We start from the raw sequence: 144,179 nt of genomic DNA, 5'->3' as shown, positions 1-144,179 counted from the left end.
AAGCCAAAAGCTGCTCCTTGCTAAACCAGAACAGTATCTCATCTTACTCAGATCAATGGAAAGTTCTAAAATTATTGAAGCCACAGTTCATTTTCAAACACACCCTTGAAATATTTTTTTTAACTCAAATATAGTTATGAAATTAAAATACAATTCAGTGATTCTCTTACTACTCCCTTATAAAGACTAATGAAAGTACCTCCATAAAGAATTTAAGGTCAATAGCAAATTCTTTTGATCTATAGTTGATTCATGGGGCATTAAGAAAGACTTGAAGGTCTTCAAATGGTGTCAATAAATGACAAAATTTCCTACAAATTGAGTTTTTTTTCATACAGAGGTTTGCTTTCCAATTATGAACAGTGCTTTTTGTCTGGTTCATGTCATGGGGACACCACGGAAGGGACACTTAACTGCTTTTTCTTGCTCAGTAGCAATCACCAGCCATTAGAGACTTCTTCATTCTGTATTTTCTTGACTTTGATATTAATCAGCAATGATGGCGAAGCCATGGATGATCTTTGCTGAGAGCTGTGATGTGTTGATCATTTTAAAACCAGCCACAGAAACTAAAAAATATTGTGTGCTCATCATGGACAATTACTGGAAGCCAGCCCAAGGAAGAAATGAAGCACAATGTATCTTCTTAAATTAATTTAGAAGGAGATATTTTCCTGGAAATGAATCAATATGTACAGAATTAACAAACTATACAGATGGTCCATCAAGGGGTTTAATTCTGTTTCTGTGGTGCTTGCAATCCACTTTGATTTAATGTTGATGTATAGTTCTTACACTTAAATATTATCCTGAAACATATTTTTAAAAAGTCACCAAATTAACAGGACTGATTTGTGTGGATATAAGTGGACATGTGAAAAATTTTTTTCACTATCCTTGCTCATCCACAAAAAAAAAAAAAAGGCGTTAAACTTGAAAAATAACTTTGGAAAATACTGTTATATGACTGACAATTTGGGGCTTTCATGATACTGGCTGGGAATTTTCCAAGACCATATTTTCAGAGTATTTCTTTGATTAATGCTTTATTGTGTCACAGGAGGCACAAAGGTTCCTTTTTACCACCTTTAGATGAAATACAGTCAGCTTTGCTTTGGAAAGCTGTGTCTTCTCTTCCCATCTCACCTGTTGTGTTTCTTTAAAGCCTAAGCCCCGATGAGTTTCAGCAGTGTACCAGTTGTACTATTTACCCCTAAGGCACTAAACTGTGGCTCTACACAGCTTTATTTGTGAACCTCCTAGTGTTGTGAAACCAGAGTCTGGAAGTCTGAGAAAATGAAGCAGCTCAGCATAAACCCAGGAGGCCTCAAGAATGATGATTTGAACCAATGTTCACATGACTTCCATACTTTCTCGTGAAGCAGAACAGAAAACTTCTTCTACTTTCATGTTTTCTACACAGAATATTGTGATTTATTCAGAACTAGTGTAATTTTTATGAGTGACTTTCCTATCCATTTTTTTAAACAACTATTAAACATTCCAAAATATGAACTCTGGGTGGTTGTTTTCAGGTTTAGGCTTTGATTTTTCAAAATTATCCAGCAAAACCCAAATGTTGATTTTCGACATTATACTTATAGCTGTTGGATCCAGCATGACCTCATGGTTTTGATGTCTTTCAGAATCATTGCACTCAGATCGTGTCTGGTATTCCTGTGCAGGACAATAATGGAAATGGATGCTTGTCTGTAGCTTGTTTTTATCTTGGTTTACTATGAATGAGATGAAGGAAAATTCAGAATTTTGCATTGTTGTGATGACCAAATGTTACTTTGAGCGTTACTCCTTGAAACTGTAGCAAGGTTAAAGATAGCAGTCTCTGGAGAAATTTGTCATATAAAGAAGGAGCATTGGTGTCAGTTGTATGGGCTTACATAAAGAGAAATACACTGTATCCATAAAGCTGGTTTATCAGAGAATATGGAGGCAGGTTTAGACCTTTATAATATTCATCATGCTCATTGTTCAGTCTCACTGTATTTCAAAGATATATGCCAGGATAAAGACTGTGACCAATGGCCATTACCCCTGGGACAATGCAACTTTAAATCCTATTGGTTATTCTAGGAATGCTTTCTGTACGAAGTAATGTAGGTATATGAAAGGAAACTAAAGATCTTCACAATTTTTACCATTTTCTACTCCTACTTGCCAGACCAAGTGTTTTAGTTGCACTAACATAACACATGTTTATATGGGTATAATGAAAATAAATAGAACCCTAACAAAACGCAAGATTGCATTTTGTGTATAAGATGAAGGGTAAGCGTAAACCACATATGGCAGATATTAGTCATGGTTGTTTAATGACCACCTGAAGGTAATTAAGATAGGTAAGGATGAGAAAGGTATAAGAACTAAGTGCAGAAGACTTAGGTAATTTATCCAGCTATATTGACTTTATCCAGAAACTTTCTGCCCTTCACCTATGGCTGCACATCAGGGTATTGCAATGGGTAAGGCAAATCATATTTCATAGAAGTCTAATAATGAATGTAATGAATGTACTTTCTCTGTGATACACTACTGAGTAGGCCTGCAAATAATGAAACGACATGCAGAGATACTATAATGAAACTGAATTGAAGTAGTGCAGCCAGTTGCTTGCAACACAGCCAGTGACTATCCAGGCGACTTTATACATTGTGTACCACATTGTGTATGTTGACACAACACATCTTTGAATATGGCACAGGTTCTTCTTACGTGCCCTACTATTTAAGGATTGTAAGTTATCAGAGACTCTTTGCCTGCAAAGTACAAAAACTATATTCATTTTTCTGTTTTCCTCTTTGATCACATTTCAGCCCAAGAGGGACAGAGAACTGGAGACAGTCCAGTGCAATGAGGAAAGCTGCGGGATCAGGGGCTATTTAGTTTGGAGAATAGGAGATTGAGGGAGGATCTCATTAATATTTACAGATACCTAAAAGGTGGGTGTCAGGAGGTTGGGACATCTCTATTTTCTATTGTATCTAGCAAGAGGATAAGGGGTAATGGGATGAAGCTGGAACACAAAAAGTTCCATTTAAACATAAGAAAAAACTCTCACTGTGAGGGTGCCAGAGCCCTGGCACAGGCTGCCCCAGAGTGTTATGGAATTTCCTTCCTGGGAGGTGTTCAAAACCGCCTGGATGCGTTCCTATGCAACCTGATCTAGACGGGCCTGCTTCTGCAGGGGGGTTGGACTAGATGATCTCTAAAGGTTCCTTCTAACCCCTACCATTCTATGATTCTATGATAAGCATTTTAAGAAAATTCATCCTTTCAAGGTCATTAAATAGGCAGTTTTGGAGAGCACACACAGTAATTATGCAATGAGTAACTAAGACCTATATTCAAAGCAAATACTTCAAAGTAAATTACAGAAACGATAATCAATGTACTCGTGGCTTAAAGCTGAGCAACTAAGAAAACCATGAACTATGTCACTGCTTTTCAAGTACATACTTCCAGGTCAACCTTCAATATCCAGAGTACTACATTAGATAGGTCATACTTTCTTCTTTATTAACTACAGTTCTGTTACTGAGGCCAATGAGTCCCAATATCATTAGCTAAGTCACTTACCTGATCAATAAATCCCACATGTTTGCAAGAACAGGAAACACGATCCTTAGGTGGTAGTCTAGTACCTGTGAAGTTATCTAAGGAAGTCCCTAGGGATCTATAGGGCAGATCTTTTTATAGGTGTTTAGATACCCCAAAATATGATAAAAATAAAGTAAGTCTATAGGGAATCCTGCAGTCTTTGAAAATGAAACTAATAGTGAGATTACTCTGTTGAAATCAACAGATTTCATAGATCAATAGATCTACATACAAACTAGTTTTCTGAGCTTTCCTTATAGTCAGCCCAGAAAGACAATTCTAGATCTCCTTTCCTCTTACCCTAAGGTGGGTTTTTTTTGCAATAACTTAGATGAATGTTCTAGAACTGTCCAATTTCTTCCATTGACTCTTAGATGTTCCTAGGTAAGACATAAATGTTTACACTGTTAGCCATCAAGGGGACTTGCATCTCACCACTGATGTCTGCTTGCATCTCTCAATGTAAAATAAAATCTACAGATCTTCCTGCTGTGTTTACAGATTCTGAAATTTTGACTCGTCCTGTACCCAGTAAAAAAATGTTCCTAGCTTCCAGCTTCCCCAGTTGAATGACTATCTGAATGAGTACAGTGATATTCAAGGTTTAAAAATTATTACAGCAACATTTAAACCCATTCTTGACATCTTATACTGAAAAAATCACTGTAATTCATATGAAAAAGACATACTATGTAATTTGAAAAAAAATATTTCCCACATGGAAGCCACAAATTGGAGAAGAAGCCTATAAAATAAAAGTGCATCATGCTTTGTCTATTTTTGAAATATGGCCAGACTAAACCATTAAAAGGCGATCTTGTTTCACAAATTCTGCAGAATTCAACCACAAAGCCATGATACCTAGAAACTTTTGCCAAAAATACCTGTATCAAGGCTAGTTATGCTCAATAAAAACTGTAAATTAAATGAGTGTTCTTCAAGTTCAGAACACTTCCTGATGTTAGGGAAAACACATGTGAGTTTGCTTAGATATGGGGAAGTCTTTTGGAGCCAATGTATTCATTTAAAAGAAGCATTTAAATTTAAGATAGAAAAAAGAGAGAGAAAGTTCAGATAGTTCTTTATCTAAATTAGTAGATTTTTTGTGGATAAATCTTGCATATATATGTACATGTACAAGGTCTGAGGAGAAGCTATATAAGCTCAAACTTGACAAAGGAGTCAGATAATCTTCATGTGTGTATAATAGAAATATATTGTATGTTTTCAAAAGACTAATGTTTGCTATTTCTCCATAAAAACACATGCAATTTAGAGTGCAATAAAACTATTTTATAGGTATAACACTGTGGTGGGTTGACCCTGGACAGCAGCCACGCACCCACACAACTGCTTGCCCAGCGGGAGGAAGAAGACAACAGGAAGAGCAAAAGCAAGAAAACTCATGGGTCCAGAAAAAGACAGTTTAGTAAATGAAGACAAAAATACAAGTGATGCAAAGGTAATCAGTCATCATCTCCCACAAGCAAAACTGATGCTGAGCCTATCTTTGTGACACAGACACGCTGAGAAACATAGAAAACCCAAACAACATTTTCTTCTGCTATACCAGCTTTATCACAGAGCGTGATATTACATGGTACAGAATATTTCTTTGGCTAATTTAGGTCAGCTGTCCTGACTGTGTCCCTTTCCAAGTTCCTTCCTGACCTCAGTCTATTCACTGTGATGTTACACAGAGTGAGAAAAAGAGAAAGCCTTCACAGCGTGTAAGGCCTCTTTAGCAGTAGACAAAACACTAATGTGTTATCAACACTGTTTTAGTCACAAATCCAAAATACAGCACTATATTGTCCACTAAAAAGAAAGTTAACTCCATCCCCTCCAGATTCTGGACAAACATTGAAACAGTTAAATGGCAGAATGCATATTCAAATACTTTATAACAACTGTATCAGGTTGCATTGCTTTTCTCAGAAATCATTACTGTGTCATACAACAATCTTCATTCAAAAGGACTCTGTTTTTCTTCAGTGCATTGCAGTTTCACTACAGTTTCAATCCAAGAAAAATTTTATTCAAAACACTGCTTTGCAAAGCATATATCTCTATGAGTCTAGCTCAAGGATTTCTATCAATTACCAAAACAATAATGAATAAAAGAATGTGTTACGTTAAGTATTGCATCTGTCTTTCCTTGGTCTGCTTCAGAAACATGTAAGAAAGTAACATTGCCTTCATTTGGAGGAGAAATAGATCTCATTCTTCATCTCCTTGTAAAATTCCTGTTGCTGGCAGTCAGATAGCTGACCTTCATATCTAGGCAAGGTATTAAAATAGAATCATAGAATGGTAGGGGTTGAAAAGGTCCTTTAGAGATCATCAAGTCCAACATCCCTGCTAACGCAGGTCCACCTAGATCAGGTCACACACGAACATGTCCAGATGGGTCTTGAAGTCCTCCAAGGAAGTAATGATAAAATCACTTTGTTAAACAAAACTGATTTTATTGGGCTTTCACACAAACCCGACACTCACATACTGTCTTTTTCTATACTGACTTAGCTATTAGCTATTAGAAACTGGAGACTTTGTGGGTGACTAAATTTTCAGTTTGGCAAAGAAATAATTAATAAGACTTGCTCTACATTTTAAATCACTGTGCTTAATTCTATGACTAGACCTTTTAAACTTCTCATAGGAGTATTCTTACTGAATCCATAAAGCTTTCATAGGCAAGAAGACCAGGTGCATAGTGTTTACATGCCCAGTATAAAGATCTATTAGCAATACTCAAAAATCTTCAAAGACTTAGAGGCAAAACCACTAGTTTCTACAAGCATCATTGAAATAAAGATTACTATTCTATTTTATGTATGAAACTGCAGGGAGATCAAGCTGGTTTATTCGAGCTAAATTTAACAGTACCATCCTCAACCAGGCTATAATGTAAAAAGGCTGGTATAGTGTTCCTGTGTAGAAAAACCTGAAGAAATGTAACAGTCAATCTGAGGAAGTTCTCACATGCCTTTCTCAATAACAGTGCTGAAAAGGCTCGTGCATAATTTCTGCATGGTGCTGGGAACAAAATTGGTGCAATAATTGTAAAGTATTTACTTCTTTTTGTCTTTATCTTGGAATGAAAAATAGATATTATATAAATGTTTATGAAACAAAAATCTAAAGAAAAAAGACTAGGAACTAATCTTTTAAAACTTTCAAATTAAACTCTATTTCTGTTGTTATCCATCCACACTTTTTAGGAGAGTTGGGTTTATGATGGTTCCTCACTGAATGGTCACTTTGACTTGAAAATCAGAATATTTTCTAAGGAAAACTGTGGTCAAATCTCCAGAAAAATGTCCAGATTCAGAATAACAATTATCCAGTCAAGAAGAAAAATCCTTTATTTTAACATAAATCCAATTTTGTCCATCAGAGATTTGCAATGGACTTTTCATTAATGACATGATGAAGGCCATTGATCAATGGCGTAAAGGCATTTCACCTGCATCTGCTTACAATAAGCTATTTTCTGTGGGCATAGATTATACAAATTCTTCAGAGTTTTGTAAAATTCATACAGTTGTAATCATATCTTATTATATCTGAAGATTCCATAAACAAAGCTGTTCTCTTGCAAGCTCAGTTTCTGAGATTCATCAACTTAGACATAGTTTGCACAAGACAGCCAGAACCTTCACCTAAACAAATGCAGCATACCTTAAAAATACAGGTGTTTTTGAAAAAATAATCTCTGTAAGCAGATGATGCACAGTCAAGAAATAAAGTAAACCAGATATCTGTTCAAGGAAGATTCATTAGAAAAAGTGATGGAAACAACCGGCTTGCCTGTTTCTTGAACATTACAAGCCATACAGTTCTGCAACTAGTTGCTAATTCTATAAACAGAGTCTATTTTAAGTTGTCTGTGTCAAATGCTCGTTTTCTTTAATCCATAGAAAATATCATAGCTGAGGAGTGGCATTTATTTTGCAGTTACCATTTTGAGAAAAGAATACATAATTTCAGAAAGTAACAAGAGTTAATCTAGAGAAAACATGACCTTGAATGTATATTTTGGCGCCTTTATCTTGTCCTTGCCTCTTATTCACATTCTTCCAAAGGAAAAAAAAATAAAGCTGACTTTTTTGCTGCTCCTTAAAAAAATCAAGAGAGGTAAAGTAATATTGGTAATCAATTTTTCCTGAAGTATACTCATACATTTGGTAGCTCTCATGTAGTCCTAAACAACTGGAAAACTATCAGAAACACTTGGAACTGTCGTTATCTTCCTTTTCTACATGGAGGGAAATGTTTCAAATGACTTCCAGTAGGAAGAATTGCTTGCACGTTTTCCTGCAAACTTCCATCACTCTGTATGAGGTGATACTCTGGTCTAATTCATCATCTGGTCATAACTTCACTGTCTCTTGGCACTATATTCTAAACTTTAAATGACTGCGATATTTCTTTTGATTCCCTAGTGAAGGCAATTATATGTAAATCATTCCCCTAAGGAATCCATAGATGCTGTAGTGTTTTAAAATCTGGTTCTTGTCCCATTAATCCAATGCAATAACTTTCCCACTGATAAACTTTGTTAATAATTTCAGTTCTTTTATAGTAATTGGAAACTTATGCAATTTAGTGGCTTAATATTGCATATGTAAATATAGGCTAATTGAAATTGCCAACTAATAAATGTTCCTAATATAATATTCATAAATCCAGGATATTTAATAAAAATATTTGGTTGTGTATGAGACATCTGAATTAAATTTCACTTTGAATTTAATAAAAAATAAAGGTGTTTTCATTTTATTGCATTAGGCTTAAAATGTCATACTAGACATTGGAACAGTGAATGAATTTGCACTACTAGATTAAGACAACTCTAAGTATCAGAATTTGCGTAATCATATTGCTCTTCTTTAATCTTACTAACAATTTATACTGTAAAAAACCCTATCTCTGGATAAGAAACTGCATAGTTAGTAGTTCAAGGCAGCACACAATCATGTTTTTCCTGTCACGATTCCTAAAAATGTCTCTATTTCAGCATGTATCTATTGTGTTGAAAGTTACACTCTGTTTTCTCAGGATATATTACTGCTTGCAGCTTCTAACAGGCACCAGGTATGACACAGATTAGTAAATTTCCTAGTTGACATAATAATTATTTAATAATAAGAACACAACTTCATGAAAATGTAAACCCACTGCACTCTTTCTTTATACTATATGGTTTGTAAGAAACACAGTTGAACAGCAACAATCAGGCACCTTTACCACTAAGCTAAAAAAGCCACTAAATGCTCTAAACACTACAAATGCACTAACACTTCAGGCAGTCTTTTCACCATTGCCTGCGGGCTGTGCTGTGGGCAACTGCCTGTGTCGTTCTCCCACACTCAGAGCCCCAGGCAATAGAATTTAAGCAGAATTTCCTCAAAAAAAAAAAAAAAAAAAAAATCAGACTTCTGAAATAGTGAATTTGAAAGGAGCAGAGGAGAAATAAAAAGTGTAGCAATATTTGTATCAATAGGTTGCTGAATCTAAAGCAGAAAGACAGCTGTGATCCAGCTTTACATACTGCTCCCTATTTCTCACATCACAGTAGCCTGGTAAAGTATGACAGATTTTGTACAGTATCAATGTAATTATGAAAAAACGTGAAAAGATCAGCTACTGATCTTCAGAGCACGCAGACATCTGTGAATCAAGAGGCCTTGGTTTTCTAAAAAACTGTCAGTGTACTGTGAATAGGTCACAGTATTCAGTGGGTAAGTAATTTAGGGGAACCAGCCAAAGGTGTTTGCACTGGAAAGTACAACATAGTTGTCTATGAATTTGTAAAGGCACCAGACTTCTTCTGGCGATACACCCACCAGTTTTTCCCATTCATAGCTATCAGCAATATAGAGAAGATTTCTCTGTTCTTTGAGATACTTTTCATGGCTGAATTCTCAAAATTAGCAGCGTTGCTGGCTCTCAGGCCACAAGGAAAATTAGCCTTACATCAGTACAGACATCAGGCTTGTGTCCATGTACACAAACCTTTTTCTCATCCAACTTCACAAATAGCTCGACTTCTTAATGCACATGGCTTTGAGATATCAACAATCTGCCAAAAGCTGAAGACTTAGCCAGGGAAACTTTGGTTAGCAAATTGGTCAGCATGTGTTTCCAATATGTATGCTATTGGCTTAATTAGGTCTAATTAACAAGTGTTTATGTCTCTTGTAGGGGACAATGGCTATCTAGTGAAGGCTTATTTATTGGCAACATATGGCACTCTGGTGAATGAATGATTGCTAGAACAATGGTAGTGAAGCATTTAAAACAACTTGCTCAGTTCAGACTTTTGGGAAACTAAAAATGTTTTTCAGATATCTGAATAGTCTTGGAAATGCCTCTTATCTCATTTCTTTCTAATTGGACCTGATGCTTTTTTCAGCACTTTATGACTTAACTAGAAACTGTCATAGTAATAAATGAATTAAGCAAAAGCTTAATTCAGCCTAATTAAGCTAAAAGCTAAAGTGAGGTGTCAGAAAGCATAACTAATAGTATTATTTTTAAAAGTTACTAAAATTCCTTCTCTATGTCCTAACACAGTTTTGTATGCCCCAGACTTTACAATAATAACCAAAGAAGTAAGATCTCCATTTTGAATCACCCTGAAACATAACATTACTTTTAAGTAACTTGTATAGTAGGTCACAATTAGAAATGCATACCACTCAATGACTTTTATACAACCACAGATACTAACTCTAGTAAAAAAGATTTGCCTCTAATATGCATTTAAGAAAAAAAAAAAAAAAAAGGCAAGTTACAAATAATAGACGCTCATCTAAGCAAATACAGATTTTTTAATATAATGCTCTTTAATGGGATTGGCCAGTAAAAGCACCAAATTCAGAACAATAGTTTGCCATTAAAGGTAATCTGATCCAGGGTTGATGCTTGAATGCATTTCTGTCTGGATTTTATCAAGAAGCTCATTGGCAGTTTATTTGCCTCAGAATAAAAATCTTTATTATTTCATAGAATTATCTTGAATCTGCCTGGAAAGAGTGAGGGTGTTAGCCTTCATCAGAGCTCTTTTTTTATTGGTATTACATCTCAGAGTTCTTGCTCTAAGGCCTGGACTTGCAAACCAGCAATGGAAAACACCAGTTGTAGCATAAAGTTGCATGCAAACTGAAATTACAGGCTTCTGAGGAGGTTGTTTTATAAATGCAAATTTACAATAGCAATTCTTCATTCTGGCTTAGTCTTCTCTCTATCAGCCAAATTCCCGTTATTACAGAGAGGACTCTAAGCCTCATCTCTTCTCCAAAGGCAGCTCCCACAACACCTTGGGTCAGTATGTGGTCTGTCTCTGTGGCTCTCAGCCACAAGCAGATATTTGCATGCAGTCTGTAGGGTCAGGACCTCTGCCCACCCATGCACTATGTAACTAAATTTACTTGCCCTTCTTTTCACAAACTTCTGCAAGCTTCATCTTGGCCCCAGCTTAGGTAAACTTTTAACAATGAAAAAAAAAGCTTGTAGCTCATTTCATGCTGGTTGCGTGCTTGAAACTCTGTCACCAAGGCTATTCTTACCTCTGATTTGAATGTGATTTAATGTGATGGTGATAAACAAAACTGTATCTTCAGATTATATTTGACTATTGATTCAGTCTCCAATACTTGTTTTTTTTTTCTTTTTCTTCCCTTGAACAATTCTTTCAGGGCTGCTCTTTAACTTTGCTTCATAAATACAGAATGTTGAAGTTTACCTTCCCTAGAATTAAAGTCCTCAAGACTTTTTTTTAACAGAAAAATCTTTGTCCTTCATTGAGTCAATGTCATTTTACACATAAAAAGTATGCAAGTGCCATAAACATTTCTCAGAATTTATGAAAGCAGACACTTTCAAACATAGTTTTCGGTTGCAAGAGGAAGAAGGATGATTTTGACAGGTTACTAGTCAGATTCAGTTACCAGCTGTACTTTTACAGTTGCTTATAATTGTTTCCTCTCAGATCAATGATCGTGTTACTAGAAGTTTTCTAGTTAGCTACATCGGGCAGCTCTCACACATTACAAAAAAATCAGTCTTTATCTGCGGAGTTTAACAAAGATCCTGGAGTAAAAAATAACACATATGCTGAAGTAATTCAGACAGTCAGTAAGTATGTCTTGGAAGCAATTAATTATTGAAAATTTTTCAGGGGATGATGGCAGGGGAAGGTTTTACTTTCTTAAATGGTAAGCTCTTTCCTTTCTTTTTACAGAATATTTTACATAGAAGTCCTACAGTAGATAAACCCAGTACTAGGGACCACTTTAAAGTGAATCCTTTTTTTTCTGTCTGCTTTTTACATTGTCTACTTTACAGTTAAGTCCACTAAAACTAGAGCCACTATTTAAAAATAGTAGTTTCACTCAACACAAGGAAGGATAATGAAACTGACTTAGTATATTTAATTACAGTTTACCACATTGGTATGCCCTTGCCAAGAGCTAAACATTATCAAATACTGCAATATACTTACTTGTGACAAATAAAGAATATCAAATTTTCAGGATCTGCACGTTTCAGGGATGTGGCAACAGGACACATACACTACCAGTTCAAGTGTGGATGAAGAGAGTCATGTGATCAGAAGTCTTAAGTGATTACTTCTGTGAAAGTATTTTACCAGTATACTATTTATAAAAGTACGTCACAAAACCTCTAAGTCATTGAAATTTGGCCAAGACTGGCTAAAACAAGATGGCATTTCAGTTCCTCTTTCAGAGAAAAGACTATAAAATACCCAGGGTGAGTAAAAGCTCGCAAAGTTAATTTTTATAATGCTGGCAATATGCTTTTGAGAGGAAAAGGAAGGAACTATTTTCCACTAAATGAAATGCTATTATTCATATGCAGCATGTAGAACAGAGTTCATTTTAAAGCTATCACAGTTCTTCAGTGCTAATGTTTCAGATGAAGTTTACACCTTCTGGGCAAATGCAGCTGTAATACAGTCCCTTACAAGACAGTGATGTTATTTCTTACATCCCATTTGATTTCAGTATGTATGTCTTTGTTTTAAAAAGTACACTTGCTGCTTGATTGATACTATAGTCATTAAAATAATTAAAGAATTACATTAAGAAAGATGAAGAGTATTTTTTGAAGAAGAGTGTTTTTTCATTACCTTTAGTACTGGGACTCCACAGTTGTCATTATTACTTGTTTACTGGAAGACCTGTAACACCACTTTGTACCCAGAAAATTTAGACATTAAACAAGTTTCCTCATCAGCGTTTCATCTAGAGGCTTATAACAAAATGCATTTTCAAAATAATAGTTTACTAGAAATGTGGTAGACAGGAACAGTTTAGTAGTTCTGTTATAACAGTTCATTCATTTGGTCAGATACTATGCAAGCTATAAAACTCTTCTGAAATATATTGTCATCTATGGAAGCATAAGAGATGTCTTCTGAGAAATGCTGTTTTAGTTATGAATTAACATTTCATCAGAAAATGCAGAAATACCATCAGAGGTTGAACTATAGCTATGATGGGGCTTTTTTAATCCTCTCCAAGAGAGGCAAGGTAAAATCATATACACTTAAAATTATAATTAAAAGTAACATTACAGTAACATTAAAGTGGAAATTCTGGTTGTCCAAAACGAAGCTCTAGGTCAGATTTCTCATTGTAAGCATGATACTGTCAGTGTCCCCCATCCCTTCTGAAGTTTTTGGCTGATTGTGTTACTTATAATTGCCTAATATACACACAGTCTCTCACTTGGTGCCCCCATTCACCCCTACCCCCGTTAGGATGGCAGAGGTCTCAGCGAAATGGGAGTAAAAACATAAGCAAGGTTGTTGTGGATTGAGACAAGGGCAGGGAGGGCTCGCTGCCAATTACAGTTCCGGGCAAAAGAGACTCCAGTATTTGACTTAGAGAGGAAAGTAGGAAAGTTTATTCTACAAGAAACAGAACAGAATAAAAGCAAAAAGGGAGTAGGATGATGATAAAATTACAACCAGCACTTTAAGATCTCCCTCCCCCATCCCTCCTTTCTTCCCGGGCCCAGCTCACTGCTCCCGATATCTCTACTTCCTCTCCGCTCAACACTCAGGAGGGCAGAGAATGGAGGACGTGGTCAGTCTCTCACAGGTGAGCTTTGCTGCTTCTCTCTTCTAAGAGGAGAACAACTCCTGGCATTCTTCCCCTGCTCCAGTACTGGGTCACTCGCGGGACACAGTCCTTAACGAACTTCTCTGGTGTGGGTTGTTCCCATCAGCTGCAGCTTCTGCCGATACAGGGTCCCTCACATGGGACAGAGTCCTCAGTGAACATCTCTGGTGTGGATTCTTCACCATGGTTGCAGTTTCTGCAGATACAAGGTCTCTCCCTTGAGACAGGGCCTCTTCTGGACATAAGTTTAATGAGCTTCTTTGAGCTTCTTTCCTCCTCACAGTTACAGCTCCTGTGAATATTCAGTCTCTTCCGTGGGACACTGCCTTCTCCAGCCATACTTACTGCCCCTGGCTCAGGATTCTTAGCAAAATGAGTCTTTGCCCCTGATACAGGCTTTCTAGCAACATGAGTCTCTGCCTGTGGTCCAGGGCCTGTAGCAAAATGAGTCTCTACCTTTGATGCTGCATCTTTAACAAAATGCAAACAAATCAAAGCTTCACCAGTCCTCTCCGTAGAGTGCTCTGCTCCAGCACACCTCCTCCTCTCTTCCTTCACTGACCTTGGAATCTGCATGGTTGTTTCTCTCACTCTTCTTACTCTTTGCACCACCAGCAGCTAGAGAAGAAGAAGGGACAAAAGAAGGAAGAAATAGGAAGAACCCTTCTTCTTAAAAAGTGATTGTGGAGGCGTCTAATTGGCTCAGCCCCAGAAGTGGGTCTGGCTCAGAGCTGGGGAGAGTATTGAAGAACTTCTTACAGGAGCTATCTTTACAGCCCCTTCCCCCTTACTAGAACAGGCTGTGATGTCAAACCATGACAAATGGACTGAAATAGAAATTAAGACATCCTCTCTCCCAAAATTTCCCTATACCGCAGTTCGGGCACCTCTGTTTTCAATACAAGGATCTCAAGGGACCTCATCTTTCACATGCATTGCATCAGTAGACTGAATGCAGAACACAAAACTGTGCATTCACCATGGAATACTAGGAACAAGTCCCTAAAGAAAGTCCCAAGCCCTGCATGGACCATGGCCTCAGCTCAGGGCCTGATTATACCCCTACTCAAGTCTACAAAGATCCAAGCTGCACTACAAGTAAGGCTTCAGTTTTACTTGAAATGGGAGAAAGTGTAACTAAACATATTGTAACCATTTTTAAACCCAAAAGGCTCTTTAAATCATTCTCCTTATAACACTCTTTAAAATCCCCTATAATTGTGGCCCTCATTTTTACACCAAGTACAACATCGTACAGAAGTGAGATTAGCCTTGTCATAGTGAAAAATAACCATCTGGCCATCCTGGTGTGGTTTAACAGGGTACTACTTCAAAAAGAAGGAGTGTCTTTTAGTTATAAACAATTAATCTCATATGTAACACTGTTGCTGTCTTTGAAAAGAAATTTAATTGTTAGCACATTCCCTGGGAGGATCAATGACATTTTTCTACAAGAAAGTGGGTGGTGACAAAATTGGAGGGGTGTATGCAACAAAATTTAAATGTTATCCCTCTGTTCAAAAGTCTCTTTGCCTTCAGAAAATTATTTTTAAAATCTAGTATCTGCTAGAAATTCAATTCCAGGTGTCAGCTTTCTGCCTCATAGCAGTATTTTCATTTGCCACCCCTGTTCTGAATATGTCATGTAGCAAGGCAAACACTAAGGCTGACGTGACCCTGATAGGCTGACATACAAACAGAAATGAAAATTATGATGTTGTCTCCTGCTCATTGCCTGAATGCCCTTATAATGATACTATTCAGAATGAGTGTTTACTATTGAAAGTGGGCATTTGCTTTGTATGTTTTGGCATAAGACTACCATCACATTTTCACTAATGTAAAGTGACTTTCAAAAGTTGTTTCAAACCCTGAAGAAAAGAATTAAAATTAGGAAACTACTTCTTTTCTGTAATCTGACTCAAATAAAAACTAAACAAAAGAAAAAATCTCCCTTACTTAGTCTTAAACTAGTTCTTGTAGACCAAACAAATCAAGAGCATACCTATGCAGATAAAAAGAAGTAATAGAAAGAATAATTTAGGACATTATTCATCAGATAGGATTCTAGTCATCAGATGTTTGACTGTATAGGCCTTGAACTTCTGACACACCACTTGCTACATTAAAAGCTGATGTCAAAAAGTGATAACCTTGAGATGGGTAGAGCTTTAGTCTTCATACAGTAGCTGATAAACTTTGTTAAGTCAGTAAAAGGCAAAGTGAGAACTGATAGAAGAAAAATTCAGAAGCTCATTTCATCTCCTTCTATTTTTTTTTTTTCTATGTAGAAATAATTCCACTCATCCATACAGTTTAAAGATAATCTACTAATTAGAGGATGGTTACACAGTTGTACATTTTGCCTTCAGATTTCATAATACTGGTTCATGTCAACATTAGTTGTGTTGTCATTTCAATTAAAGAGCTTACACAGCTTTTATTCATTACATGCATTTCTGAATTTTCAATGACAGCAGGATACAGAACTTTGGCATGCATTCGTTTTATACATTTCATGAAAGAGACTTAAGGAGAGCCCACCTTTTCTTTTTCTCTTCCTGCATTGTGTCTTTATTGATGACTCAAAGATAGATCAGACTTTATTTATTTGTTACAAGAGAAAACATCTTCCAGGAAGGATGAATATAAAACCTAATTTCTTACTGTGAGTCTCTGAGGCAAGAAATGTCTTGGTTTTCCTTTGTGTTGTATCACAAAGGGACCCCAAGTCTCACCTGAGGTCACTACAATAAGGAGACATGAATGATTTTCTGTGACAGGAACATAGAAACACAATAATGTGATCATAGTTTTTGCAGAAAAAAAATGCCCATCATACATATAATAACACATTAAACAATTTTTCTTTCTAGAAGATAGCAAGAAAAGCTAACAATTCAAGAGCATAGTAATACCTTAAAAAAATTTCACACCTCTGTGGATTTAAATATTAATAATTCCAGTACAAATTAATAGAGGCAATTGAAAGTCTTTGGAAAAAAAAAGGGTTCCATGTAATGAAAATGACAACTTTGATGCTTTAGTAATTATCTTGAAACAGAAGCCAAAAAAGAGTTGCAATATGTAAAAGAAGAGTACTTAAAAGAATATAATTAGGGGAAAATATTTATGCTAAATACAAGGCTCATAAGGAGTTTTCTTAAATTTATATTCTTCTAGTCTGAAAGAATTTTGTTTTCTTTAAGTAACTTGAACTTTAAGGATCAATCAAAACTCCATTGTCATATATCATAACAAAGTCCCTTACTATAAAAGTAATACTAAGAAATGCAAGATGCATGTTGAGCTTATTTGTTTAACTATTAACATTAGAATTTTCGTGGCAGATAGTTTAATCTTATGATTCATGCAAGGATATTTTTATGATATGACATACATGGAATCAGAGGACTGGGCTCAGTGATCCACACAGTCTCTCTGTCATATTCACCTACCAATCTTTGCCATTCCCCTAAACATCAGGAGAAGCCTCCTCCCCTCCCTTCCCTTCCCTTCCCTTCCCTTCCCTTCCCTTCCCTTCCCTTCCCTTCCCTTCCCTTCCCTTCCCTTCCCTTCCCTTCCCTTCCCTTCCCTTCCCTTCCCTTCCCTTCCCTTCCCTTCCCTTCCCTTCCCTTCCCTTCCCTTCCCTTCCCTTCCCTTCCCTTCCCTTCCCTTCCCTTCCCTTCCCTTCCCTTCCCTTCCCTTCCCTTCCCTTCCCTTCCCTTCCCTTCCCTTCCCTTCCCTTCCCTTCCCTTCCCTTCCCTTCCCTTCCCTTCCCTTCCCTTCCCTTCCCTTCCCTCCCCTCCCCTCCCCTCCCCTCCCCTCCCCTCCCCTCCCCTCCCCTCCCCTCCCCTCCCCTCCCCTCCCCTCCCCTCCCCTCCCCTCCCCTCCCCTCCCCTCCCCTCTCCTTTGTTTCTGTGGTAGAGAGCACAGGCAGAGAATGAATGTGCCCTTATTCTTTGTTACAGCAGTCTGGTTGCTAGCCTGCCAGACAGTCAGACTTGAGTGAAATGTCATTAGCCACCTGCTTTTACACACTCCAGAATATTTTCAGAAGTAAAAGGTAACATAAGCACAAAGAACATCATCTGAGAGGCGTTATTCACTAACAGAAGGTTAGTTAATAAGTAAGGATGTTAATTCACTTTCTATGAAAGTGGGGTTTTCAAAAACAGTGTTTACTCATAGAAGTGGATTACTGGAAATAAGAGACAGGTAATTGTTTCTTTAAGTGGTAAACATGATTTAATACTTTATTTCCAAAGGAGTTTCACATGCCCTCTAAAAGTCAAATGGCATGTGAGGTGAAATCCAAGATTGAAAAGACAGAAAAGTTGCTTGTTGATTTTAAGCTTAGCAGAGAAGACAAAGAGACAATGGAGCCATCAGACATGCACGACACAGGAACATTAGTCACGTAAACAAGGAAAACTGAGATGATTAATAAGATAAATTATACCCTAGTTTTCACCACCTGAAAACCTGAAAGAAAATATTCTGTTTAAACAGCATGTTCCACATTTCACAAACAAACGGTAAAAGGTGATAGTCTAGCTAATAAAACAGATTCTTACAGCTAAGTTACTGGTTAAAAAGGAATGCAGTTCAAGCTCATGGTTTTGCACTGTTATACACCTGCTTGTTTGCCTACCGGAGGTCATTTGTCTGCTAAGTGGAAAAAGATCATTTCCCTTGCACTAACCAGGAATTTTGGACAAAATTTTCATGCACTAAGCCTCTGAGAAACCTATTTTGCTCTTTAAATTCAACATGACATGATTTCTTAATTCCTGAAACCAGCTGAATCAGTCTAGAGTACAATCAAGAATTTGTACTTGCTTTCTTGTCAGTCAAACTATTACTGATATATACAATATGGAATGTGTACAATTAAAGTTTAGTCTTTTGCATCTAAATAGCTTATTTGTCAATATTTGAAAACTACTTTGCATGTATGGTATCTGCTTTAACCTATTGAAGGCCCGGATTCCTCATAACAATATTTTGCCATTAACTGTGGCAAACATAGGATTAATCTATACAAGAAAATGGATAGGTTCTCTTTCCATAGAGATACAGACAAAAGGAGATTTTGAGAAAAAAATCGTGGAAATGTTTTGCAGAGATTTTGTTAATCATTGACTGAGAGTAATCAGTATTGAACACAATGTAAATTTTGTACTCACGTTTCTTTATCTGTATTTTGCGGAATATTTTGGCATGATTCATGCAACACAGCTTGTTTCAAGTGAAAGTTGAACCTTAAGCTCCATAGATGAAGGACTCTTAGCCACAAAATAGAAATTCTACTTTCACCTAGCTTAAACTTCTGCATATTGGTTTGCCCCATCCAGTAGTAATTCTCAACCACTTCCCTGGGCAAACTGTTCCAGTGTTTGACAATCCTTCTGGTGAAGCTGTTCTTCCTAATATCCAATCTGAAGCTCCTCTGGAACAACCTAAGGCTCTTTGCCTGGGGTTGTTGTAGCCCCAGTGCAGGTCCCAGCACTCAGCCTTGTTGAACCTCAGCCTGTCTATCCAGTCTTTCCAGAACGCTCTGCAAAGCCTGCCTACCTACCTTCAAACAGATCAACACTACTGCCCAACTTAGTGTTGTCTGCAGATTTATTTTGGGTACACTCAGTCTCCTCGTCCAGTAGTTCTAACCTCACTGATCAGCCACAAGAAACAAAGGCTATTTGTCTGCTGGAGCATTACTCTGTGGCTTTATGTTGTTACTAAATGTTTCTCAGAAATAAAAGCAGCTTTTCCATTACTTTTTGGTTTGATGTTTTGATGATGAAACCTTCCTCTTCCATTCCTACTGTTTGAGACCTTCCCACATAGTCTGTCCTAGGGATTTGTCTGCCCTCTCTGCACAAAAACTTCACGTCTTAACAGAGTGTTTCCGTTTAACAGGTAAGGCCTATGGAAGTGGAAGTCATGTGCCTCACCCTGTCTAGTCAGCAATCAAATACCTATGCATTTTAGGAATGTATGTTATTTTGCACAGCTCCCTTTCTTGAGAGTCACTACTTTGAAACTCATACATGCGTCTGCCTCTTAGGCAGGTGAGACAGGAAAGTGTGTTTACTCAAGAGTCCTGTAGACTTTGATTGGCAGACTAGCTCCTTCATAGAATCCCTCAGATGTTGATCTAGATTCTTAGTGGGTGAATAGTTTTGTAGCATGTTTATGGGTTTGTGGAATCCTATACTTCTAAGAAGAACTAATCTTCACAGGCAAAGTCAACTGTTACAGAAAGAGACATAATGCTACAGTAAAGTCTCTTCTCCAGTGACCAGAGTCTAGAGAGCCTTTCAGTACAACAGAAGACACATCAAGGTGACATATTGGAATAAATCAATATTTTCCACTTGTCAAAGTTACAAAACTTGCTTTTAAATTTGTGAAGAGTCTCAAGGGCATTCTCTGAGTCAGACTGAATACAGCATACTGCAAAACAAACATGGTGTGATATCTCAGAAATACCTCACTTTACTCTTTCTTTTGTTGCTTCCCTCTGTCATAATAGGAAAAAATCCTAATTTTTTTTTTTTCAAGTTTAAAGCACACGCATCTTCTTGTCAACTAGAAACTTTGAACAGTGGGTGAAAAAAACATCCTTTAAGGAGATACAGAAGATACAAAAGTAACCCATATTTAAAAAAAAAAAAAAATTCAGAAGACCTAGCCCATGAGAGGCTACAGACTTTTCAACAGTTAATGCCTTCCTTGGGCTAGTGTACACCAAAAATTGTGACTTTTTAGTGTCAGTAAGTCCTTCCTGGATATTTTCACATATTGGTGTGTATCAATGATGCTTGCATATGAAAACAGAAGATGACTCAAAAGAATGTCAACATTTCTAAAAAATTGACTGTATCATTTCAATATAAAATTATTTTCCTTTAGGAAAAGTGATATTTTAAAATCTTTTAAATTTTATATGCTTTCAATCCCTTAATGTGCAAATATGCTGATAGGTAGAGTGGAAATAAATTATTAAGAAGCAATGACACAACACTACAAGATGGAGAAATTGAATGTGTCTTACTTCAAGCAAGTTGGATTCACATGCATTTCTATAATGTGCCACTGTTTTGTGGGGTTTTTTAATAGAAAAAAGAAAAAGTAGATGCTTTCTGATGGACAAGGAAATAAATTTAAGGTAAAAGCAATAATATGCCAGGATGCACAGACAAGGCCATTGAATCGTGAAAGCTGTGACCATTTGCTGATCGATGCACCAACTCCAGTTGAAAGTACTATGAAACTGTAGGTTTCAGTCCTGAGAACTTATCTTCCATGATTGACATACTGATATTTTTTCCCATTAGAAAGAGTCAGATTTCCTTTGGGACAGACTAGCTCTTTGCTTTTCCTCACTATGCTGGATTTCAGACGAGAGAATCTAAATGAAGAAGGACATCTGGTAGATGTTCAAAACAGTGTCTTGGAAGATAGAGAACTGCAGAATAGAATCATAACTGAATCTAACACATAACAGCAACTCACAGCGATTAGGTTTCTTCCTTCTTTAACTAAGGCTTGTCAGTTCCCACTAAGATCCATGCACAGGTTTGAGAAACTGGAGTCAATGTCTGTAAAATGGATAATATTAAAAAAAATATCATGAGTTCCCTTTGTTAAATAATGCAGGATCTAAATAAAAGCATAAATAGAATAACTAAATGAGCTTTATTATTTCAAACATATATTTAAATATGTAGGAATGCCTGTGACTTGATGTTTATGAGAAAGTTCAACATATATTTGATTTAAAAGGTAGATTGATTATTTAATATATTCCATTTTTATAATTTAAGAATATTTGAAAGAGATTTTTTTTAGAATGCATAAACTTAACCATGTTCTCTATATAAACATGTTTGATTATATTCCCCAAATTTCTATAACTTCCCACAAAAGATTGTTTTAAAGTTCTTTTTTATTAAAGATTGTGAGAAACTCCACCAGAAAGGAAATGTGACTGAATAACACACTCATCAATGCAGCATGGAGTTGCTAGCATGACATCTATGTGTCTGATGAGGTGGCTCTTTCTATTTGCAGTACTGCAGCTTTATTAGATCTAGATGTACAAAAGCACAAAGCTGTCATCCATGATGCTTGGAGTTTCTTCTTCTCATACTGGCTTTGTTGTTGCATCTCTGGTTATATCACCTCTTTCACCATTTCCTGAGATGTATCTTTTTTTCTACCTTGAATTTCTACCTCAAATATCAAGCCAAATATTTGATGAAAATGAACAAAAAAACAAAGGAAAAGAAGTGAGATATCTTTGTGATCCTATCTGACTACACAACAAAAATTCTTACAAAAGTAGAGGGAAATTGTGACAGCACATAACCTGAACAGAACCTTTTCACATCAGAAAGGACTGTTATGCAGCTACCAAATCCAAGTATCTGATAATAGCACTCTTCATGACCTGTGGAGAAGAGAACCATGGGCAGTGTTCCTTGAAAGGGACTTACTCACTTTTGATAAAGCAAGCCTCTTCTCTTCCTGTTGTACCTACTGGCTATCATGATGTTTTGTGGAAAGGTAAGATAAGGCCCATGATAGCTGCTGTTGCTCCACTTTAGTGTTGGCACATTATTATGTTGTACTGATGTCATTCCAGCAATTTGCATTGATCAGTAAAGAAAGGTTGCTGTTCCTGAATGTCAGCAACTATAAATGTCAAATGAAAAATGTTTTGACTGCTGTTTTTTCCAGTGCAGGCCTGAGTGTATGTAAATTATTTTAATACTTAACATTAGCACTCAATCACATTTCTTCAGTTCTTCAAGGTTGTTTTGTGGTTATGCCAGCTAGTTCCCCATTACAATGAGTTGAATTACTTCACCCTTACTCCACGAGATGGTGTACTATAAAATTGCATCCCATTGCAAAAGTATTTTTCCTTGCAGAAAATATTGAAGGATGAGGTTCCATCAAACTACCCAGTATGTGATGTGTGTTGGTTTAGCCCTGGCTGGTGCCAGGTGCCCATCAAGCCATTTTATCACCCCTCCTCCTCAAATGGACAGGGGAGAAAGAAATATAACAAAGGGCCCATGAGCTGCGATAAGGAGAGGGAGATCACTCAGCAATTGGTGTCATGGGCAAAACAGACTGAACTTGGGGAGAAATGATTTGATTTATTATTGAACAATCAAAAGACAGTAAGGAAATGAGAAATAAAGACTGAATCTTAAAACACTTCCCACCATTCCTCCCTTCCTCATGTGACAGTTTGATCACATGAATCTTGGTTTCTGCCCCTTAAAAGTTTGCCTCTGATGATATGAAAAAAAATTTAAACACATTACTTATTTTTTAGTGTTCTTAAGTCTATCCTCAGCTCCTACAAAGATAGCACATGAATCAGATAGGTGAAGCTAGAACCTAGACACTTTGCAAAATACTTCAAAGTGGTTGGAATAATACTTTGGAAAAATACTTTAAAAGTAATACTTACTTTTTTAGCCAACCTTTTTTTATGTATTCTAGTTGCCACAGACACAGTCCTATATTTAAATTCTGTGATTTCTTTTTGGCAAAGAAGACTCAAAAGAGATAAAACTCAATCTTGCTTAAGAGATTGCTTCCCTTAATAACCTACAAACATTGTAAATGGAACCCCAGTACTTAATTTCAAAACTAGAGACTTATTAATTTTGAACTAAGAGGAGACGTCTTTTAGCAGTGAGCTCTGGACTTATACGTCCTTATTAAACTGAAAACAATCACTAGACACATAACCAGCCCTATCCTCAGCAACAGAAACCCCTCACCCCTTCAGATACACATAGATAAAAGGCTAGGTTTAAAACAAGCGGAGAAATGACTGGGACCAATCTACTTACAACAAGATGATTAATAATTTCACTTGATTAAATTATGTTTCTTAAATACTTCTGGCACATGAATATTCAGCAGATGTAAGTAAAAGATAAGTTTTAAGTGGCAACACAACAACACGTTATTTGATTTAGACTAACAAAAAATTTTCAATTAGAGTATTTTTAATAGAATTTCTTTCTTAAGAGAAGTAAAGAGGTTAGATATGAAACCAAATATTTTTTCCAATCTGGAATTACAAGAGAAGAGGGAAGGGGAAGGGGAAGGGGAAGGGGAAGGGAAGGGAAGGGAAGGGAAGGGAAGGGAAGGGAAGGGAAGGGAAGGGAAGGGAAGGGAAGGGAAGGGAAGGGAAGGGAAGGGAAGGGAAGGGAAGGGAAGGCAAGGCAAGGCAAGGCAAGGCAAGGCAAGGCAAGGACTTTTGAGCATGTCCCATTGCAATGTTCTGCAGCCTTGCAAGGCATATCTTTTCCCCTTCTCAATAGTGGACAGCAGGAGTAATGCTAATGGGAAATGAGGGAATGGCGTGTGGAACAGAAAAAGTGTCATCTCTGAAAAAGGATCATATGTTCTAAAAACAGCATCTGAGAATTTTAAGTTAGCAGAGGAAATATAGACATATCACTATCCCATGTGAGCTCTAATATGTAATTTTTCTCTATACTAAAATCTCACTCTGGTACTGACTACGGTGGTCAGCCTGCTCTTGCCTACGAGACTCACAGTGAACTATACATAAGAGAGGTACTCGGTCTCACAGTTTATCCTTTAGTATTCAGATGAAAGGTATATCTATTCTCATGATCTCCTTTAACCAAATTCAAAGATGAAAATAAGTTCACAGCTTGTTTCCTTCCTATCTACAAATGTAAAACATCCTGTCAGCCTCGGTCTAATAACCTAAAGGACCAAGTGTGTATATAAAAATATATATAGTCAGCTAGAAAATCCTTTCCACCAGTATACAATCAAATATTTTTTATAATTTATTCTACTCGGCATACATTACTTACAAATCTCAGTGGCATCTCACCTCCACAATCATGAAATATCTTTTGAATAGTGTTGTATTTGCTCATGTGAATATATGAACATGTGTGAGTGTGCACATGTGTGCATATGGAAACAGAGAAAAAGTTGAACAACACGTCTCATATATAAAAATGTGAATGTTAAATCCCATCTGAATGAAGCATATTGCCTCAGAAAATGACTGACTGCCTTGAAAGAAAATGGCAACAATAAATCAAAATAGTCTAAAGCACAACTTTGAATCAGTTAATATAGTGGCAATTTAACAGCTGAGTTTGGATCTAATAAAATCAGATTATTTACTGAAAAGTGAGAAATATACATTGGAAAATAACTTTCAAGAAGCTTTTTTTTTCAAGAGAAACTGTAAATCTTACACTCCAAGAAGACTATTTCAAACTTTTTTATTGCATGATAAAAAGTTAAGGTCTTTTAGCTTCTTAATTGCAAAATTATCTTTAGGACCATCTTTCTTATCAACAGAATTATTATTTCACTTAAATTCTTTTCAAGGTATTGATTTGATAAATGTGGTAAAAGATACATGAATATGTCTGTTTTCACAGATATACACATTTGAAAACAGATGATCTAAATGAAGGTGATATTCCTTCAGGCAGGCTGTTTGCATTCATCAACATCACTCCAATACCTCCAGTGTGTTTTAACACTTTTCTCAGGTGCCAGTTGCAGTTTGCCATTTAGACTGAGGCACAGAAGGTATAAAATGGTGAAAGCAGAAGACAACAACACTCCTTTGCATCTAGCAAGGACATTTTAAAGCATTTAGCATTCATTCTGGATAATCATTTGGAACAGGGATAGGGAAAAAAGTGAGGTTACTTTGGTTTGATTTGACTTTAAGTCACTCACAATTGAACTAAAAGTTTTGCACCTCTGGATCAGGTTTTCTCTTCCCAAGCTTTCTGGCTCACTGAATGCCCTGTGTAAAAATGGAGCAGATCAGTTACTAGCCTATGCTGTTGTATATGAATATGTGTCATGGTTTGACATGACAGCCTTTTCTGGTAAGGGGGAAGGGGCTGTGAAGATGGCTCCTGTAAGAAGTTGCTCGATACTCTCCCCAGCTCTGAGCCAGACCCACTTCTGGGGCTGAGTCAATTAGACACCTCCATGATCACTTTTTAAGACGAAGCTGGAAGACGAGGCTGCTTCCTGTTCCTTCATGCTCCTGCCTTTTTTTCTGTATGGTGGTGTTGCAAGGAGTTGGAAGAGAGAGACAAACATCCATGCAGACTCCAAGGTCAGTGAAGGAAGAGAGGAGGAGGTGTGCTGGAGCAGACTCCTCTGCATTCTACAGAGAAGACTGGTGAAGCAGTGATTTGTTTGCATTTTACTAAAGATCCCGCATCAGAGGCAGTGATTCTCTTTGTTAAAGACCCTGTGCAAAGGGCAGTGACTATGGCCAGAGGATGCCATGTCCTGTGTGAGGGACCCCATATTCACAGAAGCTGTAACTATGGAGAAGAACTCACACCAAAGAAGCTCATTAAAATTACGCCCAGAAGAGGCCCTGTCCTGAGGGAAGAACCCTGTATCTGGAGAACCTGCAACTGTGGGGAAGAACCCACACCAGAGATATTTGCTAAGGATTCTGTCCCATGTGAGGGACCCTGTATTGGCAGAAGCCGCAACTGCTGGGAACAACCCACACCAGAGAAGTTTGTTAAGGACTGTGTCCTGGGGGAGGGACCCCGTATTGGAGCAGGGGAAGAACGCCAGGAGTCATCCTCATCTGAGCAGAGAGAAGCAGCAGAGCCCATCTGTGAGAGACTGACCACATCCCCCATTCCCTACCCCCTGAGTCGTTGTGGGGGAAGGAGGTAGAGATATTGGGAGCAGTGAGCTGGTCCCAGGAATAAAGGAAGGATGGGGGAGGGAGATCTTAAAGTGCTACTCCTTTTTTGCCTTTTATTCTGTTCTGTTTCTTCTAGGTAATAGAATAAACTTTCCTACTTTCCTCTCTAAGTCGAGTACTGGAGTCTGTTTTGCCTGGAACTGTAATTGGCAGTGAACCCTCCCTGCCCTTGTCTTAGTCCACAACAACCTTGATTATCATTTTCCCCCCAATTTTGCTGGGGCCTCTGTCATCCTAATGAGGATGGGAGTGAATGGGAGGCACCGAGTGAGAGACTGTCATAGTGTTTCATTGCTGCCTGGGCAAAACCATGACAATGTACATGTAGGTATATTACTAACACAGATGTATGTATGCATAAGTAACTTCTCAATTTACTGAAGAAAAAGTTCCCATTGTCATTCAAGAAACACTAAAGTACATCCTGTATTGTGCAAGCTTTTTTATCATACATCATGTATTATACACCACACTTAGTGCTCTAAGTAGTGCGTGTGAGTGTCTCTGTCTTCTTAGCAGATGGGGATATTGTTTACATATTTTTTACTACTATTTTATCTGTACAGGATGCTTACAAAATTGTGCTTTCCCAGAAAATCTGAGAAAGCATAACATTAATTTTTTCATTAAAGTAATACTTTAAATGTGATATGTCTTTTTAATGAGTAGGTAACTAGTAATCATATTCTAGACAGAAAATGGAGTTCAATCAGAGGCTTAAGGTAATACAGTCTATCTTCTATTAAATAATCTTTCTGTCTTGGGCCAGATGCTAGTAGTCTTGCTTTTTGTAATAGTCTTCTACTCGTTAAGAAAATATCTAACTAGGTCCATGACTTCAAGTAATGGTTTCTCAAATATTTTCAATGAAAATTAAAAAAACATCGAGCAAAGCAAATATCTAAAGTAGTACTTAAAAATAAATTAAACTTTATTTTTCCACTCTCTCATGCTTTTCTAATACTTATTACCCAGAAAAATGTGTTCTTCATATTTACTGGAGATTTACTGCTGAGTTTCTGCTTCTTGCAATGGTATAACAATGTTCCAGGAGACTGTCAACATATTAAGCTGATTGATTTGAAGATTTCTATTTTTAAAGTTTCACTACATTCCCACTAGAATTTAAAAATTCTGTAGAATAAAAAAAGCCAAACCCACAAAAAGTAAGATAGAAGGCTATCTAGAGAAAGTTGTATTGTTTTTCAGAACACAACAGCTGCTGATAACATATTTTCTAGAATTGTATTCCAGATAAACTATATTCTAGCACTTATCTGTGTAAGTAACAAGTCCCAGATGTCCTTTGCAGGCAATGGGTGGTGGCATTCACACAGGGCAGCAAAATAATGATAAATCTCAAAATAAGAGAGAGTAGACAGAGACAAATATTTTCTACAGTAAAATTCTGCAACCTACACCTAGAAACATTTCTACAGTTGCACAGGTTTCTTGAGAAGAAAGCTGTGCCTTACAATTAGGCTAAGATAGGTGATTCTGGTTAGTTGCTTTTACCTCTCCTTACACATGCCATGTAGGAAAACTTTTCAGTATATCTCAGGTCATTCAATATATTTTACTAGGGATGTCAGGTACCTGGGATGAAACCCTATCCCAGCTGAAGTGAATGAGACTTGCTGGATGCATAAAGCAAGATACTTACACAGTTGTTACTCTTATAGTAAGCCCTATAACTCATGCAATGAGAGCCCATCATGTTTTATGACACGGTGGACAGGGATGCCCATCAGCTTGACTTATGATATTAAACAAGGTAGGATGATGTGTGGGGCAGAGAAACAGACTGAGTTTACAGCTCTGCTGCAACCGGCAGCTCACATTCAAGGGAAACCACTGGAAGACAAAAACCTTGGTGCTATACTTCTTCTTCTGTACATGACCTGTTCCCCATCTAAGGCCTTCTGTGAGGTGTCTCACAGCTTGAGATAGAAGTAAATTGGGAAATATGCTTCCCATTCCTATTGTTTTCAAACGCAGGGGCAAAATATGCCAGGCTTTGTTGAGCAATTTGCTGGTGGGAGTTTTGCTCAATTGACGATTCAGAAGTTGTCTTGTGGTTTGGCTAGCTAGTTCAGAGAGAACCAACCAGTATTAAAAATTTATTTAAAAACATGTGTGAACTTGTCTGCACCATCTGGCCAGTTCAGTGGGAGCTCTATGTGATCCACTTGAAGAAAACTGAAAAGAACACGGCCTTTTCTCCTTCCATAGTATCTCAATCTGGGACAGACATAAAGTTAAACAATGACCTGTAATTTGTTTTTTCTCCCCACATTTATTTGCTTTTTTTTTTTCAGTGGAATTGGTAGTAACTGCAAATAATCTGCAAATAAACTATACAACCCTCTAATTCAAACTAGAGAATGTGATTTCAAAATAAAAATATCTACACAAATGGCATATTGTGAGAGATGATACTTTTGCTAGAGGTAGTACACGTCTCTTGGAAAATGAAATGCCATATTCTGAATTCTTCTGCAAGACTGCAGAATTAGCCTTACAAAATGCATGCAGAAAATACCCCTAAATGCTTACCCACCTTTTCCTTTTGTTAGACAAATATTCCCCAGCTTTATCGAGCTAAAAGCAAAACCTGGGGAAAACAAGGGAAAAAAGACAAAAAAAAGAGAAAAATAAGAGAAAAGAAAAAAAAGTAGGTAAAATAGAATGTTTTCAGAAAAGATGCCTAACTTCATAGGACCTCATTAATAATGGTCCAGTAGCTTTCTAGAAATCCCCAAATATTATTCTTATCTTTCAAGGACATGTCATGTGCAGATGTGAAGAGCACTGGTAAAAGTGCTCTCATATTGAACCACCTTCAGAAGACTAATCATACATCATTTTCATGTAAGTAAAAAACCTTAATTCAAAGGCAAAAATACTGAGACCTAACTGGTATCTGTCCATATGGGCAACATGAGAACATTTAATCCGATGTATAATAAAGCTAAAGGGTGCATATACCCATCTGCATGCCTTGTTCTGCTTACTCCTTTTCATGGTTTGCAGTGGTGGGGCTTGTAGACAAGTGCAAAATTAATGAATACATAATGATTTCACTTGTGTGATCAAGTCTGTTCCTGAAGTACAATCCATCCCAGTTTTAGGACAGAGACATTTTCCCAAGCTATGCTCTGGGGTCATGTAACACTGAGATTTTTCTCCTGTATGGATGCTACTTAACTCAGACAGCTAATCACCTGAGTATGCATAAACATGTTAACAGACAGTAAAGCAACAGCAGAAAACGTGAGAGGCTGCATAGAAAATATCTTGCTACCAACTGTTGAATTTATAATGGTAAATTATTGATATGTTCATGCTTTTTATTGGTGTCCTGGTTTTGGTTGGGATAGAGTTATGTTTTTCCTAGTAGCTGGGACATTGCTATGTTTTGGGTTTGTGCTGCAGACACTGTAGGTAACACAGGAACATTCTGATTATTGCAGAGCACTGCTTGCACAGTGTCAGGGTCTTTTCTGCTTCTCACACTGTCTTGTCAGCAAGTGGGCTGGGGAAGCACCAGGAGCTTGGAAAGAGTATGGCCAAGACAGATGACCTGAACTAGCCACAGCGATATTCCACATCCTAAGATCTCATGCTCAGTATACAAACTGGGGGCAGTTGGTTTGGGATGGGTGGATTGCTGCTTGGGCATCTGTCAGTGGCTGGTGAGCAACTGCACTGTGCAGCATTTGGCTTTGGAGCATTTTTCATCTTGATTTTTTTTTGTTTCCCTTTGTTATATTACTCTTTATTACAATTAGTATTACTATAAATGTTATTATTGTATTTTATTTCATTTTAGTTAGTAAATGGCTCTTATTTCAACCCATGAGATTTACTTTTTTCTCTCCGATTCTCTTCTGCATTCTACTGATTAGTGGGGGTGGGTGCTTAGTTGATTGGTAGAGTTAAACCACTACAATTGCTTTTGAACTCAACTGGATAGATCGCAAATGATTCTTGTGCAAACCACAAGAAGACACCTCCCATTCCCGCGACCATCTCTTCCTCACACAAGCAAATCAGCGTACAATATTCCATCTATACTGCACTCACTGGGCCTCTGTTTTCACAAAAAAATGTCATTTCAGTCATTTTGGCTGGTCTCTCCTTAACAACCAGTATTAATCTTAACCCTTTATCGTGTTTTCTAACTGCTAAATGTTTAGATATTTGGATTACCGGTGCATGGTTACTCTACCATTTGTGTAACGATGTTGTGGTTTTCTACAGCTGAAGGTTTATTTGAGGCAGTAATTTATACGTGGAATTGCATGGGGTGTATCTGTTTTTCTTCTTCTGTACTGGATGATGCCACTGACTACAAGCATACCAGAAAAGATCAATAGTTGCAAGACATTTTCATGGTATGCTTCATTTGAGCATTCACTTGAGGGCTGAGTAGATTGTTCACATTACACAGAATCACAGAATCTTAATAGTTGGAAGGGACCTTGAAAGACCACCTAGTCCAACCCCCATGCTAGAGCAGCACCTCCTACACTAGGTTCACATTAGTGATGGTTCTATGTGTATGTCAACTATGGAATTTATGAGTTCTTATTTTGAAGGATGGATATGTTCTATTAATAATCACAGTTGTCATCACTTTAGCCCTTTGGGATATTAACTGAGACATCTGCATTGGAATGAGTAGAAGGCTAGTAAGTTCAGAGTGAGAATAAAAACAGAGAAGTAGACAGTGCTGGATGACTTAGACATTTAATTATTTTCTTTTTATGCTTTAAGCAACTGTAACTGTTTACAATCTTGCCTGAAGTTCAACAATGTTTTTCTAAGGAAATTTCCACATTTTTAAGAATTGCATCACATCAGCACTGAAATGTTCCCTTTCTGTACAATTTCCCTCTCCTCTGTTCTCTTCTCCATCACTATTCCTGTCCAGCAACTTCTCATATCTCTCTGCTTCCCATTGGAGCCCAAAAGACATGTTGGTAAATCCATTTTCTCAACAATATGGGAGTCCAGAGCTTTTATAGCATGGGGAAAGTTGGAAACAGACCTAGTGCCTCTGTGCCACCATTGCTGGAAGAGCATCTCTGCAGATGTTGCAGCCTTAGTATGCCAGCACATTACAGCATCCACATTATGAGGAGACAGCAGGACAGCACAATCTGCTCTCATCCAGACTCCACCAGACTGAAATCCAAGGTCTGGACTAGAAGTTTAGTATAAGAGCAGGTCATATGGGGTTTATAACCTCAGCGTGGGCAAGAATTAAAATTCTGAAGAACTGAGAGGCAGAAGTATTTGGAGAAACAGTTGCCAAACTCCAGACAACTTCCAATAGAACCTAATTCCTATTGGGTGACAGAGAGCCACGATTTTGCTCACAATATTTCTGTCTTAGGTTTGTACTTAAAAGGTTCCACAAGGCTGTTGCTTTCATATATGGAGGACTGATACTAGGGTAAAGGACAAAGCTTCATGTAACCTTGCAGCAGCAAGCAGTTGTTGATCCTAACCTTGACATTTCAGTGCAGTTGGAGTCATCTCTCTCAGATAACACTGTTCTTTCTGAGATTAAACTTCCTTCGCTCATTTCAACAAATCTTTTGGAAACAACTTTTCCACAAGACTATTTGTCTCAATACTATTGCCCCTGTGGTTTTAAGTCTAAAGCTTTTTGTTGACCTGTAGACTTCTTCTGACATGTTATTGACAGCTTAGGAACAAACAAACAAACAAAAAGATTAGAAAAGAGAAATTCTACTGTTCGCATCAAAAGGCAATATAGAGGGAACCAAAACAGGCTGGAAAAGTTGTAGGATTTTGCAAGTCAAGGAAACATGGGGTACCATAACTGGTCCACCAAAGTGAAATAGCTAACTCTACTTCTGGGATATCCTTCCCTTTTAGGTAACTCCCCCAAAAGGGGATAAACCTACACTTTGGTAGCCTCACCTGTAAAATCACATGTGTTTTGCGTATGTATGTCATGCATAACCAAAATAATCTGCACGCGTGGCTCTAATCTGGTTAAGTCCAGCACAAAGACTGAAGTGTGATGTACTGGCAGGTGGTCTTTATTAGAAAGGTCATTGACATTGTCAAGTATCTTTTGAAAGGTGAAGGTTATCAGGGCCAGAGCCATGAAGTCTAGAACAATTGCTCTGACAATACTGTAAACAAGTAATATCTCTGACTCCTTTTTAGACTTAACACAGAAGATTAAAGTTCTTCTGCACCTCCTTCACCCCTCCGTGATCCATGTATACACTTCCCCTAAGCTTTGTCTTGAAGTACCCTGCAGAAGTAGTGAAGTTATGAGACAGCTACTTTAATTATAAGTACCACAGTAATGAACTCAAGTACACTCATTTATCTTAAAGGGCTTCCCCATCTGTCTCTAAAGTATGCTCAAAAATGCTGTCTATTTGATAACATGAAGGTTGAGAATTTAACACGTTTTAGGTTTAAACAGTCCATTTTCACTAACTTTTTTCAAAATTGTACACCTGCATTTTGACCAAAGGAGAAGGAGGGAGGTAGGGTGGAGTGTGGGGGGGTGGGTGGTGGCATGCAGATATGCGTGTGTGTGGTCTCTTCCTAATTTATTTGCACTTCAACCCATTGAGATCAAGCTGCAATCCCTGTAGGCAAAAGAAGATTAGGGAAAGCGATTGACTGTTTTTTCCCAGACACAGAAGGAAAAGCGACTTCTCAAGTACCGCCAGTTTTTCTGGCCACAGTACAAATTGGTCCTGAGTATGGAGAGTTTCCAAAAGACCTAATTAAGCAACTCACTACAAACATTTCTTTGCATTAGCTAATGATCCAGCTACACTTGTAAGCAAACAGTACCAACATATCTAATCAATGCAGAAAAACCAACAGAATGACTATTAAACATCTGGATGTAATTTTCTAGTTAGACTTAGAACAAAATGAAAACATATGCAGGTTTCTTTGATCTATGCCTCAACAAAGAAATTCTTGATAAAAAAACCCACTGGCCAGTCAATGTGTCATTTTCATAAAGCCTGGTCATTTCTCTTCAAATGTTCCTAGTTTAATTTTGTTGGTTTCCTGCAACCTCCAGTTTTACCATATTGTGTGAAATCACAGGGGATTCTTTGGATCCGATTTTATTTGAGGTTTTACTGCTGCATGATCTGCTACTGATTTTTTTTTTAATCCAACTAGGGGAATTTTTAAGGGTGAAGGAATGGGGGAAGGGAATACAGGAATTACATGATGGTAAAATGACCTAGTGCAACTTTTTCAACATTCCTGCCTACAAGGAAAACTACTAATTAAAAAGAAATCAAATTACAAAGAGGGTATGCAATGGCTATTAGCCAAAAGATAACGAATAATTAGAAATGTAATTGCTTTACCCTGCTCACATCATTTGCACTTCATAAATAAAGAAATATTTTAGATGTGATATTGTTTTGCATGCCCTCATAATAATTATTATTCTTGCAGCTGTATAGTCAGTACCACACCATATGCACTGTATGACTCAGATACTATTTTTTTCTCTATTCCACCTGTGCCTTCCTGCCATTAGAAAGAAAAAAAAGAACAACTCCCTCCCCCCCGTAATACACATAATTTTTAAACTTACTCTCTGTTTCCCTTTCAGTGGAAAATCAACAATCTCTCAATCTAAAACTCTGCAAGCATAAAATCTATTGAATTCTATAATCGCTTCCTCCACTGATTTTGCTCTTGCTACACAGACAGCAGAACAGTGGGATAAATTACAAATTTACTAAATTGTTTCCCGCCCACCTGCAGCAAACGCCTGGTGATTAACATCATCAACATGTTTATTATGTGTACCAGTTTGTGGGAAGAAGTTAAAAAATATTGCTTGTAAATAGTACTGTTAACAGTAAAGAAAAAAAAAAAAACAAAACAGTATGGTAAGCACAACATCATACTATACGTCATTCCCTAAAGACCAGATGCTACAGATACTCTTTCAGCATATTTAAATGACACATTGGACCCAACACAGCTTTTTTTTTACTCAAAGCTTCAATTGCTTCCAGTGTTAGTTTTCAGTAGATAGTCAATGAAGGATTAGGCCCTTTGCTACAGGAGGTAGGAACACTACACTGAAATGCTTACAGGGAAAAAACAATTGATTTCAAACAGCAGGGTTGAATGGATGATTAAAAAGAATGGTTTAGAGGATGTTAATACTAAAGGCAATCTTTTATTGTATTTTTAAAACATGAGACAAAGGTTTAAACTAATTATTTTTAATCCAGTTTGACAATTGTGTAGAGTATGTTCAGTACTGTGGCATAATGTTCTGGTATAAAATACTACTGTGAGTTGAATATGAAGGCTCTTTACAACACGCCTAACCATGTTTGCCTTTCAGTGGTGTAAATAGTATTGCTACAGAGTGAGAGTGTTCAGTTTCTTAGAATTAATCCAGATGTACACCTAACACAAAAGAAATTTTTATGCTCTAATCATTCAATGATGTTGCATTATAAACTAGTTAAATATCAGATCATGCTGGTTATTGTCGTGGTTTTCACTTGAAAAAAAGAAAACAAAGATTTGATTCTACTACTGTTTTTACAGCTCTTCCATCTCAACTACAACAGAGAAGCTTCAAAATGCCCTTAAGTGCCTCATTCCAGAAACTAAAAAGATCAACACCACTTGTTTAAAAAAAAATCAGGAAAATAGAGCTTTTTCTGTTTCTGTTAAGAAATGCCTTGGTCATTTTAATGATGACAAATAAAGGTCACAAGACATTTCAACTTTGTTGTAGGGCAAGCAATTAAAACAAGGCTTTTGTTTACCTTCCAAAACATAGTGCTGCTTTAATGTCAAATCTGTTAACATCTCAGCTTGTGCCAGCAGGTTAAGCAAGTACAACCACAGTTAGGTGTTACTGCAGACACCATAGCTACTAGGTACACACACATACACAACGCATATCTTAATAAATTGCATTTTATGGCATCTTTGATCTTAAGATTTAAGTACTTTATATGCATTAATTACTTAAGCTTTTCAATGCTATGAACAGAGCAGTGAGTCAATTTGTCCAGGCTACAAGGGAAGAGCTGGGTCAGAACACAGGATTTTTAGCTTTACTTATGCATGAGGAACATCAGACAAGTTTGCATTACCATCCTGGGAACCACAATAGACCAAATGTCACTCTTAGGGGTATTTTGCCTCACCTCTTAAAAAAAAAATTATAAGCATTCATATTTACTTATGCACATACATATTAATATGAATGAACACATGCACCTGTATATGTACAGACACTATTACACATACACACAGACACATGCACATAGACATGTATGCACCCATTATGAGTGTCAAAACTCTGTAGCCACAGAATGAAGTCCAAACTTCACTGTAGAGGACTGAGGGAGTTTACTTTTCCTTTGGTTGTTCCTATGCAAAGCCGGGAAAAATGTAGGACAGACACCATCACTCTGAGTGAAGCTGTAGCTGTGAAATTTCACATTGAATTTGTAACCTAGATGGCTCTTCCTTTAGGATATAAGAAGAAGCATAATGGTAATTATGAATAAGCACATCTAGTAAACTTCCATGGGGAATCCTAAGAAAGTACAAATTATAAAGGTAGCCTTGCTGTGTTTAAGTGATACAATTTGCCATTTTAAGGCCTGTTTTTAGGTAGTATACAAGTCTACTAACAACAAAAACATATCTTAGAGCGGTGTTTTAAGTTCAGAGGCACCAGTATGTCACACGTCATCATGTAATTCAGCTAAGAATTAGGTCGTTGTGAACAGATGATACGTTTTGAAGTTCACTTCTCACTGCAAGCTATGTCACCATTTGTCATCTCAGCAGTCACACACAGAATTTGTTTGACCCTCACCTACATTAAGTGACCCTATACACCATTCACAACAGCAAAGTTCTTGATACCTTCCCTCTAGTAGGCTACAAAAGAGCCAACCTTCCATCAAAGACAACTTCCATCAGATCAGAGGGTCATCCTAACCAGAACTTCAACCGGTATACTTGAGTGATGCGCACCCGCGCGAGGTTTCATCCTCCGCCGCAAAGCGTCCGACACGGCCGAGCGCGCAGCCGGCAGGTGCTACAACACGCCTCGGTACCGCGACGCAAGAGAAGCGGGGAGAGGCCCGAGCCACGGCGCCGATTGCCGCGACAGCCGGGTACAGCGGCCGGGGCCCCGTGTCCCAGCCATCAGCTCCGAGACGCGGAGGGCGCGGCAGACAGCCGCCGGCGCACCCGCGCCACGAACAGCAAGGCTCCGGCGCCGACGGGCGGGCGAAGCACCGGGCACGGAGCGGCCCAGGCTGAGGAGAGCTCTGGCCGCGCGCGAGCGGCCGCACCCGCGAGCAAGCGGGGAAATACTGCGGAGCGCGGGTGGAAATGAGGAGGGGGCGGTGGAACCGCGGCGCAGCTACCGAACACCCCCTCGCCCGACAGCGCCTCAGGCGAACGGAACCTCCGCGCATGCGCCCCGCTCGCAGTCTCGCGCACAGCCCCACCCGCCCGCGAGGGCCCACGTTACTTTGAGTGACGGCTCAGCCCCTCCGCTCTCCTTCCCATCGACCTTCCCCGCCTCCCCGCGGCTCCGCGCGCTGCGCGCCCTCCCATTGGCCAGCTCGCAGCGCTCTCGCTGCTCCGCCAGAAATGGTTCCAAGTGAAAGCCTGAGAGGCGGCGGTACCGGGGCCCTCGCCATTGGTCCGCGCAGCCGGGACGCGTCACGTCCCCACGTTGGCGCCGGGGACGGCGATTGGGCGGCGGCGGCGGCGGCGCCCCCCTGCGCGGCGGTGTGGGCGGGGCCGCGCGGCTGGTTAGCTGGCGGAGTGTGAAACCGCGTGCTAATGTAAGCGGCGCGGGCGAGCACGGCGCGTCTCGCTCGGCCCCGGCCGCGCACCCGTCCCGCCGAGCGCCTGCCGCCAGGCCGCCCCGGTTTCCCTCGGCCGGCGCGCAGGGGAAGCGGACGGGAGGCCCGCGGCGTTTCCGGCCGCTTGGGTCCGGATTTTTTCAGCAGGGGGAGAACTTTATCCGTGGTCGACGAGGAGCGGTGGGGCAGCGCGGAGGTGGGGGAGGATGAAGATGCTGCTGCTCGTGATGCCACCGGGATGTGCCGCGCTCGGCGGTCTCTGGTGAGCGCCCGCCCGGAGGAGGCTGTAGTGGTGCTGTTGCACGAAGGAGCTTCCCGTCTGACTTAGCCCCGATACGGGCGGTTGGGGGTTTTTTTCTCCTTTGATTTTTTTTTTTTAAATATTTTTTCTTTGTTTTCTTCCCCGACGGGGCTGGTGGCTGGGCCGGTCCGGTCGAGCTACCGGGCATTTTGAGGCGTTTTGTTGTGTCTCAGGGACCTCTCTGCAACTAACCGAAGAGTCTCTGCTGCGTGTGTGGTTCCCCCTCTTCTGCCCTCCTGCGTTTTGTGCATGTGTTACTGGAGCGGCTCCCATCGGGGCCGGCTGTGCAGTGTCGTTCCCCCCCCTCCGCTTCCTCCTCCTGCCTCCCTCCCTTGTTCATCGCTCAGTGTCTTGCTGATCATCTGGTCCCTCCGCCGGCGTCTGGGAGCAGCGCACCCCTTCCTGAAGACTTTCTCTCGTCCCTCCGTCTTGCAACGGTCCCACTGCTGACACCGCGTCCGTCTTCCTCCGAGTGGATCTTCCCTTCTTGGCATGAGACAGAAGTGAGGAGAGGAGTCGCCTCCGCCCGGGGTTTCCGGCCTTAAGATTTCATCGGCAACTTGCGAGTCGAGAAAAGGGAATTGTTCTCTCCTGCGGCAAAGAGCGGCTGCGGCTTCCCCCAATTCCTCCCTCCCCACTCGCCCCGTCGGGTCCCGTCCCGCCGCACCCGACGCTGTGACCGCCGGCCGGGGCGCCGCCGGACGAGCGCGAAGCGGCGGTGGCCGTCCCGAGCGCGGCCCGCCCGACTGTCCCGGGCACCCCCTGCCCTCCGCGGCGCATCAGCAACAAAGGACGCCGTGGCCGAAGGATGTCCTGGCGGTTGGGGCACTGAGCCGCGCCTCACCCCGCGCCAGCGGAGGGAAGACGGCCGGCGGGTGTCGTGTTGCCCCTCCTGCGCCCTCGGTGCGCCGGGTGTGAAGCCGTGGGCAGGGCAGGGGGCCCGCCGTCAGAACCACCTGGCGAGGGAGCCCCACCGCGGCCGCAGCCATGTTCCCCCAGAGCCGGCACCCCGTAAGTACGGCCCGGGCCTCCGCTCCGCGGGGGTGGGGGCGCGGGGCCAGGCGGTTGCTGGACGGTCCGGGCGGCGCCGCGTAGACGGCGCTGCCCCTCAGGAGCGCACCCATGGTCCCCCACTGTGGGGGTGAGGCGGACGGGCGCCCTCCGAAGTTTTTTCCTACCTGGGAAGAACGGCACGTCCCGCCTGCCAGGGAGGGAACGCGCCTCCTCTCCTTCCCCGGTCAACTTGTTTCGTGGGCAACTTACTGGCCCTGGGAATGGCGGCAGGGGGCCCGCGTCCCCGCCAAGCGCGGCGCCTGAGCCGGGGCGGGCCGTGCCCCTGCGGCGGAGATCACCGGGTAGGAGCCGGCACGCCTCGCTTTTATGTAGACGGCAGCGGCAGGAACGGGCGGGTCGGGGCCGGCGCGGCTCCCGGGGTGCGTTAGTCTCGCCCCCCGCAGACAAGGGACGGGAAGGTGGGTAACAAGTGCCCGGAGCTCCGGGGCGGTGCGGCCTGGCCCCCGCCGCCCTCTGGCCCGGCCACGGCGGGTGGTGCCGCCCATACCCCCGCGGGGCGGCTTCCATGTGTCTGAACGTGCTTCTCTTTCCTGTGACGGCCGCTGCCGCGCCAGACCCCGCACCAGGCTGCGGGACAGCCTTTCAAATTCACCATCCCGGAGTCGCTGGACCGCATCAAGGAGGAGTTCCAGTTCCTCCAGGCGCAGTACCACAGGTGAGCGCCGGCGGACCGCCTCGGCGGGGCCGGGGGGCGGGTCGTTGCCCTGTACCCGGGCCGGGCGCGTGGGACTGCACTGAAGGGCCGCGGCCAGGCGGTGGCGTGCAGCATCGCCCCACCGCAGAACCCGGCCTGTCCCTCACGTCCGGCCGCTTCGTTAAGGGGTGGCGCGGGGAGCCCCGCTCCGCGGCGGAGGCGGCGGTGTGTCCGGCGGACGGGGCGCTCGCAGCGCGGGTCCGCCTGTCCATGTGCTACCTGGGCACCCGCACAAGGGTGATGATGTTGAAACTGGCAGGGTGTGTGCGTAAAAAAACAAAAACCAAAAAGTTAAAGGTCCTTACGCAGAAGATGTTAAGTATATCGAGATAAGACCTGTGTTAATTCTGTAACACAGAGCATTAAGGAGGCTAATTCTCGTGTTTACTCATTTGTGTGGGACGTTAATGCAAAGATTAATAAAGTGCCGGCGTGTTTTGCTTGAAGAGCCGAGAAGGCTTGTTAAAGCATACAAGCATTGGAGTACTGACACCAAGTTGACGTGAAGCTACTGAAGCTGTGGCGTATTTCTGCTGTGCTCTCCTTCAGACGTCGTATCTGCTTGCTACTGAGGTCCCTAGAGAGGTCTAGAATATTGAGTTCTTGAATATACAGGGCAATTGGTGCCAAGGAGTGTCGATCTCTCTTAATTTTATGCTTATGTGCACCTGCAAGATCTGCATGAAAATAAAAGTTTCTCAGAAGTCACTTGTTTTTTTATTAGGCTTCCCATCTTAACTATGATACTGTACTTTGTCATCTGTTAAGTCATTAACTTGTTTTAAGTTGTTTATTAGTGTTAGAAATACAGTGTAAACTGTAAATGTTTGGTATCACAGCTGTAAGTGGAAAAAAACCGTTCACTTGCAAACTATTTGTTCTAGGATGCTTACCATGGTCATTAACAAAAAAAGTTCAGTTTGCCGGTGAACAGAGGGAATGTTGAGGTGGTTGTCCTCAGTGAAGGTAGTCAGAATTACACCATTGCTGATGAGCTATATAAGTGCTAACTGCAATTTCTTTTCGTTTATTGAAACAAAAATAGAAGCCAAACCAGCTAGCAAGTGGTAGCTACTGGTTTTCAGGTTGTGGGCAAGATAGCATTAGCTGGAATGTACTTAAGGTTAAGAGTTACAGACGTAATCACATTGTAATTTTAGATGTGAGTGCTGTTACTTGGAAGTAATTTAGTAAATATAATATACAAAGAAATACCTCTCTTTTACTGCTCTGAAATTCAGATCCTGTTTTGACTTGAAAGGTGTAGGGCTTTGTAGCAGTTCTTCCCAAAGCATGAAGGTGGAGAATCATGGATTCTGAGACAGTTTGGGTCATACACAGCACCTGTGAAATACCTTTAAAATTTCCTGTTCAGCCTTTGAGTGAAGTCCTCCTTTGTGTGTTTATGTGTTAGTTTGAGGGTTTTTTAATTGTCTGCTTCTGTCAAAATACAAATAAAGTGGGTAGATGTCAAAACAAATGTCATAACAGTTACATTAAAGTGTGATCTATTTTGTAGCCTTAAATTGGAATGTGAGAAACTGGCAAGTGAAAAGACAGAAATGCAGAGGCACTATGTGATGGTAAGTATATTTATTTTTCTTTTGTTTCAGTAAATGTCTCCTAATATGTTGCAAGCCAGCATAAGAAAATAATGTATGATCCTTTATTTACAGTACTATGAAATGTCATACGGATTAAACATTGAAATGCACAAACAGGTAAGGCATTTTCTTTTCTAATCCACAAAATCTGCAGTCTGTCTAGTGTGTTTAAATCTAGCTGTTCTGTTTATGTTCGGATGCCTATCATATCTGAATCAATAGGCTGATTTTGTAGCTGTGATTGGTAAACCTTTGCCTACCTGCTGTCAATTGAGGCATATGTTGTGTTGAGTGACAAGGCTTTGTTGACACTGAGCCTGAAAAACATTGGTAAAAATAGGAAAGGTCTTGTATGTGTGGTTTCAAATTTGTAAGTCAGTGCTTGATGTGAGTTTATTTTGTTAGTAGTAGAGCCTTTGATATCTAGGACTGGTCTTATGCCTATGTAGCATAGCTTCATAGTTGTTCAAATCCTTGTCATTTAAAGGTATGAAGAGATTAGTGACTTGGAAAGCTGTAGTTACGACTATGAGTTTGCAAGTTCCCATAAAATTCACACTTACGGCCACTATAATGGTGAATAAAAAGAGTATTGAACTGGAACAAGACACTAAAGATCTCATAAGAGAAGAAAAGCTAAATGATTGCTCAGCCCAGAGGACCCTCAATTGAGTAGTTATTGTCTGCCAAATAAAGCATTAATGGCAGGGTGTAAGTATTCTGTAGATATGCTGACGTTCACTTTTTCATCAAGATGCTGGTACAATAAGTCTTTCAGAAAATGATAACCTCTTAAAAAAAATTATCATTAGATGAAGTTGCACAGTTGGACACATTTCAAAGTGCAACAATACAATTCCTTTTTGATGTGTATGTGCTATTTCATCTAAAACTCTTGTTTCATTAAATTAAAGAGCATGGCCGACCAGCTAGGGCACAGCGAAGAAATTGATTAGTTCAGGCTTCAGATCTTCAGTGTATTCAAAGACTTTCATTAAGCAAGTGAATTGCAGAGTTGAATTTTTTATAACTTTGTAAATCTGAACTCTTCGATTTTTTTTGGTTTTCTTTTCCCCTGAAAATATTATGCGACAGGTGGTATTGTAATTCCCTGATAACTTTCTGTTTGCAAAGCTAGGTAGGTATTCTTTTGGGTTTTAAGAGATACACTTGTTTAAATCCAAAATACCAATTTAAGAAGAAATATTATGACAACCTATTTTTTTTTAAGTAATGCACTAAATCTGTAGACAGAACAACTGTTTGACTTGGTTCTGTACTGTATCTGCATTCTTATCTTGTATTTTAGAAGAATGTTGGGTTTTCTGTGAGTTGACTTTTTCAAGCATTGTGATTTGGAGATTTCTTTCTTTACTTTTTTTTTTTCTCCTAAGTTACTTTCATCACAGTGTAACCTATGAGGAAGCCAAAGTCTGTATAGAAACCTCATTCAGTACTAAATGGATGTTGTTTTCAGAAGATCTCAGAAGAGAGCACATGACTTCAGTAAATGAACTAGGAATTAACTTTACGTAAAATCAGTTAAGCCCACAGGATTGAACAGTGTCAAAACTGAGGCTTCTACTTTGACCTTAACATCTCTGTATTGCAAGCATTTAGTGTTCTGTATGTATGGCAACTATAATTACATACCTGGTAGGCAGTGATATTCCGGAAGCTTTTAAGATTTATGACAGAGCACTATACCTATGTTGATTCTAGGCAGGGAGAGTGGAGCACACGTGATCTGTGTGTGCTGTTACGAAAAGAAAAAGCCTTTGAAGGCATAAATACATCTCCCTGGATATGAGTCTTGGATACTATGCTTTTATATGTTAACAATTCTAATTTCTGATAAAACCGGCACCTTCATGTTAAAGACTCTTGATTTAGAGGCCTGAAAGGAGAATGTCAAACGGCATTACAGTTCAGTTTGTAGGTGGCCTTAAGATTACAGGAAACAAAGAAAAACTGCCAAAGATATTCTTCTGGATATCCACCGCCAACGATAAGTTCTGAGGAGGCTTTTGCCAGATAGTAATCATAATTCTTATTAAAACTGGTGATGTCTAGCCCCAAGGGTGTAGCCAGGCTCAAACTGATGCTTTTTGCTGGCTGATCACCAGCATGGCCTAAGTGCTCATTATGTTGTAGAGAGGGCCTTTGGAGCTCTCATTACGTTTGACAGGAATTCTCTCTGGGGGGAAACTGGGCATTAGCTAGACTCCTGACAGGCTGAAATTATTCCTGCTTTATGGCTTATAACCAAATGCAAGCAAGGCATCATCAGGGGACATGAAAAATTGTCATTTCTGACAACATCTTTGTTACTGAAAAATGCAGTGATGGGGAAGCTTTCCACTGAACAAGCTTTGGTGTTTTTAAGGCCTGCCTCCTCTGTGGATGGTGTGCTTACTCTGTGTGAAGTCCTTCAGAGTGCTTAGGCTGATGGTTGAAAAACAAAAAAATTATGCTGCAGCAGTGTTTCTTTGTGCAGTGTGGTGCATACATCACTGTTAGGTAGTCACTGATAAAATGAAGTAGTTGCAGTTTGCTTGTGTATGGAAGGATTGACTTCTTTTACTGGCACAGTTGCATCAGCAGCTCTCTCTGTTCAATTTGGTAGCTCATAATAAATTTGACTAAAACAAAATTAGTCAGGAATTGAATGTTTCTGTAAACAGACTTAATTGAGGTGTACAAAAGGGTATATTGCCCTGCTTTTGACTTAAATATATTGCATTTCAGTCCAGAAATGGCTGTGTTGCCTTCACAACTTGAGCCGTGGCACTTCACAGTGTTTAATTGCATAACTGAGTGCTTAAATCAGGGTACTGCTGCTGCTGCATTTCAGCCTGCTGCCAGAACTGTGGTCAGGAAAGAGATGTTTTGTCTAGTTTACGCATTTATGGGTTTTTTGTCTTGTTTCTAAATCTTATTTTTTTAAAGAATTTCAGAGGTTAATTCCTAAGAGGGTTTTGTGTGTAGATTCTCACATTGTTTTCAGAGAAATTATTTTAGGGTGAGTAGTTAAAAGTTTTGCATACTTGAAAAAGAAATAAACACCTGAAGGTTAGTTTAGGATAGATGCACTTGATTCAGATACTGCATTCATGTGTCAAGAAGACACAATGATAAGGCTGCTTCGTGCGATCTTAAATTTCTCTTCCATGTTACTCTGTCTAAATGACATACATGTCTAGTGAAGCAGACACATAAACTGCTAATGCCAAGATGTAGAGCTGGTTGGGTGTTAAAAATCCCTCTGTACTTCATAGAGGGTTGTTGTCTTTGGCTATTAAGGCAACACTTCTGTATTTTCACCAGTCCTGTCTGTTGTCTTATGACATAAGTCAGAAAATAAGGCTTCCTCTGCATTTAATGCCTAAATTGGTTGGATGCAAGATTAACTTTTGTTCAGTGACAGGCAGCCAAAGAAACAAAAATTCATCACTGCTGAGCCAATGGACAGATAATACAACTATTACAGTAAGTAAGTTTCTGCTATCCCAACAGCAACAGCTAGGTTTCCTTCTCAGTTATCATGATCTGTGTGACCTGCCTGGAGCCAGGCCTGTCATTCAGTACTTAGCCTCTTGTAGAAAAGTACACAAACTCCCAAACTACATTATGTTAACCAGTTGTACAAGAGTTTTAGCCTGGACTGTTTTGTGGAATTTTTTCTAGTTCTTTATGGCAAGGGATAGAATCTTCTACTGATATATTGTTAGAACATCAGTCTTGCTGAAGTTGGTTAAATAGAAGGGAATTAAGGAACTTAGTTAGCTCTTTACAGCTCCTGACTAGGATGGCTGTGCTGTGGAAAGTAATTTAAGGATAATTTTTTTTGTTTTGTTTTTTTCGTACTTTGATTTTAATTATTGTAATGAAAAACTTCATTAATCCTTGAGGTTTTGGTGGTGTGCAGTTGGTGTTTCAAAAGCATTTTTAGCACCACCACATTAGATGTGAAAATTTATTTTTATTTAAAAGAGAAGATGGTAAAGTTGATTGGGACATAATATTTTTCACTCGAAAAATTGTGCTTATTCTACAAAGACTGGATCCCTAAATGAGTGGAGTTTTATCATGAGTGCAGCCATTTCACCCACAGTTAGAGCTGCCAGTTTGAATGGGGAGGAAAGACTAGACTAATGACCTCAACTTCCTCTTGACTTTTGAAACACATTCAAGCTTGAGGCCAGCATTTTTGTGAAGGAAAGTTATCTGACAGATTCAGGGCAGCGTGTGAAATACATCACTATGCGGTTTTTAGATAACCATATTGTAGATACCATGTATTATGTCAACTCCATATACAACTTAATCTGAAAGTATGTCACAGTACAAACACTATACCTATGTTAAATACAGCCTAATCATCTTGCATTTTAGACTTGGCCTACCAGATTTCAAGTTCTTCACAGAACCCTGAAAGGAGAGAAGAAAAGTGCTCCTACCAGCTACACTTGTAAACTTCCCTTACATTGCTGGAACTTACATTGACAAGTTGGTTATGAGCTGGTTAAAGCAGGCAAAAAGCTCCCAAACCTCTCAGTATTTTTCTTGGGTAGGGAGAAGAGTATGAGAGAAGATGCTTTGTGAATCTGCATTGCCTAACATCAAAACAGATTCTGTGGGAAAATGCTCAATGCTTTTCCTTTTTCTGCTGTTTGTACCAAATCAAGATGAGCATTTGAATTTCAGTGTTTCTTCCCACCCTACTCCAGCACTTGAGTCTTTGTAGCAAAACAGTAAAATGGCTGTTGTTTCCTGTGCAGTACACAAGATAAGAACTTCTAGGTTTGATAGTAGGTCACCATTAGCATACAGTAAAAGCCTTTAAGAACGGTTTTAGGTTAACTTTTCTGTATTGAGAGAGTGCATAGTACTGTTATTTAAAAAAAATAACCTCATGAGTTCCACTCAAAGCTGTTATCTTTCCACTTGAGGTAATATTTAGGGATATCTAGTGGCAATTATGTCAAACACTACTATTTTTGTCTTTTGCATAACACTTTAGTTGGAATTTGAATGTAGCTATTTAAGCAATAGCAGTTGCTCACATAGTTTTTTTTTCAGAAAGGGGTAAACCATGATTTCATAGGGAGAGTTCCTAATTTTTCAGCATATATTTGTCAAAACATCTGGTTTAACATTTCAGTCCTTGTGATTGCTTGTAGGCAATCAACTTGCAAGTTGATCCCATGTTTAACCTGAACTTGCAACCTGTGCTTTTGCAGGTATTAAATTTCCATTTTAGGTGTTTTGTGGAGATAATCTTGTGCGGCATCTCTGAGCAACTCTTTCCAGTGTTCAATTTACCTTCAGTGTCAAGAATTTTTTTTCTCCATTAATTGAGGTGGGGGTCTTTCTGCACTGGTGGCATTGCCTGCCTTTTGTTCTCATGCCATGCACTTCTAAGAAGAGTCTGACTTAGTCTTCTGTCTGGTCATCTCTGTCAGCAATTAGGTCTCCTCCCCCATTAAACTGCCTTTTCTTGAAACTAAAAACATCTTACTTTGTATGTGCTAAGATTCTCTAATCATTTACTGGCATCAGTTGGTGACTTGCTACAGTTTGTCAATATTTTTCTTCTGACCAAGGAAGGGGAACAATTTACTTTAATCAGCCAGCTGGTTGCAGTCATCTTGCATCCTAACATGAGATGTAGCCTGCATCAACATAAGAGTGTGAGGCAGATGCACATTCAGCTTGTCCTCTGGGACACCTGTGCCCTATTCTTCAAAATTGCTTTCTAGTGGGTTTCTACTCTGTCTATGCCTTTTTGAGGAGGTGGAGATTGTCCCACGTGTAGGACAAAATCCAACCTTTGTTTGCTTTGAACCTCATTTCCAACCATCTTTTTTGATGGCTCTGAGTTCTCAGACAAGTGGTCAATGCCTGTCTAGCTACTTTTTCAGTGCACTCAAAAATGTTATGTCACTGTCGTAATACATCTGCATTGATTCCTTCTCAGTTTGGGCAGTCCCAGCCTACACAGTTTTGTATCTTTCTTTGATCTTTTCCCTCAACTTTATCCATTTTTAATTTAGGCTGTTGAAATGAGGGAACTAGGGTGCAAATGAACTAGAGATCATCACATAATGTCTGTTTTTTAGATGACTTTCTGTTTTTCTTCTTTAGTAAAGTTTCTAGTATCTGATTTGTCTGCCATGAAATACTGAACTGCTAGAGTCACCTTTCACATTTGAGTACTTGTTTATGAATGATGGTGGTTGGGCACCATCACTTATGTTGAGGCTAAGGATTTTATATACATTTTATATACAGTCCTTTTCATTGACCACCTAAACTTGTAAAGTCTCTGCAGTTCTTTAGCCATTGTTTTTACTTTGAATTAATTCTTTCATCGAGCAAGCTTTATTCACTCTTTGCTCTCTTTTCTAGGCTGCATTGGTGAACTTACTCATAAAACAGATTGCAGTAAAGGCCTCTGTGAAACTACACTGGTGACCTGTTTATGGCATAGTGCTGGAGATGATTGAAGAGCAGTTGAGAGCTTGCTGAAATTGAGTATATTCTCATCTGAACTCTAGTTTAAAACTGACCCGATTTAAAAATCAGTTATTACCTGAGCTTGTCTCTCTTAAAATAAGGCCTAGTGATGTACTTTTTTGGTACTTAAAAAAACATCTAGTTGTGTTGCTGTGTCAAGATTCATATAAACAAAACATGTTGAATTCTCTTGCCTAGAACCATAAGCACAAGTGAAGTTGGAGTAGGAAAAAAGTTTATAGTGTTATTTCACAGGATAATAGTAGTTTAAAATTGAAGTATTGAGTACTGCTTATTAGCAAGCCTTACTGTTTATGGGGAAAGCAGTTCAGTAAATTAATTAGTTTCGTAGGTTTCACTGCACTTTTTATAATGGAAATAGTATTCTGTGACTGATAAATTGCATAGTGTTTAGGAAGAGTTTAATTGGGGATTGGCTGAGTTGCTCTCACATTTTCTTTGCATTCTTCAGACCTGTGAACAAATTAGCACAGGTGATTAAATTACAGATTAAATAAACTTTGTGTCGGGGCTGCTTATTTGTAAATATTTTGTACCTCTTAGATGATGTGAGCAGTGAACTAACCTTTTTGACTATGAAATGGCAAACCAGAAAACTGATCTTAATTTAGGTTTTGATATAGAGCTTTTTTTTGGTTTCTGATGGGGTTTTTGTTTATGTGTTTATTTTTTTGTCCCACTCCCCAGCAGCATAGAGTTTTTTTTTCTCTGTTCAGACTTTTTTTTTTATTATTCCTCTCAAAACTTTTTGATGTTTGTGTAAGCAATCAGTCAAAGCAACTTACTTGTAAGGCGACCAGTCAGTATATTGACAAGAAGAGACACAATAGAAAACTGCATTAGGAGTCAAGCTGTTGGGATTTGCTGTAAATATATTATAGAACACAAGTGAATTGCCAATACTGCTTGTTTAGCAGTTTGCAAGGGCAACGGTAGTATGGATTTTTGAATTAGAAGGGAAGGACTGTTCTTTCTCTGTGCTAGAACATCTAGTTGATGGCTGAGGATAAAACTGACTTAGAGAACAGAATGCTGCCACCTCTGTTTGTGCTATTTTAAAGATTTGTATGGATTAGCAAGCAAAACCAAAAATATAGCTTTCACTTTTGGGGAAAGGAAACAAGAAAGGATGTGCTTGTTCAGCTGCATCTTAATTAGGCGTTAAGTCTGTGAGGAAACCTGCTTTTGTTAGGTCACAAAAAGGAAAGGATATCTGAAACAGGTGGACATTTTTTATGATCTGTGGAAATCTATCTGTCTGTGAAGTTGTTTTTATGTGGTTTAAAACTTCCAAGTTTTTATACTGTTTGCTTCACAAGATGATCTCTCTCTTTTTTAAACGTAGAAGTTTGAATTAAATCCCATGGGGGGCGTATATGAAACCTCCACAGGTTTTTGGGAAATACAACTACAAGAAAGATCATTCTTCTGTGGTGTTGCCACAGCAGTTTTGATTGGTTTTGCTTTGCTTAAATGAAAAAAAACCAAAACAAACCCAAAACAGCCCTGAAATATTTCTTACTGTTCTTCATAGGAGTCAGGTCATTCAGAATTTCTATTTTTGTAACTGGTTGTAAGGTTTCCAGGTGTTACTTCAGACAGCTAGCTGTCTTAGCCTCAAATGATGGACACAAATTGCTGGTTAGGCAAACACAAAATCCTTAATTAACAAGACCTGTGGGAAGTTCTTGGGTTGTTTCTTTGAACTGAAATATGAATTGTCGAGTTGCAACACTAGAAAGGACCTGGTGCTTCCGTGTGTCCTCCTTGCAGGATTGGCTGCACCAGTGTCATTGCTGATACGGTGCTTGTCCTGTCCGTTGGCAAAGACTTAACAGTCCTGGGGACACACCAGCTCTTTGGGTAGCAGAGTGCTATTATGTCCTTGCTGTTGAAGTACTTCTTCAGTTACAACTCTAATTTTTTTCACTGTTGCAGCTTCAATTCTTTGTTATGTGTTTTCTTCACCCTGGATGGAGAGAGTAGATAATTCCCTGAATGTTGTTGCTCAGCTGAAGTACAGTGCCCAAAAAAGTGCAGTACTCCAGGGGAGGAAATGCCGTGCTGAGTAGCATAGAAGGTTTACTTAGCATACGGCTTACTGTGGCGGGCAGCCTTTTTTACAACAGCATGCTATTGACTTATGTTCAACTTCTCATCCGCTGTGACCAAGGGATTCCTTCCTGGTCCATTATTTCCTTTGCTTTTATATTCCTGTCTTGGCATGCTATGGCCCTTTATCCCTATTTATTCCTATCCTTCTTTTTCTTTTGTAGTCTACTTTTCTATTCACTGAAGCTATTCTCCAGCATATTCTATCTTTCTCAGCTTGAAGCTCTCTGCAAATTAAGGATTAGGGCAAATGAAGAGATCTTTATGCTTGTTAGTGGGAAATACTGAAAAATGCTGGACCTATCATGCGTGCAGGACTTCTTAATTCACAGAATAGAAGGATGTATTCATACATGGTTTAATCATCAAGCAATTTTGTACTTTCTCCTGTGAAGTTTTAGCTGTGCTGTTTGTGTTGCTCCTAATAGTGCTGCGTCAAATTCTTAAAGAACACACCTGCCCCTCTTAGCCATAATTACTTTAACTTTTGGACATTGCATAATTCTGAGGTTGCTTACTGCTGAAAAATACTTCTAAGTTGTGAGTTTTACCTAGATGTTTATGGATAAGAGGCTTTTTAATACCCCAGATTTGAGCAATAGTAATTAAACTGAAGTGTCTTTGCTCCTCCATTTACTGTTTACTGTCTGTTAGACATTGTCCTTTGATATTTTCTGATCCACTTGACATTTGCAGGTTCTGCAAGATGTCCTCTAGCTGATCATTTTTCACTAATATGCTTTTTTTATTTCATCAGGCTTAATCAATTTGAAAGTGTTTTACTTGGAATGCTCTGATCTATTCCCTTCCTATGTAGCTAGTAATTTATATTAATTGTGTGGTTGATAACGATTTTTGTATAGTTGTGTGCAAAAAAAGTGTAGACTCTCTGGCCTTCTTGGTGTCTCTTAATTATATATTTGATCTTCTAACTGAGGAGATCAAACCATTTTTCTTGTTTTTTCTCTGACTATTCCAACTTGTAGAGTAGTAGCTTTACTCTAGCTGCCACTTAATAGTGGCACAGTTGCAAAACTCTGGGCTGTAATATGTTTATACTGCCTCACCTGACCTAGTTTCTGTGAAGTAAGTTAAGAATTTCTCTCCTATTTCTTCTGTCCTTTCTTCAATTTTTGGATGTATTAACTGTCACCCATGTCCTTTATATTGTTTCATAAAGAAAATACCATCTATTCCTAATGCCATTTTATCTTTCTTCTCAGTAATAGGTCCTGTACGAATGATCTTGGACTTTTTCATTTCTTCTTTCTTGTCTCAATGATATTTTATAAAATCTGCAATGATTGTCAGTCAAGTTAGTTTCTATTTGGACAGTTTCAATTGGTTCTTCTGTATTAAAATGTAATCTAGATGATATCTCTACTATTTTTTTTATTTTCTGTGAACACAGAATATATATTAAAAAAATAATAAAATGGGGAAAAACTTACAAACTTATACCTAAAGTTTTATTGAAAGTTTTCCAAACCTTTTTCTTATTTAGTGGAAATCTCCATTATTTTCACCTTTCTTCCAAGTCCTGTGTGATGAATGATTCTGCTAGTTGCTAACAAGAGTTATTCAGTAGTGACCCAATGGATGGTGCCAGAAGTGTTGATATGAACACGTCTTTAAGGCCTTAAATTATTTATCTTACTTGACAGATTATGGAAATGGAGCTGTGGATATGCTAAGTATTGTAAAGTGGTGATGCTACATTTAAGATACCAAGTCAATCACATGCACTTCTTAGTTGTTAATTTGATAGTTATTTCCGAAGTCCTGGTAAATGTAATGTAGTGATTTCTGTGTCCATGTGTGTCACCCCACTCTCCCAGGATTTCAGACAGTTTTCTTGATGTTTCTTCCAATCTGACAGACAACACATGTATTGTTCTAGTTGAGTCCTGATTCTGCTGCTGTAGTAGCGTTACTTGAGTGTTGATAAGGACTGAATCCTGACAGAGAATTTTGTTACTGACTTGCATACTGTAAACTTATGTGCTTGGTTTGAGAAACTTTATGTTCTAATTCTTATGTGGTTCTAGGTAGTTCTCCAGCTATGCAAGAGCTATGACTTTCATCTGCCATCTCAAAATGTGAGTGTGGCAAGTGCTGCAAGGATGTATGTGAAAAATTGGATGTGTTTTATAGGAGTGAGAGCAAAAAAGGAAATAGTTTATAAATAACATCCTAAACTAAATGAAAAGCCAACAGGGCTCTTTTCTGATAAGGATGTAGCAGTTATAGATTTTTTTTTTGTCTGTCTCCTTGTTTCTGTGTAATGTGGGCTCAGTTTTCCAGAGCAACTCAAGTCCCTAATGTCCAAAAAGACAATAATGCAAAGCATGCTGGAAATTTTGGAGACTATTGTGCTTCTAGAATATCACAGGAGAATGTAAGAGTGCAGTCCTTTGGGAACCAGGGAGCTCACCCCGTAGTTTATTGGTTTGTGTCAAAACGTCTATTCACAGATTGGTTTGTCTGTGGGCTACTCTGCTACTTGATGGATGCCTCTTGTGAGCCTGTCGGATTTGCTGTTGTAGTGGTCTACTAAGCTGTCTGTGGTGGTTTAGCTAGGTGTCCACCAAGTCATAGCATCACTCCCTCTCCTAAACTGGACAGAAGAGAGAGAAAAATATGAGTGGTTTGCATGTTGAAATAAGGAGGAAGAGATTGCTCAGCAATTAAAGTGATGGGCAAACTAGACTCAACTTGGGGAGAAAAAGGTTCAATTTTTATTAAAGGAACAATAAAAACAAGGAGATGAGAAATAAAACCGAATCTTAAAAACACCTCCCTCCACCCCTCCCTCCTCCCAGGACTCACCTTCCTTTTCCCCCAGCAGTGCAGGGGATGGGGAAGGGGGGGCTGCGGTCAGTTCATTACAGATGGACTTTGCTGCTGCTTCTTCTCAGGCCTCATCACACTTCTATACTGTGGGCTCTCCCATGGGAGACAGTCCCTCACGAACTGTTCCAGCGTGAGTAATTCCCATGGGCTACAGTTTATCATGAACTGCTCCAGCATGGGGCCTTACATCCTGCCCCAGCATGGGTCACTCACAGGCAGAGCAGTCCTTCAAGTACCAACTGCTCCAGCCTGAGTCCCTCACAGGGTCACAAGTCCTGATAGTAAACCTGCTCTGGTGTGGGCTCCTCTCTCCCCACACACTCTAGGTCGTGCCAGGAACTTGCTCCAGGGTGAGCTTCCCACAGAGTCACAGCCTCCTTCACGCATCCACTCACTCCGGCGTGGGGTCCTCTGTGGGCTGAGTGGATTTCTGCCCCCCCGTGACCTCGATGAGCTGCAGGGGCACAGCTGCCTCACCATGGTCTGCAACCCAGGTCAAAGGGGAATCTTTCTTTCAAGGCCTAAGCACCTCCTACTCCCCTTCTCCACTGACCTTGGTGTCTGCAGAGATTCTCCCTCCCGGTTGCTGCTGCAGTTTATCAGCTGCGCAACAACTTCTTCCCCTTCTCAAATATGTTATTCACAGAGGCATTACCTCAGTCACTAATTGGCCAGGCCTGGGTCAGCTGCAGGATGCATATTAGAATTGACTGTCATTGGCCTTACCAGCTACAGGGGAAGCTTCTGACAGCTATTTTTTAAAGAAGCCACCCCTGTACCTCCCCCTGCTACCAAAAACCTGACCCAAGTAAAACCACTACACTGTCCCTTTCTTGCTTCCTTTAGTAATTTTTTCTGCTTGACTAGTTAGTTGAGGTGTTAAACAAGTCCAGAGATCTCCCACATGGTTCGAAGAAAGTACTTCTGGAAATGAAAATGTCAAGACTTCTTCAGGATTGAAATCAACCTCTGACTTGCTCAGTGTGTCACAGAATCTAAATGAAAGTGGAAACTATGTGTTCCAGAAAACAACTTGAAAGTAAAATAAAACTGTATGCTCACTTCAGAGATTTAAATACTTTTGTGTGTATTGAAGGTTAGCTTGGGCATGGAAACTAATCTGTGGAACTAAAATCTGGATAAACACACCTTTTGTAGTTGTGAGCTCTTGAGCAAGATGGGCTAAAGTTGGATTAAAGGAGGAATGTGGTAACTATCCTGTTTAGCCAAGTTTAAGAAGAGTCTTGACACAGTGAAGATGAATGAAGGGAGCACTTTGACATCTTGACAACAGCCTCTTTGTTGCCAGTTGGCTTGGTTTCAACAGGATTTACAGCTGCAAATGGATGGGCAGTTATGTACAGTGGTTCACTGAGAGCTACAAAACAGCCTCTCTCTCTATTATTATAGAAAGCATTGAAGTTAGACATCTGAAATATATCCAGTCACTTCACTTTACAGTTGAACAAAGTCCAAACCTGTAGTAGATACTTGGCAAATGTAGGTGTTGACTTGTGCTTTGTATGTAGCTTATGTTTAAATTAACATGACCTTTCTATAATTTAAACTGACATCTAAGAGGTGCCACATAAATGTAGTTTTAAATACCAAATTAAAAAAAAGAAATAACCTAGTTTCACTTTGGAAACTATCTAGCACTCTGTGACTGTATAATTTTTGTTTTTATTCTGTTTATTTCTGTTACTTCTTCCTCTTTCCACTCCCACTTGAAATGTGCTGGTGATCTGTTTTTTTCTCATAGCTGAAGATTTCTCATGCCAGTTTTCTGAGGTTTTAATATCATCTTGTGGGTTGCTGACCTGACAATTAAAATGAGTAGTGCAAATGTAGGACAGAAGGAAAACTGTATTTGTTAATGACACATCATGTTAAACTGTGACAGTTTATGCCCAGAATACAGACATTGTTTCTGTTGCTGAAAGTTACGCTATCCATTGCCACTTATCAGCTTGAATTTCTGGTATCTGTTTAGAATAAACCTGCCCACTCCCAACAAGTGATGAGAATATTAGCAATGACAGTATTTATAATTTAAAATAGAGTTTGAAGGCTAACTTCCAGTTTGTCACAGGGTGGTTAATACGGCGGTAAAGGGGAGATGAATGTGGCTACTTGTGGGAGTCTATTACTCAGGAGGCCTGTAAATTTGATTGGCTGCTGCAGTTCTAGCAGAATCATTCGATTTGAGAGCAATAGAAAGATAAGATATCCAATTACCCAAATGATTTGCAGGGTTAGCCAACGTTGTCATGGAGATGTGAGTTGGAACAAATTAAATTTTAAGCAATAAAATGATCTTAAAGCACATCTGGGAACAAGAAAATTTGATGGTGGCACTTACCTGAATTGAATCTTAGCTTGACATGTTGTTGTTTGACATTGATATACTAGGGGACCCGAAACTTTTAAATGGCATGTTGCCTTTTTTTCCCCCTTTTGTAGCCATTGCCAAAACAGATTGTAGTATGTTAGTTTTAAATAAAAGGAAATTAATATATGCATATCTTGGTGCTCAGTGTGGGTTCAGTAACTCATGAATAGCAAAGTTCATAGAAAGGTAGCCTTAGTCATTTCAGGCTTTTGAGATATAATTAAACCTTCAACATCCTCTCACCTCCCAAATTACTAGTAACAAGTTTTTGGAAGTGCTTGAGTCTCTACAGCAAAGTTCTAACAAAACATACAGACAGCTAAGCACAGTGAAATGATTCACTTTTTGCAGTTTCTCTGTGAATGTGTGCTTTTTGTTGTCATCAAAGATACTATAAAAATAATAAAGGCTACATCATGTAAGTGTACTGCTTGTTTCAATGATTCTGCTTGAAAAATGAAAATACTAAATGGGTACTGAACTGTAGCTCAAGATTAAAACATACACATGAAGTTTCTTATCCAAGGACTTTTGAAATGCAGTATTAAACTGGTTTCTGGCTTGCAACATAGATTTAATAAAATGGTCAAGCATGTCTCATAAAGAGGGCTTTTATCCACCTGCCGGTTAGGCAGATGGAGATGAAAATTGGTCTGAGGTCAAGCCATTTGCAGCGTTCTCTCAGTCTTTGATTTTCTTCTCATCCCCACCACAGATAATCTCAAATGATTCAGTAATGACCAAAAGTGCAACATTGACCTTTACTCCCTCGTGGATTAGTGTTACATGCTGTAAATGTCAGGAAGTCCATTTTGTCCTTCCAGAAGGAGAGTTCAGTGTTGTACTTGACTTTGTATGTATTGGAAGTGTAAGCATAGGCACAGTACTTAAGAATTACCTTCTAATGCTCTTGTGAATGTGACTTGTCAGTGTAGTCTTCTCTGTTCATTAAACACTGATTCTCTGATTCTTTTGCTTTAAAGGAATGGATTAAGGTGTACTCTTTTTTTTTTTTCTTTTCATATCTTCAGAACTTTGGGGTTTTTTCTTGTACTTTCTATCATGTTGTTCTGAAGCTTTATTCTTCCCCATCTAATGATGACAACTGTGATTCTTAAAATTATGTTAAGATAACTAAAGTAAATAAAAATGTAATGAACTAGAACACGTAAGCCTGTCCTTAGCGGAGTGGTGGTAGCGTGCTTTCAGGTACTGCTCTTTATATCACTCCTTTTGGGGAGTGCAACTTGAAAGAAGGAATAGCAGTGGACATACAGTGGACATTTTTAGCCAAGCGCTGATTTGTACAGGTCTATCTGGACAGCTTTAAGAAGTCTTGGCAGTTGTCACAATACATCTGATTGTTAAAAATAATATGTTGTAGGATTGAATTTTTGCTTTAAATCACCATGGATATTATAGCTGAAGTCACAACTTAGACATGTATGGTAACAGCTCTGATTTAGAGCAAAACCAAATAAGCTGAATAGCCAGTTCTCCTCGAAGGAAGATCGCATTCTTGACTTGGACATGAGTCAAGAGTGGTGGCTCACATAGGCCAGGGCTTCCAGCATTAGTAATAAAGTCTGAAAGTCTGGGTGCAATGAGAAATAGTCAGAGTTTAGATATTTCTATTATTCTTTCATTATTTCAGTGCTAAAATCCATTTATTTAAGTATGGTATCTTGTGTGGTGCTTTGGAAAGTACATGCCGTCAAAACGCAAAATGATCTGGAATAGGCTACTGTAGAGGAACATGCTTCAATACTTCTTTTTAACAATCCAGAAGACAAAAAAAGTATATACAAGCTCTTTATTAGCTGCTTAATAAAATGACTTATTTAAATGAATATTATATTTAGTAACTAGTGTGATTGCTTTGTTCTTTGTCATTATGTTAAGAATTCACTTTAGCAAGAGACAAGCTTAAGTGTAAACACTTGAGTTTGCTGATGGCTAGATCAAAACATTTAAGTCCTTAATTAGATGAAACAGAGGCAAAAAATATACACGAGAAGAAAAAATAAATCCATCGGCTCAACTTAATTTTAGTAAATGCAGCTGAATTCCTTCATGTTAATTTTTAATGATACTTCAGAAAGGAGGGTAGCACTTCAGGGGTCTGACAAGCTAGTAATTTGCAAATAAATCAAAAGACAATCATTACAACAGCAAGAACCAGAGAACGATGTAGTTTTGTCATTCTTTGATAGGCCCCACACTCAAGTCCTCTATTAAAAATGAATGTATTCAAGAGGCTCTGCATTAAGGACACAAACAATTAAGGGCACTTCAGATGCTTTGCTAACAGCTGCCATAGAGCTAGGAGGGCTTTCATGAGAGATGCAGGCTTCAACAGTCTGCTTTACCAAGGAGCCAAAGAATGTGGGCAATTAGTCATGTTTGTCTACACTCGAGCAGCTTTCTGAAAATTTTTCTTTGTTTACTTCTGACAGCCCTACATGTCTTGAGATCAGCAGTTAGATAATAGTTGTGTTATGTTGGGACGCCTCTAGAAGTAACTGATAAGTACAGTTCAAAAGCATGAGCCCCAGATCAGGAACATATAGTTTTTACTCTTAATACCACCAGTTACTGATACTCAAGTCTTGATTAATGACACTGTTCTAGATTCCTTTAAAAAAGTTTTTTCTTTCAAGAATATATATACACAATGTGTGTGCACGTACATATTTCAAAGAAGTTTTGCTCTGAAAGGTGAATGCACATTTTCTTTTCAATAGCTAGATTTATATTTAATGAAAGTTCTTTTTTCTCAGTTTTGAAAACAACTTCTTTTAAACTCTGATAAGCAAGATTAGGTGAATTGTGCATTAAAACCTATATTTCACAAATCACGAGAGAACAAAGGTGTTTTTCGAAATGTTTGTTTTGTAAGAACATTTTTTCCTGAACATTTGAGGCAGCAAACAGAAGGTGTGTGAAATTTCATAGTGTATCTATAATTTCAAGTACTTTATTTCATTGTGTAGTGCTTGTAGGCATACTGCCTTTTAAATGTAAGCAGACCTTTGTTAGGACATACAGAGTAGTCTTTTTAGTTTCCTTCGAGTGTGTATGTGTCTTAACTGTCACTTGTAACAGCATCAAGAAATCTCAAAGTAAACTTCTTTATGGCATATTCATTTATATTTACCTGGCACTGTGAATGACTCTGAAGGATGCTGTTAATATGTGGTCATCAATGATAACCTTCTGTGATAAAGACAGACTCGGCAGGATTCACTGTTTTCAACTCTGATAGTGTCAGGTGTGGTAATACTGAGAAAATATTTTTAAAGTAAGATTGATTGGGAACAGGGGAAAGATTATTATACTCTTTTTATTTTAAGTTTTTATTTCTTAAAAAAAAGAAAGCTAATTGACCTGTGTTGGAACTGGTAATTCTCACATGAGGTTGCATTCTCTTAACCTGTCTGGAAAAACCCAGTAATGTGGACAACTGGCATATTTATATTATAGACTCTTAAGATCAGCCAAATAGCTATATATCTTGCTTTGCAGAGAGACATGTGGAAGTACATGGGAGGATGCCCTTTAGTATGCAAATTCTCACAGTCGAGTGGCTTTGTTTTTCTTTTTTTCTGTGTTTATAGACATAGAAAGTCCCAACAGATTTTCTACTAGTCTACTAACTGATATTAGTGAAGTTGGTAACTTCCTTGTGTTGCCTTTGCTGATATGTATGTAGTCACTTGTACCAAAGGCTATATGCGGAACAATGGCTGTATTATGGTTGTGGCTGAAACAAAACAGAAGCAGACCACTGAGGTACTGTGTGAAGTGGAACCTGATTCTGTTGAGAAAATGTGGTTGGGGAAGAAGGTTTCCTGTAAAGCAACTGTTGTGTCATTGCCCTTGTTTAAGGGGAACCTTTTTGTCCTATGAGGAAACCCTCCTAGAACTGCTTCAGAAACTCTTGTTTCGGTAAAACTTTGTCAGATGCCAGGCTTTGCTCCAGTGGAGTACTTCAGCTTGCATCAGAGCCATGGTGGCTTACACGTCTGAGCTCTATGCATCTGTCAGAGGTGGGAAGTGGTGTTAAATCTTGTGAGTTAGTTGCATTTAGATCCCAAATCACTTACCTGCTGAGAGATAAAAGTGGAGGGTGGCTTTTGAATGCTGATTACTGCTTGACTTGGGTACAAGATCAGCATAGACCAGTGTCTTCCTAAAAAACCCAGGACCGAAAGGCTCGTTTAGATGAGTTAGCAGTGTTTTCATCTAGGTTATTTGAAAGGATGTATCTTTGCTCACATTTATGCATGTAATTTCATGCAAGACCTAATGACTGTCACCAGGGATCTGTTCTTTCGTATGTTTTGGAACAAAACAAAAAAAGACCAAGAAATATCTGTGTGGATTAAGGATATGATAGAAATGGACAAGAGCTGTTCAGAGTGTCATTTATGTAGGCTGTGTTTACTTGTGGATGATAATTTTTTTGTGTAACTGCTGCAGCAACTACTGGAGATGTTTTTAAGGAAGAGTGCAGGAGTTGTTCAAGTACCTCGAGGGTTAATTAAAACAGTGGTTCTGAATGATGTGCAGTTGTGTGGGTCTGAAAACCTGTTAGCATAAATAAGAATGAGTAATAAAAGATGCCTGTACCCTACCAGAAATCCTGTGTTCAAGTTGACATGGCAAAAGTGGGGGGTACATAAAGCTGTCAAAGTGGGAAACACTCTATCCTGCTGTCTTCTCTGCTGATTTCAGTGAAGGATTGTTCTGTTCTCTGCTGGTTCCTGACCTTATTGTTCTCCCATTACTCATGCTTTCATTAGTTTGCTGTTGTTGACTGTAACATTTTCTCATCTGATTCTTGTCTGTTCGTTATTTTATTTCTCTTTTAATGTGGATGTTTTAGAAGTCTGTACCTTTTGTCTTCATTCTGCCTCACTTCAGTTTTGGTATTTCTTTAGTACTCTTCATGATGTGTTTCTGTAATCAAAACTAATTTAGCCTTCTAATAGGCAGATAAAATTGGTCATTAAATAAACATTTTTCTTCCATGTCTGTCACCTTCATGTTATCCTTTTTGGTAATTTGAGTAATAATAAATCTACCTTTTAAAAGACTTTATCTTGGACTTAATGGATTTAAAAAATGCTTTACTTGTTAATGAGCTATGTACAAGGACCAGATTTGTGCCTAAACGTGTATACAGATTAGGTTCTTTAGACATGGCAGATGTCCTAGGGTAGCTAACTAAATCCATCCTCATCTGGGCTTGTATAATAACCATTTATATTTATGGTAGTATGAAGATGTGGATTTTTTTGTTACTTTCTTCTCTGTGTGAACTTAATGTAAATCTGTACTCTAGTTACAACATGGCAGCAAATCTAAACCACAGTTTTAATCGGAATACTTTCCCTCTATAGACAGAAATCGCCAAGAGATTGAATACAATTTGTGCACAAGTCATCCCATTTTTGTCTCAGGAAGTAAGTAAAACTCTTCAGCTGTTAAAGTGCAATTATGTTGCTTTTCTGTTTGCAAATTAGCTAGTTTTAAAATGTTAATTTTATCACAATACTGAAGTATAAGGAACATCTGTTAGAGCTGAAGTGTGCAAACCCCCTGCTAATTTGGTCTAACAAATCTGAGTTGAAACTAGTGGCAATGGCTCAGCCTCATTCATTGCCTTAGGAGAATGGGAGTCTTTAAAATATTATCAATGCAACAAAACACTTTCATTTCCAATCATGGTGATTACTTATTTGATATTCACTTGTCAGAGTGAATCTAGTGAAGTAAGCATGCTTATCTTTTCTACATAATTTGTATAAAATTTTAGTGTAAAAGTTGAGTAGTTAGCTCAGATACAAAACACTGTTGAAGGTTACAAACCTGCAAATGACCACAATTGTACCATACTGTGAGAACCTGCTGTTACATTTTGAAGCCTGCTATTTTGGATATGCATTTCCAAACTCTTTGGTTTACAAAGAACATATGTAATTCTTGTTGAGTTCAGTGAAGCATTTCTTTTCCCAGTTTGAAATTTTAGTAGGCTTTGCTGTGTGGGCACAGAGTATATAAACGTTAGAATTGATACTAGCATGAAGTTGACTTTATCATCTTGTCAACTCCATTAGAAAATAATTATTAATTTGCCAGAAAATTAATATGGAAGTGGCATGGGGGGAAGAGGTGAGTTGACTTCTTTCAGGGCTCTTTATTGCATTCTAACAGGTGAGAAATAGGTCACTGTTACTTTTTATCTCCAGAAGACATTTTGTAATACCTAGCCTGGATTTCTGCAGACAAACTCATTATTTATGTGTTTGTGATCCTTGTTTGATTTGGCATGGTCAGTACCTTAACACAATTTCTTCCCCGTATTTCTACCCCATACCCCTTCTTCTTTTACTAGCATCAGCAGCAAGTGGCCCAAGCTGTAGAACGTGCCAAACAAGTGACCATGGCTGAACTGAATGCCATCATCGGGGTACGTGGCCTTCCAGGTCTACCTCCTACAGTGTGTATAACTTGCTTTCATATCTTACTGCTTTGCTGTTTTAAAAATAAGCTTAATGTCTTGATGTCTAATCTTGTTTTCATGCCTGATGTTAATGCAGTTTGCCTTGCTTTGTTTTAGTAGGGATAAAGTTAATAGTTTACTTTCAGAACATCATTTTGTGCAGGAATACTGTGTGTAACGAAACTTTTCCTGCAAGAAATATAAAGATTAGGAGAGTTGCTTGTTTATTTGTAAGTATTGTATGTCAGTTGATCTAGTTACCTTTGTCTCATGCATTTTGTGACACTTGAGTTCTTGGAGCATGTACAACTATTCATTCTTTCTTTTTTATTTCTTGTGAATCTTTCATGAATTTTAAATTAGCAAGCTACTGAAAAGAAACTGCACTTGCTCTTGAAGTAGTATTAATTGTCTGACACAGTGTTCTAATAGCCTTTCACCAAGTATGTGCTTCTAAATATGCTGAAATAAGTTAATACTACTTGCTTGTGACTGGTTGTCAATCACAAGTCATTTGCTTTGTATTAATGAACTTTCTGAACCATACATTCCTTCCACTGCATGAGTTCATTTCCCCTGCCACTAAGTCTAGAATATTTCTCATGTTTTCTGCCCTTCCAGACTAAGTGAAAGAAGTAGCCGAAACAAGAACCCGTTCTTTCTGATTTTATTCATATGTGAGCGCCTTGAGTGGATTCAAATTACTCATTTATCAATTTATGTTAATTGCTTGTGAGAAGATGCCCTGCTGGTCTTTATACTTCCCTCAGACACTTTGTAATGATAATTAGACATGCTGCTGTACGGATTAACAGTGCCATAGTCCAATGACGTCTACAGACAATGGAACCAGTTAATCCATCTGTGCTTAAAATTACATCCCAACTGGAGATGGAAAAAAAATAGGAGTGAGACAGGATTAAAAGAATGAGCCTCAGCTTGAAAACTCCTTTCATCAGTTTCTCAATTGCAGATCTGCAGTCGGTTGTCCTGTGGTAAGCTATTGGCAGTCAATTAGGTGAAATAAACTGGGAGGGTGACCTTCATTTCCTTTTAATAGCTTTTCCTCACTGAAAGGGGGAGCTTCAGTGGATTTTCAGCTTAAATTTTATTCAAGCTGCTTTATTACACTTGACAGATTACCTTTGCGTAAACATACCCCCCTCCCCTTCAAATATGTGCTGTTTTTTCTCTTCGTATAAAATTGTGACTGTTAGTTAGTTGATTTGCTAATCACATCTTAGAAGCTCACACAATTACATCTGTATTTGTCACAGTCTCCTCTATGCTTTGCTTGAGTAATGAATTACTTTATGAATACCTGATTTGATCTTTGAAATACAACACATGTACTTTTCTGGTATTTGATTAGCAAAGATTAGATAACTATACTTTCTTGCATTTAAAAAAAGTGAATTGTGTCTTTAGGATGAAAATTGAATGGAAATGCCTTTTTAATGGACTAGTTTTAAAGAATATTTTATACAGTAAATGGAAGTATGCATGAAAATATATTTTAAAACATTCCTACTGGACTTGAGATACTGCTACTTAGCCAAACCAAATTTTGTTCTCTCAAGTCTGTAATGTACTCTGTGTAAAGTTTACACAACATGAAGTCTTTTAAAAGGAATAGGATATACAAGTAGTATGTGCAATTCAGAAATATTTTGTTTTATCTTGGGGAAGAAGTTCTTTGGAAATAGAAATAAAAGCCTTCACCTTTCTAGTTTTTAAATTATCCAAGATTCATCAGAGAACGTGTTTCCCCATGTCTTCTGAAGGATTTCTGAATGATGCCATGCAAGCCTAAAACTTTGAATGCAAAATGAATATGTTGGGCTCAAAATTTCTTTGACCCTGTGCCATATACATAATACTAAAATTAGCTGTTTTTCACGGGCATCTTTACAGTCTTACATGATCAATAATTATCTCATGCACAATAATTTTCATGCTCTGACATATGCTTGACGTTATTTGAAAGGGATGATGTGCATCCTGGAAAATCTGAACAGTATAAAACTGGGTTGACAATTCAGTGGACCTTTGCTGCCCCTCGATGAGCATGCAGCGTGTCAAACTCTCTCCCAGAGGGGAGGACACATCAGAAGCCTGTCTGTTCTTACCAGCAGCAGCTGCACTGATATTGAACAGGGCCAAGTTTGATAGCAGCTGTCAGTATTGTTCAGGGACCTGACTTAGTGTAAAAAACAATGGTCCATGCTGTTAAAGTGCAGTGTCTTTCAAGATAAGAAAAGAAATAGTAGTTTAATGTTTTAGACATATATTATGAACATGAAAGATCTTGAAACTTTTTTTAAAATGCAAATAGGCTACAGCAATCTGTATTAGCAGAAGATGCAATCAGGTAGCCTCTGGCACCATAATACTGAGGATAATTTATGTCCAATAAATTTTGAAGGTATAAGGAAAGTTTCATTTTCCTAGCTGATGTTCACTTACATAGTTTCTCTTGATTAGATAAAATCTGCATTTTTCAGAGAATCATAGAATTTTTATGATTGGAAAAGATCTTTTAAGATCATCAAGTCCAACCACTAATCTTACAGTGCCAAGCCCATCACTAGACCATATCCATCAGTACTTTGTGTCTTTTGAACATCTCTAGGGATAGTGACTTTACCACCTCCCTGGGCAGCCAATCTAATGCTTACTAACCCTCGTGGTGAAAAAGTTCTTCTAATGTCAAATCTAAACCTCCCCTGGAGTAACTTAATCCCAGTTCCTTGTGTTCTCATCATTCGTTACTGGAGAGGAGATCAACCCCCACCTCACTAGAACTGCCCTTCAGGTAATTGTAAGGAGGGATCATATATCCTCTCAGCTTCTTCTCTAGACTAAACATCCCCAGCCCCCTCAGTTGTTCCTTCATAAGACCCACAAAGATGTTAAACAAAACAGGCTCCAGCACTAACCTCTGGGGTATACCACTGGTTACTGGCCACCAACTGGATTTAACTTAATTCAGTATGGCTTTCTAGGCCCGGCCATCCGGCCTGTTTTTCACCCATTGTAGGAGTAGATCCAAGCCGTGAGCAGCCAGTTTCTCCAGGATAATGCTGTTGGAGACTGTTGAAGGCCTTACTGAAGTCCAGGAAGACCACATCCACAGCCTTTCCCTCATCCACTAAGGGAGTCATCTTGTCATAGAATACAAAAATGCCTCAGGATGGCATTCAGGATAATTTATTCCATAACCTTCCCAACTTTGAACCCTTTTTTCCCCTCCTTCCTTTCTGTCTTTGTAGACCACTGTTTCCTCACACTAGATGATTCAAGAGTTTCCCAATTGGCTTGCCAGAGTTAGAGCAAGTCCTATTGATCTGGGCCATATGTGAATTCTGTAAGGGAGCAAATGCTTTAATTAATAGAAACAAATTTTAAAATAAATGTTGTTTTTTTAAAATTTCCAGTTGAAAAAATGGAAGCCTATTGGAGGAAAAACTGTGAGAACAGGGACTTCTAGTTGTTGTGTGGGTTTAGGTTTTTTTATTTGTTTGTTTGGGAATTGACCTACAAATTCAAAAGCTAGGCTTTGGAAATTATGTATATTGAACATATACAAAAGAGAATGAATGAATGAATTGACACGTAAAAAAATGTAATATGGTTGAACTCAGCCTGTAAGCAGTGCTAATCCTCTGTTTTAATTAAAATTCCTTCTTCGGGAAAGAGTTGTGGGTGTTATTTGATTAAGTCATACCTCTGGCCTTATACTTTTCCTACGTGTTCTTGAAGGCTTAAACTTCCAGTTGTGAGGTAGCAGTATGTCTAAATAACCTCCTTGCCATTCTTTTTTAAATGGCACCATTTAATATTTGTTATACTAAAGTCAAATGGAGTACTGTTTTTTCTAGATAAATGATGTGATTCTGTGATAAAACAGAAACCTTTGGCTGAAAAGGTAAGTTCTCCTGCTGACTCTGTTATGCTGCTGCACCTGTAGGCGGTGTTGACATTTGGTATTAAGAAATAATTCAGATCATGATATGAAAGAATAGGTAGATTCTCATGTTTCAGTTTGAAGCTTTTGAGTGAAGTTTGGTTTTCTTTTTGAGAGAAGTGGTCTGGGTGTCAAATTAAAGGTACTCAAAGTTCACACTAGTAAAGTATAAGTTAATTTGGTCTATAGATGTAAACAAGGCAGAATTTCTCAGATATACTTTCATATTCATAAAGTCATTAGTTTTTGGAGTAGAACATACAAATATCTGAATGGGAAATAAAAGCAACTACTTGGAATCTTTTTTTAGCATTGCATTTTAGACACACGATTTCAGTATACCTCTGAATAGCCAAGTATGTCTTATTTTGCCTTTTGAGGCGTATTGGTAGTGGTTCTGTGAAATATGTATCTTCTGGACTGACAGTACTCTCCAGACAGATTGAGTTGTAGGCCTACAAGAGACCTATCCACTGTTGCATGAGGTGATTGGCTAAAGGATTAGCAAAATGTGGGATTATTTTTTTTCTCTTGGCTGTGGTTGCCAGCTATCTCTGAGATTGTAGTGTGTGAAGCTTAAGAGGATGAGGTTAACCTCTTGAGGGTTTATTCTTATGAGTGTGTAGTTAATCCTTAGAAAGCCTATAAATAACTAGGCTGTGTGTTTCATTATAGAAGAGAAATACAGACTAGAGCAGAAATGAATGCAGAATTTAGAGCAAGGGAGAGCTAAGCAGATGTAGCTTCTCTTTAGATCCTCCTCGGCCATGATCTGCATTATGTACTGAGGGAGAGTAAATTGTCTAGTTTGAAATTGAATAAAATGAGATCTAGTGAGCGCAAAACACTATGTCCACACTTCTAAACTAGCCAACCCCACTTCTAAATTACTGGGCTCTGGTAATAGGATCTCTATTGTGGCAATATCCTGGGTTATTTTTTGTATTTCTACAAAATATGTAGAAACCTTAATTACATATTAAAATTCTGTCATGGTGTAGGTGCTTTTGGAACATAAATGGTCCAGACTTGTAATCTAAGTTTAAAATAAATGGCAAAGGAAGAAGCTATTTGTCAGCATGGCAACTGATATTCTCAAAACAGAGTCCTTAAACAAGGGTTAGATTTTTGTTAGTGCTACTAAGTTTTGAAGAAGAATAAGGAGGGTATTGATTTGTTTGTGTAGCTTGTCCTCTTCAAAACAGAAAACCTGGAAGAAGGTATTTAAAACATGGATGAATAGATAGTTTTAGCCAAGCTTGGTTTTCACTTGACTCCCACCTCACACACACTCCATGCACTGATGGGGCTACAGAAGACCTTGGACCAGCATTGTAAAGTAGCATAGTACCTAAATGAGACACTTTCCTGAAGAAGATATTCTCAATCATTCTGAAGGGGGGAAAATAGCATCAAATTTGAATGTAAATGAGTTATGGTCCAGAACTTCTCTTATTTTGGAAGGTGTCATGTGTGGGGTAGACAGAGAAAGACTCATCTTTTATCTTGTCCAAAAATAAATCAATAAGATCTTTAGGTGGCTCTTTCATCTAGATGTAATATCTAAACTAGTAGTCCAAGGTGAGACCAAGTATATGGTTACACATTTGAGAAGCTAAACAGCTTTGAGGAAAGGAGTGAAAGGTGATGAAAGATGATTGGAAAAAGTTGTGTTTAGTTGGAGTTCAAACCTGAAGATGTGCAACTGCTAATGTAGACAGTAGATTCTAATGAGATGAGCATGTGAGATACCAACAGCGAGTTGGTACCAGTTGCTAAATTACTGTATACTGAACAGATATTCAGGATATGGTAAATGTGTTGAATGGAATGTGATAGTCTGTTTTGCATCAGGAGAGAAGCTTTCAGAAAGAGATAGGTAGAAGCAGAGGAGATCCACTAGAAGAGATGGTTCCTTTTTTTTTGCGAACTTGGTGCCAAATGGTTTTATTAGACTAATTTGTAGATAATTTTTTTTTTTGTGGAATTGAAGGGACTGAAGTTGGATCAAAATGCTGGAATAGTACACTTCAAGGCAAGGATTTTTACAGAGTGTGTGTTCAGTGAGTTTTAATAAAAAGAATATGTAAAGACTACTGGAAGTATAAAATAGAGATTAGGGATGGGTTTGCTTTAGAAGGCTGAGGCAGAAGAACATCAATATTAACATAATAATTGGCACAGAAGAGTACGTTATTTAATCCCAGAGGAAAGGGTTTCTCCAGAACGTGATTCAGAGCACTCCTGACTGAAGTATATGTAGGTAGAATAGCTTTCCATGTTTTAAGCTAGTTTTTGGGAATACTATCCACTTTCCCATCAGTTATCAGGGAAGTAGAAGGAGACAAACTGAAGAGATGAGCATACCTTCTTCTCTCTTTGAAATGTCTGATTTGCACTCACACCTGAAATGAGATGCCTGGGAGAACTATAGGAGTTGAAGAGTAAGTAGGCTAAGATAAAATGTGATGTGACAATCCTTCTCTTGCAAGACATCTGATTTATGGTAGGTCTGGAAGGACATGGGTGGCAACTGAGTTGGGGCTGCACATGAGGTGAAATCAAGTGCAAGGTAGTTGTCTGAGTGGGAATGAAACAAAATCTGGTCATGGATTTGTCCTGAAACTTAAGTAAAAATAGAGAGAGGTGTTGTGAGTGTACATGTTGAATGATATAGGGTTGTTCAGTTAGACCACTTTACAGTAGTGGAGAGAGGTGCAAAGAATGAAGTATACATATTCAAAAGGAAAGAAGGCCTAATTTTGAGAAGCAGACACTGACATGCTGACATGAACTGTCAGTGGGCTGATGGGAGTGACATGGACTGCACAGGCAAAATATACCTGTAACGGGGTAACTGTGACAAAGATGGAGTCAGTGGGACTAGGAAAGTGCAGGGACACTGGAGGAAGATAGAGTACTGTACATATTAAATATTGGAAGTACGCAAGAAAAGAGCAACCTGTTATGTTTTTCATGGGGGAAGAGCAAAGCAAATTGGTAAGATGGAGGGCTCTGCAAGAGGACTTAGAAGATTGCTTTTCTTTTCTTGCACAGAGCTAGACTACCTGGCATTTAGGTTAACTTTAGGAAATACTAAGATAGTTTTTATATCACATTGCTGTTACTCTACAGTATGCTAAAGAATTTATATTAATTGTAGGATTTCCTGGTATCTGGTAGCTGCATGATTTTTTTTGTTTTCTTTTTTTTTCCACAGTACTTGCTGAACTATCAAGGTGGTTATTGTATGCAACATTTAATTCCCTGAGACTATTCAGTTCTGGTTTTTTAAAGATGCTTGGTAATGGTAGCTCTTTTAATTGAATACTTATAGGCGATAGTATTCAGGTAGTAAAAGCAAGGATTAGTGAAAGTGGATTGCTCAAATGCAGTGACCGTTATTTGGTAAATGAAAGTCATTGGAATGTATAGGAAATTTCCAAGAATGTGGTTTATGGCTTGGGACAGTGACTAAAAGTCAATGTAATACTGTTCTCATGATTGTCACATCTTCCATTCTTTGATATCTCTGAATTGTTTTTGTAGTTAGTAGTAGCCACGATGAAAGAGTGATAAGCATAATTTCAAATACTATATTTAACTTTAAGATTTTAATTTACCAAAAAGCCTTTCTACTCCACCATTACTGTCTTCCTGTTCAGCAAGATTTTAATTTTTGGAGACTAAAAAGAGCTTGGAAGGAAAACAAATACTTTTAAAGATAATCATATGTAAGTAATAAAACTCCCTAGAGTAATGACTTTAAGTCATTTCCAAATTGGTGCGTGCTTGAACTTGTTGTTTTTGGCTGCTGTGGCAGCAGGAACAGGCTTTTAAAGTATCATTGGATAGTAGCAGCATGGTAACAGTAGCTAAAAAGGCAAATATGTAGTCTTGAGGTTAGAAGGTGAGTAATAGCAGGAATTTATGGGTGCCTCAGGAAAAAAAAAAAAAAAAAGTGCTGGTCGTTTCTGCAAACCAGAAGCAATGTACACTGACAGTTTCATTCTAGAGACTTAAGGCTTGCATCTGAGTGTTCAGAGAAAGCGATATGTACTTGTCTAAAATTAGAGATTTGTTGGGGATCTTAAACTGACGGTAATCAGAAGAATGTAACTAGTTTCAGAAAACCAACCTTGATCTTGTCTATAACAAGAGAATTTAAGATTGTCTTCTGTGGTTTATAAAATTTGGTTTTAAATTTGTTACTTTCCTTTAGAGTCTGGGAAATTCTTTGGTGAAGACATGTTTTCCTGTGCAAGGATAACTTTTTCCATTTTTACTCAGGCTCTATCTACCTTTCCAATCTTTCCTGCCCTGTGGCATCTGGCCTTTATAAAGTCTTCTCTAGTTCCTTCATTGTTGCAGAGTCTTTCTCCTCCAATGTAACTTCAGCTTTGCTCTTTGTCCCTTAGGTCTTCAGAATTTTGCCTAAGGAAAGAAGTAGAGATGGTATTTAACCTAAGGGAAAAAAACCAGACCCCATTATTAATATAAGGAGCCTTAGAACTTTCTCTTCTGATTTCTGTTTCCTTTTTTGCCAGAAGCTGAGATGAGCTGTTCTTAAGTCAGGCCTGTAATGCATGTCTTTAGAGTAGCTATCAATAATAAAAGCTATATATGCAAACAGACAGAAGAACTTCTATATTTTTATATAAAGTATAAACAATATATATAACTAATATTTCATGTATATATGTAATGTATATACATGTAAAATACATTATATTAGTGATATATTAAGATATAAAATGTGTATATATGATACAGAAATGTTGTATGTGTTTATACACAGAGGTTATTCTAGCAAAAGGATTTCTTTATTTTGAGGGCTGCCTATCATGTTGCCAGCATAGCTACTGATACAAGCACTAGCCATGCTTCAATGGGTCTGCACTCAGTACAAGGTCATTCTAAGTTCTAGATTGACATACAGTATCTAAAAGCATGGAGGAGGGAAGAAAACCCTTTGCTGTTGGCAAAAGCTCGTATGTAGATGCAGCTAAACCAGTGGATTGCTAATGCACCTTGGGGAGAAGATGTTGCTCAACTGGAAAAATTCCATTTGCTGGCAGTATTCTGCATCCTCACTGCAGGGCTTTGCCAGCATGAGGCCATGGGATGATCTGCTGAGGCTCCATAGCATACCGAGGCTGCTCATGTAGATCTGCTCTTCTGAAAGTGCCAGTCATGCTGACAGTACTATAATTATTCCTTCTATGTCAATGGGATGTTTAAAAATCTTTCCGTTTAACAATTATCACTAAACTTTTGTTAAATAGCTAATTGCTGATCACTTTAGTGGAATAACAGCTGATGTTTTCATTCACTGGGTGCAGTGACAAATTATTTGGGCGGGGTCAGCCATATCCATTATTATTGTTCACAGGAGTGATCTTTCTGAAGCGCTCTGAAGTGTCATACATCTTTATTTTTTGAATGCTAGTGCCTGGGCTTACCCTCCAAAATGCCAGAAGGAATGGCAGAGAAATCTAGCTGCTTGAAGTGAGACAGCATGGCACAGCAGAGTTTGGAACTGTTGCTCATTACAGTGCTGAGGAAAAGATAGGATACTTTTTTCCTCCCTTGCAGTCTATATGTCTGTGATCTGTTGTGGAGATGTGTGAACTAATCCATGGTTAACATGATGTCTTTGAAAATTATTTTTGTTTACTATTTGCATTATGCTGGAGAGCGTTTAAAACCTGTTTATCAAATCTGTAGGTGTAAAGATAACTATAGTACTAATTTTAGAATCACAGAATCTCAAAGGTTGGAAGGGACCTTGAAAGATCATCCACTCCAAACCCCCTGCTACAGCAAGACTGCCTAGAGTAGGTCACAAAGGAGCTCATCCAGGTGGATTTTGAATATTGCTAGAGGAGGAGACTCAGCAACCCACCTGGACAGCCTGTTCCAGTGCTCTGTCACCCTCACAGTGAAGAAATTCTTCCTTGTATTTCTTTGGAACCTTGTATGTTCCAGTTTCTATCCATTGCCCCTTGTCCTATCATTGGACACCACTGAGATGAGCCTGGCTCCATCCTCCTGACACTCACCCTTCACATATTTGTAAACATGAATGAGGTCATCCCTCAGTCTCCTCTTCTCCAAGATAAAGAGCTCCAGCTCCCTCAGCCTTTCATCATCTCTGTGGCCCTGTACTGAACAATCTCCAGCAGTTGCCTGTCCTTCGTGAACTGGATACAATATTCCAGATGTGGTCTCACAAGGGCAGAGTAGAGGGGGAGGAGAACCCCTCCCGACCTACTGCTCACAGCTCTTCTACTACACCGCAGAATGCCACAGGCCTTCTTGGCCACGAGGACACATTGCTGGCTAGTGCTGCTGTCCACTAGGACCCCCAGGTCTCTTCCACCTACACTACTCTCTTAACAGTTAATTCTCCAACCTGTACTGGTCCACAGGGTTATTCTTTAGATTTCTCCCTGCCCAACACTCCAGCCTGTCCAGGTCTCGTTGAATGGCAGCACAGCCTTCTGGTGTGTCAGCCACTGATCCCAGTTAAGTATCATTAGCAAACTTGCTGACAGTGCCCTCTGTTCCCTCATCAAGGTCATTATGAATAGATTGAACTCTACCAGTCCTAGCACTGACCCCTGAGGGACTCCACTAGGTACAGAACTCCAACTAGACCCTGTCCCATTAATCACCATCCTTTGCCTTCTTCCCTTCAACTAGTTAACAATCCACCTCACTGCCTGATCATCCAGCCCACACTTGCTCAGTTTTACTGTGGGGATGCTGTGGGAAATGTCAAATGCTTCCCTGAAATCAAGATAAACCACATACCACTACCACCATCTATTCGCCTGGTTACATCTTCATAAAAAGCTATCAGGTTGGTCAAACGTGACTTCCCTTTGATAAAACCATGTTGACTGCTCCTAATGACCCTGCTGTCCTTTAAATGCCTGGAGACAGCACCCAGGATAAGTTGTTCCATCACCTTTCCAGGGTTGGAGGTGAAACTGACCAGTCTGTAATTTCCCGGCTCCTCCTTCTTGCCCTTTTTAAAGACTGGAGTGACATTTGCTCTCCTCCAGTCCTCAAGCACCTCTCCTGTTCTCCATGACTTACTGAAGATGATGGAGAGTAGGTCTAGCAATGACTTTCACCAGCTCCCTCAGCACCCGTGGGTGCATCCCATTGGGGCCCATGGATTTGTGTACATCCAGACTGTTCAACTGATCCCAGTCCTCATCAACCAAACAAAACTCCTCCTTTAACCTGAATTTCTCTGGAGTCTGGGGTTCCAGAAGACAGTCTCCAGCAGTATATAGATAGAGGCAGAGAAGATATTCAGTAACTCTGCCTTCTCTGTATCTTCTGTCACCAGGGCACCTGCCTCATTCAACAGTGGGCCTACGTTGCCTCTGGTGTTAGTTTTATCTGCAGTGTGTTTGAAGAAGACCTTCTTGTTGTCCTTCACCTCCCTTACAAGGCACAACTCCAATGAGGCTTTAGCTTTCCTACTTGCCTCCCTACATCCTCTAGCAACAATCTTAGAATGAGATCTTGTGATTCAGCAAAAGTACTCTGTGTAATTGTAAATAGGTGCTGGCTGTGTAATTTGAATTGATAGCAACTTAAGCCTTTCTTGTGTTGAGAGACTTTTCCTTGTTTAAAAATATGTCCTCACTGAATACATGGCATAGTCTAAAAATACAAGCTAAAGAATATATTTAATATTTATGTATTTAAAGAAGCTCTCAAAATTTTCCCCTTGTTCTAATGAAAATTTGAATTTTGAGTTTTGCTAAGTAGATGAAGATTTTGGTATTACAGCTTTGACTCTTGCTGACTGTCTCAGTTGCCTTCTATGGGCTCTTTGGACATGACCCATGTACACCAGTGGTTTACTGGCCTCACATTAAAATGTGTTGTCTTCCTCTTTTGTAATATTTCTGTGGAATAATTCTCTCTTGAACTACAGCACTAATCAATAAATGTGCATTTTTGTTTCAGAGAAGTTAGTGTGGCAGTTTCATGACTGCAATTAATTTTTCTTTCTTTAGATAGAAAAGAACTTTTAGCCTCCTAGAGAAAGTATATGGGAAATTATGCTTAAAAATGTTTATGCTAGCTTTTGTTTAATTTCTTAATGCGAAGAGAAAAAAACCCAATAACTAAAACCAGACTCTGGAGGTGGCCAGAAGGGCTCAGTTTGTTAGCATCCTTTGTAATTACAGTATCAGCAGAGCAGTGAAATACAACTTCTTAGCCTTCTTTCAGCTGCTTAGGGAGCTGTGTGTGGGGGAGAAGCTGTCTAGTATAGCATCAGTGTTCTAGTTTATGTGAGACAGTTTATACAATCCCTTACTGCATCAAAAAAGTGGATGTGCAATTGAGACTTATTAGTGTGGTTTGTTTTGTTTGGACAAGTGGAAACGGGCACTTTTTGAAGAGCCTTCTGCTCAGAATTTAACATTAGTTTGAAGGAGATTCCTATAGTACGAAATAGTAACAAAGAACAAACTGAAGATAACTTTTTCATCTTCCTTCTGCCTTTTTTGACATCCATTAAGAAGTTCAATTTTTTTTCTTCAGTGGAAAACAAATGGTAAGGCCCAAAGACACTGTCATATGCAACTTCTATAAAGCATAAAAAGAAACCGGATTTTTCTCATGAGGTAGTTGGATCTTAAATAATCATGCCACTGCCAGAGAAACTTTCTAGGTATATGTATGGCTTTGGATAGCTTTTGCCACTACTGCCCTTCTGTGGACTTAAATCTCTGCAGTACAATGAAATTTCACATCATTTATAGATAGAGGCTTACTGAAGGCACTGTTTCATTGTTTTGAAGGGGCATTCTCTTCCCACGCTGAAGGCACTGTGACTTGTTCACATAATGGATAGTTTTCAAATTACCTCTGCACAGCTACAAAGGCATCATTCTTGACTCACTAGCTGGAGATGTAGTGATGGGAGCTCTCAAGTGTGTTTATTGTGATATAGTGTAATTTCCTATCCTAAGAGGAAAAATCTGACTGAACGTTTAGAAGAAATATGGTGATCGATGTTGTGATCAATGGCACAGAGTCAAGATGGAGGCCTGTGGCCAGTGGAGTTCCATAGGGATCGATTCTGGGGCCAGTCTTGTTCAACATTTTCATCTATGACCTGGATGAGGGGACAGAGTGTACATCAGTTTGCTGATGACGCCAAACTGGGAGGACTGGCTGATTCCCCAGAAGGCTGTGCTGCCATTCAGCGGGATCTCGACCAGATTGAGAGTTGGGCAGTGAGGAACCTCATGAACTTCAACAAGGACAAGTGCAGAGTCCTGCATCTGGGAAGGAACAAACCCAGGCACCAGTACAGGCTAGGGGTTGAACTGCTGAAGAGCAGCTCTGCAGAGAGAGACCTGGGAGTCCTGATTAATAATAAGCTAAACATGAGCCAGCAATGTGCTGTTGTGGCCAAGAAGGCCAATGACATCCTGGGATGCATCAAGAAGAGTGTGGCTAGCAGGTCAAGGGAGATTCTTCTCCCCCTCTACTCTGCCCTGGTGAGGTCTTTTCAGCAGTCCTGTGTCCAGTTCTGGGCTCCTCAGTTCAAGAGGGACAGGGAACTGCTGGAGAGACTCCAGCGCAGGGCCACCAAGATGATCAAGGGACTGGAACATCTTTCATATGAGGAAAGGCTGAGGGAACTGGGACTGTTTAGTCTGGAGAAGAGGAGACTGAGAGGAGATCTTATTAACATTTATAAATATCTAAAGGGTGGATGTCAAGAGGTTGGGACATCCCTTTTTTCTATAGTAGCTAGCGAAAGGACAAGGGGTAATGGGATGAAGCTGGAACACAAAAAGTTCCATTTCAATATACGGAAAACCTACTTCACTGTGAGGGTGCTGGAGCAGTGGCACAGGCTGCCCAGAGGGTTTGTGGAGTCTCTTCCTTGGAGGTCTTCAAGACCCACCTGGACATGTTCCTATGTGACCTGATCTAGGTGAACCTGCTTCTGCAGGGGTGTTGGACTAGATGATCTTTAAAGATCCCTTCCAACCCCTACCATTCTACAATTCTATGAGAAGAGGAAGTAAGAAAACCAAATGAACCATAATAGAAACAGAGGTTTCATAAGGATTTGGTAGAAAATTAATCAATGATAGTACTAGCTGACTCTCAGTTTTTCTAAACTACATTTTAACAGGGAGAAAACAGTAAGCAGAATCACAGAATGCCTGAGGTTAGTGGAGACACCTGCAGCTCATCTGTTCCAGCCAGCCTCCTTAAGCAAGACTACCTAGAGCCAGTTGCTTTGTATCATGTCCACGTGTATTTTTTCTGTCTCCGAAGATGGAGACTCCACAGCCTGTATGGGCAACCTGTACCAATGCTTAAGTCACCATCCCATTAAAAAAACCAAAACAAACAAACCCCAACCAAACAAAAAAAGAAAGAACCAAACCAACCAACCAACGAAGATGTATTCAGATATTCAGGAACCTTACGTGTTTCAGTTTGTGCCCATTGCCTTGTGTCCTGCCATTGGGCCATCCAATGATGGGCTACAAACACGATTAAGAGGCTGGAGCGTCTTGCACATGAGGACAGGCTGAGAGGCTAGTACTTGTCCAAGCCCATCATAAGATGTTCGTTAGTGTGTCCAAATGTCTCTTAAACTGAAAAGCCCAGCACTGGATACAGTATTCCAGGTGTGGCCTCAACAGTGAGCAGAGGGGAAGAATCTACTCCCTTGACTTGCTGGCAATACTTTGTCTTAATGCAGCCCAGGATGACATTTACCTGCATTGCCACAAGAGCACGTTGCTAGCTCATATTCAATTATGTTTGCCAGGAATCGTGGGTAATTTTTGGCAAAGCTGTTTTCCAGCTAGGCGTCTCCCACTATGTGCTGGTGTGCATATATTGGTCTGTTTACCTGTCATAGAGTGTTAGAGTGGTTAAGATTGAAGGAGACCTTCAAAGGTTAGATCCAGCCCTCCTGCTATGGGCAGATACCTTCCACTAGATCAGGTTCTGCAAAGGCCTATCCAACTTGAGCATGAACACTTCCAATGATGGGGAATTAGCCAGTCCCATTGGCTATGCCACTGATGAAAATAATGGGTAGTGTTGGTCTTACTATGAACACTTGAGGGACCCTACTAGTCATCTCCTGATCCATCTAACAACACATCCATTAACCTCATATCATTCCAACTGAGTGGCAAGAATATTTTGAGGGACCATATCAAAGCCTTCCAGAAGTTCAGGTAGATGGTACTTGTAGCTTTTCCCTTGTCCACTGTTGCATTCACTCCACTGTAGAAAACTGTGCATAAATTCTTAAAGGAGGTTGTTTATCATCCTGCCATATGTTCTTCCCTGTAGATGAGGTACTTTTGAGAATACCTACAGAAATGCATTAATTAATGTCTTAGATTGTCTGACTACTGTTGGTGATGTGGGTGGTGTGTGCAGGGTTTGGATTTTTTTAGAATGAGAGAAAAGACTGTATGTGACAGGAGCATAATCTTAAATTGTTCCTTAGTTGGAAGGTTACATTTCCAGTGTTGGCTTTAAGAATATTTCTGATCAGAGAGGGAGAAGATTACCACTTGGTTAGCCAGCTGTATGTGCCCAGGGATAGTAGCCATTATATGTTCATTGGCCATAGACATTTGATACAGATTTTCACTTCCTTCTGCTACTTGAGCAAGCAAATGGAAAATCTGATTTCCCTTTGGGAAGATAAAGAATATTGCAATGAACTGCAACACAATAATACATGCTTTTCTTTCACGTCTTTCTGCCTTCTTGAGTTGAACAGAATCACATTTCTTGAGTTTTACAAAAGTTGACATGAAATAGTGCCCTTTACATTTTAAGCCTGTAAATTACTTTTGTACTTGCCAGATATTTTTTCAGAACAACTCTCTTGAGCTTGGGAGAATCTGTTAATACTATTTCTGATGCTAGTGCTGATAAGATTTTGGAAGACTTTGTCTGCTCTCAGGTGAAGGGTGCAAGAGAAGACAGCTATTGTAGTTTAGGACCTTTTTTCCACTGTTCATGTATAACCACATCCGAATCTTTATTTCAGTGCTTTTCAACAGATACTGAAATAGTACATTGCACTTCTGTTTAAAAACAGAAGAATGCTGTAACCAATCAACAGTAAGAATTAAAAACTAGTTAAGTAAACAATAGGTGTCCGTGACCTCAACAGAGCTACTTCACAGTGGGATTGTAGGAGCTTGTAAAAGCAAAGTGTCTAAAAGAGATGTGTCATTGTTTCTGTATAGGAAGTATGTTTCATTATCTCTGGAAGATTGTGTTAGAGAATGGAAAATTATTCAAAATTTGGAGTCCTAGTTAAGGAGCTCTTTATAGCTGGAACTTGCCTAGGATGTTGCAGCTGAAAAACTGTACTGCCATTAAAATTGTGGGTGGATACTGGAAAGAAATTCCAAGGCAATAAAACTTACATCTGGACAGTGCAGTAAGCTTAATTTGTCATTCCTTTTCTCTCTTTGCAAGTATGAAGAACTTGGTTTTGCAACAAAATGGTGGGTGAACTACTGATGCTTTCAAAATCACTGCAATGGCTAATTAACTCCATCCACTCACTTATGTATGCATCATTACATTCTCTTCTACCTTCCTGCTTCCTTCTGAAAGTGGACACAGCACTTGCTCTGCGAGTAATGATAATTGCTAGTATGGTAGACCTGTTACTCATCCTTTTTTGAGCACATTTCTTATGGCAGGTGTCTAGTTTTTAATTAACTGCTAATGAACATGTCTAGTAGACCATGATACCGCTGCCAACTTATTCTATTTTATATCTCTCTACTGCAAAGCTCTTAAAAGGTGACAGAACAGTCATTAGTGTCTTTGAAGTGACATAGTTGTTTCCAGGATCTACTATGGCAAATGTCTAGTTACTGAATACATCTGGTGAACATTGGTCTTACCCATCTCTCTCATCTTTAGTTTCTTTTTTTTGCAGAACATATTTGATTTCCCCAAAAAGTACAATATATGTTTAACAATTCAAGATTATTTTTAAAATAAAAAAAAAGAGCATGAGCTTCTGGAAAGGATCAGCTGTATAGGTATGTTAGGGAGAACTTTAAACCTGTTATGAATAGGTAACATATAAATAATGAATCCATGTTCTTCAGTCTTATGCAGTGATGATCCTCAGATAATAAACATTAAATCACAGTATACCTTCTTTGGCTTAAAAGACCATTATCGGGTTTCAGTGTCAAGTCTGTTTAACATAGCTAGATATTTAAGCATCTTTGGGTACCATTTTCCTCATCTGCCTTCAATAACCATTTTGCAGAGTTGCTAAGATATTATTCAGAGTGATACATTTTTACTTACAACTCTCATATTCTGTTCTCCTCATGCTCCCCACTGTTCATGTGCAGTTTCATCAGAGACCGGGATGTAGTCTTTCTTGTTGCATAGCTTCAGCTTCAGAACCCATAAGAGGGGATTAATCTGTGTCTCATTTCTGTGACTTTTGAAATACCCTTTGTGTAGTCTACAAAGCCGAGGCAGGAAAATTGTTGGTCATATGTCCCTAACAGTCTGATTTCTGAAGACATTAAGCTATGCTTCCTGAAATTGTGCAGGTTAGCTTGTTTCTTAATTAAACTGAGAGAGGCATGAATGAAGGGAATCTTCACAGGCTTCCTGAAGGGATAGGGATAAGAGTGGAAACAATTTGACTTCATTTCCATGTTTTGATGCTCCCGTGCCCAAACTGCAAAATAAGCTAATTTGAGCTTGCTGTGGGAGAAGGGAGGAGACTTTTCTCCATAAGACAAATTTGAAGGGTTAAATCACTTTTTTTTCCTTTTCTTGGCCAGTTGTGCTGGTAATCCAGTGATGTGATGCAACTGAGGACAAGTAAGACTAATGCCATGAATGCAGTATTACTGATGCATGTTGCCTCATGTCTAGAGTGCAGATGACTGACTTGGTTTAAGTGGTCAATGAAGAATGGAACAACTAAGTTACCATGTGTTTTAGAAACGGAGCCTGCCAAAACATGTGGTTACCTCCCAGTTTGAGGAAACAATGCTGGAAACTACTGAAGTCTTGATAAAGTCTGTGAAAAGAGAGAAATCCTCTTGTTCTTTGGAGGCTAGAGAAGAAACCAACCAACCAAACAAAAAAACACACTAAAAAATCCACCAAACACACAAAAAACCCCAAACCACCTCACACCTGTGCTGTCCTGTCAGACTTCACAGTGATCTTTACTGATACTTTTCAGATAAGTGGAATTTTACTAGCAGTAACTGCTTGACTTTGTAGAGGGTGATATACTGCTTTATTTCAAATAAAAATAATTCTTAATACTTCTTTAAAGTGTTAGTTTTTGGATTGTTTTGAACACATTAAAATAGGAGAATTGAGAAATACCTTGCTTTTGAAATATACTGAAAAGTTGGCGAAGATCGTGATTAGCTGTATGTATTACAGTGAAAACTAGTGAGACTCTTTTGCAGCACATGAAAATAAACTCCTGATACATGATGTGAGAAAGTTTTGAGAGCTTTCTAGAAATGACTAAAGAGATTGTGGTAGATTTTAAGATTTGTATGGCAAAAAAGCAAGTAAATGATGGCTGCATTGGAACAGCAGAAAAGCAAAAGATTAGCAGGTCCAGTCCAGAGTTCTTTAGTGTCAGGCACTCCTACCTGCTTAAATTTATAAACAGCTCAAGGTATGTCTTGGAATGGTATTATAAGAAAGAAGTGTTTGGGCACAGTAGTTATTTAAAGAGTAGTGAATTCAGTCATTCATAGACCAATAAATGTTGTGTAGATATTATTGATAGTTTGACTTGAAGAATCTTGTGACCTGTGGAAGAAAATAATTTTTTTTTTATTATTTTGGAGTAACTTTTGAACTATTACAAGCTTTAGTCTAGGTACAATTTCAGTAGCTGTCAGCAGTACTGTAAAAATCTTACTTGCTCTTGACAGACTGCTAGCCTTCATGGGGGCAAACAATGTCTAGCTAAGCTCATCCTGTACAGCCCTTTGCTTACCTGTCTTCTCTTCGATACCATGGATTGAGTAGTACTCTAGCTTTTTTCATGATATCTATCTTCAGCAGAGGGATGGTGGAGTGTGTCCAAGATAGAGAGGTTTGTTTTGTCTTCTGCTTATATGCCCAATATGCTTATATATGTTTCTTGTTTGGAATACTTGGATTTTAAGATCGTAGTTCCAAAACAAGCTAGTTCATGAATAACTTATTTTTCCCAAAAGCTTGACTAGAATAAACTATAACTACAGAAAATATGAACTTAAACAATGTCTCTAGAGGGATTTTTTAATATTCAGAATTGAAACCTACTTACTATTTCAAGCTTGGAGGAAGAGAGGGGAGTGAGTTTAAAATGGTCTCGCTAGTGGAACTTTTTTTTAACCCTGAGCAGTGAAGCTCTATTTTATAGAAAAGGAAAGGTATTCGGGTTTTCTGCTGCTGCTGTTTGTCACCGATGATGCTGTGACAGGCACTAGCTTCCCAAAACAATTTATGGTAGTTGAACCTATTCCTTGAGCTACAAAACAAGTATTTAGCTAGCCTTTTTCTATTTATGGGACATAAGTAGAGCCATCCATAGACGGCATGGTGTAATGCAGTACCTACAATGTGGTGGGACAAAGAGGAGAGGCCAGATTTAAAACAAACAAAAGAAAAAAAATCCACTGTTAACACACAGTAATTAACCAAACTTCTCCCTTCTTCCCAAACTATGTGCTCTGCATTGTTCTTCTGGGGATGATGATACCACTGGGAGCAGCAGCAGCAGTTGCAGGCTCAACATCTCTCCCATGGCCATGGACCTCCAGTGCCTCTAACACCACATCCATCAGGACTTCAGCCTCCAGGAATCCCTCCACTTGGAAGCAGTGCTGGCCTTCTTGCCCTTTCTAGTGCTTTGGGTGGGCAGTCTCACTTGGCAATAAAAGATGACAAGAAGCATCACGATACAGAGCACCACAGAGGTGAGAGGCATGGCAGGCCTGATTAGGACATTGTCAGTTTTGCACATTGCTGCAAATTACGTGCATCTCTAAAGAATTCAAGTTATATAGAATGAGAAAAAAAATGCTGCCAAACTTAAAAATATCTGCATATATACCACTGAAACAAAATTCAACTTGGAATTTTTCAGTGTTTTAAAAGGGGATCACTAGGTGTCACGTGCTCTGTAGCTTGCAGAGCATTTTGACATCCTGGTAAATGCTTAGTTGTAACACTAGTGGCCTGCACCATGTTGTGAAAAACTGTTAAACTGCATACTTTTTTCAAAGAAGGTAATGTTGTGAAATGGGTGGGTGGGAAGGTAGGGGAAACAAGAAGTTAAATTTTGAAGTGAATGTGTTCAAACAAAAGATTTAGATAATCGCATCTGTTACTTTAGTTCCATAGGCTTAAATTCTAGTACGTAATTAGATATTGGGCAAAATTGCACTTGACTAATTTTTTAAAAGAAAATAATTTATTCTGTCATAAAATAAAAGTAGGCTTTGTGTATGGTTAAACTGTATATCATGTTTACAAAATACTGTAATTTTCAGGAAATCACTGTATTAGGCATGTGCAATGACATATAAATAAAAGCCATTTTAAAACTGTTCGTGGCTTGTGTTCTAATTTTTACCCCCTTTTTTATTTCTGTTCTTGCCTCTGTATATGAACGGGCATGTCTGTGCATTTCTTGGTTACTTCGGGAGCAGACAGAGAGCCAGGCACAGTAAGTACCAACATTCCTGCTCTTTGCACTTCTATGTAATGTAATAGTCAGATGTTACACTGTTTATTTTTTCTCCCTTTTAGTCAGTTTCATCATACTAGACATATGTATCTTCAATTAAGGTATCTCTTGATTTATGCATGTCATGTCTTTGGAGGACTGTATGAATCAGGTTTCTGAGCAGAAATATTTTGGAAGCTTGAATTTTAATTTGCTTATTGGGGATGAAGAGGAACTGCAAATCAAACAGAGCACTGACTGGCAACTTAAAGTTATAACATAATTAGCCAGAGTTAAGGTTTTTCATGTAGCATTTTCAGGAATTAAAGTTGCAGAATAGGTGAGAAATTTAAAATCCACGTGTCATGGTGGTGTTTGGCCCTGGGAGTTTCATTAACTGAATCTGTTTAAGCTCTACTGATACCTTTAGAGCTTAAATTGTGCTTCAGGTGTAACTTCTGTGGCAATACTTATTTTCTTTGTAGACATAAGCTGTAATAGAATTGGTCTAAGACAACCTTATCAAGAGAAACCAGCTAAAGAACAACTTTGTCACAGCTTCTTATATAGTTGTGTTTTGAATGATATTACTGTATGAATCTGTTTACGATGGGCATGTGCAACTTTCGTATAGTTTCTGGTAACAAAGCTTGTTGTTGTCATAGGTAAATTTGGTCTCTCTTTGGTTTCTTTTTCTCAATTGAAAAGACAAGAGCTAGGAGAAGTTACTTGTTGGGTATCTTTATGGTACTCAACTTCTGGCTTTTATTGCTGCTTCATTTTTTATACTATGGCTTGATAAATATTTACTGGAAACTATCTTTTGCGGCAGTATTTTTAGTTTCTAGGTTACTAAACAAGATTTATTTCAATTTGCTTAATGTTATTAGTGACAGTGAAACTGTGGAACTAATTTGAAGCTTTGTTTTCCTGAAACCTCAGACCGATGACCTATTTCTTTGAGTGGGACATATTTCTTTTGAGAGGTTAGTCAAGTGCAGGATTGCCAACAACTGTTCTTATCAGTTGAGGAAGGAGGTTTGCAGTGTGTTTCTGAAGCTATGTACACATACACACATGCGGGAGTGATAGCTTTGTGTTTTCCTGTGGTTGTTTCCTGTCCAGTTTCTTGCTCTCTTTCCATAGTTTCCTCATCTATCATATACTTCACTGAAGGTTTTTTTAATTTAAAATCAAATGCCTTGACAGTGTTGTGAAATTTGGATTCTGAATTCAACTTGCAGCTGAGACTATTTCTTGCCTGTGGAAGGAGCACTGTTAAAAATTAAGTCATGGCTTTTGCATTGTGGTAGATTGACAGTTGCTTAGTTCACTGTATAGTTTGATTGCATTTGATTGAAGTACATTAAATTCTTGCTGTAGTTCCTTCTGTTTCCATATGTGTAACTCATGATTGCCTGGTTATTATGTGTAGTAGGCTTTTTTATGCTTTGTTTACCACTAAGTAACCTTTAAACAATCTAGGGCTTTATTTAATAAAAGAATATTGCCATATGGATATACTGAGGTCAGGTTACTACCCAGAGGTGGCTATAGTTTCTTTTTGGTCGCAGTGGAGACTAGTGCTTTGTAACTAAATTAAACTGCGATAGCTCAAAATAGGTGAACTTGAACTTAGAATTATTTAACTGCAATGTTGCTTTATAATCTTGGCTAAAGAGTAAAAATATTTTCAATGAAAGAATCATAATTCAAATGATAGTCAAGTTCCAAATATATTACTCAAATGATCAGCTGGGAATGATTTTTGCAATTCTTGATTTCTCTTCTATTTTAATAAATTACTTTTTAATGAAAAAAAATAAAGATAATATGAAATTAGTCACAAGTACCCAAGACATAACAGGTGTGTTTAATTGCTACATGTGGTTCCAGCTGAGCAACAGGCTTTTATTTTGCAAATCATAACATCTGTATCACCAAAGATAAGGTCAATTTGATTTTCAGACTAACATTTTATGATGCTGCCAGATATCCTGACGAAGGTGTGCTTTCATCATCCAAGGCACAAAAAGCCATACTGTCTGTTAGCTACCTAAATTAGTCATGATACTTGGTATTACTGTGCAGTTCTACAGCATGATTTCCATGTCTGTTGTGACTTTCCAGTATCACCAGTAGAAGCTGACATCTTTAAATATGCAAGTTTGAAAGATTACAGTTTAGCACTTGCCTGTTTGGTTTTAAAAGTCTCCTTAGGCAAACAAGCATGAGCTTCTATGTTTAGAAACAGTTTGTAATGCAGTGAGATTTCTGAATGTATAAAGATGGAGTGATTTCATTATTCTTGATTGTGACCAAGTGTATATTTTACCTAGTTTTGCTATATCTAAATGGCAAAGGCTACATTTTTATTTTCTTTGTTACTTAAAGTTTCAGGATGTAAAATTAAGGTCTTTGTAACTGCATAGTTGTGAAGTAAATAACATTTAATTTACTTCATATGTGAACTGTTAAAATTATTTGGTCAAAACTAAACTATAGGACTACATGGGTGATGGTAGGTGAGTTTTGGCTGATGTAGCTCTGACGATCCCAAACTGGATCATGTTACTGTGGGAATGCAAGTATCCCGGTTATTGTGACAGTCTTCCTGCAAGTAATGAAGCCAGGCAAAGTAAGCAAGTTTTGCAACTGAAGCACGATAAAGTTTTGAGAGACATCAGTATGAAGGAACTTTGATGTCCCCATGTTTTTCCCTGGCAACATTTTTCAAACTCGTTGTAGGTGTTTGTTTATCTCTTCTCACTCTTCCAGTATCCTGCTTGGACAGCATAGAAATGTGTATGTTCTGAAGCACTCTTCAGTACTCTAGAAGTCAATCTGTCAGTAATAATTTGTCGACACTGACATCTGACTTAATTATGTGCTTGGGATTTACATTAATATTGGTATTTATCTTTTGTCCTCATAAAAAGCATTTAACTGGTTTTCTTAGACTTAGAAAGTACTCCTAAATTTTCCTTTTTTTTTTTTTCCTTCATTGGATATTATGCATAAGTGCTTCTATTGTTTTGTAAAGGAGATGCTTTTTTCTTATAGCAGAAAAATATTCCTTAGCTCTCTGTCGTGTTTTTCCTCCCAGTCTTGGAGGAAGGAAGCATTCACAATGGAATGCTACTTTTGGTTTCTATTATGTGCAAGCAGTTTTTGGTTTTGTATTTTGATTCTTTTAAGTGGAAGGGAAAAATCATAAAAATTATTAGGAAATGTAGGGTGCTCTTCTATGTACCACAGATGTTTCTTGGCCTTTGAAGTAAGTTTTCCATTATATAGGTTGTAATCAAGAAACTTGAATTTCTTTACTAGGTCGTTTTGTCAACTTAAAAATAAGTAAAATCTTTAGTGTCTTTATTGATGCAAACCACAAATTAGCTTCAGCAGGAGTTGCTCACACAGAAGACATATGGCATGCTGCATTGCTTCTAGATTTTGTTGTTCCTAATATGAGCTTAGTAGTCTAAATATGACTTAAAATGATGAATGAAAAGATTGCAAATGTCAGTAGTATTCCATCACTAGTAATTTAAAACAAAAACCTACTGGTTTTATGAGTCACCTTTTGAAATGTTGATGTGTGTTTGCAAGAAGAATATTCAACAAACAAGTTAATGATTCTTGAGTTGAATAACTTCTGATTGCAATCTTCTTGTGCCTTCCTTGGGAGTGGTTAAGTGATAGTCTCCCTTCCATCTTTTGCTGTATTCCTATTAGTCAGTGCGTCCTGACAGTGAGCAGTGAGACTGCTGAACAACTGATGCTTTGCTCTTAGATGTTCGACTTGATCCTGTTTTGCCTGCTTGGCAAAACATTGTATTTGATTGATCCTGTCTGCTTATGGGTATCTGTAGGTAGCACTTGTGTGTGGTGCAGTGACACAGATCCAGTGCATTGATTAAACAAATGTAGCATCCCTGCTTGGTCATACGGGCAAGCACAAGTTGGTAGCTGCAATAACTGCCTATAATTGTGGGTAGGTGCAGTTGATGTACAATGAGTCAGTGAACAGCTAAGCATAGAGCAAGCATACGTGTGTTTGTGTGTCTTTTGGGGAAAGAGAAGTGGGAGGGATAAGCAAACCAGCAATACTAAAGGCCTTAATTGGGACCAGGTGTAGTTGAACCATGAGCACAGATGTTATGTTATTTAATTGCTGTAATGATCAGCGTAAAGTTGTCAGTTCTGTATGCTATAGTTGAGGTGTATGTGCTGTCTTGTATTATTAACTGGGGCTAAATGAGATACTGTGGCCTTGCAGCCTGTACCTCTGGCGCGCATACTTGTGGTTTGGGAGTAGTTCCTGTGGGGAACAGTATGGCAGTTGAAGAAGTGCACTTGAATAATGTGTGTTATGTTCCTTAATAAGAAACCTGCCTTGTCTTCTCTCTACCTCATGACCAGGTTTTTGTTTGATATTTGCTGCTAATGGTTTAAATGTTTATCTTTTGCTAGCAGCAAAGTTGTGCTAGGGTCCCAAGTTGCCTGTTATATAGCCCTTAACACAGTCTGGTGCTACACTAGACTACATTCATTCTTTTGAGACTTACTTGAAGAAAAGAGATTCGTGTGAATAAATTTTGAATTATTGGAAGGAAACCAGAACATTTACATAAAACTAATTTTGACCATTTGTTCTGATCTGAGATTCATGATTTACAGATGTTGCATTGATAATCTCTAATAAATTGAGTGGCTAGTGTGAAAGAAAAGATTATCCTCAATTATATGTCTAGTCAGTTCAAATTAAGACAAAACAAAACCTGCTGTCATGCAATTTCTCTTCAGGAAATCAACTATGCATGTATGTATCCTTTAGCCCTTGTACAAACTGTTATTGGAGATCGGTTACAACTGATATCGAGTGCTATGCTTGATAGTGAACATGTACACTTTACCAGAGATGAAATAAGAAAGGTGGCTTCTGGTAGGTTGTCTTCACTGTTCCTTGCATCTTAATGTTGCATGTGTAAGAGATGTCAGTAGCTGAGGGCTGTTAGTATTTTCATGTGTTTCGATTGTTATCGTAGTGTTCTGGATCTACCATATACACTATTTTAAAAGATGCATATTTTCGTATTGTTGAATGAAATCTTGTACAGTTGGTGATTTGAATTATGGTAGTAGGTTTCAGTAGTGAGATTTTTTCTTTTCATCAAAAGTTACGCTTTACCTGATTTTAGTCACATGTTAGAACTTCCTTGTACTCCTGAGGGAAACAAAACAGTTACTTTTGAATTAGTGAATTTAGTGGTAAATTTTGCCAGAGTGACAGTACTATCTAACTTACAACTGTTAGTAATGGTATGGTGAAATAACCTGATCTGCAGCATCTAGTGTGGATGCTCTTACTTCTGAAGAACAGAGCTTTAGATGAATATAGTTAGTTGGAGAAAGGAAATGTAAATATTACTATAGGGGAAGTGTTTTGCAAAATAGGCTTGTGGGGACTGTACAGTGTTGTTACATGTGTTGTTACACATCATAAGTAAGCCATCAATTTTTAAGGAAAAAATCAAATCTAATAATCTCTGTCATTTAGAACATAGTGGGAGCTAAATATACATAGAAGTTTCTAGGTATGTTACATAGTATTGAAATTCTACAAGACAAACTGTACAGAATATTGTCAGCATTGTCTATGTAGACTTTAAGCCAGAAAAAAATGTCAGCCATTGTAGTTACACATGTTACTGGCCAAAATTTACAGGGTGTTCCCTAAGCTTCTGTGTAGTAACTTTCAAATAGCAGTGTCGCTAATATTTTCCTAGCTACTGCCCGTTTGCTACGTCTCTGTTGTTCACACTCAGTTTTGGCAATTTGAGAATCTTGAGTTTGTTCACTGTACTACATTTGCCTTCATTATTTTCTTCTAAACTCTTCAGTAGTAAGATAGACACTTTCCTCCTTAGGAAAAGACATTTGCAATAGTTAAATCTGTATTCAAGTTTGAATTGACAGCTTGCTGCTTAAGGTGTTTCTACTGCTACACACATGGTGAATTCAATATTAAAATACTGAAGATGTGTTTTAATGTTTTTCAAACTAGTGGATCTCTGAGTCTGTCTTCATCTTGGAGGGGATGAGGGGTTAAATTCAAACTGTATTTGTGAAGGCAATTAGTTCAGTGATCCAACAAGCCCACCTTTTAGCTGCAAAACATTGTGGTAAAGACATTATTTTGAGCTTCATTATACTGAATTTCTTTAGACCCTCCTATATGCTTTATTTAAGCCCCATGGCATTTGTTTAGCTTGAATAATCAGGAATAAAAGAGCTTAGAGTTGGCTTTAAAGTGCAGCTTCTGAAGTAGGAAAAAAAAGTATTCAAATTGTCTTGTGTACCCTGTTTTGTTTTCCTCCTCCTTGGGACTAAACAACAATGTGTGAGCAAAACTACTGTAGTGTTCTCAGATTTTAAAGGGAAAGCCATTCACTGCACAGTTCACTGGCTATTGGTATATGTCTATGACATATTAAAAGTAAATACTTATATCTCTTTGTTAGATCTGAGTGTTTCATTTTAGGACTTAGGCTTATAGTATGCATGTTGGTACTAGGCTTTTCCCCAGTGAAAGTGATGTGTATGCGGGTAAATAACTATGTGCTGGTATATTTATGTGAGCATGTATTTATGTAAGCATGTACTTGGCTTTTAGGAACTAAGCTCACTAGGCCTTTGTGAAAGGAGACTTTTTTTCCTCAACTCATTCAGTATTGTTCACAGCATTAACACATCACTGAACAAATTGCCCTCTTGCATATGCTAATCCTGCACTTAAAAGAACTCATTGTAACACGTTTTAATGCTTTAGCTGGAACAGAAATGGAGATGGGAATCACAGGCATGTCGAATTGTCATGTGACTGAAAAATGTCTAAAATGCCTTTCTCTTTGGGTCAACAGTTTGTACTTAGCATAACTTATCATGAATGAAAGCAATCCATGAAAGCAGTCCGTGTAGTTTGAGGAAAAGATTAGTCTTTGCTTTATTCTTTTGTGTGTATGTATTGGCTTCAGTTTCTCAGATCAAGTCTGATTAAACAAAACTTTATCCTTAATTTCACACTAGTGGTGAATGTTATGCTGGCAGTAAAAATACTTGATCTCTGTTTGCCATACCTTTGTTGAAGGCATCCAACAGGAGTTTATTGCAGCGAACAAATGATTACTGCATAACCTTATTTGGTAAATATTTGTTATTTTAAGATTTAAAGGCACATTACCATGTATCTGTTGGTGCCTGCAAATGTAGACATAGCAAAGCCTCTTATGATGGTGTAGATGTGAGCAATCAAATAGATAATATTTAATAAGTTTTATTTTATGGGGTCTGTATATTAAAAAAGAAATCAGTGTTACTTGCTTATGAGTAAACAGCTAGTCTGCAACTTCTAGACAATAAATTCAGTTGAATTAGTTAAGTAGATGGAGACAGACAAGTGAACTCAACTTTTGATAAGTCAAACAATGAAAAGCTAAGCTTTGAATGCAAGAACTTGTACATGTTTGCCTGGAGGACTTTGAGTTAACTAAATGGAATGAAAGACTATGTTGGTATCACGTTTCTAAAGTATGTATCACACCCATTTTGATTCTTTTTCTCATTTTCATTTTCCCCTTTCCCTTTCACTTTTCCTCTTTGACGTATATAAAGCAAACTTGACAGGAATTTTTGATTGACATTGTTTTTTGTCTTTACAGAGTAATTCTCTGTTAGTCCCGGATAGTCTGAGAAGCACAGATAAACGCAGGAATGGCCCTGAATATACTAATGACATCAAAAAGAGAAAGGTGGATGATAAGGATTCCAGCCACTATGTAAGCAAATCTGTGTCAAAGAAATGATTAATTTATTTGCACATACTGTGCCTGTATGAAGAGTAAAAGAGCTGTGAAGAACAAAGCAATGTGTTTCCTGTGGCTGATTTAGATATGTGCCACAGAGATCATTATTCATGTTATGGGAAGAGTAGTGGCTCAGTAGTTTGGGCTATTGTCAAGTAATACTCCTCAACAAGAAATAATGACCAGAAGTAACTGTTTGGGATTCAGAAGTATTCTTGGGCATTTCTCAGAGTTTGAGCATGCTTTGGACTGCTCTTGAAATCAGCATGTTTGTTTGAAATGGAGGATTTTGTTGATTTGGGGGGCATTTAGTACATTTTTATGATACTAGCTATCACCAAATTGAGTAATAATTACCATTGCAAATTGCATATGTTGGTTCTCTGTACCAACTTACTAAAGTTTGCTCTCAGTTTATATGGCAGTAACTTGAAATCTAAAAGTTCACAGTTTGTGTTCTGCATTTTTGTCTGGCATGCCCTTTGCTTGTTTTCAGAGAGACACCTCAGTACAACACTGTTGATTGAATGAACCTCAGAGGGGTTGCACAGGTTTTCAACTTCAAGTCTAAATGTCTAGCCAAATCACAGGATGATACTTGAACAGGCTTTAGAGACTCAGACTGGTGTGAAAGAATACTGAAAGGCAGTAAAATTTTAAATATTAAAAGAAGATATTATTCTTTGATGTAGCCATAATGTGGGGGATTGTCTGTCCAGTTTATATGAATACAATCACTAATTACTTTCTAGTTACTGAAACCCATGAGAAAATCAGGTGTCACTCTTTTATTTCCTTGGTTGTTTGGTAGGGTAGTTTCTTTCCACGAGGACTTCTGGGTCCTGTATTCAATGTCTCTGGGCAACTATTCCATATGTCTGCAGCATACATTTCTGCACATTGTGATGGTGATGTTACCATTTTGCAAGTTTCATTTTCACTGCTAACAGTCTTGTTCTGAGGGTTTGGCAGGCTTTCCCATGTCAGTTCCACAACCTTGATAATTTTATATTCTGTGAGCATTTTTCATATTTGAAGATTACATGTTCTTAGGTGATGATTTCTGTATCTTAAATAAAAAAGGAAGAAAAAGCATGTTGTTTTTCTTGTATTTATACTAGAAAGAAATGGAAAGACTATTGCTTTACTGCAGAAACAGTTTGTTTTAGTCCACATTTTAAATATGTGGTGCTGTTTGCTTGAAATGGACTTTACAGATAAAGGCAGCATCAAAATAAAGAATTGATCAAAACAAGGATATTTGAAATTTCCAAGTTTATTCTAATCTGAAAGAAGATCTTTCTTTTTAAACATTCTCTGATTCTGCAAACACAGCTACTGATTTCAAGCTTGTTTTAGATGGGGCTCTTGTAGGCACAAGGAAGTGCTGTTTTTTGTCAGAGAGAGATAAAGAAGTTGTAGGCATTGTTGCTTTTGGAAATTAAATGCAAAATGATTCTTTTATTTTAATTTACTTCTGAATATTTTTTATGTAAAGACCTGTATCATTTCAACCTATGGGTTTGTTAGTAAGGAGAATCTTCTGATATTAATAGTACCTACAGGAGATGCCTTTGATATTCCCAGTAAATTTTTATTTCTCAAGATGACAGTCAGTAGAGTGCACTTAATCATTGCTTGGCAGCTATTTTTGCCCTCCAGGTGCAGTATTTCTGGTGAACAAGTGTCTCACCTGCTGTGCTCCCATGTACTTAAATGTATTCTAACCTATTTTTGCCTTCTGGCTGCTTCATACTTTCAAGAGGTGGCAGATAACTGAGGCTAAAGCTTTCCTATTCCTTCTCATTTTGCTCCCTTTGATTGGATAGCTTCCTGAGTGGCAAATAGAGCCACCATTCAGTCTTCAGCTGCACTCTCAAGTCCCTAATATGTGGTATTTCTTGGTGCAATATTCATCTGCTAAAGCAGAAGGGAAGCTCTGTGAAACTACCTGCTGGAGTTTTGGGGTATTTGTTTGTTTTAAACGTTTATGTCTGAAATGAGAGGAAGGGATTAGAGGATTACTTTTGTCTGCCAGCGTTGGCTGTGATATCCCAGACAATCTGAAAGCAAGAGATAGGGAATAGTTTTAATCTTGAATGTCTGATTGGTTTGCCTGGAAACTTTTAAGTATTGTTATTAGAAATGTCAAACTTGCCCACACAAAAAAAATCTGAAGTTTTTGTCATTCACATGATTTTCTGTTGGCATGTTTTTGAGTCAAGACTCTCCCTTGAGAAGTCACTAGACCACTCTGTATCATAGAATCTGTCTACTGGAGTATCCCTATTTTTAAGACAGGGACCAGGAGGCACTTGAGTAACAGCTATTGTGATGCACTGGAGCAGTTCAGGTGAACACAATTTATGTGAAAAAGTCAAAATACATCTTGACAAGCCACAATAAAATATTTTTGTTTAGGAATGTCAAAGTATTTTGGTTTTGTTGGGCAGAAATGTTGAAATGCTTTGGCACTTCTGAAATTTTTTTCTTCTCCAGAACTTTCCATTTCAAAAATTTCGTTTCTGGAAAAGGAGAAAATGTCCTTTCACTTTGAGGAAGTTGATTCATCAAACAAATGCCAAAAACCCCTCCAGTTTTCTGAGGTGTTGGTTTTTTAGGTATGCACAAGCAGTAATTTCCATAAGACTGACACATAAGATTAGCATATGAAAAGAACAGATTTTTCTTTTAGGAGTAGAGAGAACACTGTTTTTGATGGTAACTTGAAGGATTGTGGACCATTTTGAACCGTTGCTGAGACCAGCTGTCAACTAGTTCTGCCTTATTTGGATTTTCTTATTGAAGCAGAAAGATGGTGTTGTGCTCCTGTTTTCATTGTTTTCCATATTATGAATAAGTTATTGAAAGGCTGTTTGCTTTTTGTTTAGGAAAAACAAAAAAAATATCTGAGTAGATGCATAGTCTTTCTGGGCTCATAATGTACTAATTGAAATGAACACTATATTTATTTATTTTTAATAGGACAGTGATGGGGACAAGAGTGACGATAACTTGGTTGTAGATGTGTCCAATGAGGTAACTTTTTTCATTTTTGTAGTCTTGACATTTGCCCAAAGGTTTAAAGGAGAAGTGCATTTAGATGTTAGAAGAAAAAGATTCCTCTGTGTGGATATGTTAAAATATTCACAACTTTTCTTTTTTGTTAGTACAGAAGTTACTATGTCTTCCTCTAACCTTTACCTGTTTGCCCTCTCAGCTTTTCTTTCTACTGCTTTGTCCAGGTCTGTTCCCTCCTCAGTTACCTTCTGACACTTCTCAGCTGCTCTGTAGCGAAGAGAGTTCTCCTGAAATGCAGGTGGAGGGCTGAAGTTTTCAAACTGCTGTCTTCAAACAAAAAAGGAAGGTCTAACCTTGTAGGAGTGTTACCCTTGTGGGAGTATTATAAAAAACATTTTTGATAATTGAAAAATTACTAGTATTTTACCATCCTACATTGAAGACAGCGTTTTCCATAAACATTTGTTTTTTAGGATGAGGTCAGCAGAAATCATAATAGAATCAGCAAGTTTTTTTACAGAGGTTGTAGCCACATTTTTCCTAGGGCATGGGCTTTCCCTCTTCTTTGTCTTTTTATTTCATACAACAAGGGGATTTAGGAAGGCTGACTGTAGTAGCAAGATCTGCTCTGTGGAAAACATGGGGGAGAAAAGCTGATGAAGGATATTCAGCAGTTCCAAGTGCCCAAATGATGTCAGACAAGTAGAAAATGGGTATCCAATTAGGGATTTTAGTCATCCTTTCAGAAGCCCTACTTGGAATGAAGCTGCTCAGTAATCAGTCAGTAGACTTAGTGCCCACTTGGGGGGACCACTCACTGCTGCTAGTCTCATGAGCCAAAGTAGCACAGAGTACCTGCAGAGCTCTGATGTTGTGGCTTGCTGGGCTGGTTCTTTCAGGTTAAAGTAAATACAGAGAGTGCCTCATCACCTGAGAGACAGTTTCAGATTTTCTTGTAGATTTAAAGTAACAAGACAATTGCAGATGGTATTTATGAAGTGACAGATATTGTGACATATAAAGCATTCATTTTTATCTCTTCTTTCAAAAATAGAAATGAGCAAGGTTTGTATGGCCTAAAAGATTATTTAAATGTCAGTGGCAGCGCATGATAGACATACATGGAAGTGAGAATTTACTGCAGTTACTGTTGGTCTTTCTTACTCTTATCACGTGTTATGCATCTTGCCTTACTTTGTACTGGGGTGCACATGCAAGTTTTTATTCTTGGCACCAGTTTCTGATTACACTATATGTAGTGTAAAATAAAACCAGATTGTTTACTATATGAACTCATGTCTCTAATGAAGGGATTTCAGCTTTTTTTTTTTTTTGAGATAGCAAAATATCTTGTCATTTGAACATACTACTTAAATTATTCTAGTCTTTTTCCATAGACACCTTAGTGGTGTTTGTGTACCAACCTATGACACTGTTCTTCCCTTCCCATTGTTTCAGGATCCTTCTTCCCCAAGGGCAAGTCCCAATCATTCACCACGTGAAAATGGTATAGATAAAACCCGCCTGCTGAAGAAAGATGCCTCTAGCAGCCCAGCATCTACAGCCTCGTCAGGAAGTTCCACTTCCCTCAAATCCAAGGAAATGAGTCTGGTAGATAGCAGTCTGTTGTCCAAATATGTGTTGTTGCTCTTGTAAAGTCAGACTCTCCATTCCCGCAGCTTCTTGTGGCAGAAAGTAATAGATTACTTTTTTTTTGCAGACTTTGATAGTATTATTCACTTTTCCCCCTCAGCAATATTTTCCACTTTGATTTCTTTTATTTCTTAAATTTCTGTCAAAGGAGTTGCGAATTTATTACGAAGTACAAGAGTTGCTTAAGCATTGTTTATTTTTTCTTGAGCAATACTTATGGTTTAACATAGTCTGTATATAATCACAAGGAAGTTCTCCAGGTTTTAGATAATTCTAAATAAGCTGTTATTCTTTACAAACTCCCTACAGTATCATGAAGAATTTGATCAGATTCTCTGTAGCTTCTGTGTCACCTTTTTTTGATACTGCCAACTACAGTAGTGTTTTGGTTTTATACTTAGATTTGCTGTGTCCAATAAAAATTGAGACATCAATGATTTTGAGCTAAAATAATTTGATGATGTGTACTGTATTGGCCTGAAAAAAAAATCAGCTCAGGCATTTTTTCTGTGACAATGGAAGATGGAAAAATAATTGTATGTTTCTTATTTAATTTTGACAGCAATCAAAAAGGTCATAATTTCTCTCTCAGAAGTTAATGTTGTCAGCATTGTGTGGATTTACGAAAACTGGCTGAGGGACTAGGTAGTAGGTGCCCAACATCCCAGCTGCTGTTGTGATAACTTGTATAATATGGCCTGGATTAAAAATAATACTCATTTAATTTATTTAATGATACCAGCATGAAAAAGCCAGTACGCCTGTTCTGAAATCCAGCACACCAACTCCTCGAAGTGATGTGCCAACCCCAGGCACTAGTGCAACTCCAGGACTTCGTCCAGGCCTTGGCAAGCCTCCAACAATGGACCCTCTAGTTAACCAAGCTGGTAATGCATTACCTCACATGTTTTTATCATTCCAAAATTAATCTTTTTTTACGTATGTTGTTGTATGTGAATGTTAACTAAATGTATTGCTTTGTTCTTGCTATCGAGAGCCTTTGATGAGAAGCAGATATTGGGATTATTGAGACTCTGAATATCTTTCTATCTCTTACCCGTTTTTGTTTACTTTTCTTTTTATCACTTTTGGAAATAATCCAGAGACTGAATGCAGTATAGAAGAGTTATAGTTCTCAGAAATTTCTGGTACTTAACTCTGAATGCAATCTCTTCTCCAGCTCTTTTCTGAGTCTACTAATATTTGCTGCAGTGTAAATCTTGAGGAATGCAGAGGGAAGTTTGCCTTTGCTGTTTAGTCTGGTGCAGCATAGTTGCTTCAGATATGAGCTGTGTAAACCGTGTCTGTCATCTTACTGCTTATTTTGGCAAAGGAGAGATAAATGTAATCAGGAAAATATTACAGAAATAGTTAATGCTAGAAGAGATTGTTAGAAGTAATCATCAAGTTCAGACATCAGGAGATCTTACTGCATTGAGTGAAAAGAGTTGGATGGTACTGATAAATTATGTCAATGTTTCTTGGCAGTGCGTGTACACAAGAGGGGGAGAGTAGTTATTCTAGGGGAAAGAAGCCGGTTTTCTTCCACATATGCAGGAATATGTAAATAACACAGCTTGATTTCATTATTCTGTAGCCGCAGGTTTGCGGACACCGTTGGCAGTGCCAGGACCGTACCCTGCTCCGTTTGGAATGGTACCCCATGCTGGCATGAATGGAGAGTTAACCAGTCCAGGAGCAGCCTATGCCAGTCTGCACAATATGTCACCCCAGATGAGTGCTGCTGCTGCTGCAGCTGCTGTGGTTGCCTATGGAAGATCTCCTATGGTAGGCCACACCTTGCATGCAGCCTCAGTTGCGTGGGTCGAGGTTCACTGAGAGGAGCTATGTGCTTCATTTAGTGCTGTTGAGGCATGACGGCTTTGTTACGTGTTCCACTTTGCAGTGTGGCAGGAGAAACAAATTTGCACCTCAAAACCAAAGAATCTGTCTGTATTTATGTGTATTTACTTTTTGTCTTCACCTTAATCAGTGCTTTGGCTGATTATTAAATGCGGAAAAATTACTCTTTAAGTAAAAGATTGTTTCAGTAGCTACAAAGTATTTCACTGGTGTTGTGGACATCTGCTTTTCTCTTGCCAAACCAGATTTGTGTTCCCATACAGACATTCTAAGTTAATCTTGGAGCACTAGAAGTCTTTTTATCTACATCTCCACCCTTGTATTTTGTTTACTGTGGAAATCAACATGAAAAGTTGGTTGCTGCATGTCTTGGAGATCTGTGATAAGGTGTTTTAAGAATAGTTACTGTTGTGGGTGTTGTAAGTAAATTCAGAAGAGTTGTTATGGCTGCTGTTGAGCAGAATAACCTAAGGACCTCATTCTGCAAACTGTGAGCTTGTTGGCAGCTTTGTGCATAGACAAACTTAATTGTAAATTCTCATTTTTGTCGATGTGGGTATTTTTTTTTTTAAATGGTAAACAGGGCTTTTATGTGAAAATGTCAAAATTCTAAATAGCAAATTAGCTCCTTAAAGCACTAAGAATTTTAACTCTGCTGTAGGGTTCAGAAGAAAAACTGTCTATTTGGTCCCAGTTTTCTGTTTTTATTATTTGATGCACATTTATTCAGGATATAAAAGTTCAGTGGAATTGCAGTAGGTAGAGAGAACAGAATATGCTCAAATTGTGGCCAAATTTGCCAGCACCTTGTGGTGTAACTTCTTGAGACACCTTTTGGATGATGTGCCCACAGACACAGAATGGAGCTTGCAGAGATCCCAGCTGTGGCTGCATGGTTATGCACTAGCTGTCACAGGACTGGAGAGCACTGGCATGGCTATGGGCCAGCACACTGTAGACTGCAGTTCCAGGGCTAGCTCTGGGATATTTGTGTTACACTCAATTATATGAATGTGTGGTATACATTATTGGTTTTCTGTTCATGTATGAGTACTTCTAGCAGAAGTGTACCTAGTTAAAATGCCTTGGTTTTCCCCTCTTATGGGGGACCAGACACCTAATATGGTTAAAGGCCAAATTTTGGTTAAATGCATAGTATGTGGGAGGTGAAGAGGAGAGATTTGCTGAGTGAGAAATTGCAAATGTGAGATTAATTCCTTTTTCATTGACAGGTTGGGTTTGATCCTCCTCCTCACATGAGAGTACCTGGAATCCCTCCAAATCTAGCAGGGATTCCTGGGGGAAAACCGTAAGTAACTTTTGGTGTTTTAGTAACATCTGCAGTATCTATAGAGTAAAGTTACTGTGTATCAGTGAAAAAAATTCCAAAGAGGGTAGTGTCTGCTGGTTCCAAAGAGATTATTATAGACTTCTCTTTGTAAGAGATGCAACATATAAATTCTCAAATGGTAGTTAGCATATTCCAAAACAGGTGTGTAGATAAACCTATTTCTAAGGAAAAGCTGTTGGATCTGTTGGAGGATTTTAATTTTCAACTTTCTGTGAGAAGTTAAGAGGACAGCAAACTGATAGGCAATAGTAAAACACCCAAAATAAAAACATACTGAAATGAAAGTTTGTAATATACTGAGCTTAAATATATAGAACATACTTGCAGACTTCTTGCCTGGTAACTGACTCTGAAACTGTTGATCACAGTGGATATCTGATGTAGTTACTTTAGCCACTGACACATACCTTGCATAATGGAGCAAACTGTACTATTTGAGTATGAGTAGGAGGAACTGTGCAAAAGGATGATGAAATAGTCATGAAGCAGGTAGTGCATGGGTGTAAGATAACTTTCACAACAGCAGCTTTTTATTTAGAAGTTGTAATTATTGATGAAGAGGTGGCTAAATGAAATACTTCTGCAATTCTGTGGTTTATTGATATTGCAATAAAATAAATTCAGCAAAACAGCATACATAAATTATTTTTTTCCAATAATTTGTATTTTGTAGACTGGTAGCAGTAGAGTGAATCATGAGCAGGTTTGACCTCTTTAATAATGTGATTATTTTTTACAAATTTATGGACAACTAGTCCAGAGCAACTACCTATGCAGGTACAAACATAGCATAGACCACAAATTTGACTAATCTGTTTTCTTGGACAGAGTTGAGCAGAGATAATTATAACCTTTTTTTCAGCACTTTGTCAGAACTTGTTCTTTGCTCGACATTCAGTCTTGTCCTCTCTTTCAAAAGCAAGCTGCAGTTAAGAGTAGTTTCTCTTGTCTAGGTATGGAAATAATTTTGAAGCTCAGTGCTTTGTACTACCTTTGCTGGGTGTTGCTGGTACATACCAATCTGTCCTGGTTTCATTTTTCTTTTTGCAGCTTTGGGAAAAATACAAAAGCTATTACTTTTAGGATACTGTCAAAGTTATGAGACGCAGTGTGCTGGAAGTTCTATGCAACATGTTCCTTTATGCCTTCATTTTGAACTCCTGTTATTAACTAGTAATACACTGTAATGTCAGTCATGCAGACTTCTTTAAAAGTACACCAGATTACAGGCAAGAATGTGTGTGTATTTTAATCTACTATTTTTTTTTCCCTTGTAACAGTAGGAAAGCAGCAGACATATTAGGAAAGCTATTCCAAATTTGGTTTTGTTGTTACCCTCCATGCTTCTGAGAACAGACTTAGCTAGCTGTTGACAGTATGAGAAACCTGTGAAATATTTGAATTTGCTTACAGAAAAGTTGTTGGTATGTTGACAAGATTACTGAAGTGAGGACTCAGTGAGTTGCTGTTATGTATCAGATGGTGGTGTATTTAAATTTAGTACAGTAAGGAACAGGCTTCGTTCTCAAAACATTATTTTATTAAGGGTCAGACTCATTCTTGCTGACTTCAATAGAATTTGACATACTTATATAAATATATCTGGAGGTCATATACTTTTGAACATGTATATTCATAAATCTTCAATGACTTACTCTATTAGTAATGCCTGGCAATGTTTTAAATTGTAAGCTGTGAAAACCTACTTTTGTTCATATATTTTCTGTGGCTCAGTTCTAGTTATTGCACTATTTTGGGCACAAATGCTGCTATACTTTGTCTATTTGTATTTTCATAGCCAAATCACAGTCTTATGGTTTAAGGTTCTGTAAAAAATCTTATTTACTGTTTTCAGCACTTAATTTGCACTATTTTGTAGGTCACCTACGTGCTCCTTACATTCCACTTGATTTGGTGTGTTTCATAACGAGTTTTTGTAGTCAGTGTTCTTTGGAGTCATTCCCTTTAAAGAATCTTTCCTTCTAAAGTGGCTTCTTTGCTTAACTTTATTGTTAATGAGGCAAACTTAAAATTCCATAAATTGATCTGGTTTTATTCCAGTGATAGCTTTAGAAAAATCTCTTCTTTTAGTCTTGATTGGCTACAGCTAGCTAGATGCTATCTGCTGCTTGTAGCATCTTGTATCTCTTACCTACATTAGGCAAATCTTGTATATCTTCTGTACAAAGTAGAAGAAAATTGAAGTTCCTTTGTTTCAAAAGGAATGACATTTCTGATAGCACCCAGTTTTCCTTAACCCCTGTGTATTCTGAGATCTGTTAATGACTAATTTGTTGGAAAAGTAGCCTCTTAAGAACCTTATCTGTGTTTTATTAAGGGACTGTTGGCTGAAAAGCTTGTCTTCTACTTATTTTGTTTTGTGACTTGATTAAATATAAGTTTTTATTGCCATCTTTGCAGAGTGGTACATTTTTAGCAGTGGTACAGATGTACTTGTGAAATTAGGTGTTCTTAAGCAATTTCTTGAATATACAAATGAGCTAGTGTTTGCATTTGGTAGCAATTTATGGGATTAGGTTTTTGTTATTTCCTACAAGGCTTTTCAGGTTTTTAATATTACTTAGATATTTTGGTGTATGCAAGTGATTTCATATAACTTCAGCTTTTTGTAGTTTGGTAGTTAATTTTATTGACAAGGACTTCATACCTATATATGTATAAAATCAGTTTTCATACTCTTGGTTTCAAAGTTGATTATCATCAGCAGATTGTTGTTTTTTAAGCAGTTCATCTAGCTTTATTTTGGATTTTTTGGTTGGTTTTCTTTTTTGAGGGAAATTGGTGTTTATTCCTTCCAGATAGCTTTGAGTCATCACTTGATCAATGAATATCTTTGTCTTAGGTTGGGGGCAGGTAATCGGTACTAGTTTTGGACACAGACTTGTGGTGTACAAGTCTTGCATTTTGATTTGACACATGTAACTGTGCCCTGGATTATAAGTTCTTGGTGAGTTGCTCTAACCATGTTTTTTTGCTTTGCATAGCCTTTCTAGCAAGGTTCTTAATGATTTCTCCATGTGAACCACACTTTCTGAGAGTTGAATTGTGCATTGAATACAGATTTTCAAGCACAGTGTTAAAAATAATAAAAAATAATATGGGGTACAAAAAAGAGGTGAAAGTAAAATGCACTCATCAGTGGAAGGAACTGTCTGCTTTTATGTTTTACAGTTGGGTATTTTGTGCTAGTTAAGGAATTCTTTTTGAATTGGAGAAATGAAGTGGTAAAGCTTTGGTTTTTTTTGAGTCATGGTACTTTAAGTAGGCAAGAATTGTATACATTATATCAATCTGAATACTTACAGTAGCTGGCAGTTAAGCAGTTTAGTTGATTTTCCATGTTCTTGAGCAGTGAATTAATTATTCTGAACTCTCCTTGGCATGTCAGATGATACTTACTATATACTTATTTGATACTTCTTTGGAAATTGGAGGGCCATAGTTACCAGATTTAAGCTGAGAAACTGGTTTGTATTAATACCACTCACAATGTTGTAATGTATAGGAGCTCTGCAGATTGTCAGTGCTGCTTTGAGAGAAGTCTTTAGATGTAATAGATCAGAAGAATATTCCTGTTATTCACAAAGAGTGTAATCATAAGGGACAGTATGCTGTTTCTCCAAACTCTTTACTACATGAATGGCATGCAAGTTTGTTTTTTAACTGTTCTTTTCGTAAGTTTTTCATGATTTGAAAATCATCATTTGCAATTAATTGCAAATGTATAATTATATATTGATATATGCTTAGATTGTTTTATGTGATATTGTATTGTATAAGAACAATGTTTATCCACTGCAGTTGTTAGCCCAACATGAGGAAGTGCTATCTTAATGGTAACAATTATTTAACCAAAAATAGATACCCAGTCATTTCATTGAGGCAGAATGCTGCGAGACAGAAATCTGTGGAGGTCGTGAAGCTACCAACAGTTTCTGATGTACACATTCAGTTCTGAAAGATTGTCATTACATCTTTGCAGAATTCAGATGTCAATAGCACTTTGTTGAGAAAGATGGGTAAGCAAGAGATGCCTGTCAGTAAATACTTTTAGCTTTGGAGAGCTCAAGAATTTACCAAATTTTACTAAATATTGAGTCTTAGGGTCAGACATTCCAAATATTTGCCAGTTTTGAGAATAGAGACCTGTGACTATATCTAGTGCATTAAAAATTGAGCTGTTTATTAATAGGATGTGAGTACCTCTACAGCTTTATAGGTGTAGCACTAGAAGTATAGTCCTCAGAAGTAAGAGAACAGGTCCTCTCTCACAGTCCCGTGATGCAGCAGGTAGCCAAGGACAAAATTGATTGAGCTGCAAATAGTCATTTGCACTGCAGTTTCCAATACTGTTTCTTCTCCAAGGAAAAGGTTTCCTTGTCTAGGGAGTGTCAGTCTTGCAAATGATACAAGTTTTTCAAAGTAAAACATATGTATAATAAAAAGTTGCACCTTAATACCTCGTAGATACTAGTTATTAGACAATATAAATGTAATACGTGGTAGATACTAGGTATTAGACAATATAAATGTGCTGACAGTGGTAATGTTATGCCACATACCTTCAAGCAAATGGGAACATTTACTTTTTCCATGTCCTCATCTTGGCAGGGGCAGAGAGATTTGGCAATATGTAGCCATTTCTTTATACAATGGATTGATGATAACTTGCACTGTAGAAAAAGCTATCTTGGCTTGTAAGAAACTATCACTGGTCTGCTTGTTAAGCCTTCAAACTCAGTCTTACTGAAGTCTTGGAAGCAGATGTCTGCTCTTGATGACAAAAAAAGATATTAGTGTTCCAGTGTTATGATCTATATAAACAGACTTAAAATGTGGACGTGCTGGTAAATTTCTACATCATTAAAAACACACTTGGTAAGTCTGGTCTTTCAGAGCAGAAGAGTCATCATAATTCTACAGTATGCTTGAAGCACCTGAAAAATGTTCCTGCTGTCTTCTACTCCATCTCAGCAAGAACTATGTATGTGTCCATGTGTATGGACAGAAGAATTTCAAATCACCAATTGTGTAGGTATTTTGAATTGAACAGAACATTTACTCCGTAACCTTCCATTTTCTTAAAAAAAAAGTGTACAAGTAGATTATTCATCTTAAACATGCTGGAAAAAAATGCTTAATGCTTGCTTAATGGTTTTTCTTCTGTCCATGCTAAAAACAAGGGCAGGTTGAGACTTCAAAGTTGTGCAGTTCTGTGTGTTCTTACCACTAACAAATATTCTGCAACTGACTTTGATTAGGAGCCCAGGATGGGGTCCAGCTTTTCAGTCTCTTAAGTGGTATGACTCTTTAGTTGGGTCTGTACCTGGTGTTCAGCCTCGAACAGTCTTATTGCCACTCTTGTACTGCTTCCTTTCCTGTCTAGTGTCTCATCTCTTTATTGAGTAACTACTTTGAGACAGTCTTATCTCTATTTTTCTCAGAAGTCATACACATTGTTCATTGTTACTATTATTCTTCACACAAAAAAGAAAGAGAAAGGTTACTGTGGGAAGAAAAATATTTCCTGTACTATGCATCTTTTATACATGTAAGGGAGTGAACTTTGCACTTACTTTCTTACCTCACATTTCTCATTTCTGACATTTCCATGACGAAAGATTTGTCATCTTTTGTACTCACTCGTCCTCCTATGTATTCTTGAAGCAGGCTTTCGACTTGTGTCTAACCATGAAACATGAATGAGGTACAGGAATTGCATGTACATGCACTATTCATTTCTTCTTTGTTTACTATCAGTTACTGTGAACCACTTTTTAGCCTTCTCTCCTGTGAAAACTGTGATATTGCATGGGATGTTTTCCGCTGTTACCTTTGGTGTGAAAGATCTGTAGAGTTCTTTTGCCTCCCCACTTCTCAGTCCTTTTAAAATGAATGTCTTCTGCTCTGCCTCTGGGCGTATTCCATAGCTTTCTGATGTCTGTTACAGATCCAGGCATCTTGCTTGTTCCTTCCTTTCAAACTGTACAATGCTTGGAAATGTATTAAAATACTTTGAAAATACCAGCTCAGAGCCCAGAATGGAAGATTAAATTTAAATATCTATTGCTGGGTCTTGCAGTTTGAGGGATGCAATACTAATACTTCCTCTGCAGTGATTGAAGATTTCTAAAGGAAAAGAAAGAATTCTGAACACACGAATATATTAGAAAAATAAAGATATCACTAGGGAACACAGTAGCTCATTAGTAAAGGAAAGGATACTCATATCTCACCATATTTTATCCACTTTGACCTCTTGAAGAATCTCGTTTGTGCAATGACAGCATAAAACATGTAAGCTATGGATATGCTTAAAACAGAGCTCGCCAGTATAACAGAAAGCAGCCTTTTGCAGTAGTGTTTTCATTGTTACTTAAAGCAAAGAAGGAAAACCTCCTGCACTTAGAACCTTTGTTAGCTGCTATTCGTTCCTTGGTCCTTGAGTAGAGCTGACTTCAGACATCAGAGTGAACATGAAGTGATAATTTTGTATATTTTCCCCAAGGAGAGGTGTTTGTATTCAGTGCTGGGATTCACTTCCTTAACCCTCAGTTTCTATATACTTGAAATAATGCACTGCATACAAACAGAAAGTGTTAGAGAAGTACCAAAACTACCTGGGAAATGGAGCCTTTCAACTTTTCCAAAGTACTTATTCAAGGAGACATAATTATGAGAAGATAGTATCAGCTTTCTGACAAAAGGTTTGTGCAACCACTCCAGCTGAAAGAGAAGCATGTGAGCACAGCTGGTGCTGATGAGGTGTGGAAATGGAGCAAAAATTTAACTTTGGCTGGTGTTACTGAAGGTAACAGGTGTGAGTCTCACAGAAGAATGAAACATTGGTGCCCGGTGAGGGATTGCTGCTGCAGGACTTGTGGTGCTGAGACTTGGAACTGCTGGCTGGAAACCAGGGCTGAAAGATTTTTTCATTATCCAGGTGTCTGAGGGATAGCAGCTATGACCTTGGTCCCTAGAGTTAAGGGTGGAATTTAACGTGCTTCCTCACTGCACAAATAGAAAAAAAAATGAGGCAAACTAAAGATATCTATTGTGAATCCTTGTCTGCCTCTGAGGTTTCATGTGTCTGTATTACTTGACACCGTAGCTCTGATTTTCACAAGAAGATCTTGGCAGAGAAAGAAAATACTGTGTTTTTTGTGTCTTTTGGCACTGTAAGTGGCTTATTTTTTTATTATTTCCTTTTTTTCTTCTCGGTTCTTTACATTCGCCGAAAGAGCCTACTCCTTTCACGTTACTGCAGATGGTCAGATGCAGCCAGTTCCTTTCCCTCCTGATGCCCTCATCGGTCCAGGAATCCCTCGCCATGCCCGTCAAATCAACACTCTGAACCACGGGGAAGTTGTGTGTGCGGTTACCATCAGCAACCCCACGAGACATGTGTACACGGGTGGGAAGGGCTGTGTCAAAGTCTGGGACATCAGCCAGCCTGGCAACAAGAGCCCTGTCTCTCAGCTGGACTGCCTGGTAGGTGAACAAGAACTTGTGCACAAGGGTAGCTTTTCCTTGGAGACTCATAAGGAAATAGCTGTATTTGTCTGAATTTTGTTCATGTTACAAGGAAATAGCAGGCAGTTCTGTTTCCAGCCTTAGTTATTAAGCTGATTGGTTTTTTACACATAACAGGTGGGGTTACGGAGAAGAGTACTGGTTTGTTTAAGGGATAAATATAATCATTAAAGATCAAATAACATAAGATTTCTGAGTAGAGTGTACTTGATTTTTTTCTTTTTCCTTTTAGTTTTTGTGCATGAATTTAAAAGGAATGTAGTCAGACTTTAAGCAGGACTGCCTAGAACCTCCCTAGGTGTTTCACTCACACCAAGAGTGACAAGTTGGTTTTTTTGGGGTTGGTTTTTTTGTTTTTGTTTTTGGGTTTTTTTTGTAAGAGAGTAACAACCACACAGTGAAATGATGGTGATGAGCTACTATGCACATTTTGGTTGAGGTTTTTTTTTTTTCCCCACATATCTACAGGATACAAAAGTGAGCACAGTCATATAGGTAGCTGAAAAGCTAACTCAGAATAGTTAAGGTCTCAATAAAAGACGCTTCTCAGATGTTAGAAGCAGTATAGATGTTTATGAAATGGTAACTGAGAAGACTCAATGAAAAACAGCACAGTAATATATATTCTGAATGAAAATAATTGTAGTTTCAATGTTGATCCGATTAAATGTGGGATATTCGATTTGAGTATTTTTGTGGTTGGTTTTTTTAGCCTTTACTTTTTATATATTTTTTTACTCTTACGTTAGGTGTAGTGAAAGTGTTGCTGATTGTATATTCTGTTCTGTGTCAGATATGTGTCTGGATGTGTCCTAGCTGCCCTTGTTTTAGTTACGGACCAGTAATGTCTGACTAAGCCAACATTTCCACTGCAATACTTACTGCTCCTTTGTTGTGAATTAAAAAAAAATAAAAATAGTAGTCATCATAGGAATGCTGTTGACTAGTATTTGCAGCGTTTCCTTCGTTTTTAGTTACAGATCTTAACCCTGCATTTCATAAAGAACTGTTATGTTAATTTGACAGCTGTTAGGAGAAATGAGTATCCAATACACTTAAAGAGATGGGATTGTAAAAAGTGAAGGTTGGAAGTGTTTTCCACCTCTAAATCCCCTGTAGTACCTCAATCAGCAACAGTATAACAAATGTGAAACTAGTAAGTGTGATAAGAATCATGCTGAACAAAGGAGCAGCATAAATCCAGGACCAGTAAAGAAATACATAATAGGTTAACTTTAAAATGTTAAATGCAAAATAGTATTTGAAAAAAATTCCAAATCCTGAAAGGCATGAGACTTGAGCTGCATTTTCTCATATGGAGTTGTCTGAATGCCAAATGAAAGGTCATTTACTTTAATACTTCTGTTGATGGTGACCTTGCTTGATGGAGTGCACTTACAGAAATGCAAGCTTACTTTGTCTCTGTTATTGCATAAAGAGACAGAAGACTTGCCATTCATCAGGTTTAAAACAGAGTAGACTCTGGCAACATGAGCCTGCACTTTAATTTCTGCATCTACAGTCTCTGGTTAGTGATGAGATATAGGTGTTTGAAACCTTTTAAGATCTGCTGCTTCCTCTTCAGTACTTTGGTAATGGAAAAAATAGTATACTGTTTAAAACCTGGATGCAGTCAAAATCATATTAGTGGTAATTATTGACAGGCATATATTAACATAACTGAGGTGATTTGTGTTGTACAGAACAGAGATAACTACATCCGCTCTTGTAAGTTGCTGCCTGATGGATGCACCCTAATAGTTGGGGGAGAAGCCAGCACATTATCTATATGGGACCTGGCAGCACCGACTCCTCGCATAAAAGCAGAGCTGACATCCTCAGCCCCTGCCTGCTATGCTCTAGCTATCAGCCCTGATTCCAAGGTGTGCTTTTCCTGCTGCAGTGATGGGAACATAGCAGTGTGGGATCTGCACAATCAGACATTGGTCAGGTGAGTCATTACTTGTTTACAGGAAACTGTAGTAGAAGGTACTCTTTGGACAGCTACATAAATATTTATCTACCTGTGTAGTGGTTCATGACAGTTAAGTAAATAGTATTTCTTATCCAAAGAATGCAATTTGCACCTGAGTGTCTTCAGGCTCATCTTGGAAGAGGTGCTTTCAGGGCTTAAAGAGATTGGTCTTTAACCTACTACAGTCAGTGTGAAAGTTCCTGTTCATTTTGGTTACATGCGATCCGTCTGCAGACTTCTATAAGCAGTATTTCTGCTGATTTGTGATTGACGTAGACTGAACATACCTTTTAGGGAACTTTTTTGAGGATTGTTCATTTGACTTTATTAAAGTGAATTTTCAGTTCGTATTTAGGGATGATAAGTAATAAAATTAATCTTACAAAAGTGGTTGAAAATGTTGATCCCCTCAGTTCCTTAGGAAATGAGTAAGAACTGGTGTTTGGTCATTCATGAGAGAGAGGTGTTTGAGTTTTTAGGGGGAATTTTTCTCTGAAACTTTTAGAATGCATTGCAAAGAATATAATAAATGGATTACCTTATAAATTACTTTTGAGATCTTTTGTTAAATCCTTGAATGAATATACTACTAGAAGATTGATGTGTCTGTCAGATCAATATTCATCATTAGTTCTAGGACAGAGAAAGAAAGATGGAGCCATGTATGAAATGGCTCATAGCAAATAGCTGCATGGTTTACTGGAAGATAAATTTTGGTTCATGCTTGCCAAAGTACTGATAAAAAAAGCTTTATTTGAGAAAGGCCATGATATTTCAGAAATTCCAAACGTGAACAGTAAAGAATCTACTTATTCTTCTGTGCTTCAGTTAAATTTCCTATTTATCATTAGTTAGCTTAAACCTATATGCACAGAGTCACATTAATGTGTATGCAAATTTTACTTTCTGTTGAACTTCTAGGTCAACAAAAATTTTTAGTTATATGACGTCTTCAGTTTGCTCTATGCATACTTATTCTCTGTAAAGGTGCACCCTCTCCATATATGACTGTCTTGCCTTTGAATGTTTGCTGTAGGTGTTCCCACCACTTGACAGATGATCTTACTAATTGATAACACGTGGAATTTGGAGATTAAAGCTACAAAACAAAATGTACCATGTGACCTTTCTGCAGCTCTGGGTGATTCATCTTCATTCCCAAGCTAGCTGTCTTTTTGCCCCCAGTCATCACCTTGCACATTGAAGCATAGGACATGGTGTCAGAATGCATTTTTCAAAGGATTAAGGAAAACTTGAGATGACCTTCTGATTGCTGAAAGCTGAGAATTACTAATGAAAAGATCTTTAAGCAAACTGTACCATTTAGACTTTTATGATCACTTGTAGCAGGGAATGCAACTTTGCTGACTCATCAAGGCCTACATTTAGCTGTCTGGTTCCCTGTCTGTCTGGATCCTCTCATTAATATCTTTACTTACTATTTTTCATCTTTACTTGCAGCCAAAGCAAAATACAGAAGTGGTTTCCTGTAACCAGAGTTTTGTTCCCTGAGCACTTGTTTTAATCTGAGTTGTTTGTAGTGCTTTTAACTATAGTTACTGTACTGTAACAGTACAAGCTGCTTTATTTTGCTTTTCAAAACCCAATAGGAAATATTTTACTTTATTCATCTAGTCATGATGCAATTCATTTCCCTCACACCTGGAGAATGTTTTTGTAATGCTGTTGTATTTTATGCTCCCTAAGAGGGAGGGGATGATTTTTGCCCATCAGCAGACACAGAAGAGATGACACACACACACATAGTCCAAAACTAACACCACAACTGTGTTTACCTTGAGCTCTGGCAGGAAATCATTATTCAATCTGGTTTATTTTATCAGGCAATTCCAGGGCCACACAGATGGAGCCAGCTGTATTGACATTTCTAATGATGGTACCAAGCTCTGGACAGGAGGTTTAGATAACACGGTCAGATCCTGGGACTTGAGAGAGGGGAGACAGCTACAACAGCATGACTTCACGTCACAGGTAACTGGATTTTCCTACAGCTTATGGGGGTGTGGGGTTGGAGTGAAAGTTGAAAGTTGTAGGATGAAAGCTGAGACTGAACACAGTGCAACTGGCAGATTGTTCCCTCTTTTTCTTTTGGCTGCTTACAGCACAATATTTTTTAACTTTTGTATGTGTAGCTTCCAGAACAAAATGAGAGCCTAACACTGCTCTCTTTTCCTATTTTTCTGTTTTATTAGATAAGAATAAAGATTACTTAGTCACTTGGAGTTCTGAATGGCGGTCCTGCTGTTGAACTGTGTAAATTTTATTTGACCCTTCTCTCTCTCTCTTTCCCTCTCTTCTTTAATGAAATACATTAAACCACTGTAAGAAGAATTAAAAAGGATATCTGTAGGAAAAGAAATGAAAGTGCAAATGTGGTTCAATTTTCAGATATTTTCCCTTGGTTATTGTCCTACTGGTGAATGGCTAGCTGTGGGAATGGAGAGCAGCAACGTAGAAGTGCTACATGTAAATAAACCAGACAAATATCAACTGCACCTTCATGAGAGCTGTGTATTGTCACTCAAATTTGCTTACTGTGGTAAGTTGCTTCATACACAGAACTGGAGATCAGGGCTCTAATGTTCTTCATTAGTTATGACATTAGCTCATTTGGTAATCAAAACTTATTTACTATCTCAGTTTCTTATGTTATTAGTATCTCTGCTTTGTGAATTCAAACATACTTATATACAAACAACCATTCATTTGTCTAAAAGCTGCTGTGAGGATTGATTTTTGCATAAAAGCTATTTCCTCTTATATAGTCTAGGGATTTCCTGGTATGTAACACACTCTAAAAGCCTAAGTGTCCACATTGATTGTAAGCAAGTGCATTATGTTGGTTAGCAGTGAGAACTTCTAGAATGGTTAATTAACAGATTTCATAGATGGGACCTGAAAACCCCAAATCCATCAGATGTCTCTTTCATATGTTTTTGTATTTCTCTTTTATATTCTAGGTAAATGGTTTGTGAGTACTGGGAAAGATAACCTTCTTAATGCATGGAGAACTCCTTACGGAGCCAGTATCTTCCAGGTAAGGAAGATAATGTTTTTAAACAAAAAAACTAGAACACCCAGAGTCACAAGAGTGAGCTCAGATATCTTCAGCCTATGGGATGCTGAGATGAGGGTAACAGACATCTTTTTTAAGTGATGTAATATGTTTCTATTTTTCTTCTAGTCCAAAGAATCTTCGTCAGTGCTTAGCTGTGACATCTCTGTGGATGATAAGTACATAGTCACTGGCTCTGGAGACAAAAAGGCTACAGTCTATGAAGTTATCTACTGAAAAATATGTTGGGGATAAAACTTGTAGAAGTTGAACTGGGCCAAAATTGTTCTTAATTGTAGAAGTAGAAAGGTTTTGCCTTTTAAAAAGGAACAAAAGTATTTGAGGTTCCAGAACTTGCCATGAAACTACTACGATTTTTCTAGAAGGCACCATCCAGCAACAAATTATTGGCTTCGTGGACCAAATGGAACACAGAGACAAGATGGACAGATGTAGCCTAGGTTTTTGACAGTTTCTAAAAGCCAAGTCTACTGAAGAATGTTGGAGCCTTTTATTTTTTCCTTTCTTTGTGACCTCATGCAAATTGTTCTCTTGCCTGAATATGGGGGATAAATACCTTTCTGTTCCTTGCAGTTCAAGTTGCATTCTGTCCTGTGTAGAGCAGTGATGTCTCAGATGAACTTGTTTCCTAGTTTTGCATCTTGTGATATGTTTTTGAATTTTTGTTGAAGGTCAAACATTTGTATAAATTGTAAATATATTTAGTTTATTACAGTAAAGGCTTTAGTACCAACAACCAGTCTTCCCCACCCCCTTGCCCCCTCCCTACCCACCCTGCTTATTTAAAATTAAAAACCTTTTGGGGATATTAAGTACCTTTTTAGAAGCAAAAGCAAACACTATGTATAGTTTGAAAATGGTGTCTTATTCTTTATAAAACTCTTCCTAGATTCCTTTACCATACGTCAAAGTAGTTGTTTTGACATATTAGGGCATCAAGTCCTGTAGATACTGTCTTGTGTTGCAGAAAACTTAAAAGGCAATTTTGTACTAATTATAGTGTAAATATAAAAATCAAACATTTCATGAAGTTGTGCAGTTTATTTTAAGTTTATTCTGATGTCCCACGTGCCTGCTCATAATTTGTTTGGTCATTTCTTCAGAAGAAGAGGGGAATTCCCTCTCCTCTCTCCCCCAACTGAACAGAATTCATGCAAGACTACATTTCAGCTAAGTACATCAGAACCTTTATTCATTTAACTGAGGATATCTGTGGTTAAACAAAGCTAGATAAATTCCATCTGTGATGTTTTACAGAGAAGTGGTAGTTAATGACCATTTCATTTTTAATGTCTATACTTAGATACTCAGGTAAATTTAATTAAATTACCAAAAGTGAGTTTTACTGGGGATGACTTTAAACGATGTTAAATACTTGCAGAGCTGCAAGTGAAGTGAACTAACCTAAATTAAATTAAACTCGTTTCTTAATGTCTTGTGAGAATATTGACAAAGGAATATTTTTATTTTTAACTCATCCACTGTACAAATTAATTAAAGTTAATTTTCCTGAGTGTCCTATGTTACACAGGCCTATAGGCTCTCTGTATTCATACTGAACAATCTTTGAGTCTTTACGTTGTTACATCAGTGTGTGACATCTGTGAAGAGCCATGCTAAGCAGCCAGTTACCAAAGCTATGCATCTTCAGATCAAGTTTTCTTAGTGTACTCGAGAGAAATGGATGAGGAGAGAATGTGAATGTTTTAATCTAACTATATTTTTTCAGTTCTACACTGTGTGCTAGACACACCTAACTTATTGCACCAGTGAGGGCCATACATTTCTTACATTCTGTAATTTAATTAGAATTTCAGTTGCTAATGGAGAGTACAGATGAACATAAGGATATCTTTGTCAGATAATTGAAATGACACAAACTGGCAGACAGGTTAAGACTAATCTGTGAAGAGCTGTCCTCTCATTTTGCTAGCATTTGACGATGACCCATATCCGTGCTCTTTCTAAGACATGCAACTAGGAAGAAACAAGTCTGACTGGTAGATGCATTGACTGGATATGGAATCTGGGGGCAGGTTTTCTCTCAGTTCCCAATCTGAAGACACATCAGTTTTCTTTTCAATTTACATAACCATTCTACTGAAACCATTTGATAGCATCTAACATTGTAATATGTTAGCTTTACATTTGGAATGTAAAATGTTAACCATTTAGGATAATATCCTAGACATTTAAAATCATGTGTATCTATATCTTTGTCTGTTGCTATCTTGTGAACATCTATCTGTATGAAAATGATAGACGGCTTATGTGATGTATTCCTTTGACACGTAGTAGGGCAAAAAGCAGAACCATCAGGCTTTTGAAAGAAGTAATTATCTATGCTACAGAGAAATACTGTGAAGTGCTGTGGCATTTTAAAAAGGGAAAGTCTTTAAAAAGAGTAAATGACAGGTTACTTGATTTTTATGCTGACCTTGTTTTCATATTGAAAGTTTTTCTGAACTCCTGACTTTGACTTTCTTAAAAGTTGATGACAGAGGAACCAATATTCTAACATGTTCATGTAACTTCTAAAAAATTATACACATTTATAATAATGAATCCAGTAGAACTTGTGACGTAGTGGTCGTTAGTAAAACCATATTCTTGGCATTTAGGAGGTTCTAAATCACAATGTCAAAAAAACCCCTCATGAAGCAACTTACCTTTTCTTACTAGGTTCTAGAATGCACAATGAGTCAGAGCAATTACAGAATTTGACCTTTTTTTATGCATATTTATTAGTGTTTGTACTATGTGTTACTTGGTGGTAATTAAGAAATTACTTCTTTTCTTTTTGCCCAATCAGAATTATGTTAAGACTTATGTCTGAAAATGTGGGGATGCATCATGCAATAGTTGTCTCAATTTTTTATTTCAAGTTTCTTTTTGATTTTATGAAACATTTGGATTTTTTCGTTTGTCAAACAATGAAGTCCCTTCTACCAGTAGATATAAATTTGAATGAGAAGATACATTTGGTGAAATCTTGGCATATCTGTCCACACTATTATCTACAAGTTTTAAAACTTTTGGAGTTTAAAACTTTTTATCTTTTATAGCTTTGTGTGAAGTGGTGGGTGGAAGTAATTGCTTATTGAATGAAGAAGCATTCAACCCAGACCAGCAGTAACAGGGCACTGGGAAAAGCACATGAAAAAAAAGGTACCGCAGTAACTATGGTGTGGGTAACTAATGAGGGTCTTTTTGTCAATTTAATTAGAATCCTAAAATATTCCTTTGATTAGCCTCTTTCTGGGACAGCCTTTGTTTTTGAGGTGCCCCTCAGTATTCAGAGGTGTCTGAATACCACTTGGGCAAACACTAGGGCCAGACAGGAGAAGAGAATCCTTGCAAACAACATTTTTTATGTTAGTGCAAACAATAATTGATGAAGAGGAGATTTGTAGTAATATCAATTTGAATGAGCAAAATCTTTTTCTGGCTATAGTGTGTATATTTTGTATCTGTGCACTAGGCATAACCTTTTATAAATCAATTGTGCAGAAAATCATTTTGTTCCACACAATGTGTTTGTCAGTGTGTCAGAATACCTCTTTTTTATTATACTTCTGAGCAAAGATAGTTCTACACATAAGCCACAAGCCACTGGTCCTTGAGGGAGAGTTTTCATCTGCATTAATTCTTGTAAATTCATTTGATGTTTAAAAAGCTTCTTTTTTCTTTAAAGGGGAGCACCAAATGAATATAAAAGTCATAGACTTAAAATAATAGTTTTATTTTAAAATATAAACATCAAAGTAGAATGTCTTGTACTCACATGCACACTTTTGTGTATAGATGACTGAACATCATTTTTTTTCACATCTTTGCATTGGTGATGCAAGTAGAATTTTTAGAAGCATCGTAACCTAATCTCAGATTGACAAATTGATAGTTTGGTTAGTTGGTTGATGGAGTTTTCTGGTTTATTTGTTTTGGTTTTTGTGGGGGAAGAATGCCTTGGTTATGAGCCTGTGGGATCATGTAATGTAGTTATAGTCCATATTTTCTATTGTACTGGTGCAATTTCGAGTTGATGGGGAAGTTCCACCATTCTAGTGGTTAAGAAAGGTGGATTTTAATGTTTTCAGGATAAGGAACAGTACTGAATTCATATTTCTCACTACTGATAAGGTATTTACCCTTTAAACCACTTCACTGGAAAAGCTGGACTGGCTCCAACTGTCCTATCTCTTTGAAGGATATTCCTGCAGAGAGATCTTTTTGTTACAAAATAGGAAAGATGAACAGCTCAGAGTAGGACCTGATAACACCAGAATGAAAGAATGATTTTATGGTAGGGAGTAAACAGAGGGATGAGGGAGAACGGGAACATATGCACTCATGCTTGTCAGTGGTAGCTTAATGTGTGATACACAAAATTTACCTAGGATGACATTGCAGTATGAAATTTCACTGAGTTCTATTTCTCCATAAAGTTATTCAAATGTTTCTTCATAGTAATTGAAGCACACCTGAGCTGTTTCTTAGAATTGGAAGTGAGCATTTCTTTGACATCCATAAGCAATTGTCTAATCCTAAGAGGAAAGAGAGTTAAATCACAGCCAGTTCTCAACATTTCCTATTACCTAATATTTTTGTAGCTCAACATCAGCTTGCCAGCAATTGATAATCCCATTTTCAGCAATATGCTCCCAGATGTCCCATTGCAGCTTAAGTGCTTAGTGCAGCGTGGTAGATTTTGCTAGGGAAACCAGACATGTAGGAACTGAGTGCTTAAAAATCTGCCCTGTGGGTCTAGTTTACTGACATTTCTGAGACATTTACTTACAAATTCTGTTCAAGGAGAGCTGAAATACTCAAACATTTTCTAAAACAGCAAAAACTGCTTTGAACATGCTTTAAGCACATGGGTGTGGTGGGTTTTTCTTTTCTTTGTGTTTATTACATATTTTTCATACATAATTTAAAATCTATAAATCAAATACAGGGAAACACAGGGAAATTACTAGAATAATTGTTTTCATAGAATACTATGTCTTGACACAGAAAAAACCCTATTGTTTCTGTGATATATTAATTCTTGAAAGATCTGGATTTTGTTTCCTTGGAGCTAAAATACAATTCTCAGAAAACTGAATACCAAAAATTGGTGGTGTGAGACCAATATTAGTTATCATTTTCAAATCTGAACAGAGTTCTGATTTGTTTTTTTCCCCGCATATTGCTTATTACCAGGTCCCAAAGTTGTCTTCTAGAAGCCGAACAACAGACTGTACCCTTTCTGGATAATGCATTGCTAAGAATTTTTTATGCTAGCAAGCCTACTATGCAGATTACAGGAAAATCTGATTGAATCTTTTAGTGAGTAGCTGCACAGATTAAGTCGGCCAGTGTGTATTGTAATAATTTCCTTTGACTAAAGCAAGTATCCAGAGATAAGATAGCAGCATTGTTCCATATTTATACTTCTGATGTTTGTGGAGTTGCTGGTTGATACAGTTGACTCACCGAAACTTAGATTTTGTGATCTTTCCTCTCCTAATATTGTGCATGTGACTTTGCCCACAGTAAGGTTATGTTGACTCACAGAAGAGATGCTGCAAAGGAGCACTAGACAGTTACTATTGCGTAGATCATGGCAAGGATTGCCTTTCTTGTGTTCACAGTACAAAGGTACAGTATCTCTTGAACCTCATTTCTATCTTTTCTGCCAAGAATGAGTTAGAGGTGAAGGTAATGCATAGTCTGGAGATTAAGTAATCAAACATACTATTATCATTATCCCTCTGTATACTCTGTCATTAGCATAGAGAATGTAGGTGATAGCTTGTAACTGCAAATAATAAATGCTAGTTTTCCTTCAAGGACTAATTTTAATGGCAGCTAACAAGCAGAATGAAGGGGTCATAAATGGAAGTTAACCCATAGCTTTGGGAAACTTAGAAATCGCTTGTTACTTTCTTGGTAGTGAGCCTAATTTGTTTAAAATAAAATCCATCTGTTCATTTCACAGTCTTTGTCTCGCTTCCTTACAGTGATCCACAGTGGATTACCCCATTACTTTAAAAATTGGCTGTAATTATGATAAGCTAGTAACTCTTATTTGTGATTTGCTGTAGCAAGATGTTTGGAAAGCATCAAAAGTTCCCTTTATTCTTAAAAGATAATCAGTTATTTTTTGCAGCTGGACCTGAGTATTTTCTTAATTAGGTTTCAAATAAATATACAATTTGATGACTTTGCAAATTCAGAGTATTTTTGATTGTTGATGAATTACCCAAACATTCCTGTTCAGTATGTAGATGACCTTAATGTCACTTTGGTATTTGGTTAGCATGCCATGCATGCAACTTTGGAGTGATTCAACCTCTGTGGCCACATTAAAATTACTTCCTGGCATAAGTTTCCTTTTCATACAGGGACAAGTTTACTACTGTGCTCCCCTGTTTTTCCTCTTAAATATGTATTAGTCCTCTTGAGATATTTTGATGCATTATACATACATAATGTTTCTACCTTTCTCTGTCTTTCTGATTGTTCATTATGTGAAATGTGTATTTCTGACAGCAGTTGAGTGAATATTCCCTAATCTATGATATAATTAAGTTTTTGAATGTGTACTTCAAGAAGTTTCTAGACCTGGATAGAGAAATCATTAATTTTTCATCTGTTAAATTCCAGATTCACAAGTCCTGATACTCTTGTCATTTTTAGCAGTGAATCTGTTTAAGGAAATACTTCTGGTTTTTGAATGATTTTCATAGCTTTTTAATTTGTTTATGTAGACACTCTGTTGACTGAGGTATTGACCTGGTACTTTATTTATAATTCTGCTGGGTTCTTGAGTATTTTATCTAGCTGTAACTTATTAAAAACCACAAATATCAAATGGGGATATTAATGAGAAGTGGTTTAAATGTGAGAGTTTAAAAATGCATGTTAGACTATCTCAATATTTTGTTCACTGTAATTTTACATTTTTTCATTACTTAAGTAATTAAAAAATATCCTTAGGGTTGAATTAAAGTTTTATACATCTCACTATTAATTTTGTCTCCTAGTGGACAGCAATAATTTAGATGGGATTTTTTCTACTCTACCTAATTTATTCTTGTTGGAGTGGCAGGGAAAATATTAACCTGGCAAATTTTGCTAATTATAATAATTTCATTAATTCATTGTTGCCTGGTTTTAATAATCTCCATGCCTTTAGAAACTTTTTCTTCTGTATTTTGAAGAAAAACATACAGAAATACAGTGTTCTGTAATAGAATGTGTTTACAGTATTTATGCCCTGGCTTTGCTGTAATAGGGGAAGTACAGTGACAGATGCTAGTGTTATGTGCCTTTAAATAATTTTCTTTAATTCATTAATTTTTTTAATATCTTATGTGAGGATGAGGAGCTTTAAATCAATTTAATTTCTACAAATATGGATATGGTAATACATTCTTAGACTTTACTAGTTTTACTAACTGTAAATAATTTAAAATATGTAAAGAAAATGGTTGAATGGACGGCTTTGAACTGATCATAGACTGTTCAGTTTAACATTTTAGGTTTCAATCACTGCTAGAGTAGAGGGAGAACTTACTAGTCATATTTGAGTTTGTTTGGGGTTTTTTATGCTTTCATTTTCTATTATTTATGGTCAGTGGGACTTTCTTACCACAATAGGCATACTCACTGTAGTTAGTGGCTTTCTTAAATGCTCTCATAGTTTGCACTGTGTGATTCATTTGAATTTAGCTTACAAATCAATTCCTTTCTCTAGGCGTCTGTGTTGTACCTTGACAAGTATGAAAATAATAAAAAATATCACTGTGTTTGACAGTGAGACTGTATATTTCTCTTGAGTGTGAATAGCATTTAGCAAGGCTTGTCTGGTTAAAAGGCAGTTAAACTAGTAATCATACATGATCTGTGTTTAACTGTCATTTGTAGAAAAAGTGCTCCAAGGTGATACGTGGTGATAACAAATTCAGGAGGAAAAGAATATGAAATTCAGATAGCAGCTTGAATGATTTGCTGTTAGCATGAGGCCCAATAATACTACAAAGCTATAAACTCCATCTTTCTAGATTGCCCAGTTAGGTGGCAGAGATGCAATTTGTCTTTTCTGAAGCCGCCTGCTGCTTGCTAGCTCCATCTCCTGTCACAGCCTATTAGCTCCCCAAGAAAATTGGTGGGAAATTGCCTGCAGATTGTAGGAAATTGCATCTCCAAGCCCTGGAAAAAATGTAGGCTAGCACAACACTGATCCTCCCAGAGCAGCTATTAATACAGCAAAAGCTGACCTTTGGCATGGTGTGAAACGGCTTTACTATTTTCTGAATAAAGACCGTATTATGTGTACTTGAAGGAGGGTACAAATTATTATTCTGGCTATGCTTGTAGCCAGCCTGCTTTGGAAAATTTAAGCATTAGTGACAGGTTTTGCTGCCCTCTACTCTTTCCTCTTGGAAGGTGGAAGATGAGATATTAAAGCCCTATGCAGAAATTTCATTACACAGAGGGGCAAAAGCTACCGTGTTTTAAATGATGTTGTACATGTGAGATTCAAAGGCCTAGTGACAAAACTGGAAGATAATTTATGAACCCAACCTTAAAAACAAAAGGGAAAATTATTTTCTCTGCTTGGTCTAGCCTTTGTCACAGTAGGTACAACTGTTTGTCTATTTCAGTCTATGTGTACATTCATAATAAACGATTATTTTGAAGCAGTTACAGTGAAATGGAGCCGATCTCTACTGTAACTGCTGAGTGTAGAAGTCATGGGACACACATTAGTTCTGATAGATTTTAGCGTTAAATTCCTTACTCCTAGGAAAATCACCTGTCTTGTTTAAACAAATTCCCGTGTGTTCTTTATGGTGTGATAGTCAATGAGTTTCATCCTCTATTAGAGCTACCTTTCAAATCTTGTACTTTACCTCAGTTTTATAGGGTCTTTCAACAACAGAGTTGACTTTTCCATGAATCCTGAGAGAGAGGATATGTAGAATTAGTTTGCAACATAAAAAATAAATGCCAACATTTTCTTTGAGCTTTTGCAATTGTACTTAGTTGGTTCAAAGCCTCCTGAGGAAGATGTGTGTGTGAATCAGAATGATGTATTGATCAGAAGCGAGCATGGGGTGGGAAGCAGCAGTGAAAAAATCATTTTGCAATCAAGAGCATTGCTGTTTTCAAACTCAGCTGAGATCTGTTGGTTACTGGCAGTAGCCCAGGGATCTGAATGAAATCAATATGTTCATTTCCTATTGTTTTAGTGTCTACTGATCGAGCTGACAAGGCTTACTAACATTCACACAACTGATTAGAGAAAATTAGTGGCCTGCCTTATTGGAGCTGAAGCAGAGGAGCTGAGCACAGAGCAGCATGACAAAATAGGTACTGCTCATGGTTCAAAGCACAGTTGAAGGGGATCAAGAGCACTTCAAGTTACAGTGCCCTTGGATCAACAGATCCCTGTTTGGAATTCTTACGGTCATGCATGCACACATGATTATCTGAAATGCTAATTTGCTGAGTGTTGTCTTTCTAAATTAGTTATAGCAGCTTTTATGGAAGTTATGCAGTTTAGTGCTGTGTGTCTTTTCTTGTAAAAAAGAAATATAGGAACAGAAGAGCTGTGGTGCTTGAGCCTTTATTCTGTATTTACAATAGCTGTTAATCATCAGAGATGTTGCACAATAACTGCATTCTCAAAATAAACCTTGCCATTAGTAACAAATGTGGATTTTTTGTATAGTACAATATCTATATTAGAACAAGCAAAGAACATCTAGAAGACGCAGAAAATCTACCCTGGCTAATCACGAATTTTGCCGCCTTTGAAAACAAACAGACGAACTATATTGAGTGATATAGTATCCAGAAATTTATTTGTCCTTACTGGTGGGATTAGGAACACTATTACCTGCATGCCAGTTCTGGCTATAATGAGGCCAAGCCCATTATTCTACACAGAGCAAGGAGTGACAGATCATTGTTGTACAAAAAGCAGAAGCTTCTTTTCATAAATTCAAAGCTGTAAGCTCTTGTGTTGTTACAGAAAGAACAAATCCTTGGACTGGGCTGTGAGAGATTTAGAGAGCACCAAATTCTGCTCTGGATGATTGAATGGTTTTAAGAGAGGGTTGTGGGGGAAAAAAACAACTCAGACAAACTATTTCTCAGCCAATGCTTAATGACTGGAAAAGATGTGCAAGGCATGAGTAGCACCCTTCATCCTGTCACAGTTCATGAGCTCCAGTAAAAGACAGGACACTAAACTGTGCTTGCTTTCTTTTTCAGTAATTGACAACAAACTTTCTTTGAACTAATCTAAGATGTGGTCAGTCTGAGTTTGGTCAGGCTGTATTTTTTGTATCTCCTGAGTGCAGACAGTAACACATCAGATAAACAAAATCTGAGTTCCTTAATCAGCCTGACTTGGTTAGTGGTTTTTTTTTTTTCTTTAATGATTCCTTCCTGCTTAACACTTCTCATTTGTCACACTAGGAAAATGCAGCTTTTTTTTTCCCCCATCTTTGTTCAAATTTCCAGTGTTCCAGATGCCATTAAATAGTTTTAATTTATTGCAGTATCCTGTTAAATAGCAAAAGTTTTGCTGGTGTCATTTTTCCTAGCCCCAGCAAATTTTTTTTAACTGTGAGTAGTTCATTGTACTCAGAATCATATTCATGGTCATTCATCGAAACAATTCACTTTTTTTTCCAAATTCTTCCATCAATAGCTTCCACTGGGTGTTTAATTTTTATGAAATAGTTGATCTAAGCATTCTTGGGCTCTATCAAAAGATTGTTTCTCTTGCACCATACCTTTTTGATACTCCAGCTAAGAGTAAACCAACCTAGTTTCCAGCATTTGCTCGTAAGAACCCAATGCTATGCGACAAAGTCTGGTAGTGCTTGGTCAAGTTAGCCAAAGAGTCTATTATTCTGTGAAATATTGCAAAGTTTTTCTTTAGCAAAGATTCTGCTTTCTGCTTGTAAAAAGACACATATAGCATGCCACAGCCCTATGTAAGGCTTTTGGTGCCGAGATGGGGTGGTGATCAGGTTGAAATAGGGAGGAGGGCTGGGAAGATGAAGAGCAAAGCCTCCCTTCTGACCAGCTTTTTTTTTCATTAGCATCTGACTGTGAGGTGGAAGAGGCTAGTGGAACATGTGACTTGAAAGACAGGGCAAACAAGGGTTTGGAGGGGCCAGGTACCATGTTCTGTGGTCCAACTGAGTGCATTCAAGTTGGTGAGGTATAGTGTGGCCTCCATATTGCCCAGTGAGTCTCAATGCTGCTGGGGAAGGGATTGGTACTGGGGTGCTGGGAAAGGATTAGAGAGAAGGGTAACAGTGTTTGGGGTCTGCTGGGAGAAGGATTGCCTGAGGGAAATTTAGGGGAGGAGAAGTGTGAGCAGTGGGAAACGGGTCAGAATATGTAGTATAAATAACTCTCTTGTGGGTGAGGATAAGCTAACAAATTTATGAATAAATAATTAATGTCTCCATCACTAAGTGGTATTTGAGGTCTGGGCTTGTCCAAGATGGTCCAGGGACAAGTAAAGAAAAAGACTTGGAAGAGAGAGGTTTGTGGGATGGCATCAAGTGTTTTGCTTGTTGCTGCTGCTTCCACTTGCGGAGTGTCCACAAAATTAACAGCAAACTTGTCATCTGCCTCGCCTCCCTGCAGCAAGCTGCTCTGCAGCATATTTGAAGAACCTGAGGGGAAGGAATTGCATACCCTGGCTCTGCTGCCTCTCTCCAGCCTGGGCAAAGAACTACTTTATCTGGGGCTTGTTTCCTGGAAAGAAAGGTGACTCTGGATTGAATTGGAAAGGAACATTATTTTTCTGCCAGCAGGGAAGAGTTTTCCATTTACAGAGGAAATCAAGATACGTTAGGAATAGCACACTTGAGCAGTGGTGAAGATGTAACACCAGAAAGGTAAGCCAAGACTTTATACTTGCTTGAACAGATCTGGGTGTAATATTACATTTTTGTTACTGAACCAAATACAGTGAAGCTAGGACACTCTGTTGGTTGTTCTGAATCCTTCTTAGTACCCTCAGGAAAGAAGGCAGTGGAAGAGCAAATATCCAAGCAACTGTTTATCTGCATGTTTGATAAGTTCCTGAGAAATGGTCTTATCCAACCAGGTGGTGGCTAACCACTGTGGTTAAAGTGTAACGTGCTTTTGGCAGATACCTTGATGTTCTGGTTTGAGCCAACTTGCTTGGAGTTGTTCCAATGAAAATAGACTGTATATAGGTACCATCAGAGGCCCTCCTCTCTGTTCACAGGAAAACATCTTCCCTGTAAGGAATTTCACCTTCCTGTTCAGGAACACAGTATCTAGAAAAGAGTGAAAATTTCTTGTGCAAGTATGATGGAGACTTGGGAGCATGGGATATAGGGAGGAAGTGTATAAGGTATTTGCCCAGGTAAAGCCTTTGCCTTCTGTAGCCTGGACAGCTATAATGAGACATGAATAGCTTCAGTTTTGGAACCAATACAGGCCAGTGTCACAAAATGCTGATGACTGTATGGGTTTTACCTTTAAAAATATATACAAAGTCCTTTGGCAATCCTACTGAAAATTCCTTGCTTTTCTAATCTTTGCAAACTGGCAAATAATACAGAAAATTGCAGGTATAATTCAGAGTCACTGTTGCTTTTCTAGAGCTAGTACTATAGTAATCCATAAAACTGGGTTTTATATTTGTGTGGGTTCTGTTAATCTCATATATAGTGACAGAATTGTCTTCTGTCAGGAACAGAATAGTGTTCTGCCTTGTTCCTTTGAAATGTTCCGCAATATATGTGATAGCAAAGTGTCTTCTCTACTACACAACTACTTTAAAGTCTGAGGCTTATCATAGCAATTTCCCATGCTTTCATCCAGAGCCTGAAAATATGCTTCAAGCAAGACATTCAATCAAAAGTAAAACATTGCCAGTTATTGACTGTCTCTCCATCTCCTTGGGAGGTAGCTTACTGCTACGCGAATGTGAAGAAACATGCTATAAAAACAAAATGAAAGAAAACAGAAATTAAACAATAAGAACAGATTCAGCTGTGAGTAATTGTTTGACTATCCCACAGCAATTAAAGTTTCCCCTTCTAGAAGAACTTTAATTTGATCCTGCTTTCACTGGTATATTTTCTGTTGCAGCTTTGTGCTTCTTAAAGGAAGCATTTCCTTTTAAAATGTTTCTAATCAGAGATAGGCAGAATTTGAAAGGGCTGCCTAGCATCTGTAACTCTTCTTTTTCTTTTTTTCCCCTCTCTCCTTTTTTTTTTTTTTTCTGTCTTGGGATTGCACACAAGCAAAATATCTATTTCTCTCTTATGCAGTCCTGAGGAACCAGTGTGATGGGTGGGTTGAGTTACTGGATTATTCAGCAAGAACTGGTAAATCAGGACCGACCTCTTTAGATGAAACCAATTACAATGGTATTAAATCACAATCTACTGGTCTTTGTTGGTTTAGGAGGCCACAATATTTAGTATTGTGTTGTACTGCAAGAAGGAGCTGTTTTGTTGTTTCTGTTAGCTTTGCAATAAATGTCATATTGTGCAAGTAATATGTTCTTGATTTCCTGCTGCGAGTGGAGGGAGGTCATCTAATAACTGCCAATTCAGGTATCCAGTGGAAAATCTATCAGAAAAAACCCAAACCCAACCTGCAAAACCAACAACCAACTGGGGGGAAAAAAAAAAGTTTCTCTTAGGGTAGTAGATCTGCTTGTTGTACTGAGAGGAACATGACGTGCATGTCCAGCATAGGTCTTATCAATTACACATCTATACCAACTTTTTATAAAATCTGTTTTTCAGCCACTTCTCTTATATTTGTCCTGTAAAACTACCCCGTTTATTTAACGTAGGCCTCTAGCTTCCTGTGTTCCTGTTCATGGTTCTTAGGCTGTCTTTGTGACCACTTAAGTAAAACAAAGAAGGAAACATAATCATTACCTTGATGTTTATCATAAAAGCTTCTGATCTCCTGCAAACTCCTTTTCCCACAAAGCTGGTTCTTTCTAAGGTTCTTTCTAAAGTTACTGAGTTAGCTTAGAAAGTCTCAGGCAGTCTGTCTGTCATAGGATCCTCGAGTAAAATTTAGATCAAAAGGAATATCTGTGTATCTTGACCAATATCTGCTCAGATATGTCCAGGTTCAAAGTTAAGTTGAGATGCTTAGGATCTGTCCAGTTGAGTTTTGCATAACTTCAAGAATAGACATACCCCGACTTTTCTGGACGGCATGTTTTGGTGCCTAACCATTCTCATTGTAACTTTTTCTTTTCTTTTGTATCTAGTGAAAATAAGAACTGATGTATTTTCTTCTTTGGCTACATAGTGCAGAAAGCTGTACATTGTCCTGACAGTCAGAAACAGTTTGAGGCAGAATAATTTGGGAGCTGTTCTTTCTCCCTAGGACTCTTTGAGAGAAGAGAAACAGTCTTCCTTCTCTTCATTGTTTCATTTTTAGTCCTTGCTCAATTTTTATTATGTATCTCTCACCTACTGGATTAGGACAAGTGGTAATTTGTATTCAGAGGTGACGAGGTGTATCAACTGCCATCATGAATGGTGGGAGACAACGGGGATGAAGTAGAATATTAGGCATGGTGAAACAGCAGTGAAAGTGGTAACCAGCTGGGATGAGAGGAGCTGGAAAAGGCAACCTTATGTTGGGGGTAAAAAAAAGGTAATTTTAACTCCTTCATGAGTATGACTCAGTTTTGAGTGGGCTTTAAAATCCTGTCATTTTTTTTTCCCTCCCTTTAGTTTAAGCAGATAGAAGTTATACCTTAAAAATACTGTTGTGGTTTCTATCCTTGAGAACTGTTAAAGCTCTTCTGTATATAAATCACTTCCTCTCATGCAGTAGCTGAGATGACTTTTCCTTAACTGCAAACACAGCCCTTGCATGCAGCTCAGACTTATTGGAGTCTGTCATAGAGAATGACTTATTCTTTAATGGACTACAAAAGCACTAGAAAGCCATTACATGTCCAAATTGTCCTAAAAGGTCTTTGTATAATGTATGTACTGGAAGAGTTTGGCTAGTGATAACAATACAAAACATGTGTTCAAAAGGATAGCATCTTTTAATGACCATCTTCCTCTGTTTGTACTCACTGTGGAGGACCTATGAGTACTCTGCTCTACTGTTGGTGCTGTGTAATAAGCCCATATGTCCAGATACAATGTGGTGGACCAGAGGAGATCCTAAGAGAGCTATTATCCTATCCTACTCTTTATTTTCAGCTACTTGTAGCTTCGGCTATTGTAAAAGCATCACTGTGTTCTTGTCCAATTAGACACAGTGTACTCTACCATGGCAGTGAGATACAGAGATAATATTTACTGGTTATCAATTGTAAGGCAAAACCACTATTTTTCCAGTGTAATGAATGTAGATCAAGACCTATGTGTGGATATTGATAGTAATATAAAATGTGGCCTACCAGATGAAATATGGCACATAATGTGGCTTGTAGACACAGCTGAACAAATTGCTCCAGAATCTTCAGGGTCACTGCAGTGTAAACAGAACGTAAGGGTGACTTGTGTTCTCAAGACATAATAAATACGTTCTTCATGCTGCTGCTTACCTTCTGCTGAATCAGGTATTTTAAAACACTGTGGGATTCCTTCTCTAGGCAAAATTTTTGAATCTCAACTTCCTGTATTTCAAACAGAATTTCTTTTTGTTTTCTTTAAAAAGTTACATTTAAATGTGAAGTTTCAGAGGTTTTGTGTAGTACAGTGGAAGATACTGTTTGTAAAATTCTTGCTTTTGGCAGCTGCCAAATCCATCTGCCAATTCCAGGAAGGAAAATCTGATCTGACTGTGAGTTGTATATAATTTTGTTGAGTTTGGTGAAGAGAAAGTACCTCAGTGGGTTTTTTTGGGGTTTTTTTTGGTTTTTCTTAATCAGCATTTCTTATATGCTATCCATGTACTTGTATTTGTTGGGATTCGTGTTGTTATTTGTTAATTCTACTATAAAATATCTAGCATGTCTATTCCTCCTTTCAGCTCAGTAGGGACAAAAATTGGAACATGCAGCTGTCTTAAACAGAGAAAGTGTGTTCTGAGCTCTGCATATTTTACACTCAGAGGAGCTCATGAGTAACAGGGGTCTTATGGGTAGGTATTCATTTTATCTTGGTTTTTTCCTAGTGTAAAGCACTCATTTTAGACACTAACTGGCCTGATATACTTACCTGGCTGTCTGTAGGCACTGCTTGCTGAGTATGTGTTAAGGCATCAAGAAGAGAAAAAGCGATAGTGGTGGCTATCTTAATCAAAATAAAATACAAAATGAGGCTTTCTTTGACTGTCATTTATCATGATGATTACCATTTGACTTCCCAAGTTGTAGCAGGTACCAGCAGGCTTTCAAAAGAGCCGTGGAGCCTATCACAGGTTACTGCTGTGCCAAATATGATGTTGCTAGACATATACGTGGGACTGAAGGAAGAAAAATACCCAGCAATCTGCTGTAACTTAATCCAGATGGTCAAGTTTATGTTTTCTTTAAAATGCAAACTGTCTCCAGTGAATTCATTAGAACCATATTGTAGCTTTCTTTTCTAGTATAAATGTAGCAGATAGGTTAAAAAGCCTGGGACTGCCAAACTTCATCTCAAGTGCCTGATTATTTTCTTTCTGAAGGATTTAAACAGTTCAAGAATTCCTTTTTTCTTCCTTTTTCTCCCCACTAACCTTGTTTTCTCTCCCCTCTCTCACATTCACTCTCTCATTTCCTTTCTCTTTCTCTCTTGTCCTGTTCTTTCTCTTTTTCATGCTGTTTCTCTCTTTCTTTTCCACTTTCCTTCCCCCTATCCTTTCCCCTCCCATCCCTCATGTATATGCAGCATATACAGCAGCTGTATAATGAATCTTCTTTGAAGGTGTCTGTCACTCCAATTCAGACTCTGGCTGTTGGCCACTGTCTGCTATTTTTTCCCACTGAATGCCTTTGAATATACCAGGTGCAAAGCTGTAGTGCCCCATATGCATCATAATAGTCATGCAGCAGAGCATCATCTCAAGACTGTTTACAGCTCAGTATAATGGGCCAAAGCCTAATCTATTTCTGTTGCAGAGTTCCATTGTGCTGAGGTAGCAACACAGCTGGAAAATAAAGCAGGGTGGTACCCAGGACCACGTAAACCATCTGCCATGTACATGGTACCATAAGAGTGAGTCAAAGCTCAAAGGAAAAACAGATTGTGAGTTGGGTATGAGTACTGTGGTAATATCAAATGTATCAGAAAACGGAGTACACTTGGTTTTGTTATCACATGTATTAGGTGATTATAAAGTGAAACCGTCTCTGTTTTCTCAAATGCTTCAATTTCTACATTGAATTTGCATTTAAATATGCAAAGAGTAGTGTTTGCTCATGAAACAGTGAGATGCAGTCAACCATAGTAATGTTTGAGCAGTGCATGTTGTATGTTGTGCTGTGAGCTTGCCTATTTTTGTGAGGTGGTGTTTTCGGTGTTATGGTAGTGTCCATTAGGGATCAGCACTCTTATTAGCCTCACCTGTTAAAACAGATAAAAAGAAAGGCATCCTATGTAAAAGACCACAGGGTCTGCTTTAGAAAGAGTGAATTAAATAAATTGGGAGTAAGGGAGAGAGGTGGCTTAGGTTAACTGTGTTTTAGCACTGTAAGTGCTTCTTTATGGGGAAAAAAACTTCAGAGTAGATTCTCTGTAACAGAAGGGAAATAGGCACTGATGCGTGCAAGATGTTTGTACTCATTTGTGAGGCAGCAAAACACCCAAGGGAACATGCCAGTGTTGGTTTAAGAAGGTGTTGCATGACATCCCTATCAAGCCTACTTTTGACAAATTTTGTCTTGTGTGAGATATGGAGCCAGAGTTAGAGGTCAGAATCAAGGTGCTTAGAAAATGATCTCTTGCCCCAAAATTTTTACAAGTGCATTTCAGATGTCATGGGGTAGAAGGGTCTGAGATACTGAGGAGCTTGTCTCTGCTGGGAAATCTAGGAGCATTAAGTAGACACGGTGTAGTTTGCTGGAATCATTACATTAAGAAGCATGCGGGGTTCAAACTTTTGACACCCAGTGAAAGGTGTTTTTTGTAAGCTTGTCAAAACACACATACATAGAAACTTGCAGAAACATTGCCATTGACTTGAGTGAGCCTGGAATTTTACCACGTTTTTTAATGCTATGTGTCTAAATGACAGGTCTGATTAACAAAACCACTTTATCTACTGTCTCTTCAAAGTCTTTTCAGGGCTCTGTTGCAGACGTGCCTGAAAAAATCAGAATTGCATCTCAGAAGTTTGTAAAAGGGCATAAGAAAATGTCTCCTTTTTTGTTGGAAACTTTTGGTTTGCCAGGAAAGGAAACACTTTGTGATGATGAATTGCCTGAGATGTTATAAACCTGTTAGAGCACTTGTCAGCTCACTCACCTAAACCCAGTTTTGCAGGGGTTGCTAGTGTTTCCCAGATCTTGTGAGAAACATGAGTCATGAAACAAGATGGTTTTTTTACCAGTGAGTGCTACTTCTCATCTCAACAAATCATGCTTTAACTAAAATCTTGTTAGCCTCAAATTCCAAAAAACAGTATCTCTTCTAGTGAAAGATTTTTTTGGCAAAACCTGAGGAGGCTTCCTTTAGGAAAGCTGCTGCTTTCAGAGGGAGGGACTGTCACTAAGGAAGCCAAGTAAGGACTAGGTTTGCTGTATGCCAAGGGATGGCCCTAGGCAGCATGAATGCTTTTCCCCACTTAATGGTCTTCAGTTTTCTCTCTGGCTCCATAGCCCGCAACTCTTTTGTGAAATGACAGTATAACAAAGACCATGACAGCACAGCTAGTGCTTTTAACTTACAACTGTATTCCATACAACTTTATCCTTCTGCCTTTTTTCTCTTCTGCCAACAAAAAAAACTGAATAGCCAGAATTAGTGCTTCTTGAGTACCAGTTCACTTGCCTAGCAATTTTATTCAGAAAACAGATGGTTCAGTATGCGAAAGAGGACTAGTGGGGATCTCTGTGTGAGGTCCTTGGCATGATAATCTCATACCAAAGATCTAGGTGGCTGGAATTCCCTCCCCCTCCCCTTTAATACAAATCCTTAAGTGTTAAGTCAGGCAGAAAATGAGTCTAGTCTACATTTATCTTACTGAATGGCAGTCAACTCCCGCCTAATCTTTCAACATATATTTGTTCAGTGGATCAACAGATTGTGTAAGCAGCATGACGGACGGGTTTAGAAATGTGTCTGCTTATGTTTGGTTTGTACTGAACCATTGACCATTTTGTTTGTGAATCCATCATAAATTACATCTCCAGGTTATTCAGTAGAGTGAGGAAGGAAAATACTTGTTCTCATTGTGTTGAAAGGCATCTGACACAGCTGTCAGCCTCCAGAAGGTAAGCTGAATCACATGAGTAGTACTTTAGCTTTGTTTTTCAAAAACTGGATGGATGTGGCTGTGCTTTCACAAGTCTTATGCTAATTGCAACCGAACTTCTCATTGAAGATAATAGAAGGCAAAAAGCAAGAACTGTTATTGACAAATAAGTATGTAATAATTTAGGACTAAGGATATGGTAGTTATTGTGTGTATTAGCTGCATTTGGTAAAACCAAGGCTAGGTAACACCAGAAATATGTGACCTTTTTAATAATGGAAATATTAAAATTTTGTTGTTACGACCAATGCAAAAACAACCTGATGGGTTGTATTTAATGATATCTGAAAGCAAGCTAGGAAGGTGGTACTTAAGCATTGGCAGGAATATAGGCTGTATAAATACTTGAAATAACTCTTTGTAATCTGAAAATTGTTTTTAACATAGTTATGTGACTGCTACTGCCTTATGTGGGAGGTGAAGGAATAGGAGGAAGTTCGAGGGCCTATATGCTTCTCCTCTGCAAATATGAAGAGCTTGCCTAGAAGTGGGTGAGGAGCAGGGAACAGGGAGGCAACCAGAGTCCTGTTGAACAGCTTCCCAGAGGTCAGAATATCCAGAAAGGCAAAATCTGGTGTTTACTACTCTTGGTGATTGTGTTGGCTTTAAGCCACTGCCTACTCAGGGAGCATAAGCATGTGGCACAAGCCATCCTTTTCCATCCATGTGCATCCCTTCCTCAGGGTTGGGGAAGGGCTTTAAAAATCAAGACAACGAATAAAAGGTCACCCTTATCATTTCCATCCATCCTCATTTCAAGCTAAAAGTTAAAACCTTGAAAAAAACCTCTAAACGAGAAAGAATCTCACCTTATCCTAGCTGCATATCTGATGGCAGTGAGCCTCAAGTGTGACTCCCTGCAGCCTATCCCAAGCTCTGTTTAAACAGGCTTGAGCTGGAACTAAATGGCTCAGGAAAAGAAAGGTGATGAGAGAACTGGAGAAAAGGACAGGTCACTTGACAAAAAACTAGATTTCTTTGAATCCGAAGGAAGAAACAGCATGAAAGTGATTGTTGTTGGCTACTTTGCTGCTTTAGTTGATTACATTCTCATGAAGGCAAGTTTTTGCATTCATGGGGCTTTTTGTAAGATTTGTTATTAGCCTTTTTTTTTTTTTAGTCTCATATGCATTGAGATTTTTGAGATTGCTAGGAGCTGATTGAATTTTTTGTTGTTTGAGAGCTTAAGCTTCAGTGGAAAGTACGCATTTAACTATTTTTAAAGAAAGCACAGGAAAAAAGCTATTAAGTGCAAATTAGGTGCACAAAATTGTGGTTTAATTTCCCTCTTTTTTTCTTCTCTTGTAGTGGAGAGTAAATTTGTCATTTTTCTATTAAAAAAATACTTCCAGCTTCTAGTTCAGCTGAGAAAAATAATTTCTTCCTAGCTATTTGAAGAAACGGGTAAGGAAAAATGTCGAGAAGGAGGAAGGCAGCCTTGAGAACATGAAGAAGAAACTAGGAATGAAAAGTTGAGCATTTCTATAGAACTGGGTTTGGGACATAAAAAGGAAAATGGAACTTGTTAATTCAGAGTAGTGTGAATTTTACGTGTGAGCCCAGAACCAATTTTTCTTAACCCTCATCCTCTTAAGAAAAAATACTACACATACTTAGTATAGTAATCTGTGGAGAATCATTTTAGTAATTGTATTCACTGTATTTCTTTTATATGCTGACTGAAACTTCCCTTCTCCTCCTCTGTCTTAAGAAGATGTAGGATGCTTTAGGATTTACTTCTAGAATATGGTATTTTCCAAATATTAGCTCAAGGAGTAATAGGGCTGTGAACTCCCATCTTTACTGCAATAAATAATCAATCCTACACTGTCCTTATGAATTCTTTTGTTGTTTTTTACGTTCTTCTTTTTAAAAAAATAAATTGAGTGAGATTGTTTTGAGTACCATCTTATGGGTGATTAAAGCTTTTGAATATCACATTCTTACTCTTTTATTTTCAGCTCTTCCTCTAGACGTAGTTCCTTTCTTCACCAAAAATTGATAGCATTATTGCTAGTTTCTCAAAGTTTTGAAAAGCATAAATTACAAGATGTAAAGCAAAACAAAAACACCTTCACCCTGCAGAAAATGCATAAATTTACCAATGCAGAGATACAAATATTGAAAAATATCTTCACTACTACTTTGACAAGTAGCACTTAGTATGATTTACTGAATAATCCCACTTCTTCCATGCACTTGTGTGTATATACAGTAAATACCAAGGAGAGGACAGAATTACTTAGACATGTAATAGAAAATGTCTTATATTATCTGTCAGACTGTCAAATTGAAAATGACAAGAAATATATTAACTTAATTTTAAAAAGAATTCCTTTAGAAGTGTATATTGCCTCTATATTATAAGGATCTAACTAGATAACTTGTTATTTGTTATAATGATTTTTTGCAGAAATCTGGTTAGATAAACTGGTGGCCTTCTACCACTAAAAAGGGGTTTTCTTGTTGTAACTAAGGCTAACTGAAAATCTGAAGTTTTGGCAAGAAGCCTGTGATCTTCTTCTCCACAGAAAATGTATTTCTGTCATTGAAAGTATAATTATTGTTGTTCTCAGATGCTGCAGTCTTCTGGGTCCTGAGACTCCTCTTCCTAGCTCTTACAAGTCTTGATTGGGCTTCACTGGGGGGAACAGGGAGGAGAACAGAACCACTGTGAGCTACAGGAGAACGTGGGCTAGCAAGGAAGACAGATTTACACAGGAGAATACGAGCATAAAACCTTTGAAATAGAAGCCTCATGTCATGTCATTGTAAAACAGATTTTTAAAACCTTTTTTTTTTGAGCTTTATAAAGTTATCTCCTTCTTGGTCATTTCTTCCTAATGTATGTAATAATTTTGAGGGGGAAACATGAGTTCTGTTTTGAACTCTGCCAATACCATGAAAAAGTCCAACAATTCAAAAGTAAATCTTAGAGTGTTTATCTCTCTGCTTCAAGTGCTGTACCCTGGATATGCAAATTTGGATTTTAATTCTCACTCCAGCTACTTTTAAACAATGTTATATGGTTTTAAACCATGTTATAAGATTGAGGAGCATGAATTAGCTTTCCAAAATGTGCAAAAAGACTTAAAAAGATTAGACAGCAAAAGCCTATGTTGTGTCTCACTGATCCCATTTCCAAGTTTAGCAAATGCATAGGTGTGGCTGTGGCAGAAGAGGTGGTACTGAGACTTGCACACATGTAAAGATGTCAGATGGTGTTGCAGTCCTCTCTGAGATGTCTTTCAAGTATTCTTAAAAGCTACTTAAGTGTGGTACTCCATCCATGCTATTCATTTGCTTCCTACTATAAGTAGTCAAGAATTCCAGCTCTGGATATCCAGTTTTGCTTCACAGATGTCTTTCTTGCAAGCTGTGGTTGGAATTTTGTTTGTTCATAACACAGCATTATCACCAGAGATTTTTTGAAATAAACATTTAAAAAAGGTGTTGACTTTTGAAAACTAGAGTCCTGCTATTTTTGCTATCGTACCTCTAATCTAGCATAAACGAATGTTTAAATATGCCTTTTTTTGTCTGCTGCTCAAATTTGTCTTTTGTCAATGCTAGAGATTGCATGATTGTTAAAAAAAGCTTCAGTTTGCTCTAGTGAAGGAAGATGTGGTCCAGTGTAGCAGAACAGAGTAGAGCGACTGGTTAAAAGCCAAGTTGGTTAACATCTGCTAAAGATATATTGCTGTTTAAAGTGGTTACTGTCATTTTTATGTGGGAGCCCATTTTGGTTAGAGTCTTACTTTGATTTGCAGTTAGGAACTGGGAGAGTTTCTCGTGATCTCATCAGTAAGATAGGGTTTGAATAGAATCTCAAAATATGGTACTGGAGTTTGCTAGATTGGAAAAGCACTTTCTGTGAAAATCAACTGAACATATTTTAGGAGAAGGCCTATCTGAGGAAATCAATTCCCATAGGAAGCCTTGTGCCTTCCCTCTTCTCTTTTGCAGCAACAAGAGCTCAAGATCCATAACATGGCATGGAAACCCCACTCTTGAAACACATGTCTGCAAGGTGTTTCTGAAGGTTTGCCAGCAGGAAGACAGCACTCTTGTGCCTGATGTTGCAGACCCCTCTTTCAGTGACCAGGAGCTGCTTTCATGTGCAGCCTCTGGCAAGCTGTTTCACCACACTGTCTCTCACTCTTTTCTGTCTGCTAAATGGCATGTTGCTTACCATCTTCTGTAGGGTGCTTTGAGATTCACAGCCAAAATGCCATATAAAAGCTAGGTAGTACGAATCTATGCTGGCAGCTTGTTGAAGTGCCATGGTTTCAGTGATGCATTTGTAACCACTCTAACGTATGATAAATGTGACAAGTGTTAATTCCAAACACCCACGTTACTGAAACTGAGAACAGCTTAGCTAAAGCACTTTGAATTTCCTAAGGACATCTAAGGTCTATAGTTACAGCATCTCAGGCTGCTTTTACCTGAAAAATGAAAAGGTTACATTAAAGATCCAAGACTGAAAGACAAATGGTTGGTTTAAAAAGGGCTGGGGGAGAAGTGCATATGCATGTGTTTGAGACCTGCAAACACTTCCCTGGAGGAAGCAAAGGGAACCGTTGGGTATGAATATGTCAATCTCCCTATGGGAAAAGAAACAAGCTAATGCTCAAGCACCAAAACCTGTGCTAATGGCACAACCTCATTCATGAGTGTCCTTCACCATAAGATTTTCCTCATGAGCTTGTGTCATGGACTAGAGAAGTGCCCATGTGAGAAGGTGGTCAGCCAGAAGAAGGAAGTGAAAATTGTTCTTCAGTTTATGTTACCAAAATGGAGTAATTGATGCCCTTTTCTGGATTGAGTGGGAAGTTATATACATGACAGTGCTGAAAGATGGCGTCATCGGTATCTGTTGTAATCAATGACATCTGTCAGGCTTTGTAAATTCTGAATATTAAAAAAAAGAGACAGAAGGAGAGAGAAACTGCATCAACTGACTTTTGCCTGTGAGTTTTCTGTGTAGAAGATGGGAACATACTGAAATGCCTAATGTCAAATTACAGGAAAGTGCAAGATGTCAACCGACTACTGAAGAATATTGAGCAAATACATACCTTGCTATTGCTGATGTCTCCAAGAAGATGAAAATTCCCTGTACGACAGACAGCAGAAGCTGTTTGGGGTGGTGGTAATGCAGAACAAATATGGGACAGCGGGGTAAAAGTGAGACGTGTGAATGAATGGGTCTGTACACCACAAGGCAGGCTCTCATCTATGCTGTGAAGGGTTTTCAGATTACAATATGGTTTGGGCATAACTGCCGGAGAAGAGTGTAGAGAAAACTGTTCTGTGCAGGAAAAAAGGAAGCTTATACTGGGATGTTTAAGTCATACTATCTGGGACATGTATGTCTTCAGATACTGCAGAACCTCATTCTGAAATTGAAACTGTGCAGAAAGTGAGATTCCTTTCCCATCATAAATCTTATATCTTGATATTTTTCATCCCCAAATAATACAAAAAGCCTCACTTAAAAGACAGTGATTATGATGTCTCTTCCAGTGTTCTTTCTAGGCTATTCTGTTGTGAATTTGTTTTCTGGGAATTGGTGCTCTCTGTGGATATTTAGACATAAAGAAAGGTTTCTGGATTCCAGTTCATAAATGTTTCATAGTTGTCTAAGAGAGAGATAATGAACCTTTATCCTATTTGCCAAAATTTTCCATTAGCCTTGCAATGTAGTTTAGGTAATATTTATCTAATCCTTTTTTCCTCCCCCTCTCTTTCTCTTAAGCCATTAAAATATCCTGAAAAGAGTGTTTCTTTTGGTAGAGAACAGTGTTTTTATTTTGCTCTTTTCTTGTTCTTCTGAAAAACGTAATATAGTTGTTTTGTATTCTTATGTGAATTCTTCCTGACACTCTGCATCCTTTGGTTTTTGCTCCTTCATGTGATACACAGTTTCCATATTGAAGTTATAATGAGCTTTTCTCCATGAAGCACTAGAGATCAGCCAGGATGAACCATTAATGTTAAAGTCTACCCAGCAGTGACACTACTCACTTTAACACCATTTAACTGAACATTTTGCCTTGTACAATTCAAATGCGATAACTACTACCATAAAATGACAGATCTATCAAAATATTTTTTTTTTATTTTTATGACAGAAAAAAAATCTATAAATTATCAGAAGATTGGGTTTTTTTCCCTCATATATCATAGAATCACAGAATGGTAGGGGTTGGAAGGGACCTTTAGAGATATCTAGTCCACCCCCCCTGCAGAAGCAGGTTCACCTAGATCAGGTCACATAGGAACATGTCTAGGTGGGTTTTGAAAACTTCCAGAGAAGGAGAATCCAAACCCTCCCTGGGCAGCCTGTGCCAGGGCTCCCTCGTCTGAACAGTAAAATAATTTTTCCTTATAGTTCAAATGAACTTTTTGTGTCCAACTTTTGTCCATTACCCCTTGTTCTGTCACTGGATACAACAGGAAAAAAAGAGTGATGCCCCTGACACCTCCTGACACCCACCATTTAGATATTTGTTAATGAGATTCCCCCCACCCCCAGTCTCCTCTAGGCTAAACAGCCCCAGTTCCCACAGTCTTTCCTCATAAGGAAGATGCTTCAGTCCCCTGATCATCTTGGTGGCCCTGTGGTGGACTCTTCAGAAATTATCTGTCTCTCTCGAACTGGGGAGTCCAAAACTGGGCACAGGACTCCAGATGAGGCCTCACCAGGACAGAGTAGAGGGGGAGCAGAACCTCTACTCTTCCTGCTCAGGACTACTTTTAAAGGCTAGAGGAGGATGGAAGATATCTCCAAAGTTATTAGAGCCTCCTAGTAATACTTCTGATATACCTTTAAATAAATTTATATGTAGTTCTTTTGCCATAGCTGTACTTTTGAAGTGGTTTTTTTATACACTTTTTATTTTCCTTTCTGCTTCCATGGACACAATGTGTTGTTTGATTGTGTAAACCCATTGAAGTTTTATTGTGTAATTAGTCTGCAGTTTTTTTCTTAAGCTTAAAGATAAACATTCTATAATATTTCCCTTCTCCTATTCTACTGTTAGTGAATCTGGGAAACAGTCAATTAAGGTCAGAGAGAAGGGACATATCTGAAAAACTCTCTTGTAGCTATCAGAGTTACAAAGGAGACAGACAACAGATGATTGTATTTTTCAAGTTTGAGATTTTAGGTTTTATGACTTCAGCTTGGTACTTTGCTGCTGACTCTGAGCAAACAACTTAAGTACTCTGACTCTATAAAATGGTTACAATAATTATTTATTGCATCAATGTTGTGGTGAAAATGAAGCACAGTTTTTAAGTGGCTGGGTAGTGTAGGTGTGAAGTCAGGCAGTGAAAGCTAATCCAATTGCATCCTAGTTAGCAGATAAAAACTTTTTCACAGTACTGTAATGGTAGTCTATGAATTATTATGCACAATATGCAGAGCAACATGCAGGGAAAGTGATGTAAATGTAAAGCTGTGGCTCAACTTGGCCAGAGGCAGAGGGAGAGAAGCTCTGGGGCAGCTTCTTGGGCTACATGGAGAGGAGAGCACTGATGACTCATGTCTAGGCGAGGATAAAATGTGTGCATCTCTTTCCCCAAACTTGGATTTACTTTTATTGTTTTGGGCTTTGCAGTAATTTTGATCTCTCTCCTTTTGGCACTGCTTGTACCTCTGAGTAATGCCCATCACAGGGTTATGGTCATAAACACCAGAATTATCTTATGACTACGTCTAGCTATCTTGGATCATCTCATCTCTTCTGATCTCCCCAGACGACCACCACTGGCTGTAATTCAGTTTAGGGCCAGCTGGCACCTCTCACATCTCCTCTGGGATGTACAGTGGACAGCAATAGTGGAGCAGCATAAAGATCTTTTGCAGAAAAATAGACTGGAAGCAGAGTATACAACTAAGCATCTCTGTGCCTCATACTGAGGTGACCCCATCTATGAGGTGACTGCTGCCTAAAATGCCCCTTCTCATACTGGTTGGAGCAACTTGGTGTGAGTAGCTATGGGAGGCCCCAAAGAAGGGAGAGTCACTTTTTCCCCAGGGAACCTGGGGTGGAATTGGTAACATAGCCAGATGAGCTAGATGTTGCCTTCTGCTGAGAGCTGAGCTGCATGAGTGATCTGTGGGTCCCCTCTGGTTATGATGGTGCTGGTGGCACATCCCGTACTGGCTGCCTGAACTGCAGCTGGTGCTGATGTGGGCCTGCCTTGGACCAGGTCACTCACAAAAAATCTGCCTCTTCCCTCACACTCAGGGTGGCAAAGGAACAGGTCCCAGTTCTCCCTTGCATCAGATGCCTGATCAAGGTCTTAGCAGCCTTTACCAATAAGGTAGCCTTTAAAAGGGAGTAAAGAAAATCACAAAGGCAAGGTATGACCCCCACGTTAAAAGTCTTATATTGAGAATATCAAATGGCAGAAATAGAAAGGTGGTTTGCTCAGAAGGTGCTCTCCTATTTTCACGGTGCTCCTTTTCTTATCATGATGATTTGTCTGCTTTAATAGACAACCAAAAGGTAGTGCTGGTCTGAAAGTCAAAAGTTCTGACTTTCTGAAACCAGAAGTAGAAATGCCAAAACTTCCCACAGAAGTGAAAAGTAAAGATTGTAGAAAACAACTGATGACTTTACTTGGAAAAAATCAGGATGATATTGAGTGAGAGCACCCAAAATCTATGTTATTCTATTGGCCACAGTTCTTGCGTGCCTTCATTTCCTACAGAGTCATAAAATATTTGTGGTCAGTTTACATGGACCTCGTGATCTGTGGCAAGCACTAAGGGATGGCTTCAGCTGCAACAAGCTGTGCAGACCTGTCACATAATGCAAAATGTCTCACTGTGGGTTTTGATCAGTAACTGTGAGAATTCGGGGTGCTTGAATACCTAAAGATTGCAGGGGGACTTCAGCACTCCTTCAAGTCAGAACCTACACTAAAGGAGTGAATTCTTGAGACCTAAGCTCATCGGTAGGCTGTGGATGGATATTGAGAAGGTTTCGGACGTAGCTTCAAGTTTTAATAAAGTGTCATAAAAGCTTTTAGGTTTATGGAATTGGTTTATGTTGGTTTATGGAATTGGTTTATGGAACAGACATAGAGTGACCCACAGGTACATGGCATAATACTTTGTTCCAGAGTAGATTAGGCCTGTTCCTGATATGCAAATTCTGAGCAGGATTACAATTAGAATCAATTAACTGATTTTAAATGGTGATAATACATCCTTGGATAGCATTAATGTCAGAGAACTAAACCTCATTGCTTTTCTCAGTTTTATTTACCATCCTTATTTATTCTTCTTTACTTAATACAAGTGGTTAGGTGTAGTCTTTGTGTTTGGTAGTAGTGCAGGGAGTTATGTTGTTCTTGTTATGCTGAGTCATGTTATTGTGACATGAAGAGTGCCATGCCAATATAGTGTCAAAGGACGAGGAAAAGCTGAGGTACTTAACATGTTCGTTGCCTTGTCTTTCATTAGTAAGAGCAGTTGTTCTCTGGGTACCCAGCCACTTGAGCTGAAGACAGGGCCAGGAGCAGAACAAAGCCCCTGTAATCAAAATGGAAGTGCTTAATGGTCTGCTGCACCACTTAGACAACACAAATCTATGGGACAAGATAGGATCCACCCAGAAGTCTGAGGGAGCTAAGGGGAGTGCTCACCAAGCCACTTTCCATAATCTACCAGCAGTCCTGGCTCACTGGATAGGTCCCAGTGGACTGGAGGTTGGCAAATGTGACAACCATCTATAAGAAAGACCATAAGGAGGATCTGGGGAACTACAGATCTGTCAGCCTGACCTGAGTGCTGGGAAAGATTACGGAGCAGATCATTCTGAGTGCCATCATGTGACACATATAGGACAACCAGATGATAATACTCACTCAACATGGTTTTATAAAAGACAGGTCGTTCTTAAGTAGCCTGATCTCCCTTTAGAACAAGGTGATTTGCTTAGTGCATGACAGAGAGGCTGTGGATATTGTCAACTTAGACTTTAGTAAAGGCTTTGACACTGTTTCACACAGCATCCTCATGAAGAAACTGGCTCCCTGTGACTTGGAGGGATCTACTCTTTTTTAGGTGAAAAACTATCTGGATGACTGAACACAGAGAGTCATAATGAATGGACTTAAATCCAGTTGGTGGCCAGTTACCAGTGGTGTTCCCCAGGGCTCAGTGCTAGGGCCTGTTTTGTTTAAAATCTTTATCAATGACCCGGATGGGGTGATTGAGTGCACCTTCAGTAAATTCACCAGGCTGAATGGGAGCATAAATCTGCTTGAGGACAGGAAGGCCCTTCAGAGAGACATGGACAGACTGGATAGATGGACCAAGGCCAATTGGATGAGGTTCAGCAAGGCGTTCTGCACTTGGGCAACAACTCTATGCAATGCTACAGACTTGGGACAGAGTTGCTGGAATGCTGTCCTGTAGAAAAAGACCAGGGGGTGTTGATAGATAGCCAGCTGAACATGAATGTGCCTAGGTGGCCAAGAAGGCCAATGGCATCCAAAGAATCATAGAATCATAGAATGGTAGGGGTTGGAAGGGACCTTTAGAGATCATCTAGTCCAAACCCCCTGCAGAAGCAGGTTCACCTAGATCAGGTCACATAGGAACATGTCCAGGTGGGTCTTGAGGACCTCCAAGGAAGGAGATTCCACAACCCCTCTGGGCAACCTGTGCCACTGCTCCATCACCCTCACAGTGAAATAGTTTTTTCTTATATTTAAGTGGAACTTTTTGTGTTCCAGCTTCATCCCATTACCCTGTTGCTAGCTACAACAGAAAAAAGGGATGTCCCAACCTCCTGACACCCACCCTTTAGATATTTATAAATGTTAATAAGATCTCTCAGTCATACATTATAGATTAAAAAAACAAGAATCAGTCTGAATGATACTCATATCAATGTTTGTTTGTTTGTTTGTTTTTCTGGAAAAGAAGCCTGAAGAATGATGGAGGGGAAACGAACACAGTCAGACATGTAGTAAGTTCATTCACGCTTAAAGATATTTGTGGTTAAATCCCATAAAAGACATTAGGTGTCATTTTGCTAGAGGCAGTAGAGCTGCCAGAGCATATTCCAATTTTGAGGATCAGATTTTTCTTTTTTTCTCAGTGAGTAAAGTGTAAATTATTTTGTATCTGAGGTTATAATTTTGAATAAGCAAGAAGTACAAGAATTACATGCCTGTTGCTGATGTTGTAAGGATAGTTATTTTTTAAAATGTACAGTTCTGTATAACCTCAATTTATACACACAATTATTTAATCTCCCAGAAAACAATAGTAAACACAAAACCATAGTCAAGTCTGAAGCCATGTAGAAAAAAGAAAACAGCACTCTCCACTCCCTGCCTGTGAGTGCATCTGTAATAACCACTGTGGGCAGACAGCATTGCAAAAGGATACTTCTGCTAGGCAGATGTTTTTAGCTGCTCATTTCTCTAGACACTACCATTGCACTTCCATCTTGAATAGCCTGAAGACAAAAGATCTCTCAAGACAAATATTAACATCTAAAATCAAGTTTTGACTATGCCTTGTGTTGTCTCATCTGATTTATTCTTCCCTGTCTCTCATCCTAGGGCAGCTCTCAGTAGTGCACACTAATGTAATGTACTGGAGCCAGAGAAGTTTCTGCAGTTTGCCACAAACGTTCATCTTGTCCTTTGCTGTTTTGTCTTGCACTCCCTCGCTTTTTTGGTGCCCCATAGTTGCTCTGCTCTCCCAGTATTTCTACTTGCACCTGATTCAGAACAGTTTTTCTGCTTTTGCAGTTTAACTTTATGCAGGAAAAGAGTACACACGCATTAGATTTCAGGACCTGTATAAAAAAGAATGCTATATCTGAACTAAATATTTAACAATTCCATGAGCTGTTTCCCCTGTTTTGGAGCTATGTAGAAACTGTCCGTTTTGTTGGGGAAAAAAACCAAATTGAATTTTGAAAGTGGAGCTATAGAAGATTTTTGGAAAGAGATGGGTTCTCATACTTACCCTCCCATGGAATATCAGTATTTCTCCTGCAAAAGACTGGAAGAGAGCTGTAGCACATTAGACATGAAGGAATGATAGTTTAAGCCACTTCTCATCCATCACATCCTTGAACAGAACATAATTTACTCTGAAGGTATGTGGGCACAAAGTCTTTGCGTACTGACGACTATTAATAAGATGCCAACAGTACGTACAGCTGATATGTAATTTTGCTTTCTCCTTCCCACTAACAACTATAGGAACCATACTCATTTGCCTTCTGATTTGTGACATGACATTTTATGGGTGAAAAAAAGTCATTGTTCTGGGATTTAATGGATAGTGTACATAGAAAATCAAAGCAGAGTATCCTCTAGAGGAAATGCTAAAATCTTTCAGCATGGAGCTTGCAACAGGTTTTTACTTTTGATTCAGAATTGAATAATCTTGTTATTTTTCCACTCACTTGGATTTTTATCATCCAGTGTTGTAGACTTTGCTGTATAATGCCTTGTGGTACAACACTAGCTGTAGAGTAGGAGAAAACAAAGTCTTTAAGCTTCAAGTTAAGATACTGCATCTTGTTTTTCTTCTCTGTAAACTTGGCTATTTAGAAAACTCTTACAGTGTATTCCAAACATACATTGGAGCTCCCTGGTCAGTGACCTGGTCTGTGACTTGGTGAGGATGGTCACAAGAAAAATTTGTTTGTACTTATGTATCTCATTCTACACAAAGAATTTTCTTAAACATAGGAAAGCCTCAAATTTTGAGCATGTTGTCCAACTGAGCAGTGCACTGATTGTGGGAGCATGCTTAGTATCCCTCTGATTTAAGGCAGATGGAAGAATTAGCACTTTTACATCTTCAGAATGGCCTGTAAATTTCCTCTGGCAATGACTCAAGTGGACATGTCGGAAAGAATGAACACGTTTCTCGCTTAAGAGGCTTTAAAGAATTCTACTGACATGGTGCCATCAGGAGGCATGTACTGTCATTTAGATCTTCCCTGGGAAAGTCTGTTCTCAGAAACACACCAGAAACCTGTTGATAAAAAGAGTGCTGAACTTTCTTATGGTACAAATGTTTGCTGGTTAATTAATTTCAGTTATATTAGCAGAGTGTTTGACCCAAGAGAGATGGTATGTTTTATGCAAGGTGACTTTTTACTATGAGTCAGTGCAGGAGCTGTTATTGGAGGATGGAGAAGACTCTTGCTTCTCACATTCATGATGATGAACATCCTACATTTATATGACCAGATTTGCGTAGGACAGAGGCGAAATGTATTACTGCTTTTTTATTGTTTTTTGTCGGGTTTTCTTTGCCAGAAAGTAAAATGACTCACTTTTTTTTTTTTTTTTTTTTTTTTTCATATTCAGAATCATCTGAATATGTGAAACTACTCCTTATCCCTTTCCAGATATGCCTTGTGTTTGATAGATGTCCAGTAATGTACTGGAAGGAGTCTTTTGTGATTTCTTTAAAGGAATAAAAAATTGTTACTTACCCAGTAGTGTTAGGAAGTACAATGCTTTATAATATTTAGAATGGCTGGCTACATACAGTATGCACTGTATAAATTGCTTCTATCTTTAGAAATGAATTTCATACCAAATTCTTAAATATAGATGTTCATAGATTTTTTTTTAAAGAAAGAAGGGACTGTTAGATAATGTATTTTAATACATGACCAATGAGATGTCAGTATTCTCCATTTTTTTTATGCTGTTTGTTTTGTGTTTAAGTGTTCTAGATGTTTAGAAAAGCAAAAAGCTAAATGACCATACTAGTCAATTTTTTTAATAAAAGCTGAGGAGCAATCTCTTGCTTGAAGGGATACTGCTAACCTTTAAAATCCCTTTAGCCTTAAATGAGTGTGAATTTGACAGCTGACTGGAAGCAGAATCATGACCTGCAGAGACTACTTCATATTATTTGTGTAAGTTGTCTGCTTAGAACAGGTGGAGTATCAAATCATGCCCTTGAGAGTTCTCTAAATACCTTAAGATTTAAATGACTAAAAGCATACTATTGATTTTATTTCTTTACTATGAGAACATATTTGTGTTGGTTACAGTTCTAATTG

At 38.3% G+C, this 144,179-nt stretch overlaps 1 protein-coding gene across 4 annotated transcripts; it reads left to right on the top strand.

The window, feature by feature from the left end:
* Window positions 1-37,477: 37,477 nt before the first annotated feature.
* LOC104558416 (TLE family member 1, transcriptional corepressor) lies at window positions 37,478-112,133 on the top strand. 4 transcript variants are annotated; one of them, XM_062017460.1, is made up of 20 exons: window positions 37,479-38,766; window positions 39,384-39,484; window positions 41,043-41,106; window positions 41,200-41,244; window positions 60,430-60,492; window positions 61,425-61,529; window positions 81,317-81,521; window positions 82,257-82,273; window positions 89,995-90,111; window positions 93,124-93,177; window positions 94,618-94,770; window positions 95,555-95,699; window positions 96,410-96,600; window positions 97,908-97,984; window positions 105,289-105,538; window positions 107,284-107,531; window positions 109,400-109,547; window positions 109,965-110,115; window positions 110,537-110,613; window positions 110,761-112,133. In XM_062017460.1, the coding sequence occupies exons 1-20, from the start codon at window positions 38,743-38,745 to the stop codon at window positions 110,866-110,868; spliced, it is 2,343 nt and encodes a 780-aa protein (XP_061873444.1). In that variant the 5' UTR covers window positions 37,479-38,742; the 3' UTR covers window positions 110,869-112,133. The 4 variants fall into 4 exon arrangements, with proteins under 4 accessions (XP_061873446.1, XP_061873447.1, XP_061873444.1 ...); XM_062017461.1 differs by having other exon boundaries at window positions 37,480-38,766; window positions 61,425-61,499; XM_062017462.1 differs by lacking the exon at window positions 93,124-93,177 and having other exon boundaries at window positions 37,478-38,766.
* The last annotated feature ends 32,046 nt before the right edge of the window (window positions 112,134-144,179 follow it).

The sequence above is a fragment of the Colius striatus genome, chromosome Z (assembly GCF_028858725.1).
Source record: "Colius striatus isolate bColStr4 chromosome Z, bColStr4.1.hap1, whole genome shotgun sequence".
NCBI classification, from domain to species: domain Eukaryota; kingdom Metazoa; phylum Chordata; class Aves; order Coliiformes; family Coliidae; genus Colius; species Colius striatus.
Note: the sequence above shows the minus strand (reverse complement) of the source record. Positions and strands in the feature narration are given on the sequence as shown.

Excerpts from the sequence above, each read along its gene's own strand:
- LOC104558416 (XM_062017460.1), top strand. The coding sequence starts at position 38,743 with ATGTTCCCCCAGAGCCGGCACCCC. Across the intron at positions 38,767-39,383 it reads TCCCCCAGAGCCGGCACCCC|ACCCCGCACCAGGCTGCGGG; the intron begins GTAAGTACGGCC and ends CTGCCGCGCCAG. Across the intron at positions 39,485-41,042 it reads CTCCAGGCGCAGTACCACAG|CCTTAAATTGGAATGTGAGA; the intron begins GTGAGCGCCGGC and ends TCTATTTTGTAG.